General features: G+C 36.4%; 1 long non-coding RNA gene and 1 other non-coding gene across 5 annotated transcripts; both read right to left on the bottom strand.

Moving 5' to 3' along the window:
- Positions 1–33,193: 33,193 nt before the first annotated feature.
- Positions 33,194–33,300, bottom strand: LOC144315071 (U6 spliceosomal RNA). The gene has a single exon (XR_013380872.1). It is a non-coding gene; the product is annotated as a U6 spliceosomal RNA (small nuclear RNA).
- Positions 33,301–36,824: 3,524 nt separating this feature from the next.
- LOC144313864 (uncharacterized) lies at positions 36,825–95,717 on the bottom strand. Of its 4 annotated transcripts, none has more exons than XR_013379489.1 (6): positions 95,618–95,717; positions 94,957–95,054; positions 60,495–60,527; positions 58,549–58,568; positions 46,921–46,961; positions 36,825–39,641 (listed from the first exon to the last, which is right to left on the bottom strand). It is a non-coding gene; the product is annotated as an uncharacterized LOC144313864 (long non-coding RNA). The 4 variants fall into 4 exon arrangements; XR_013379490.1 differs by lacking the exon at positions 36,825–39,641 and adding an exon at positions 39,740–40,138; XR_013379491.1 differs by lacking the exons at positions 36,825–39,641; positions 46,921–46,961 and adding exons at positions 52,077–52,537; positions 54,948–55,032.
- Positions 95,718–144,179: the final 48,462 nt, after the last annotated feature.

Below are 144,179 nucleotides of genomic sequence, written 5' to 3' on the forward strand. Positions count from 1 at the left end.
CTGAGAAAACCGTGACATAAATCCTCAGGCTATAAGGGTCCTGGGAAATGTATATGGTTCTTCTTATGTAAAAGCCACATTTGTTCTTGCATAGTAGTTGACCTCTCTGAGAATAATTACTAAAATATTGAATTACCTCATACACACTAGTGATCTGACTGGAAATAACACGCTTTTTTTTAGCAGATTAGATTTATCCCCAGGATGCAATGCTGGATTTCAAGTTGTACTACAAAGCTTTGATCATCAAGACAGTGTGGTACTGGCACAAAAACAGACACATAGATCAATGGAAGAGAATAGAAATCCAGAAATGGGCCCTCAGCTCTATGGTCAACTAATATTCGACAAAGCAAGAAAGACTATCCACTGGGAAAAGGACAGTCTCTTCAATAAATGTGCTGGGAAAATTGGACAGCCATGTGCAGAAGCATGAAACTAGACCATTCTCTTACACCACACACAGAGGTAAACTCAAAATGGATGAAATATCTAAATGTGAGACAAGAATCCATCAAAATCCTAGAGGAGAACACAGGCAACACCCTTTTTGAACTTGGCCACAGCAACTTCTTGCAAGATACATCTATGAGGGCAACGGAAACAAAAGCAAAAATGAACTATTGGGACTTCATCAAGATAAAAAGCTTCTGCACAGCAAAAGAAACAGTCAACAAAACTAGAAGACAACCTCCAGAATGGGAGAAGATATTTGCAAATGACATATCAGAAAAAGGGCTAGCATCCAAGATCTATATAGAACTTATTAAACTCAACAGCAAAGAAACAAACAAATCCCATCATGAAATAGGCAGAAGACATGAACAGAAATTTCACCAAAGAAGACACACACATGGCCAACAAGCACATGAAAAAATGTTCCGCATCACTTGCCATCAGGAAAATACAAAATAAAACCACAATGAGATACCACCTCATACCAGTGAGAATGGGGAAAACTAACAAGACAGGAAACAACAAATGCTGGAGACAATGTGGAGAAAGGGGAACCCTCTTGCACTGTTAGTGGGAATGTGAACTGGTGCAGCCACTCTGGAAAACTGTGTGGAGTTTCCTCAAAGAGTTAAAAGTAGAGCTACCCTATGACCCAGCAATTGCACTGCTGGGGATTTACCCCAAAGATAGAGATGCAGTGAAAAATCGAGACACCTGCACCCCAATGTATATAGCAGCAATGTCCACAATAGCCAAACTATGGAAGGAGCCTTGGTGTCCATCAAAACATGAATGGAAAGAGAAGCTGTGGTCTATGTATACAATGGAATATTACTCAGCCATCAGAAACAATAAATACCCACCATTTATTTGCTTCAACGTGGATAGAACTGGAGGGTATTATGCTGAGGAAGTAAGTCAATCAGAGAAGGACAATCATTATATGCTTTCATTCATATGAGGAATATAAGAAATAGTGAAAGGGATTAAAGGGGAAAGGAGAGAAAATGAGTGGGAAATATCAGAGAGGGAGATAGAACATGAGAGACTCCTAACTCTGGGAAACGAACAAGGAATAGTGGAAGAGGAGGTGGGCGGGGGGTGGGGTGACTGGGTGACAGGCACGGAGGGGGCCACTTTGATGGGATGAGCACTGGTTGTTATACTATATGTTGGCAAATTGAACTCCAATTAAAAAAAAAAAAGATACATAAACCAGGTATAGTGGGACACCTGGATGTCTCAGTGGTTTTGCATCTGCCTTTGGCTCAGGTCATGATCCAGGATCCTAATATGGAGTTCCACATGAGGCTCCCTGCAGGGAACCTGCTTTTCCCTCTGCCTATGTCTCTGCTGTTCATGAATAAATAAATAAAATCTTTTAAAAAATAAATAAATCAGGTAAACTATTAAGTATCCATTAAAATTATTCTTATTGAAGATTATAAAAATTTGAGGTATGTTTATACCATTTTAAGTAAAAACAACAGAATGTGATCTGCATAAGACCTATGAACATACTTTTCTTTAAAATTCTTGGGCTCTGAATTCAGGCTACTTAGATGTGAATCCTGGGTTGTAAATTTACTTTCTATGGGCTCTTGGACAGATTACCTATCCTCCTTGTACTCTACTGTCTTCAACTGTAATAGGGAAGCTATATTTAATAATATAATATATTGTTATAGGTGTTAAATAAGATGATTCCTGTAAAGCGCTTTGTGTAATAACTCGAACAAAGCCAACATATAATAAACATTTACTATTTTTTCAATAGTGAAGGATGTTTATAGTAGAAGATTTGCTCTCTCATACCTCGCTGAGGTAGGATGGGAGGACATAAAAAGGAGTGACAAAGTCTGAATTCTAAATAGAGAAGGTATGAAGTGCATGAATGTTACCATTCTCATAGTTGACTCATTGTTTTTACTCAGAAACCTTGTTTGATAGGTTCATATTACTTGAAGGAAACACGATTGAATAATTGAATGTGACAGTAAATCTAAGCAAAAGAAATAACTCATATCATTAAGATAAGAATATAACCTTCATATATTCTGTTTACTTGTATAATGCTAGCATCCAACAAAAAATTATGTAGAAAGAACTATTAGTTTTATACCAAACATAAAAGTTTGAAGGTAATAAACTCAGAATTGTCTACCCTGATTATTGCTCAGTGTCCACTATAAACAAGAGTGACATCTCTCATTTCGAAGTAGTACATGGTTTTAAAGGTTAGTTAAGCATGACAAAGAGGAAATGTCTTAGTTTGGGAAGCTTCCAAGAGATGCCAATAAATTTCCACATCTGCTCTATTATCTCAATTGCAACCAAGAAACATTCTCCCAATTAGTTAATTAACTTTAAGAACAAACTAAATTAGTTTAAAATGCAATTTAAACTCAAGCCTATAAATGGTAATTAAAACTGCATGCTATTGGTATAAATTTTTCAAAATATTTAAAGAGAGTGAATTTCAAAAGGATGAACATTTTATGGGAGACTAATAGAGGCAAATTTATTCAAATGGTAGATTTTTAAAATAATATTTTAATTAGCCCTTTACTCACAATGATTCAGGATTCTAGATAAGAAAATAGTATCTATTAATTGTAGATGATTAATATTAGATTTGTCTCTATGTCATGATAATAAAGCAGGGTTTTCCCAATAATTAATTGATTCATTGATTCACAAAACTAAAATATAAATTCAGTAAGAATTAAAGACTCTTAAAAATTGCTAACAACGCTAGTTATAAACTCCTATGAGGCTACAAATAATGTGTTACTCTAATATCATTATTAATACAAATATTTAGTGTTCACAAATAACACTCTTAATGTTAAAATTTCTCTGGCTTGATCTTATGTATATACAGAGAAGAGGAACTTATTTAAATGTGTTTATTATAAATCAAATTAATGGCTTTATTTTCACCAGTCATCTGTCACTAATAAGAAAATGCCTCATTAATAAAAAAAAAAAAAACCTGTAAAAGTATTTTTTTTCCTTCTTAAAGGAAGGAATGTAATTCCAAAAAAAAAAAAAATGGGACATTTTTTTAATGTCTGGAGTAGAATACTGATAATTTTAGGCAAGGCATGAAGTAAGTTGGATCTTTTCAACAATATGGTACCCCAGGTGGATCAAACTTTTTGACTGATCTCATTATCCTTTAGAGCTACAAGGGACATCTAAAGGATCTGGGTTCTGGTAGAATTTGATATTTCAAAAAATATTTATTTTATCAAAATGTTCTTCCTTATTTGTTGCTGATTCACTTCCTTTTGCCACATTAATCTGTTTTTTTTTTTTTTTTTTTCTCTTGTTCTGTCATCGACCTCATCCGAGAACAGATGGAGATCCACTTACTCAAACTTAGGCATGAAGGAATGTCTTTCTTTTTTTTTTTTTTCTTTTTTTTTCTTTTTTTTTTTATGATAGTCACAGAGAGAGAGAGAGAGAGGCAGAGACACAGGCAGAGGGAGAAGCAGGCTCCATGCACCGGGAGCCCGACGTGGGATTCGATCCCGGGTGTCAAGGATCGCGCCCTGGGCCAAAGGCAGGCGCTAAACCACTGCGCCACCCAGGGATCCCATGAAGGAATTTCTTAAGTAATCACTCAGATTGTCTTCCTTTGGATAAAAGTTCTCTCTTTTTGTGGATAAGTCATAAGATTTCTAAGATTCTGGATGTTATAAAATTCAGTTGAAATCTCTGAAGCTTCTGGTTAATTCCTTCTTTCAAACTTTGTTCACAGGCTTTGTCATTCATAGGCTTTGTCATTTAAGGAATATAGATTAATTTCATAAGTTTTATTTAAACTGTAAGTATCAATTTCTTTCTAGATAATTAATATTGTTTTATATATCACATAAGTTACAGGTTCCCTCTAAACAACATTAAAGAACTAATGGGAATAGAGTTTTTATTTTATTTTATTTATTTATTCACCATTCCGGTCATGATGTCAGGGTTCTGAGATTGGCCAGCGTGAGGCTGATGAATGTGGAGCTTTCTTAAGATTCTCTCTCTTTCTCTATCCTCCTGCCCTCCCCACCTGCTCCCATACGACATGCACACTCTGTTTCTCTCTTTCAAAAAGAAAAAAAAAAAGTAAAAACAAAAACAAATCTCTAGCAAAATGGAAAAGACTTGGAAATGATATGATAAGGTAAGAAAATAAAGTTTTCCCTGGCATCTACAGGGTTCTTAGTACTTAAATTTAAAAGTGTTAAATTCTACAAATTGAAAAGAAAAGGTCTGGGAAAGCATGTAATGACCATATTATAGAAAAAATAAGAAACATACATATATATTTATTATTTTACATATATATAAACTTTTACACACTCTCTCTCTCACACACACACATATATAAACGTTTATGTATTTTAAAAAGATAGTCCTCATATGGTAAAGAAATATTCCATTATAATTCCTAGTCTCGAGTCACAGCAGATGGCATACAGTATCAGTTAGCAAAATCCTCAGTATCAGTTATTAAGTCTTCATAGCCTTTTTATGAACATTTTTGACAGATTTTTTTTTTTAAACAACAGTTTTAGGTTCACAGCAAAATTGAATGGAAGACACAGAGGTTCCCATATACCCCTACTCCCACACATGCAAAGCCTCCCCATTATCAACATCCCCCACCAGAGGGCTACATCTGTTACAGTTGATGAACCTGAACTGACAACATCATTATCATCTAACTACATAGTTTATATTAAGGTTCATTCTCCCTGTTGTACATTCTATGTATTTGGCAAATTATTAATGACATGCATCTACCCGTATATCGTCATACAGAGTAGTTTCACTAAGAGCTCCTGTATGCTCTATCTATCCATCCCTTGCTGCTCCCAATCATAGTTTTTTAATAATTCCTGATGAATTGAGCTTAATTGGGTGTGAGAGTACAAAGCCTCCCTCCCCCCTCCCACTGGGCACTGACTGTGGGGCGGGCACCCATCACCATTCTTGCCCTGTGCTATGGCAAACAGAGGAGGCTCTGCTCCCTCAGTATACGGTGGGCCTTCCTTTATGGGGCCTCTGCTTGTCAAGATGTCAGATCAAACATGAAAGAGCCCTTTATAGAAAGTTATGAGGGCACCTGTGTGGGTCAGTGGTTGAGTGCCTGCCTTTGGCCTAGGATGTGATCCTGGGGTCCTGGGATTGAGTCCTGCACCAGGCTCCCTGCAGGGAGCCTGCTTCTCCCTCTGCCTGTGTCTCTGCCTCTCTCTGTGTGTCTCCTGAATAAATAAATAAAATCTTAAAAAAAAAAGTTATGGAGAGTCGCCCTTTAGTAAGTGCCCCTAAAGATTTGAAACGACTTAATCCCTCCCCAACTCTGTCATAACCACCAAATCTCTGTTAGTTATCTTCTGCTATACGAATGTTTTTTGAATGATTTTGCAACTGTTTCCAACTAATAGTATATAAAGTTCTTTCCTATTTGCCACATCACACATACTTCTGGGTAGTTTAGCACTTACCTTTTTTTTAAATTTTAATTTTAATTTAATTTTATTTTTTTAAGAATTGGAAGTGGAAAAAAAAAAAAGAAAGAATTGGAAGTGGAGTTTTAGTTAACCATTCCTCCTGATACACCCTGATATACTGTATACTGACTGGATCTCTTGAGAAGATATTCCTTTTCAGGAAAAAAAAAAAATCCAAACAAGTCCACCATGTACTTAGACAAACACTCAGGCCATGTTAAAAAAAAATGTAAACTGATAATACAAGCATTACATGTTATGTGAAAAAATGGTTCAAAATATTGAATAGAGCTATGACATGGCCTTTCATGAATCTAGAAGTTGCTCATCTTGAGTTGAGTTATGGGGTGAAGAGGTAGGAAAACACAAACCCCTAAAAGGGCTGCATATGGCCAAGGTGAAAAAACTGAAAGAACTGTCTCACTCAAACTCAAAGGAGCTGCATATAAGAGGATGTGATTTCCTGTTTGTTCCTTGTTTGGAACATCTCTACATTTATTTGTGCAACTAGTGGGTGTTTCTCGAAATCCAGAAGTTATATGTCCTCCAGAAAATTATCCCTTGGTACCTTATCCCAAACTCACTCTTAATGATTAGCATATTATTTATTTTACAATTTATCAATAATCCTTGGTTTTTGTTTGGTTTGGTTAAATGTATTCTTTTTTTTTTGATTAAATGTATTCTTATATGAGAACCTATTACATATATTCACTTACAGATTAAAAAAAAATTTACATGTAACACTTGAGTGCAATTGGCTTTGCCTGCCCAGAATAGGTTTTTCTTCTTCTGATAACAGCATCCATATCATTCTTTGGGAAATCATCCAATCACAATTTCTCTCTTTCTTTTTTTTGAGTAATCCTTTATAGAGGTATAATATGCGTACAAGTGCACAAATAATAAGTAATTTGGTAATTTTTCATAAATTGAACACAAATATGTGACCATAACTTCAATCAAGAAATAGAACACTGCCAGCACTTCAGAGGTCCTGTTGGTCAGAGGCATTGCCTTCTCCTCAAGTATAAATGCTATACTAACCTATGGAATAGTTTTGCCTATTTTTTTGAACCTTATATGAATATAATCATTCACTTACTATGTACATTTTTCTGCATATGGCTTTTCTTAGTCCACATTAACCTTGTGACATTCACACACAACATTGCTCATAGCAGTAGTTTATTCTCCTTGCTGTATTGTATTCCAATTTATGAACATACCTCATGGTAAGCAGAATGATGACCTTCCAAATATGCTCATGTCCTAATCCCCAGAAGCTATGAATAGGTTACATTATGTGGTGAAGCGGGATTAAGATTGCAGATAGAATTAAATTTGCTAGTCAACTGATTTTATAATGAGGATATTGCCATGGATTATCCAGGTGGGCCCAATGTAACTCCAAGGGGTTCTAAATACAGAAGAAGGAGCCAGAAAAATCAGTGTCAGAGAAATGGGATATGAGAAAGCCTGGCTGACCATTGTTGGTTTTGAAGATGGGAGAATGCCATAAACCAAGAGTAAGGGTGGCCCCTTCAAGGTGGAAAAGCCAAAACAACGGGTTGTCCTTTAAAGTTTTCAGAGGGGAATGTGGCCCTACCAACATAATCATTTTAGTCCAGTGAGATTCATTTCAGACTTTTGATTTCTGGAACCATAAGGTAATAAATTGGAGTTGTCTTAAGCCACTAACTTAGTGATAATTTGTTACAGCAGCAATTGGAAACTAATAAAACAATAATTTATTCTTTTGGTGATTTACACTTTTACTTAGATTTTGACTTAATCAACATATTTGAAATTCTCCTGGTGAAAATTTATGTTATGTTTCTCTTAAGTATATAAAGGCATTATGAGAGAAAAATGTACAATACTACAATGTTTATCTTCAGCTTTAGGAGACGGTATCAAATAGTTTTCCGAACCTGTCTGACAAATTTATATTTTTACCAGCAGTGTATGAGAGTTCCAATTGTTCCAAACCTTTTCTCAGCCTTTGTTATTGTCAGGATTAATTTTCCTTATTCTGTGGGTCTACAGTGTTAACTCATTGTGATTTTAACCTTTATTTCTTGGACACCTTATATAATATAGACTTCTTTCTATATTATGTAATTCATTTGATCTGAATATCCTTATTTTTGTGAAGTCACTGTTCGTGTATATTGCTCATTTTTATAAATTGCTTGTCTACTTCCTTTTTGATTTGTGAGGTTTTGCATATTTTGGATACAAAGGATTAAAAAACATGTGTAAAAACCTATTTCTACTTCATGGCTTTGTATTTTCTCTGTTAATGGTGTCGTTTCATTAACAGAGGTTCTGTTTTAAAATTAGTACATTTTCTTCAGTTTTTATTCCTTAATTTTTTTATACAGTGTAGCATTAGTTTCAGGTGTACAATATAGTAATTCAACACTCCTGTACATCACTTGATATTCACTACAAGAAGTGCACTATTCAATCCATCACCTATTTAGCCAATTCCTCCCCCAACCTCACCTCTGGTGACCATTCAGTTTATTCTCTATAGTCAAGAACCTGTTTCTTGGTTTGCCTCTCTTTTCTTCCCCTTTACTTGTTTGTTTTGTTTCTTAAATTCTACATATAAGTGAAATCTTATGGTATTTTTCTTTGAATATTTATTTCATATAGAATACTACTCTTGCTCCATCCATGTCATTACAAATGGCAAGATTTCATTCTTTTTTATGGTTGAGTAATATTCCACATATATATTCCATCTATAAATCCATTCCAATAAACACACACACGCACACACTCCACATCTTCCTTATTCATTAATCAGTCAATGGACATGGGTTGTTTACATAATTTGGCTATTGTAGATAATGCTGCTATAAAGACTGGGGTACATGTATCCCATGGAATTATTTGTATTCTTATTCTTTGGGCAAATACCTAGTAGTGTAATTACTGGACAATAGGGTACTTCTATTTTTGGGGGGGTACTTCTATTTTTAACTTTTTGAGGAACCTCCACACTGTTTTCTACAGTGGCAACACCAGTTTGCGTTCCCAACAGTGCAAGAGGGTTCTCCTTTAGTCACAACCCACCAATACCTATTGTTTCTTGTGTTGTTGATTTTAGCCACTCTAACAGATGTGAAGTGATATCTCACTGTAGTGCTGATTTTTATTTCCTTGATGATCAGTAGACCATTTTTTCATGTGTTTGTCTTCTTTGGGGGAAAACAAAAAGTCCGTTCATGTCTTCTGCCCATTTTTTAACTGAATTATTCAGTTTTGAGGTGTTGAGTTGTTTAACTTCTTTATACACTTGGGATACTTAACCCTTTATCTGATATCTCATTTGCAAATATCTTCTACCATTCTGTAGGTTATCATTTAGTTTTGTTGATTGTTTTCTTCACTACTAGAATTGATAAACAAATTCACTAAAGTCACAGGATACATAATCAATATACAGAAATCTGTTGCATTTCGTTCTTACTTATTTTTTTTTAAGATTTCATTTATCTATTCATAAAAGTCACACAGAAAGAGAGGCAGATACAGAGGCAGAGGGAGAAGCAGCCTCCATGCAGGGAGCCTGATGCGGGTTGAGCCGAAGGCAGACACTCAACCACTGAGCTACACAGGAGTCCCAAGAAATCTGTTGCATTTCCATATGCTGATAATGAAGCAGCAGAAAGAGAAATTAAGAAAACAATCCAATTTACAACTGCACCAAGAACAATAAGATAGCTAGGAATAAATCTAACCAAAGAAGTGAAAAACCTACACTCTGCAAACTATAAAACATTGATGAAAAATTTGAAGATGACACAAAGAATTGGAATGACATTTCATGCTTATGGATTGGAAGAACAAATATTGTTAAAGTGTCTACACTACTCAATGTAATCTACACATTTAATGCAATCCCTATCAAAATACCAACACCGCTTTTCATAGAGCTAGAACAAACAATGCCAAAATTTGTATGGAACCACAAAAGACCCTGAATAGCCAAAGAAACCCTGAAAAAGAAAAGCAAAGTTGGAGGCATCACAACTCCAGACTTCAAGTTATTTTACAAAGCTATTTTGATCAAGACAGTATGGTCTTGGCACGGAAATAGACACATGATCAATAGAACGGGATAGAAAACCCAGAAATGAACCCACAACTATATGGTCAATTATTCTTTGACAAAGCAGGGAAAAATATGCAATGGGAAAAAGCCTCTTCCAACAAACTGTGCTGGGAAAACTGGGCAGTTACACGCAAGAGAATGAAACTGGACCACATCCTTGTATCACATGCAAAAATAAATTCAAAGCATATTAAAGACCTAAATGTGAGACCTGATACCATAAAAATCCTGGAGGAGAACAGAGACAGTATCCTCTCTGACATGGACAGGAGCAACTTCTTTTTAGAGATGTCTCTTGAGGCAAGGAAAACAAAAGCAAAAAACAAACAAACAAACAAACAAACAAAACACACACACACAAAAAAAACCCTATTGGGACTTCATCAAAATACTGTGTAATGTTTCTTACTTCTGGCCAATAATTTCCTTTAAGTGCTTTACTGCTTTATCTTTCACATTTAGATACATGATATATCTGGAATTGAAAATTTTGTGGGCAGTGAGATGAAGCAATTTTCATATAAAGATCTAATTAATCAGTATCATTTATTAATACAATCCTCACCATACGACAGGGCCATTTTTTTTTTTTTTTTCAGTGCCATGTTTTAAATGTAGCCATTACCATCTGCAACAAGGCCATATCTTCCATTGGCTAGCTCCTGGTCAATTACTGAGTATCAGAGGAATACTGAGTTGAACACGGGACTCCTCTAATAGCCAACTTGGCTTGAAGATTCCCCTAAATCTTTGCCTATTTCTTTTTCCAGAGACTGCCTGTAGTCTAGGTCACTTCCATTCAAACTCTTGTCCCTTTCTCTTTCACAAAGGGTCAGGATTACATTCTGGTTTAACAACTTCCCAAATTTCTCCAGAACCCTCCCAATTTCTCATGCAGAGGCATTTTATCTAATAAAATACTTTGCATGTTTAATTTAATTTGAAATTCCATTTTGAAATGTGCTTCTCAGAGGATCTGGGCTAACATAAGTGGTGTCAAGGGGTCTTAGAAAATAGGCAGTAAGATGGGTATTTGGGATTGCCTCAAAGTTGGGATGTGGCATGGATATAGGTAGAGGCTTGAATGTTAAAGATTTCACCAGTAGTGACCTGGGAAAGTACTCCAGTGGAGCAGGGATTCTGTTGCAGGCTCAATGATACAGACATTTGAAATATATGAAACAAAGCCTGCAGATACAGCAGAGTTGGCTGGTAACTGCCAAGTTCTGTTGATTCCCTGAAGAAGGATAATGAGAGGCTAGGGGCTGTTAACAAGCAGCTGTTAATGGCTAAGTGTGAGAGCCAGAGAACCCCAGTGGTGGATATGAAAGGCCCTTATCACCTGTACTGGAAGGGCAGACACAGACAAACAGCAGTCTGAAGACTTAATTTTGAGAACAGAGCTCCAGAGATGCTTGAATTCTCAGTTAAGGCAAGTCTGTTATGTGAAGGTCAGGGTCATATAGAGGAAATATGGGATCCTCAAAATTTGATGGATGTCCCTGAAGCGTGTTGACTCTACCCATCCCTTTGGACTTTCTGGGTATACAGAAGTGGTCCACCCTTCTCTAGTAATGGTTAATACTTATACTACACTGGAAGACATTGCAGATGCCTCTTTCCCACAAAGCAACCAATGCACCCTCAGAAGCTGTCCCATCCCTCATCCTAGAAGCTAGGCTGATAACCGGCTTCAAATTCTAGTATAAATGTACCACCCTTCATGCTGAGCCTGTAAAGAGAACATATAAAGAAAGAAATAAAAGAATTAAGGGTACCTGGGTGGCTCAGTCAGTTAAGCATCTGCCTTCAGGTCAGGTCATGATCTCATGGTCCTGGGATGGAGCCCCACCTCAGTGTCCCTGCTCAGCGGGGGTTCTGCTTCTCCCTCTCCCTCTGCCCCCTTCCACTTGTACACTCTCTCTCTTAAATAAATAAATGAATAGTCTTAAAAAAAAAAGTAATGTAAGAATTAGAACAGCATATACCAGCAGGACCTAGGGGAATATTCCTGGGATTGTATTTTAGGGTGCTTCATGAAGGGGGCTGTAATTCAAGATTAGATAAGGAAGAATTCATTGACTTAGGGGTGTTTTCCTCAGGACACATGATTTGCCACTCCACAAGATCACTAGGGAATGAAGTACTCTGCTGCTAGGGAGGCTCTTAGAAGCCTGGAAGAAATAATGACCTACTCTCAGCAAAGTAAAAATGCCTGATATACTGTAGAAGATGGTAAAGGAAGGAACAAAGAGTCTAAGGGAAGCAGATGTAATGGTTAATTTTATGTGTCAACTTGACTGTCAACTTGACAGAGTGCCCAGATACTTGGCTAAACATTATTTCTCAGTATGTTTGTGAGGGTGTTTCTGGATGAGATTAATATTTAAATTGATAGACTGAACACAGCAGATGGCCCTCCCTAATGTGGGTGGCCTCATCCAAACCTCTGAAGGCCCCAATAGAATAAAAGGCTGAGTAAGAAATAATTCTCTCTCTGTCTGACTTTTTGAGCTAGGACATCCATCTTCCTCTCTGCCTTTAGGCTTGGACTCAGACTGGAACTATACCATCAGCTCTACTGGGTCTGGACTTCTCAACTTCCATAACTGTGTGAGCCAATACCTTTTAATAAATATCTTTTTATCTATACATCCAATTGGTTCTGTTTCTCTGAAGAACCCTGACTGATGAGATTTTGGTACTGAAAGTACTCCTTTCTAAAGGAACACAATTTTAAGGATAAATTTTTTGAATTGTTTCTGAGGTTTCTAGAATTGGCTCTCTAATCTGACTAGATATAGACATGCTGATGAGGGGAGGGGGCACCTAGGTAGTAGGGTCTATTAGGCAACCGACTCTTGGTTTTGGCTCAGGTCTTAATCACAGGGTCCTGAGATCAAGCCCTGTGTTGCGCTCTGCACTGAGTGTGGAGTCTGCTTTCTCTCTCCTCTGCCCCTTTCGCAACCCCCCACCCCTGCCATAAATAAATCTTTAAAAAATGCGAACGAGTCTATTTCCAGTGGTGAAGATAGCACTGAAGGTCCATGGTGTGATCTGGCCATGGAAAGATGCAAAATATCTGCCCTGGATACTCCCAATCAACCACTTACAAGAAGCAAGGAACTGCATGATTGTGTATGTGATACAGACAATTTTGGAAATCTAATGGATATAATGAGGTTGACTGGTTACTTCTGATGTTTCTGGAATGAGAAAAAGGATGAATTTAGGAATTCGAATTCCCAGCTCAAGCTCCCCATAAATTACTCAAAACTTCTCAGGTGCCTGAAGCAGATCCTTGTCTCCTATAGCCTCAGGGATGAGGCTGCTGAGAAGAGAATGCATAATCTCATCCTGTGATTGGCCACTGAGTTCCACAAATCACCAGTCAACTGTCAGCCTCACAGGGTGACTGATCATTGACTGGGAAAGAATGGGATTCTGTAAATTGGAATAAGAATGTGTGGAAAAATGCTGGTGAAGCTGGGGACCTGAGTCCCTAAATTCTAATGAGTTTTCTCTGACAGTGGAATAGGCCTCTCCACTCTTTACCTGTGTCTGAGGAGATTAACTCTGCCTAAGGAAACTAATGGTTTTCCCTAAAGCAGTTGCTACACAAGAATATGGTGATTGCCCTCACTCTAAACCTGTAAGTGACTCAAGTTCTAAGAGGCTCCTAAGGGTGACGTGCACAAAATGTGACTCATGAGGAGGTATGCTACACTTCAAAATAACTACTTGTGTTTTTCTAATTTACACAGGAATCTGGGAAATCTGTGTGGCAATGGATATTGAGAGTATGGGATAACAGTGGAAGGAACACAATTTTGGATCAGGCTGCATTTATTTACATGGGCTCACTGAGCAGAGATTCTGTATTTAATGTTACCACTCTGGAACTTAGAAAAGGCTGTAAAAGTTTGTTTGGCTGAAAAGTGGACCAAAAAGTGGCCCACAGTTAGTGAAATAGAAATTCAGGACTTGCCTTTGTTTAACATAGAGGAAGAGACTCAGAGGCTTGGGGATTTTGATATATTAGAGTGGATTTGTCATTTAAGACGTACTCAACTACCATGGGAGGGTCCAGAAGACGTACCATTTACCACTTATATGAAAAATAAATTTCTTTTTTTTTTAAGATTTTATTTATTTATTCATGAGAGTCACGGAGAGAGAAAGGCAGAGACACAGGCAGGGGGAGAAGCAGGCTCCATGCAGGGAGCCCAACATGGGACTTGATTCCGGGTCTCCAGTTTCAGTGCACTTCACCCTTAGGATCCTCTTAGAACTTGAGTCACTTACAGGTTTAGAAGCAAAAAAGGAGAGTGAGGGCAATCACCATAGTCTTGTGCAGCAACTGCTTTAGGGAAGGTCTTTTCTATTTCCAAGTTTCAGGCCTTGGGCTGAAGGCGATGCTAAACCACTGAGCCACCCAGGTTGCCCCGTAAAATAAATTTCTGAAGAGAAATCTGGCATCTTTGAAGGAGCATTACGATCACTCTTCTATAGATGCCAGATCTTGCAGTGGACACTTCACAGTCAGTGGTTTGGGAAACCTAACTGTAGTCAGAGTAATAAGATCCTAGGATGGCAGGAGCCAGGAGGTGACACTCAACTGGCAAAGCAAGGTAGACATGATTACCATAATGGACAGCAGAGTCAAACAGTAATCAGAACTTGCACAGACCTATCGCATTGGCTGGTGGATCTGGATGTTCCTAGAAATGAAATGGATAGGAAGCCTACTGAATTCTCACTTGATTTACATACACAGTAAAGTTCTAGGTTGAATGAATAAAAGTTTAACTTGAATTAAAATAGATGTACCTCTAGTCAACTCCCCCTTTATTTTTAAAAAGGATTTATTTATTTTTAGAGAGAGAGTGTGCACACTCAAAACCTGCACAAGAACAGGAGGAGGGGTAGAGGGGGAGGGGGAGGGAGACAGAGAGAATCTCTCAAGTAGACTCCACGCTGAGGGCTTAATCCCACAAACCCATGAGTTCACGACCTGTGCTAAAACCAAGAGTCAGATGCTTAACAGCTACCCAGGTTCCCCAACTCTCCTTTTAAAAGAAAAACAAACAAACAAAAAACAAGTTAATTATCCAATTTTCTTCTCTGTAGGAATTTTATTTGCACTGACTTTTTTTTGGTGGGGTGGACAACACCCTACTACAGAGAGGCTATAGTGCTACAGCTGTCCACTTCTGGAAAGTGCTAGCATATTGTTCAGAATTATCTACACATCAGACTGATTTTTTTTTCTTCCCCAAATCAACTGCTATAGGAAATTGAGTCACTTTATTCAATGCTACCTACTCGTGCCTTTAGAATCTGCTTAAACACAAACCTGTATAAGAGTTTCATTTGATAATGGAGTGATGCTGTGCATATCAGAATTATGGTTCACACAACTCAATTCATGATGGTCAACTTATATCACATGATGCACATAGCTCTTGGGTAAATATTCAATTTTCACTAAGGCCAGAAGCTGGTTTTCAAACAGTTTTCTGAAAAAGACAGAATAACTTCTTCCCCCACTGAAATCATAAGGTTTTGAGGTCTATTAAAAACTGGCAATCTTGGAAAATATTTTGTATATGGATTAGAGAAATGCATCCTCGCCCAAAGTATATAATCTATAAAAAAATTCAGAGTCTCACTAGGCATTGCACTTCTTTTTTTAGTGATAAGATATACCAGGTGTATTAATTTGTTCATTACTTTGGAGAGGTCTTAACATGCTCTAGACCACCGGACCTCTAGAAATCTCACTAAGGTGATACGATCCTGAATTTCTGGATTTTATTTTATCCCTTGGAATGAATGTTTGTTTGTTTTACCAAAGTATCAGGATAGTTTCTAGCTTTTGATCAACAGATATCATCATGATATCAACAATCGTCATGAAAGCATCAATGTAGTAGACCACACTGATTTCATGTAGAATGGTTAGATGATCAGTTCTTCTGCAGATTAAATTGTGGTGGAGTGCTAGAGTGTTGGCAAGTTAAATCTGTTAGGGTATCTTGCTGTATTTTTTAGGTGAAAACAAACTTCTCCTAAAATAAGTATATAGGAAAAAAAAATCGACAGATTCCTGCATGTCGGGTACCCATGTTTTTCTGCTCCCCAAGAGAAACTGCATCTGCAATAGAGCTGCATCGTTGCAATCGTGGCTGAATCATTGTATGTGACCCTGGTTTTACTATTTTGGTAGACAGAGGCAGTTGTAGGTGTTTAAACTTGGCCTTTCCTAACATAACAATTTTCATTTCGTATGTAAGAGAATCAACATGGAGATTTTACCAGTTTCTGAGTATGCTTATTCCAATTGTATTTCAGAAGCGGGTGGATAATCATGGGATTTGTTCTGGCATCTACCAGGTCTGCTGTGAGATAGCCAAAGTCAAAACTCTATTAACTACGTGAATCCAAAAGCCTCCACTGTTCCTGGTAGATCACAATGCTGTGTGGTTCATGAAGATGTAGCATTATTTCAGAGTGAGTGTCCAATAATGCCCCCAAAGCCTTTCTACTTTCCTTCCTCTAACACTTGTTCACATGGGTAAATAGCTGTACATTCCTTTGGAGCAAGTCCATAAGACTTACAGCATAAAGTTTAGGCACTGTTTTAAGGTTCTTCAAGGGGACCTCAGTCTTCATCAAGGCTTCCTTTCATTCAAGGGATTCTGGGACTAAAGTATGGGAATTAGGGAGAGAGCCATGACTCTAAATAGTGATGATTCAGATCAGATCTCAGTTCACCAAAGCAAGAGATTTTTGCTTATACAAATCATGTAAGACATTAGTACAGTAGTCCTCCTCCCCCACCCCCAGCCCCCCATATTGGCAATTTTGCCTTCCATATGTTTTCAGTGACTTCTGGTCAACCATGGTCTGGAAGCAGATCATCCTTCCTCTGATATATTGGCAGAAGGTAAATAGTAGCCTAAAGCTACATTCACCTACTTCATCTCATCACATAGGCATTTTATTATCTCACTTCATCATAAGAAGGTAAGTATGGTACAATAAAGTATCTTGATGGAGAGAGAGAAACCTTGAGAGACAGAGAGAAAGGATAGCACACTATATTGCTAAAATTGTCCTATTTTGTTACTAGTTACTGTTTTAATCTCTTACTGTCCCTAATTTATAAACTTTATCATACATCTGTATGTTTAGGAAAAATACATAGTATATACAGGGTTCAGTACTATCTGCAATTTCAGGTGTCCCCTGGGGGTTGTGAAACATACCCCCTGCAAATAAGGGAAACTACTGTAGTAACCATTTTCATTGACAAAGATCGCCAAGGATGGAATTATTCTGATAATTCTTACGGTATTCATTCTCATCATAATAATTCCCATTTTGTCTTTGTGGACTGAATGCTGTCATTGGGGTTCTGTTTCTCTGGGATCCCATCAATGTCACTGAATTCAGGGAATCCATTTTGATGGGAGCATCTCCCGCTATAATTTCTAGCCTATGGACAACAGCCACTGGAGATATTTTTAAAAACTAGCACTCTCTTCACCACTGTATTTTTTAATACAGAAATAACCTATGGACCTTTCTGGGGTAAACAGGTAGGCAAAGGGGTAGGTTGCTCATGATAAATCTATCTCCTTGTTCCTATCTAAACTTTCAGATACTTTCATCTACTGTTTATAAATGAAAATCTACCATAATAGTTTTAGTTAATGCAGATCACTTTTGGGCTCAAGTTTCATTCATTCATTCATTCATTCATTCATTCATTCATTCATTCTTAATGGGTATTAAGCCAAAAGCTAGAGCCACTATCAAATGTTCAACCTAACAAACTGAACCTAAGCTAGTTACTTAGTGTATTCATAGCAATATAGTTGTCTTATCTCCCAACATTATATTCCTTCTACCCTGAGAATTCATTCTCATACATATTCCTAAGAGTTCTGTGAATCTTAAGTGGAAAAATCTTGCAATTCTTTGAGTGTGTCTATAATATCTTTCCAGGTCATACTTTGAATCCATAGCTCTAAGGTCTGCTGGGATTTAAGTCTGGATAGAAGTCTAGCAGCACTGAGAGTCAATTGGTGAGAGAGTGAGAGCTTGAGGAATAGTTTTTTTTTTTGTTGTTGTTGTTGGTTGGTTTTTAACTATAACCTTTCATAGAAAGTGAAAATGGGTTATCACTACTGATAATGGAACATGGGCAGATCTGGGGAGTTTTGCAGAATCTCCCCATATGTTCTGATTACATTTTTCAATCAATGCTGTAACTGTTTGAAGAGACAGGGCTGTGAATACTGTGAATTCCGTATGTGCTGAAATTCAGCAAATGGCAAGATCTAACCTGGGATTGTTTTTTAGGAATCTTCTCCTTGTAGTTACAGGGATAATGGATTCTTTCAGAATGACCATAGAGACTTTCTGGTTCCTTACCCAGGGCTAGAGTTTGGAGTTTAAAGCCCTGAGCTCATTATTTTTCTTTCTCTGAGTTTATTATATATTTAGAAGAAATATAGCAACCTTGGTCTTCATAATCTTTATTCCCATTATAATGTTTTACCATAGCAGCTACGTGATTACCCAAAGCTTTGCATAGCCACTAGACCCTTCTGGGTGACTTCAGGAGACAACTAAAGGTGCTCTGACACGGTATGCCATTTGCTAACAGCATTCCATTTGGCACTAGAAATGAACTAATTTCCATTAAGGCAAAACACGTCAGAGAATCAGTTCTACATTCCCATCTTTAAGGCTATGTTCCCCTGGAAGCACCTCCATCACCAAAACCTTTCTAAGTCTGGGTTTCATTGGAAAAACAACTATTACCTGAATGTTTTAGATTGAGTTCCATGCACTCAGAGTCTTAGACAAGGATTCTCTTGAAAGGGATTGAGGGTATTCTCAGAAACTGCTAAGAAAGAGAGAGAAGTGGGATAGGAGCTGGGGGTAGAGGACAAACTAAAGTGACTTTTAGCTAAAATCTAACCTTACTCTAATAATACCCTGAATAATTCTTGAGCATGAGTGACACCATGGAATAGCCTTTTCTTAGGGAAAGGGGCCCAAGTAGATAAAGGTCACCCAGGAATTTTTGGGTGGAGTGGCATCCACAGGTGATGGCAGCGCTTCAGAGAAGAGCGAAGCCAGGTATCATTAGCTGCCAATGTCGCAGAACATGACCACGGGGATGGGTACATTGACCAGTAAAGGGGATCTGGGCAGATCACCAACAGTGTCTACTAACATGTTCTCTGGGTTATGTCAACTCTTTTATAATATCAAGGTTTTGTAATTAGGTACAAAAATTAAGAATTATGTATCTTCATGGTGTGCTGATATAATTTCATTATAAAATATTCCCGTTTACCTCTAGTAATGCTTCTTGTGTTTAAGTCTATTATGTCTGTTGTTATAATTGTGACACTAGCCATCTTTGATTATTGTTTGCATGGTATATCTTTTTCTTCCTTGTTCCTACATTTGAGGTGTGTTTTTAATAAGCAACATTAAGGAAACACATTCTAATAATCTGTTAATTGCATCATTTGTCCCATTTACATAAAATGTTATTACTGTGTTTTTATGGTAATTTCTACTTATTTGCTTTTTATTCATCTCATTTGTCCCACTTTGCTTTCTGACTTCTTTGTTCATTAATTTATTGTTATGATTCTATTTCCCCTCTATTAACTTATTGACTTTAAATTATTTTACTATTCTTTTACATCGTACCCTAGAGATTACAATATGCATCTTTAATTTAATACAATTTAATACAAATTGGTACTTTTTATCATTTTTCAGTCAATGTGAGAACCTCATAACTGTAACTACTTGTCCCCAAATTTTCTAATTGTCATTTTTGTAAAACTTCAAAAGCTTTGCTTATATAGATTTTACCTGAAAAATCCTCATGTAGTCATTGTCTTAATTTTGTTTTTAGTGTTTTTTCTTGTTTGTTTATTCTTGTTCTCTGTTGTTTTGGTGTACAGATCTAGGTTTTAACACAGGCATAGATTCATGGAAATGTCACCCACTCAGGATGTGGAACTGTTCCATGTATGAAATAAGCATTTAAGTAATTTTCTTTTCTATACTTTTCCTTCTTTTGTGGTCTCTTTGCTTCAGCTCATATAATTTTTGTTGATCTATCTTCACTACACTAATTCTCTTCTGATTCTCGCCTGCTCTAAGGTAAAGTATTTAATTTTTTTTTAAAGATTTTATTTACTTATTCATGATAGTCACAGAGAGAGAGAGAGAGAGGCAGAGACACAGGCAGAGGGAGAAGCAGGCTCCATGCAGGGAGCCCGACATGGGACTCGATCCCGGGTCTCCAGGATCGCGCCCTGGGCCAAAGGCAGGCACCAAACCGCTGCGCCACCCAGGGATCCCTCATTTAATTTTTACTTTCAATATACTGCATTTTTATTTAATGTTTGTTGTTTTTAATTAATTACTTGGCATTCTCATTCTCTGGAGAAATTATCCATCTTATCAGTTTTTGTATTTGGATTGTCCATAGCTTTGTTTTCCTTAATTGGTCTTTTGTTGTTGTTGTTGTTGTTGTTTTGTTTTGTTTTGTTTTGTTTGTTTTGTTTTGTTTTTTAGGTGAGGCATGCCTTTTAGTACAAGAACTTTTGTTTATTTATTAATTTTAAGTAAGCTCTATGCTCAATGTGGGGATTGAACTCAAGATCCCTAGATCAAGAGTCACATGCTCTGCTGACTGAGCCAGCCAGGTGATCTATTACTTGAGTTTACAAACAAGAAGGATGGGTGGGGGTGCCTAGCTGGCTCAGTCAGTTAAGTGTCTGCCTTAGGCTCAGGTCATGATCCCAGGGTCCTGGCATTGAACCCCTTGTTTAGCGGGGAGCCTGCTTCTCTCTCTCCCTCTGCTGCTCCCCCTTTTTGTGCTTTCTCTCAGATAAATAAATAAAATTAAAAAAAAAAAAGAAGAAGAATGGGTGAACGGAAGGAAGATGAGAGAAAGAAGGGGGAGAAAGTATTTTGTTGCTGTTGTTCATGGTTCTAGGTACACTAGATAATTTTCAATTGTGCCACAGATAAAATATTTGATGAATTGTAGTTGTAATAATTTCACTTTCCTCTAAAGAGAGTTTATTTTACCCTGTGGTAGTGTTTAGATTCAGGATATACCACCGTAATATCATCAGAGATTAACTAGATTTGGGGCCAGATTATAGTTTGAGGGGGCTCTGGTTCATCACCACATAGCTCTCCAAGCACCCCAAATGAGAACCTCAAGAGATTATTAGGTACATCCAGGTCTTCAGAACAGGTTCTGATCTCAATTATTTGTCTCTTTTACAGCATGAAACTATAAAAACCTCTAATCTGTTTTCTAGTATCTTTCCTTTCTCCTTAGCCTCTCGATCTATGCATTTTAGGAATTTGGCAACTTCTCTGTGCAAGAATCTACCACATATAAGAATTCACTTTTTTGGGGATTCCTGGGTGGCGCAGCGGTTTGGCGCCTGCCTTTGGCCCAGGTCGCGATCCTGGAGACCCGGGATCGAATCCCACGTCGGGCTCCGGGTGCATGGAGCCTGCTTCTCCCTCTGCCTGTGTCTCTGCCTCTCTCTCTCTCTGTGACTATCATAAATAAATAAAAATTTAAAAAAAAAAGAATTCACTTTTTTATTCTCCTCTTCTTGTCAGGATTTTAGTGTCTTAAGTCCTAGCAATCATGAACTCCAAAATCATCTTTCTACCTTTCTGAGATGGTAAAAAAAAATACTGCTGGCTCTTTATTTCTTCACAATATTCATGTAATCTTGAACTTTCGGCTTCTACCCACTACCTGCAACTCCACCAATAATCAGCAGATGCCCTCAGAAACAGTATGGCTCTAAGAATGTAGGCTTATATCTGTCAGTTCTCTTCCTAATACTCTGGTCAAAATTCACATTTCTGAGACTTGTTCTGTCTCGCTTGACTTTTATGCCTATCATCGGCCAAATGAAGTCAGTACCCCTTATGGAAAGTTCCAAAAAGAGCACAGAAGGACCTGAACTATAAAGGCTGTGGCCTCTCCAGTCCTATTGCCTCAGTAGCTCTCAATGATGCTTTAACATTTTTTGTGTGTTTTTTGGCTTTTTAAACTGTATCTTATAACTTACATTTCCTATCTTACTAAGAATGTAAGTCCTCCATAGTATATTACACTCTGTCAAAAGGGTAAGTCCAGCTTGCACTGCTGTTGAGTTGATCAGTATTGAGCCCTGACTTTCTTGGCTAATCATGGGCAAAGAAATCAAGCAAAACACATCAAGTCCAAGAAATATAAATGTGATCAGGATATTAGAATGTATAAAGAAAGTTTAAACTGTACAGCCATCCGAAAAGTTGGCTTACAAACTGTGGAAGGAGCCTCAGTGTCCATCGAAAGATGAATGGATAAAGAAGATGTGGTATATGTACTCAATGGAATATTACTTAGCCATTAGAAATGACAAATACCCATTATTTGCTTCGATGTGGAGGGACCTGGAGGGTATTGTGCTGAGTGAAATAAGTCAATCGGAGAACAAACATTATATGGTCTCATTCATTTGGGCAATATAAAAATCAGTGGAAGGGAATAAAGGGAAAGGAGAGAAAATGAGTGAAAATATCAGAGAGGGTGACAAAACATGAGAGACACCTAACTCTGGGAAACGAACAAGGGGTAGTGGAAGGGGAAGTGGGCGGGGGGTTGGGGTGACTGGGTGATGGGCACTGAGGGGGGCACTTGGCGGGATGAGCACTGGGTGTTATACTATATGTTGGCAAATTGAACTCCAATAAAAAAAAAAAAGAAAAGTTGGCTCACTAATGGGGCACCTGGGTGGTGCAATCTGTTAAATGTCCGATTCTTGGTTTCAGCTCAGGTTGTAAACTCAGGGTCATGAGATGAAGCCCCCTGTTGGGTTCTGTGCTAAGTGAGGAGTCTGCTTGAGATTCTCTCTCCACCCTCTGACTCTGCCTCTCATGCGCTTTATTTATTTATTTATTTATTTATTTATTTTTGTTTTAAGATTTTTATTTACTTGACCCAGAGAAAGAGAGCACACAAGTAGGCAACGTGGCAGGCAGAGGGAGAGGGAGAAGCAGGCTCTCTGCTGAGCAGAGAGTCTGGTGTGGGGCTTGATCCCAGGACCCTGGGATCATGAGCTGAGGGGAAGGCAGACACTTAATCAGTTGAGCCACCCAGACACCCTTTTGTCTCTTTAAAATAAGTAAATAAATCTTAAATAAAAAAAAGACAGCTCACTAATTACTGCTACTTAAAACAGCCAACCCATTCCTATGAATTCTACGGTATTGTGGTTATGGTTTACCTCCTTAATCAATAATGAAAGTTTTACTTAAATTATTAGTATATGTGCTTATAGTCAGTTTCTACTGCTGACATCCAAGGAACCTAACCAATTCATTCAAAGTGTACACTTAACATGTATGTATCATATAAAGATTATGAGACTACAAAGACAAAAAAATATGTTTTAATTCTTTGTAACACATCTCTGAATCTTATACATCAACTGTATATGTGCAGAATTAAAGTAAATTTTATATTTCAGATACCCAAATTAACAAAATATCATCCAAAGTGAAACAAAACTGCAATCCAAATAATCCTATAATGTAAACCACGAAAATAAATCAAAAGCATTGACATAATGTGTTTACTTAAGATGATTATGGTTCACTCTAAAACAGTGCCTTTCTGATACTCGCAGTCAAATCTAATCATAGTATAAAGAATACAGGAACTCGTCAGTATGTGTTCAAAATTATATTTTTACCAAAGAGCATGAATAAAACAGGGAATATAGAATGATCACTTTTACTTTAAGAATTAGTAGCAACTTAGAAATTAAAATTTGTTCCTAATGCTGTGTATATTTCATGCACACAGAACTAGAACAGCCTGCTGAAATAAAAGGAGAGATTTCTATAAACATAATAGGCTGTATTAAGCCAACCATTATGTTGGATACGATTTCCATTTAATGTCAGAAATTGGCTTTTGAAGATGGCACTCTAAAAATCAAAGCTTTCAATTTTTGCAGCTTCCAAATTGATTAAAGAAGAAAAAGAAGTAAGTGCTAAAGAAACATTTTGAGAATATCGTCATTCAAATATCATTTTTTGAGGGGTGGGGGCAGGTAGTGCTTTGTTTTTATTACATAAGGAAAGGAAAAGGAATGATTGGGACCAGCAATGAAAAGATAACTATGTCAGGGAGGAAAAGTATTCACACCGGAGCTCTCGAAGCCCTTCGCTATTAGAATATAAATGCTACATCTTGAAATAAACTAGAAAATGAAGGAATCTTTCTTTCTCTTTAAAGTGCCAGATCAGAAGAGGCGAGCTTTTTTCTGAGAATCGAGAGAGCTGCCTTCTGAGGTTTCTGTGATCAAAAATGGGGAAACCACTGATGTGGAAAGGCTGATATTTGAATCTCACAAAACTGGTTTTCAGCACCAGTAGTGTTAATGGAAAGAATATCAGAAGCTCCAGGACCATCTAACCCATTCGCACAATAAATTTTTGCATGGGCAACTGGGGAAATCTAATTCTAAACTTACACAGGAACTCTATTCGATAATATTTCTAGTACATGAATATGCTCCACTCGCATAATTTTTTGGTTTTGCTAAGTCAGTACGGGAGGACTGTTAGTTGTAGTAAGTTGGGGGTGGGAATAGAAACACTTGTGCCCCCGGAATCCTGCAGCTTATTCAAGGGTAGTGTTTCTTCTGCGGGGCATTAGTATTCTCTCTTAAAGAGAATATCTCGTGGTTTTATTCCAATTGAGTCACTGAAGGAAAGAAACAAGAAGTACGGATCTTAGGTGAAAAATTAGTAAAGCCCTTTCCTCCTAACTCTGGTTGATGCTTGATGCATCTTTGGTACCTCATAAAGGAATTCATCTGAACTTGTGGTTGCCCCAATTACATGCAGGGTTTTATGGAGAAGCTGCTTTAGTCTCTGCATCATACTTTCCATTTAAGAGAGTCTTAGTGGGGGGCACCTGGGTTGCTCAGTTAGGCATCTGACTCTCATTTTTGGCTCAGGTCATGATCTCAGGATCCTGGGACCAGGCCCCTCATCAGGCTCCATGCTGAGAACAGAGTCTGCTTCTCCCTCTCCATCTGCTTCTCCCCCTGCTCTCTCTCTCTCTCTAATAAATAAAATCTTTAAAAATAAAAAAAATAAGTCTTAGTGATTAGTGCTTAGCATAAATTTGATGCTCAAAAATATTCATTAAATTAAGAAACCATTAGTCCTAGTCTGTCTCAATACCAATAAACTAGCATAAATTAAGATCAGTTGCACAATTCTATAGATCAAATAGGAACACCATTTACTGGGTATGTGACATTTATATAGAATAATTTATTTAACTTCTCTTAATTTCAGCTTTTTTTGTCCTGCACATTATAACATCATATTTATAAAGGGCCTTCCACAAAGCCTGATATATCACATAGGCTATTATTATTTTTATTGCAATTAGAGACATTTGCAAATGACAAATGAGCCTTCATGTCCTAAATTTGTGAAACTGTTTTTCCTCCTCATTCAGTATCTCAATAAATGATCATTTGTGGGAAGCAAAATTTCACAGTCCTACATAATCATGGGTCAATTATAAATAGCATTTTGTTTCATTTGCTATTTTTTTCCAGGATATACATACAACTTCACTACTCTATAGAGTAATTGTATAGAGTTTTCTGTAATTTCTATTGTCATCTATCATAAAATTCTGAGGGCAGGGACCTGATTTTCAACCTGCTTTCTTATTCACTGGAGCTTCTCTTCACTCCCCTTAAATCAAGTACTCAAGTGCTCTGGAAATGCACTGAATGTTACAGTGGTGGTTGTTTTACTACTTCCAGGAATTGACAGGACAGGATATTTCCAGGAGGGGCTATTCAGGATCACATTTATTAATTTTTATGTATACTACTTGGCTGCAGCCACTAAATACAACAAGCAGGAAGCTGAAGCTCACTGAACACTGAGAAAAGGCAAGGCGTTCATTTTAGAGTGTGAGCATTAGGACAAAGCTGTACTCAGTTCTGGATGATAACCTATTTGTTTAATGGAAAATACTACTGCTGGAAGCTGGTCCTTTTCAATGAGAAAAGCACTGCACACTTTCAGCCCATAAATGGAACAATGGTTGGATTAATCCATAAATCAGAATAAGGAGGTAGTTGCTCTAAAACTACATTTTACTGATGCTTTTATAGGACTTACTGGTCACAAAGTGAGGGAAGGAACACTCATGTATGGAAAAGAAGTGAGGATGGGATAAAACGACAGCACCGCCTTCAAATAATAGCTTACACTGGCCTTCTTCAACTTTTATCAGTATGAATACTTATTTAAATGAAGTTACATTTATATAAACTGCATGTTAAAAGTGGGAGCACCATGAAGTCTTTCCTCTCTCACTTCCCACTTTTAACTATCTGATAAACTTCATGATCTCTAGTGCTCATCTCTGTCTACACTGGCAATGAACCATGTCCAGGCTCTAATCTGGCCTTCATTTCTGGTTTTGCTTTATTCTGACTAATTCTTTTAACTGCTCAGTCATCTTTCTAAGCTAAAAATCCTTTTTTTTTTTCCCCCTTTCAACCATACCTGTTAAAATCCTTCAATTATTCCCTATTTCTTTTGGGAAGACACTCAAACTTCTTATGATAGCCTCTCACAATTTCCCAACATGGCTATGTAGTGATTTTTCTCCCTTTTAAAGAACATATGAAAAATAATGAAAGGGAATAAAGGGGGAAGGAGAAAAAATGAGTGGAAAATATCAGAAAGGGAGACAGAACATGAGAGACTCCTAACTCTGGGAAACGAACAAGGGGTGGTAGAAAGGGAGATGGGTGGGGGATGAGGGTGACTGGGTGACAGGCACTGAGGGGGCAGTTGAGGGGATGAGCACTGGGGTGTTATTCCATATGTTGGCAAATTGAACTTCAATAAAAAATTTTAAAAAATAAAAGTTTTGTTTTATGTCAAAAAAAAAAAAAAAAGAAAGAACAAATGAAATCAACACATTGTAAGTCTTTGAAAGCCAGATATGCCATAGTCTGAATATCTGTCCTGAAGAGAAGGAATTTTCAGTGTCTGAAGGCTTGAGCGCCCTCTATTAAAAGTTTTTCGGCTAATAATATGTCTGTGTCTCAAAGTTTCTTTGCCAATGTCTCTCCTCATCTGGAAATTATGCTTGCTTTCTCGAAAATGAGATAAGTGTATTATATATGTGTGTATATTTCATTCATTTTTCATATTTCACTCACAGCTAGGCTGTGGTGTTCTCTTGTTGAACATAAACCATCTTGCAGAACGACTCAGACAAGGCTGCCACAGGAACATGATGAAATGAGACCAGAACCAAGACCACTTCATATTTCTGTCTACTCACAGACATAAACAAGGTCACTGTGCACACCACAAAAAAACATCCTCCATCTCCTGGCAAATGTGAGTGCCTGTTGCTTTATTATTATTATTATTGTTATTATTATTATTAATTATGGCCTGATCATTGCTTTAGTCTGTCTTTTTTCTAGGTAAGATTCACATATCCAGTCATAAAATTATCTCATTTCCTCATATTACCCAATGCAGAGAAAATCCCTACTTCCTTGAGTCTTCCCCAAAATTACCTAACCAAAGCCCATATTCTTTAAATTCTCACATCTTCTTACTGAGATGCTCCATAGTTTCTCATGTTGCACGGTACCCTTAGTTGTTTCAACAAGAATGAAACCTAAATTATTTACAACTATAGATGTGTTCCTAGTGGCCTTTGACTAGAGGTCTTTGACGTGTTTGTGTGCATACACGCACATATTTTTTTTAAACTTTAAGACGCATTTTATTAACACCAGACCAAAAAAATGTAATAAAAAAAAGTTATATGCCAACTTACACTTATGATCATGAATACAAAGCATTGAAACAATGCATTGGCAAATATAATCAGACTAGGCTTTAAAATCTAAGAGATTATAAGCTAAATTAGTTTTATCCCCTGTATGCTGGTTTGGATTAAGATTAGAAAAAGCTATTAATGAAAAGTATGAATATATACTTGGTATAATAATCATTATTGAATCATTTAGAAAAGCTATTAATGTTATCCTTCCATAAAATGATTACAGAGATAGAAACTATGATCAAGTAAATATATCCCATGGAAACTTTAAAAAAAACTTTTTATTTAGTTTTTTTAACTTTTTTTTTTAACCAACAGTCATGAATAGGAATATTCATACCAGTATTATTTAAATGGCAAGAAACTCCTAGCAGCCAAAATGTCCCCCAAACAAAAGAATGGACAAAGAAATTATATATCTAAACATCAGAATTACAAAAGTATAAATGAATGAGCCACAGTCAATATATACAAAGACATATACACACTATACATACTAGTGGTTGCACCTGTTAAACCTAGACTCCTTAAGCTCTATAAAGCAACAGGTCCCTAACCCTGATGACAGTGATATAAAAGTCTTTGAAATGCAGAAATTTAGAAATGTGAGCAGAATAGAGACATCTCCTCCCAATTATTCCAGAACACCCCCCTCAAGTTCCCCTCCCAGCGCCCAACAACACAAAGAGAGACCTGGATACTTGGATACAAGGGAAAGGAACACACAACAAAATTAAACAGAGCACCACAGTTTGACCCAATTCTTAATCCAAAATTTACTAAAATAAGTTACACAACAAAAAAGTAAAAGGGCTCTGATTGAGTTTTCTACGTTACCAATCCAATGGTTCTGAATTAATTTAATAATCTGCTGAAATGCACCAATGACAAAACTTCATGTCCTTAATTGATACTGCAGCTCAAATTACAATGAGATGTGGACATCCCGCTCATTTAAACAAGGTATACATTATAATCATAGGAAAACTAGTGGACATAAGCTAGTGACCAAAAAAAGCGCATCTCATCATAACTATTGGGACTACAACTTAATGTGTTCAAACAGGGCCTTCAAGGATTGAAAGACATTATATAAGACCAGTTAGTGAAGGAGTGATTTTCCCCTCTGCATCTCTATGTAATACCCTGATTTTTATCTTGTTCTTTTTTTTCTTAAAGATTTTATTTATTTAAAAAAAAAGATTTTATTTATTTACTTTTTTTGACAGGGAGAGAGATTGAGAGAGAGAGAGAGAGAGAGAGAGAGAATGAACAGAACCTGGGAGAGTGATAGAGGGAGGAAAAGCAGGGTCCCTGGAGAGCAGGGAGCCCAATGTGGGGTTGATCCCAGGACCCTGAGGTCATGACCTTCACTGACTGAGCCACCCAGGGGCCCCTGATTTTACCTGTTCTTAAACATGGAAAGTACGGATCAGATGCCTCAGTGTGGATTACCACCATTTGATGTGGTTTCATGCATTAAGTTTCTCCTAGCCAATATTATTCAAATTACTGACTCCATCCAATTGGCAGCTATTTTGGTAACTACTATAGATCCGGCTGATATGCTCTGTTCAGTGCCTGTTTCACCAGTTACTCAGCTGCATTTTGCCTTCACCTCCAAAGGGGCGCAGTACTCCTTTCCCCAGTTACACATGAGGTCCACAACCTTTGCAGGCAAGCTCTTACCTGCACCTACCTTTTCTCCTGAAGCACAGATAGGACATTATATCGATGACATCCTCCTCCGAGGAGATTCATTTGACACACTGATTTGAGACACAAATACTCACAAAGGAGCTCCTGACAAGGGAACGGGGCGTTACTCTGAACACAGTACAAGGTTTCGCCACTTTGATTAGCTTCCCAAGGATTTAGCTGGTGGTGAACACAGGACTGTTTTATCCCTTCCACTATCTAGAAACTGCTATTAACCTCTCAACACCCAAAATGTTAAAACACGTTCCCATTTTTTAGGTTTTTTTTTGGGGGGGATCCGTAGGCAAATTGTATTCAGTGTTTGTAAATTTTACATAAGCTCATTTACCCTATTACTTGCAAACTGGCCCACCTTGAATGGAAGCCCATCTAAAAATCTGTCCAAAATTGCAATACAGTTGTGCCCTGAGAGGTACCTTCATTGTCAAAACTTTAGCAAACTCCTTTCACACCTCTTAGAGTCTTTGGACCACTCATAATGCCCATTAGTTGTCTGTGGGCTTCTGCTGCAAGAAACTACCCTGTGCTATGTGCCAAGAGAGTGGCAATTGTGGTCACAGTATACTGGGCTCTCTGGGAAATAGAGGCTCTCGTCTTTTTTTTTTTTTTTTAAGAGGTTCTCATCTTATGAGAGCTTACCGCTCTCTGTATCCAGCTGCCCTTTACATGTTAGATCACAGAAGCACAAGATAGTCATAGAAGCATCCTTGCTATAACATAAAGCCAAATCTGGGCCTTCTGGCATACTGCTGCTATCTTTGTGAGGTGGTGGCCTTGTCTTCAGCATCCTGACAATCATCATGTTGCTAGAGGAGGTCACTCCTCTCTCAGATCCCTTGGCTAGCTGGGCCGCTCCTTGGGATCAACTAAGTGAACTGCCCTGGCAGTTCATCATACCACTGCCTGTGACAGAACCCATAGAAAAACTACTGCTTTTCATCACTTAACCAGGATGTCACCACACAGGCCCATACCCTAGCACCACAAAAATCCCAAGCTCATATGCTCTTCTTTTTCTCTCAAGCTATCTTTGCTACAGCAGGAAAGCTTGTTCTGCTCCTTGTCCTACCCCACTCCTTGTCTCATATGTAAGTAACAAATATTTCATTTTCTCTTGCTGCAGATATGGGTTTTTCAATCCTGACAGCTGAACCAAATTTTGAATAGGAGTCCATCTTGTGTCTTCAGAGTCTACATCCAACTTGAGGGACTTTCTGTGTAAGGTGCAAGATCTGTGTGTATACTCTGTTTGTTTTTTGCATATGAATGTTCCAGTATCATGTCTTGAAAAAAGTCTTTTTCCATTGAATTGCTTTTGCCCCTTTGTCAGAGATCAGGTGACTATGTCTGTGTGAGCATAGTTCTAGGTTCTCTTTTCTTTTCCAATGGTCTGTGTTTCTCTTATTTTGCTGCACTGTGTTATCTTCATTAATGGAACTGCAGAATAAGTGTCAAATCTACAGAATAGGGGTGCCTGGGTGGCTCAGTGAGTTTGTTGGCAGACGCCTTTGGCTCCGGTCATGATCGTGGGGTCCTGGGATGGAGCCCACATAGGCTCCCTGCTTGGTGGGGAGTCTGCTTCTCCCTCTGCCTCTGCATGCTTATGCATGCATTTTTTTTCTCTCTCTCTCTGATAAATAAACAAATAAATCTTTAAAATAAATATCTATAGAATAGCTTCTTGTGATTTTGAATGGTATTTTACTGGCATTTTAGTAACACAGTCTTTCAATTCACGAACAGATAATATGCTTCCATTTATTGTTTTCATTAGAGTTTTGTAGTTTCCACATATAGATCCTGTATATAAGTATTTGTACCTAAGTATTTGATTTTATTTGTTCTCATGTAAATGACATTTATCACAAATCATTCCGTTTATTTAAACAAAAACAAAACCACAACTCACCCATTCTTCCTACCACCATCCTCTGCCTCTGGCAACCAATAATCTATTTCTGTCTGACTCTATGAGGCTTAGTTTATCTTACTTTTAAATTAGATTCCATATATAAGAAAGATCATGCAGTAATTGTTTTCTCAGTCTGACTTATTTCACTAAACATGATGCTCTCAAGGGCCATCCATGTCGTTGCAAATGGCAATATTTCATTCCTTCTTTTGGCATTGTTTATATATAAATCATGATCTCTTTATCCATTCATCCATCAATGGACACTTGAGCTATTTCTAAATCTTGGCTATTATATGTTGAGATGAACATGGAGGCACATATATCTTTTAGGTTAGTGTTTGTTTTCTTTAAATAAGGACCCAAAAGTGAAATTGCTGGATCATATGGTAGTTCTATTTTTTTTTTAAGTTTTGAGGAAACTCCATATTGCTTTTAATAGTAGTTGTATCAATTTGCATTCCCATCAACAGTGCATGTTTTCTTTTCTCTACATTCCCACCGACACTTGTTGTTTATTGACTTTTTTTTTGACTTTTTGATGATAATTCTTCAAACAGGTGTGAGGTGATGCCTCATTGTGGTATTGCAATTTCCTGATGATTAGTGATGTTTGAGCATCTTTTTATGTATCTGTTGGCCACCTCTATGTCTTCTTTGAAGAAATGTCTATTCAAGGGCACCTGGGTGGCTCAGTGGCTGTCTGCCTTTGGCTCAAGTCATGATCTGAGGGTCCTTAGATCAAGTCCCACCTCAGGCTCCCTTCAGGGCACCTGCTTCTCCCTCTGCTTATGTCTCTGCCTCTCTTTCTGCATCTCTTATGAATAAATAAATAAAATCTTTTTCTTTTTTTAAAAAATGTCTACTCAGGTCCTCTGCCCATTTCCTAACTGGTTATATGTTGATTTTGGTATAAAGCTGTGTGAATTCTTTATGTAATTTGGATATCAATCCTTTATCAGATATATGATTTGTAAATATCTCCTCCTATTCTGTAGGTTGCCTTTTCATTTTGTTGATGGTTTCCTTTGCTTTACAAAATCTTTTTAGTTTGATGTAGCCTCACAGTTCATTTTTGCTTTTGTTGCTTTTGGTACCAGATTAAAAAAAAAAAAAAGGAATCATTATCAAGATCTATGTCAAGGAACTTGCCACCTATGTTTTTTTTTCCCCTAGGAGTTTAATAATTCCAAATCTTACATTCAAGTCTTAAATCCATATTGAGTTAAATTTTGTGTATGGCATTAGAAAAGAGTCGAATTTCATTTACTTATTGTCCATTTTTTTAATATTATTCATTGAAGAGACTGTATTCATTGTATATCCTTTGTCATAAAGTAATTGACCACATATGTGTGGGCTTGTTCTTGTATTCTCTTCTGTTCAATTGATCTATGAGTCTGTTTTTATTCAAATGCCACACTGTTTTAATTACTATTAGTCTGTAATAAAGTTTGAAATCTGGTAGAGTGTTGCCTCTAACTTTGTTCCTCCTTTTCATGAATTTGCATGTCATCCTTGTGCAGGAGCCATGCTAGTCTTCTCTATATCATTCCAATTTTAGTATATGTGCTGCCAAAGTGAGCACTATTCCTCTTTTTAAATATTGCTTTGGTTATTTGGGATCTTATGTGATTCTATACCAATTCTATTTCTGTGAAACACACTATTGGAATTTTGATAGGGTTTGCACTGAATCTGTAGATTGCTTTGGTTGTTTGGAGCTTTTAATAATATCAATTCTTCTAATTCATGAACATGAAATGTCTTTCCATGTATTTGTGTCTTCCTGTTTCTTTCATTAACACCATGTACTTTTTAATATACAGCCCTTTCAACTCCTTGATTAAATTTGTTCGTATTCCTTTTGATGAAATTGTAAATGGGATTGTTTTCTTAATTCTGATTTCTGATAGTTCAAGATTAGTGTACAGAAACAACAGATTTTAGTATATTTATTTTGTATTCTTGAACCTTACTGAATTTTTTTGTTAGTTCTAGCAGTTTTTCGATAGAGACTCTAAGATTTGCTAAATAATAGCATGTCATCAGCAAATAGTGACAGTTTTATTTCTTCCTTTCCAGTTTGGATGCCTTTTATTACTTTGTCTTGCCTAATTTCTCTGGCAAGGACTTCTAATACTATGTTGAATTAAAGTAGTGCCAGTGGGCATTTTGTCTTGTTCCTGACCTTATAAGAAAAGCTTTAAGCTTCTCACTATGGAATATGATGTTAGCTGTGGGCTTGTCATATGTGGCCCTTATTATGTTAAAGTGCATATATACCTCATTTATCTTTATCTTCAAAGATAAATATATAAGAATATTAAATACATCATTAATTATAAACATGAAATAATTTAAATGTGTAAGTATAGGGAAATGAATGCACATACCATTTCAGGTATACGAAGTTATGAAATATTAAATGTCTTCCAAAATCTTGATTTCAAAGAATAATTAAATGTATAAATTTGTCTTCAAAATAGAGATTGCAGGGTAAAAATCTATACAGAAAATAAGATCAACCTTTAGGAAATAGGACAGAGGAAATGCCAATTGTGTTTTCGTAAATAGTGTGATTATATGAGATTTTATGAGAAATAGGTGCCCAGTTTGTGTTGGCTATTATTATTTTTATTTATATTTAACTTTTCTTTTTATTACTTTTTAAAATTTCTAAATGCTATAAATTAAGGGGCACCTGGATGGCTCAGTTGGTTAAATGTCCTACTCTTGATTTCAGCTCAGGTTGTGAGATCAAGCACTGTGTTGGAGTCTGTGCTCAGCAAGGTGTCTGACTTTCTCTCTCCCTCTCCCTCTACTCCTCTCGCCCCTGTCTCAAGTAAATAAATAAATCTTAAATAAATAAATAAATATTAAAAATAAGCATGCTTTACTTCTTTTTTTAGTGTGCTTTACATTTATAATGAGAAGATACTTAACAATATAGAGGTAGTATTCAATAACATTCCTCCAAATTTACTTCTTTAGAAAATAATCCCTTCTCTCCAAAAAAAAGAGTGATTGTTGAATTCTTAAGATTTTAAATATTCATGATTAGAAATGAAAAATTATGAAATATATGTATATATACCACATGAAGGAGAACCTTAGCCATAGAGGAAAAAACATAGCAAGAATTAAGATTTTTTTCATTTAATATAAAATCTAACTAGTGTATTAAACATTGGCAAAGAAGAATCCTTAATGATAAAATAAACCAATCTTTACTGTATAAACACTGGAATGTGATTCATACAATTACCTTCATAAAAACTAGCTTCATAGTAAAGATATACTACAGAATCTGCAAATTGGAGCATCTGCCCTTCTAACTTTTGATGTAGGGCTTTTATTTGAAATTATTACTTATCTTTTCTGTCCATGGTGTTTTAATATATTTTGACAACATCAAGATTCACTCCCTACAATTTCAGGTGCTTAAGAGGGAAATGCCTCTATCTTTGAGATGCTAATAAGAGCCCTACAACAAGCATTTTAAGTATATCACATAGTCTGTAGCTTAAGACAGAATATTCCAAATACAACTTCCTAATATGATGAAAAAATAAGCACCATTTTAATATGTGGCAACAAATAAATACACATAAGCTTCATTTTATTTATGAAATATTATTCGTATGTTGGAAATGAAATGGCACTTTGAGTGTAAGAGAAACTCACTCTAAAATCCTAAGGACTTGATAGAAACTTTCTTCAACTATCATGATGTGAGAAAAATAGTTTGCAATTGAAAAATAGCTTTCATCTATTTAGAGTCCTGTAAGACACTCATTATTTGTGTTTCTTTTTTGATAATGTGATTATGAAGTTTGGCCTTCCACTTAGAGATGAGAAAATCGAATCAAGAGTTTATATTTCTTCATATTTCTATTAGAATATTGCCTCAAGAGGGAGAGATGCAAGTGATTTCAAAATTATGGAATTTGACCTTTTTTATTGCAATGCTTGAATGTTGAAGCAGCATCTATGTACACAATATTAAAAGTGCTACTTTTGGAACAAAAAAGTCAGTATGTTTCATGTCCATATTCATTAGTCAGGATTGGTTGAGTTATCCTGCAATAATAAAGAATTCAAAGTTTTCAAGGCCTTAAGACAATGACGTTAAGGACTTATACAGGCAAGAGTTATTGGGGGCTGAGGCCATGTGCTGGGACCAGTGACTTCCATGTTTAGGCTCAATGTTACTCCTCCATGCTACCACAGGCATTCACAAATACTCGTAACAGTAAAAGAGGAGAGGTGGAGATTTCTGTCCCAGCAATGAAGAACTTCTACCTGCAAGTGACACTCATCATTTCCACTAACAGTCCCATATTTATGCCTAATTTCCTCGTCAGGTTATGGAAGGGAATGTGGAAGTATAAACCTATGGTACACTAGAAAGAAGTAGTAAATGCAAGTTGAACAGTTGAAATGTCTGCCATGCTATTTAACTGTAATTTGCCAAAACCAGAAGTATTCATCATTAGTCAATAAAAATAGGTTTCTTTGGTTCATTGTTTGCATTCTATTGAGAAGAAGGGTGATTTTATGTGTTAACACCTCTAACTGAGATGGAGACAAAGAGAAATAATATACAAGCATGTGGATATGACTCTCCTAGCTTTAAATATTACCTAGACTTTCTTCCTCATGAAAAACACATACATAGAAAGACTTTGAAAAGATGATTATTCCCTTCGGTTACCTAGGACAAGTGAAAAAATATTGATTTTGGAGAAAAACAATCTTGAGTTTTAATTCTAGCTTTCTGGAGTGGCAGGAAGCTTTCCTATAGAATATATTGAAAAAAGCTCCATTTTATTGATAGAGGAACTGAACCACCAAATAACAGTTATAAACTTATTTGAGACATACGATGGCTGAAATTAGAGCCCACATCAGACTGTTTATTCATTTAATTGAAGCTCATCATTTTTTTTAAAGTTTAATTCAAATTAAGATATTCATCCTATGGTATGAAATAATCCATGTAAAAACATTAATAACATTTACTATAATAAAACACACCATGAAAGCAGGAAATTAGGATGATTCAATTTTTTTAGAAGATAAAATATTTTATGTAATGAAAGTGGTACCAAAAATGTATTAGGATAATGCATACTCTCATGAAACGCCAAGTTGTAATTTTATACTGGCAGCAACTTCTACCATAAAAGTATTAAGACAACTCTTATCACAGCAGACAAATTACATGTTGAAATTGTGAGGTAGACTGGGCACAACCTAATATGAGTTTTTATCACCTAATGAATTATGAAAGTCCTTACCTCACAGAAAAAACATCCACCTCTATGATTTCAAACAAAACAATTTTCCACTGCCAAATTTCCTTTACAAGTGATTATTTTGTTTTGTAAAGTGGTAAAACAGGGTGAAAAGCCACTCTCCTACCCAAAGGGTTACATATGAAAAAAAAAGCATATTTCACATCGTGTTCATGGTCTTAGATGTGTAATTTTTCTGAGTCAACCCTAAACTGTATTTATAGATTTCATCTATTTAACCTGTCTTCTATTCCCCATCATGGTGATGAGGTTGTTTTACCCAAGTTTTTAATTTGGGGTCATGGCATACTTTCCAGACTCACAAATTTGTTTTTTGTCACATTCCCTGAGACTTAAATTATTTTTGTTGAATGAACTACCACTTGATGGGAAAGACTGCCTCAGTCTTACTGTCAAATAGTTTGCAGTACAGATGAAATGCTTAACATTTTCTTCCATGCTAGAATTATCAAAAAAAAAAAAAGTTAACAAAAAATATCATACAAATACTCTGTAAGAACCACTCACCTTTGGAAACAGAGGGATGGGGGAAGGGAAGCTCATGAGCTCATGTTTATTGAGCTGTTAATTTTTATTCAGTTCCAAATACAAGTTGGTGTTTGGTAAGCATTTCCTAGTGTAATTCTTACAAACAAATAGTACACAGCTACATTCATACATAGAATTAAAATTCAGGATTGTTTTCCTTCAAAGTCCATGTTCATTCCAGTGCATTCAGCCATGGAAAGGAATAGTACACCAGTGATACCACAATTAATACAACCATGTTGCCACCATTTTGACTACACATACAACCACAGGAACACCAGCATTAAAACTATTGATCTCTTACTATATTTCAGGGCAATAAACCTTAACATGCATTATGTTAATTCTCAGGGGTGTATGCAGTATCACCTTCACATCTTCCATTGACAGATGAGAAAACTGGGAGTTAGAGAGTTTGAGCTACTTGCCCAAAGTGACACGGTAAGTAACTAAGTGAAGGGTGGATCAGGAATCAAAACCCAAGTCTGTTTGACATCGAAGTTAAAATTTGAAACTACTGCTCAGCAAAACTCAGAATCAAAACTGACAAGGAATCTCTGTTTCCTCATCTATACATTTACATGTGACTGACAAAATCTTTGGCCAACTAAATGGAGGCGGCTATTATGGAGGATTCTATGAATCGCAAGAAGGGGTAACCCTAAATTTCCACTATCTGTATCATAAGCAGAAATTCCTGATCATCGCAAATGATTATTATTTAAAGGAAAAAGGACTATCAGACTCGTTTTCAGGCTGTTTCAGGATCTTTTATGGCTCATTAGCTTTTCTCATCCCTTCCATTTCTGTTTGACTTCTCTGTGACCGTTTGTTCACAATTAATCAAGTTGTCCAGTGGCAAGGTCAGGGAGCGTGCCTGAGTTGACACAAGCTCTACTGTTAAAATCAGCCCAGTGCTCCTGTCCTCCTGACAAGTGGGTTAGGAGAATCTCTCCTATACAAAAAGGCTGGCGTTTTGCATTTCGGTGTTGTGCACAGGGCTCTCTCCACTGGAGCATGACACCTCAGCAGAGACACAAAACTCATTATCATCCTTAACCAGAGCATGGGTGGCTCAACTGCAGTCTTCTGCACTTTTCCTAGCTGGTTGCTTGCTATGATAACAACAACCATTTAATGCACACTGTGGCAAATGTTGGCTATGCCCCCCGCCATGTCCCTCTGGCCCTACCAAATCTCTATACCTGGCTGATGTCAAAAGCATTATCTGCATCTCCTGCCTGAGGAATTTTCTCCCATTACTATGGGTCCTTCTGTCCAGAGATCCTGCACGTCTGCGAGAGGTGCCATGGAACTCACACCCTAGGAGTGTAAAGCAAAGCCCAATGTTGGGAATTGCTTTATAAAATCCCAGCTCACACACCTCTGAGCTGGTGTAATCTAAGGGGTGTGTTTTAAACTATTTCCTAAAGTTGCCTGCTAGGATTAAATTCCCATTGCTTGCTGTGGAAGCTGGCTTAACAACACACCCTTTATTGGCTGTCTTCCTGTTCCTGTATTTCTTCTCCACTCCCACACTGGTAATCCTCATGCCTTTCAAATAAAGAAATCATTTTTTTTTTTTTTTACCTCCATACTGTTTTCCAGAGTGACTGTATCAGTTTCCATTCTCACCAACACCTGTTGTTTCCTGTGCTCTGAATTTTAGCCATTCTGACAGGTGCAAAGGGATATCTCATTGTATTTTTGAATTTTATTTCTATGATGATGAGTGATTTTGAGCATCTTTTCATGTATCTATTAGCCATTTGTATGTCTTTGGAAAAGTATTCATGTCTTCTGCTCATTTCTCAACTGGATTATTTTATTTTCGGGTGTTGAATTTGATAAGTTCTTTACATATTTTTGATACTAACCCTTTACCAGATATGTCATTTGCCAATATCTTCTCTCATTCTGAAGGTTGCCTTTTAGCTTTGTTGATTGTTTCCTTAGCTGTGCAGAAGCTTTTTGTCTTGAAGTCCCAATAGTATTTTTCTTTTGTTTCCTTTGACTCATGAGCCATATATAGCAAGAAGTTACTGCAGCCAAAGTCATACTTGAATCTCTGTTTCAAGGTCTGGATTTGGAGAATCCCACAATAAACAAACAAACAAACAAAAAATAAAAAAAAAAAGAAAGACAAAAAGAAAGAAAGTATCTATAATGTGCCAGCACTGTAATAATCATTGAGCATGCAACAATGACAAAGACACTCACCTACTTAGGAATAATTAGGAGGTTAGGAGGTTACTATTAGGAGAAAAGGGCCAGATCTGGAAACATAGAGGAAGTCTCATTTAATGAATGAGTGGGTTTTGTGAATTCAATGGAAAAGGGATTTCAGGGGGTGGGGGTGGGCAGCATGAATAGATGCATAGCTGTTTATCAGAGCAGGCTGATTTATTATTTTTTATTGTTCATTTTTTAAAAAGATTTATTATTTTAGAGAGATTGAGAGAGCACATGCACATGCATGGGTTAGGGGAGGGGCAGAGGGATAGAATTTTCAAGCCGACTTCCCACTGAGCACAGAGCGTAATGCTGGGCTTCATTCCAGGATCCTGAGATCATGACCTGAGTGGAAACCAAGAATCAGAGACTGAACCAACTGAACCATCCAGGCACCCTGGAGCAGGCTGCTTTAAATGCTCTCCTCCTCTTCTGCCAGCATTCAACCCCAATTCATACTGCAGAGGAGTTAATTTTCTTTCTTTCTTTTAAAAAAATATTTATTTATTCATGAGAGACACAGAGAGACTCAGAGACATAAGCAGATCATTAAGGGACTCAATCCCAGGACCCTGGGAACACGACCTGAGCCGAAGGCGGACGTTCAACCCCTGAGCCACCCAGGCATCCCAGTAGTTAATTTTCTTAAGGAACAATTGGTCAAGGGAGGAGAAATTGTAACAAAAGAGGTTTGAAGGATAGTAATGAGACCTCACCACTTATTAAAGTATTTCCTTACGGTCACTAGAGATTTAACTCAAGATCCTCCTTGATACCCAAATTCACACATTTTACTATAGCAAACATTCCCAGCTACTAAATGGAAACCATAATACTCACTTTTCTGAGCCGCTACAAAAACTAAATTGGACAATTACAGCTTTGAGGTGAGAATGATGAGAGATTGGTTTCCTTACCAGAGACTACTTATCTGTGATTAAGATCAGTGCCTCATAAAAACCACAATTTACTATAGGTCGTGGACTTTTGAGATACCTCCTAAAAACTGCAAATAGAAAACTGTACATCCTACCGTTTAAGGTCTGCTTGCTCTTACCATGGGCAATACTGAGCATGTTCATTCATCTCTCACTCTTAGTTTTTTCAAAATACAGTATTGTAGAAGAGATGCCAGTGAAGTCTTGGCTAACATTACAGATTTGGGGATCTTTACTAAACTTTGGCAATCCTCCAGTGGTCCTCCAGTGCCAAATAAACTAGGTTTAAATGGCTTAGCCTGGCATTCAAAGCCATCCATCAAACTCCCCCAATCTAATGATGTACCTTCGCAGTCATCATTTTCTATAAGGCATCTAAGATTCCAACCAATACAAGAAAACTACTGTTCTCTATGGACATGCTGTGTTTTTCCCTCAAGCTTTTGCTCTCATCATTGCCTTCATTTAGAATGACTCTGCTTTCTCTAATGCTTTTCTTTCCTCAAAGCTTGGCTCAGTTGTCCTCATCTCTGCAATACCCTTTACACTAGTCCCTCAAGTCAGGGAATGCTCTCTCCATCTTTCTTTCTTTTTTTTTTTTTTAATGTCCCTTTTCCACATTTTATTCTAGTACAGATATTTAGGTTCATGTTGAGTCTCTCCTACATTTACATTCTAATGTAAATTCCTGAGGGAAGATAAGATCTTACATGTTGCTGTATTTCCCAGAGCATCATGGCACAGCACTATGCACAAAGCTAGTGCTTTTTACATACTAGTGAGGAAAAATCCAATACTAACTTCACCTGCTCTCCTGGAATCTCTACAAAGTTCTGGAGACCACCTAGTTCAATCTGTATGAGGTCTTTTCAGAAGTAAAATTAAGTCTTCTAGTTTCCAAGGGAAGGAAACAAATCTCAGGTTCTTCGCCAGATAATAATAGTACGTACATTTTATGCTTTATTACCTTCAATAAAATAATCTTATAAAGAAGCAGCACAGAGATTAGCACAGGATAATTGCTCAACACATATAAGTAGGTCTAATTATAATTATCTTCATTTTTGTTTTTCAATTGAGTGTTGAGCAATATTTGGTATTTACATTAAATTATGTTTTAAAGTGCCATCTGGAATTCCTTTATAATAAGTGCATTCTAGAAAGTGATTACCAAGGTCTTCTTGGCAGAACATCAGAAATAAAGGATGAGTTTAGGGTTTTCAGAGTGTTTAAAGATTCACATTAAAAATATATATATATACAAATATATATATAATAGAACAAAAAAACAACTTTAGACAGACAATAGAGACAGACAATAGAGAAAACTAGAAAACTGAGGGAATTTGTTCCCTGTAGACCTGCTTTGAAGAAATGTTAAAAGAAATTCCTCAGGGAGGAGGACAATTGTTCAGGTCAGAAAATCAGATCTACATAAAGAAAGAAAGAACACTGGAGAATGAATAAGCAAAGGTAAGCTAACGACCAATTTTATTATTCTTAATCTACCTAACATGATAATGTGTTTAAAATAATTGTAAGGAAGTATTTACCTTGTATCCTTGCACACATACACACAAATATATGCATCTATATATGGTTGTATGTAGTTCTGTGTGTAATGAAGTAATGATACAAGGGATGTGAGAGAGGAATTAGAAATATTTTGTAATTGCAAATACTTGCACTGCCTGAGAAGTGGCAGAGTTTTATCTGAAAGTGGACTAGGGTTATCTGTAAGAATTATATTGCAAATTCCAGGACAATGGTAAGAAAAGTAAGAGGGGAAAAGTATAATAGATATGCTAGAAGGGGAAGAAAATGCAATCATATAAAATACTCACTTAAAACCAGAAAGAATAGAAAAATGTGTGAAAGATAAAAAAGAACAAAGGAAAAGGGCAAAAAGTAAAAAAAAAAAAAAAAAAAAAGTAGCAAGTTTGGTAGATATATCTGCAAAGGGAATAAGATGTATTTGCTATTCTAGTTGGAGACCGTAGCTCCCTTCTATCAGAAATGGAAACATCCAGCAGGCAGTCCAGCAGGCAGAAAATTAGTAAGGACATAATTGAACTCAATGGCTCCATCAATATGCAAAATATGGTTCATGTTTATAAACTACTTTATCCAAAAATGCAGAATATGCATTCTTCTCAAGCTCATATGAAACTAAGATAGATCACATTCTGGACCATGAAACACACCTTAACACATTTATAGTAAAAAAAAAAACTATACAATGTCTGCTCTTGACCACAGTGAAATTAAACTAGAAATCAATAATAAAAAGAAAGCTGGAAAAAATCTCCAAATACCTGATTATTAAATAACATATTTCTTTAAATAAAAAAAGATTATTTATTTATTTATTTCACAGAGAGATTGAGAAAGAGCAAGCACAAGGAGGGGAGAGAGAGCAGCAGACTCCCTGCTGAGGAGGGGGCCCTACATAGGGCTCCATCCCAGCACCCTGGTATCATGACCTGAGCCAAAAAGGCAGAAGTTCAACCATCTGAGCCACGCAGGTGACTCTAAACAACATATTACTAAATAAAACATGGTCAAGGATTACATAGCAAGAGAAACTTCTTTTTAAGGATTTTATTTATTCATGAGACACAGAGAGAGGAAGGGACACAGGCAGAAGGAGAAGCAGGCTCCCTGCAGGGAGCCTGATGCAGAACTTGATCCCAGGACCCGGGGATCATGCCCTGAGCCAAAGGGAGATGGTCAACCACTGAGCCACCCAGGCATCCCAACAAGAGAAACTCCAAAAATATTTTGAACTAAAGGAAAATAAAATTTATCAAAATGTGTGAGATGCAGCAAAAAAGTAGTCCTTAGAGGGGATCGTATAGCACTGAATGCAAATTTTAGAGAAGAAGAAAGATATAAAATCAATAATAAACTTCCACTTTAAGAAACTACAAAAGTAAGAACAATTTAAATCTAAATTAAGCAGATGAAAAAAAATAAAATTAGAGCAGAAGTCAATGAAATTGAAAACAGAAAAGCAAAAAAGAAACCTGATAAAACTAAAATCTCAGTCTTTGAAAAGATTAATAAAATTAATAAGCTCTGGCCAGAATAAATAGCAAAAAATAGAAGACACAAATTACTGATATGAGAAGTGACAAAAGGAGACAACACTATAGATCTCAGGGACATTAAAATGATAATAAAGAAATGGTATGAATAACTATTAGCCCACAAATTTGATAGTCTAGGAGAAATGGACCAATTCTTTGAAAGACACAATTTGCCAAAATTTATACCAGAAGAAAGACCATCTAAATAGGCCCATAATGATTAAAGAAATTGAATAAAAAATTAATAACCTTTCAAAAACAGAAAGTACCAGGCCCAGATAGGTTCAGCTGATAATTCTACCAAACATTTATGGAAGAATTATTCCAATTTTCTACAATATCTTTCAGAAAAAGCAGAGGAAATACAATTGAACTCATTCTGTGAGGCAAGAAGTACCCTAATAATAAAGCCAGGCAGAGATATAACAGAAACACTACCAACCAAATCTTCCATCTATGTAATCCTCAAAATTTAGCAATTTGAACCCGATAACACATAAAAAAAATCTTATACCATAACCAAGTGATATTTATACCAGGTTTAATTGTGATATTTATACCAGGCTGGTTAAATATTGTAACATTGATTAATGTAACCCATTATATCAACAGTTTTAAAAAGAAAAGTCATAGGATCATGTCAATAGATGTAGAAAAAGCATCTGACAAAACCTAACACCAATCCATGGTAAAAAAAAAAAAAAAAAAAAAAATCTCTCAGCAAAAGAGAACCAGAGGAAAACATGTGATAAAGAATATCTATAAAACAAACAAAAACAACAAAAAAGAAACCTACTGTTAACACCATATCCTAATTTGAGAAACTCAAAGCTTTCTCAGCAAGATTAAAAACAAGGCAAGAAAGCTCCTGTAACCACTGCTTTTCATCATTGTACTGGAAATTCTTAGGTAATGCAATGAGACAAAAAAAGAAAATAAATGGTATACTGATTGATTGGAAAGGAAGAAAATAAAACCATCTTTGTTCACAGAGCCATTAACTTCTGTAAAGAAAACGTGAAAGAAGTGGCAAAGAGAAACTGCCAGAACTAATACACAGTTATAGCAAGTTTTAAGAATACAGATTGATATACGAAAGTCAATCTCTATACTATATATTAGCAATGAACAAGTGGAATTTGAAGTTAAAAATTCATAACCATTTATAATAGCATCTCCCCCCAAAATTAAATATTTAGCTATAAATCTAACAAACTATGTATAAGATCCATATGAGAAGCACTACAAAACTAGGATGCAAAACATTAAAAATGAACTAAATAATGGAGAAATGTTCCATATTCAGGGATAAAAAGACTCAATGTCATTAAGAAATTAGTTCTTCCTAGCTTGATCTATAGATTTAGTACAACCCCAATCTGAATCCCAGCAAGTTATTTTGTAGATATTGTTAATTTGATACTAGAGAGTTTAAATGGAGAGGGAAAATGCTCAGGATGGCCATCATAATAATGAACAAGAACAAAGTCAGAAAATTGACACTAACTGACTTTAAGATTACTATCAAGATACAAGAGTAAGACAGCATGGTATTGGTAAAGAACAGACAAATTGATCAGTAGAATAGAGAACACAGAAATAACCCATAACATAAATATAGTCAGTTGGCTTCTGATGAAGTAGTAAGAAAACACAATGGAGAAGACTGTTTTCAATAAATTAATGCTGGAACAAGTGCTCATCTGCATGCTAAAAAAAAAAAAAAAAAAAAAAAAAATTCTAGATACTGACCTTACATTGTTCACAAAAATTTAACTCAGAATAGATCAGAGACACAAAGATAGAATGTAAAACTATAGAACTCATAGGTAATCTGACATAAAAACGTCTAGGTGATGTTAGGTATGGCAGTGACTTTTAAGATAAAACACCAAAGACATGGTCCATGTAAGAAATAATTGATAAGCTGCACTTTATTAAAATTAAAAACTGCTCTAGGGGCTCCTAGGTGGCTCAGTCAGTTGAACATCTCTTGATTTTGGATCAAGTCATGATCTCAGTGAAATTCAGCCCTGCCGCACGTTCCACGCTCAGCAGGCAGTCTGCTTCTCTACCTCTCTCTCTCCCTCTGCCCCTACCTGTACCCCTTCCCCCACTCATGTGCACTCTATCTCTAAAATAAATAAATCTTTAAAAAATAAAATAACAAACTGCTCTGTGAAAGACAATGACAAGAGAATGAAAAGGCAAGGTTCAGAATGGGAGAAATTATTTGCAAAAGGCACTTCTGATAAAGGCTATTCTCCAAAATATACAAAGAATTCTTTTTTAAAAAATGGTTTTATTTATTTGAGAGACAGAGATAGCACAAGCAGAGAGGAGAGGGAGAATCAGGCTTCCCACTGAGCCGGGAGTCCAAGAGGAGGCTGCATCCCAGGACCCTGGGATCATGACCTGAGCCAAAGGCAGCCACTTAACCAACTGAGCCACCCAGGCACCCCACAAAGAAATCTTTAAACTCAACAATAAGAGAACACAAAGAACTCAGTTAAAAATGGACAAAATAGGGATCCCTGGGTAGCTCAGCGGTTTAGCGCCTGCCTTTGGCCCAGGGCGTCATCCTGGAGACCCAGGATCGAGTCCCACGTCAGGCTCCCTGCATGGAGCCTGCTTCTCCCTCTGCCTGTGTCTCTGCCTCTCTCTCTCTCTCTGTGCCTCTCATGAATAAATAAATAAAATCTTTTTTAAAAAATGGACAAAATAGGGGCACTTCGGGGGCTCAGTTGGTTAAGCATCTGACTCTTGGTCTCAGCTCAGATCCTGATCTCAGGGTTGTAAGCTGGACAAACTACTTGCATAGATACTTTATCATGGAAGATATACAAATGGAAAATAAGCATATAAAAAGATGTCCAACAGCACACGTTATTCTACAACAACATGTATCATTCAAAATGACAGTGAGGTACCACATATTTAATAGATACCTATTAGAACAGTCAAAATCCAAAACATTGACAAAACCACATACTGTTGAGGGAGTGTAGCAACACGAAATGTCATTCAATGATGATTGAAGGCAAAACGGTACAGCCACTTGGAAAGACAATTTAGTGGCTTCTTACAAAACTCTACTTACTTTTACTATGTGATCCAGAAGTCTTGTTCTTTGGTATTTACCTAAATGAATGGAAAACATAAAACTTAAACATAGATATTTATGGCAGCTTTATTCATCATTGCCAAACTGTGAAGCAATTACGATGTACAGCAGTAGGTGAAGGAAGAACTAAACTGTGGCCCATTCAGACACTGGATTAAAATTCAGCACAAAAAAAGAAATGAGCTCTTAAGCCATGAAAATACGTGGAAGAAACTTAAATGCATACTGCAAACTAAAAGAAGACAATCTGAAAAAACTACATACTATATGCTTCCAATCATTGAATATTCTGGAAAAGGCAAAACTACAGACATTAAAAAGTTTAGTGGTTGGCAGTGGTTAAGAAGGAAAAAAGGTTGAGAGTAAGCAGAGCACAGAGGATTTTTAGGGCAGTGAAACTATCCCATAATATTAGTGGAAATATATCATTATACATTTGTCAAAACCCAGAGAATGTACAAAACCAAGAGGGAACCCTCAACAAATTATGGGTTTTGGGTAAGTAGAATGTGTCAATGTAGGTTCATCGGTTGTAACAAAATGTATCACTGTGGTGGGGGTTATTAATAGTGGGCAGAAGTTCGGAACTCTGTATTATGGGAACTCTGCACTTTTAATAAATTTCACTATAACTTTAGAACTGCTTTAAAAAATTAAGTTTAAGAATTAAAATAAACCTTTTCTAGCATCCCAACTCCTTGCCATTAGTGGTGAAAATATTCCTTTAATTTAAATCTTTGTATCTTCAAAATCTCTCTGTAAAATAAAATGTTACTTGATATAAAAGCCACTCATCATAAAATTAACAATCTTCAACGAATAAACAGAGATTGATTTTTACTGTATTATATGACTTAATTCACTCCTATTGGGATTTAAGGGATTAGGAATAATAACCCATAATGAAATTAGCTCCAGTTTCTCAAAAGGAAGAACAGACAATAATTATAGGATTGTAACACAAGGCCATATAAATTTAAATTAGTGTTACCTAAAATTTTAGAAAGTATTTAATAAGTTCATGAAAATCCATAAATTCTTCACAGTTAGAATTCTACGTGTATGTCTCTTAGAGAATGGGTGCTTTTAGTCTGATTACACACTTTTAAGTGACATGTCATGGCTTTCATGTCATATATTTTAGTTTAAGTTATTGAATAAAGGTGCTAGTTATTTTAAAAACTAGTTATTATCTTAGTTGTTCCAACAACTCCATTTAGACTACTTTTACATCAAAGGAAAAAAATTATTTAAAATCATCAACAGATGATTTCCAAGAATAAGTAGTTCTTTTTCTAGAGCTTAAACAGAATTGGGATACTGGGAAAAGTCAACCAAAATATTTCAAAAAAAATTCTTTGTTTTAAATTGTCACTCTAAAGATGAATATTAAGGGTATATTTTAGTCTGTAGTGAATTCACATCTCCTTTAAAGTATGTGCCTTCAAATGACCCTGATTATAGGTGCTTAATATGTACATCAGTTATAATTTTATATGTGTACATTAAAATAGTATGATTTTTCAAATGTGTTCAAATATCAGTAGCCAGATAAGTTTATGCTGTTTTAACTAATGTATGTTTTTTTATTATTCAAATGGTGCTGAAAATAACTCATAGATGTCCCTTTAAGAATGAAAAGTATGCCAGCAAAGAAATCTAACTTTTTGAGTAATATCTAAAAAGGTTACTGCATGAACAATCACTTGATATTTGCATTGTCTAATACTGAAAATAAAGCATCCATTCCATGTCTCATCCAGGGAAAATTGAAGCTATGCTATTGACCAAAAGGGCAGAATTTTTTCAAGATAACTTAACACATCAGAATATCTCTTTCCTGATAACATGTTAGTGGCAGAAAAGGTGAAACTATTTACTTAATTAGTGAAAGAATGAGAGGTGTTAGGTGTAAGTCCAAAAAAGTGTTGAAAGCCTGAGAACACATATCACGTTGGGAGGAAAATCAAAGTATGGGAAATGTGTGTAAAGGACTTGAAAGAAAGTAGAAAATACTAGAACTTTATGAAAACAGTAAAGAAAGCAAAATGATACTAATAAAGTCTAAGATACTGCGAATACCGACCCTGATTTCCTCTCCAATTACTGAACTGTATCATTTCTGTAGCTCTGGATGACATACTCGCTAGAGTGTTAAGGGATTAACTAATGAAGTTACTGGAACATTGGCAATTACTTTTGAAGTCTTCTAAAATAGGAAAGGTGATATGTTGGAAGACTATAAAAAAAAAATAGAGGCAATTTTATTTCTGGTATTCAGAAAGAACAAGGGCAATAATCCGTAAACTCATGGGCCAGTTTTTCCAACCTCAATCTTATTTGAAAAAAACAAAGAAAAACCTTCTGCCATATTATTCTGCAATTTAAAACAACGACAACAGCAATGACAACGGAATTTCTGATGGTCAGTAATCTGGGTCTGTTCAGATAACTAAGGATTGGGGAATTTTTTAGTTTTCAAATCAATAGATAAGAATTTAATGGTGTCAGTGCCTGGGTGGCTCAGTCAGTTAGGCATCTGCCTTTGGCTGGGAACATGATCCCAGGGTCCCGGGATGGACAGGCTCCAAGCATTTCAGGCTCCATGCTTGGGGGTGAGCCTGATTCTCCCTCTCTCCCTGCGCTCCCCCCTGCTCTTTCTTTCTCAAATAAATAAAATCTTTAAAAAAAGGCTTTAATAGTGTCAAGAATAGGAGAAAGGGAGAGTGGATAATGGGGAGAGAAGCTTTTATTATTATAATGCAAGGAAGCATTACTGTCTTGAGTTTACATTTGTTTACATATGTGCATTGCTTTATGATTCTAGCATTGGCAAGGCATTCAGGACAAAGAAAAATGATAAATGACATGACATCATCTCACGTGAGCAGGGTAAGACCAGAGGGACTGCAAAGATTGGTGTGAGGTTTGTTTAAATGTGATGTCCTCTCAAATGATCCAGGAGTGAGTAGAAGCCAAATATTAATAACAGCTGTTGATGATATGTGAAAAGGAGGTGTTATAAACACCAATCAGGACTAAGACAAAATAATAATTCTTTTAAGGCCCGTGGAGAATTGATAAATAGGCAGGACATAACAAATGAGGTCCAACTTGGAAAATATATCAGGAGAAAAATATTCTGAAGCAGAATAAGACAAGAAGAAGATGAAGTCAGAACTGTAGGAACAGAAATGTTCCTCTAAAGAACATTTTGTGTCCTTTATGTTATTTTTTATTTTCATGTTATCTTTTTTTTATTTTTTAAAGTTTTCATTTAAATTCCAGTTAGTTAACACACAGTGTCCGTATTAGTTTCAGGTGTACGGTTTAGTAATTCAACACTTCCATGTAACGCCCGGTGCTCATCACGACAAGTGGAGTTTTAAAAAGCTGCATGCCTCCAAAGAGGGTTTCTGTTTACCCCGGTGGGAAATCCCCACTTTGTGACAGCCTATCTTATTCAAAACTTGATAACATTTTTACAGGTTTATCTAGAAAAAAGTTTTCGAGGCCTACGAGGCCAGTTTATTATATTAACGAAAAAGATATGTGCAAACGAGTGAATTGGTTGCTGTAGGGCTTGTCACCTTTTTCTCTTACCTGAAAGATGCCCCATGCTGTTAAGATCAGTTCATAATTAAAGAATGACTGAGATAAATCACCTGAGTATATATTAGTTGCTGATAATGGATGATTACAACGCAATCCCTAACCCCAAGAAGCTAAAAAAAGTCAATGAGTATAGTGAAAATGGGGATGGGGTAGAGAGTAGATATCAGAGATATTTATCCACCTATAGTATGTCTTTGTCAATCAGTGGCTGACTCTTCGATTTAGATCCATGGATATGAAGGGTCCCTACTGTATAGATGCATAGGTTAATTTATGCATTCTGTGAGCATGAAGTTAACCAAATATGAAATCAAAATATAAGCTACAGAGAATAGTTGGATATAATAATAAGATGGGTTAGATCAGTCAGGATAAATCAAACAAAATCATACTCTATCCTCAATTGCTCAATTCTAAGAAACTGATGTTTCTACCAATGGTTTCTAAATATGATCAAGGTACCTCATAAAGAATCATTATATTTGATTTTTTAAAATATGTTTTGAACAAAGAAGAGGTATTCAAACCTCCTTCTCCTCAGTAAGTAGTTGGGTGGGTGTAAAGACGTACACTGTAGGAGTCTCAGATTTGAAGTTTAGAAGTCCTCTGACAAAAAGGGAATGACTCATTCATTTTGCCAGGGTCATCACTCTACTTCTGCAATTAAACCTGGAAATTTCCCAAAAACAAATTCGCTGACTCTGAAAATGTGGCATAATCCAAACTATGGAAGCCAATAGGGGTCCCACCGTCCATTTGTCAGCAAATTGCCTTTCCTTCACAGGTACTTTGAAACATTTATTTAGTTAGTGATTTTTCTTTCTTTATTAAATTTATTCCTGAGCATTTGGAAATTAGGGTCAGATGATCCCATGGGGGCAATCAGGCATATCCTAGTGGTCGGGTGGCAACATTTTACTTCATGCTCTCAATTGAGCATAGGATGGATTTCATATGTGCAAATGTCCCTTGATTTCTGTATTATTAAAAGAAGACATGGTACAATATGCTGTATACAAAGTCAGGATGGCTAAGTAGGGCAGGCCCGGTGGCGCAGCGGTTTAGCGCCCGCCTTTGGCCCAGGGCGTGATCCTGGAGTCCTGGGATAGAGTCCCACGTTGGGCTGCCTGCATGGAGCCTGCTTCTCCCTCTGCCTGTGTCTCTGCCTCTCTCTCTCTCTCTCTCTGTGCCTCTCATGAATAAATAAATAAAATCTTAAAAAAAAAAAAAAGGATGGCTAAGTATTGGATTTATTTCCCAGCACTAGAAGTGGTATGCTTAGTTTTCATGATTATTACCAATTTGATCATTTCAACATACATGTGTTTTGAGACCACTTCCTTATTGTACTGACATGTATTTGTGGAGGATATCATCATGAATGCAGCTCTGTGTTATGTGCTGAGGCGAGGATGGAGTAGAACCAATCTAACACGAGTAGAAACGCTCTATCTCTTAAGCTCATCATCTAGTGTTTAAGAAAGGCATTACAAATAACAAAACAGCAGAAACACTAATTATTAACAATATTTATAACAATTATTTTTCTCTAAGTTTTTTTATTCAGGTTTGCTGTGGGGAGCCTCATGCAGGACTCGATCCCAGGACCCTGGGGATCATGCCCTGAACCAAAGGTAGATGCTCAACCACAGAGCCACCCAGACGTCCCTATTTATAACAATTATTAATAATAATAACAATATTATTATTTCTCTGAAGTCGCATAACAGATGTTAACAAAGCATTACAGGTACACAGAGGAAGCAGGAATACAGTCCAGATGCAGAAGCTGGAAGTTGGAAGATCTCAGTTAAACCTTGGTTTCAGCCGGGATCCCTGGGTGGCGCAGCGGTTTAGCGCCTGCCTTTGGCCCAGGGCGCGATCCTGGAGACTCAGGATCGAATCCCACGTCGGGCTCCCGGTGCATGGAGCCTGCTTCTCCCTCTGCCTGTGTCTCTGCCTCTCTCTCTCTCTGTGACTATCATAAGTAAATAAAAAAAAAAAAAAAAAAAAAAAAAGAATTAAAAAAAAACCTTGGTTTCAGCAGTCAGAGTCTAATCAGGAGACAGAAGTCAAAGAAATACTAGCTGTAAAGAGGTATTAACTAAGGCATAAAAGAAAAATCTAAAGGACACAGGAATAGCAGATATAGGGAGCAGTCATTATCCCTAGGGTTCAGATAGATTACCTATGGCAGGGAGGACCAAATCCACCAGAACCTCTTTCCTTGCCTTCCTTGCTATCCCTGAACTTAGAGACTTTGATCAAGAGGGTGAAGTTATGGCCCACTGTATAGCAGAGAAGTCTCCAGAGTGCCACACCCACACAGATCATGGTCAAGCTACCTCTGGAATGCCAGAGCAAACCCTCCATGGGGAGATGTTTTGCACTGATGTCTCGCTCACCCATGCCACCTCACTGAGCTTCTCACAGACTGTACAGCCAAGCATCAGAAATGGATGGACCCTTCACTGATCCATGTCCAGTCTGAGAACAAAACCACACCATGTCACAAGGCCTCCCATAAGAACAATAGGTAACATTAGTTCAGCACCTACTACATGCCATGGATGCTGCTCAACACTATGTCTTCACGCATTTAATAGTTACAAATGCCCTTTACAATAAGTATTATTATTATTATCCCCACTTTACATATGAGAAACAGTGGTTTAGAGTTCTTATGAAATCTGGCCAAGAAATCTGCCCAAGATCTCACTGCTATTAGTTGTATAGCTAGAAATCAAGCCCAGGTTTGGCTTCAGATATGATGCTCTTTATGTGCCCCCAAATCGTACCTCACCTGCAAACCTTGCATACTCTTCACAAACCTGTTTGCCTGTATCCTTGAATCCTTGGACAGTTTCCTGGAGGCTCCCTCCCTACCACCTAGTTAAAGCCAGACAATAACTGACATCTCCATGCTGAGAGATCTGAACTTCTGCAGAGGACAAACCCACCCCAGGAAGCCTGTCTCCTGCAAAATTTGAAGGTTATTTCCTTCCACAGCCCCAGTCTGACTCCAGGGGTTCAATGTGATTGACTATTTTAGAACTTTAAGAGCAGTTAAGTGCATCATGCCATCATCTTTGCTCTCCTGGCCCACGACTCAAGGAAGAAACCCAGAATCATCTGTCTTATCTCAAATTATAAACCCTACCGTGTTTTGTGTTTCGTATTTTCTCCCTCAAACTCCCACCATTCTCCTCCCTCTCCAGCTTTTCTCCTTTGTTTTTTTTTTTTTTCTTTTCTCCTTTGTTATATGGGTCCTCACTAAGTTATGTTTTTTCATCTTTTTTCTCTTCATTAAACATTCCTTTTATATTAGTGTTGCCAAAAATTTGGTTCCCTGCACAAGGCAGAATTAATATATACTTCTGAGGCTCTGGCTTAAGAATCCTCATCTTCTGCCTTCATTTCCAGATTATCTTTCCTCCACCTTATGGAAATCCCCCTGCTCCTTTGCAGTACACATCTTTAGATATACTGTCTCCCATCCCTTTTACTGCTGCACTTTGAAAACTTTTACCATTATCTCTAATTTATTAAAGACTTTGGCTCCAGACTTCTGGAGCTCCCCTAAAGCTTCTCATGGCCAACACTTAGGGTCTGCTGTAATGACCTTCTCTTTTATTGTCTTGACCACACTCGCCCATGGTCACATCTGAATTCACTTGAGCCCAGCTATTACTCAGTAGCAAAGTTTCCCACGACAATGATTATTTCTATTGCAGGAAGCTCATTATCAAACACTAAAAAAAAAATAAATAGTTTTGGCACAATAGAATAGGAAGTGTTTCCTTCTTCAAATAAAATATTACAAGAACATGAAGCTTTTCCTTCCACTCAGTAGCGTACTGGGAAGAGAATAAAGGAGTAGCATAATTACACCCACATATCTTCCCTTAAACAGAAAATTAAAAGTAACAACTTCTTACACTCCCTGGGTTAAGTTTGAGCCTGCTTGGAAATAGATACCTTCTCCAGTAAGAAGTCTGAAAGAATGAGAGATAAATTAAGATTCAGGGTTCATGGGTACAGGGCACAATGGCCGTGTAATTTTATTTTTTAACCTGGAACAATTGTGAGAGAGAGTGGACACTGTAGCCAGAGCATAACTTTTCACAGTGTCCACTCTCTCTCACAATTGTTCCAGATTAAAATAAAATTACATGGCCATTGTGCCCTGTACAATGTAGCCATACTGGAACCGTATTGGAACCATACTGAAAACATTGGGACATATAGGCTCTGTGTCTTTTTTTTTAAGGTAATAGTTTACATATATTTATTATATAATGTTTTATATATTAATACTTAATTATATTAATAGCTTTATTAATATATATTAAGATATATACATACATATTACTTAAATATATATTGACTTTGAAATGTCCCAAGGTGTCTACTCCCACCGACATCATAAGGACTGTGAATTTTGATGACTTCGTTCTCTCACAGTGCAGTCCACTAAAAAAAATCTTCCTTTACTATCATGGTATTCTTTAAAATTCTTCACCAGTTCCTCATTTCCCAGCACTTTATATGGCTTGCAAAGCCCTTCTCTAAGTCTTTAGCTATATTATTCTTATTATCATTGTTGTTACTCAGAGTCTGACATGCTGTAGTCAGGGCACACTGCACAATCTCTGTTCCTTTGTTCTCTCCTTTCCCTTTTATTTTACATGTTTTTCCATCTACTTGGGACTTTTCATCTCCTTCGCTTGGCCAATTCATTGCCCATCAGATCTCATCTTAAACATCACCTCTGCCAGAAACTGTTCCTCTCTCCCCCTGTGAACTGTCAGCTGTCTTCTGAGCGGTCTCCCAGTATTATATGCTACAGCATTTTGATACTACATACTTAGTTTTTTGTCTTCCTCATTACAAAGAAAAGCCCGAGATCAGAGAAATTTCTTTCTCCACCACCGTATATAAGGATGAGGCTACTGAAAGATTAAGTATATGAAGCATACTTTTAGTTGAACGCTGTGTGTCAGGCATTTATTCCTCTAACTTTCTCTATAATGAAGTACTTATCTTCCCTATTTTAGAAGTGAGGAAACAAAGGCAGAGAATTTTTTTTTTTTTAATTACCCAAGTTCACATAGCTAGTATGCCCAGGGGCCAGACCCAAACTCCAGCATATCAACATTTGAAGGTTTCTTTGTATATATGTATTGCCTTAATTTGTGTTGAAGAAGTTTAATTAGATCTCTAAGGTATAATGTTTGGTATAAGGCATAAGTAAAGTCAGTTCAATATAAAGTTGAACCTTCAAAAACTTAATTAAAAAAGACTACTTGCCTGGTTAAATAGTGAGCTCCCCATCATCAGAAGAGTTTAAACAAAAGCTGGTTAGCTTTTGTGAGAGATATTTAGAGAGCACTCTAGAATTTGTTAGAAAGATAGCAAGCTGACCTGGTAGGACTCTAAGACTCCATGAAAATAACTGGCACTTAAAGGGCAATTGAATGTCTGCTCAGCTCAAAGATGCGGCAGAGTGAGAGATGACCCACAATTTTACCACTTATCCTCACAATCTTCAGTCTCCGTAAATCCTACCCAATCGGCTGGCATCATGGACCTTCTTTCCAGTTAGTTTTGCCGACATCCAAACTTAATTGGACCCTAAATGTTTTCCCTGTAGAGCTCTTATCTTGTGAACCAACTGCTTAATCTATTTTGGCAGATCCAGGATTCATAGCTCTTCAGGGAGCTGTAAAATACCTTTTTTAAAGAAGTCAGCCTACTCCAGTGGGACAGCCTAGTGACAGACCTCATTTTCTATTCTGAAATTTTCTTCCTGCATGGTTATTACATTATTATGCAATGCTTTCTAATGTCTTGGAGTTCTAATGCCGTCTTACAATGTTTGAACACTCAGGATATTTTTGTAATTGTCTAATCCAACCAACAAAGAGAGTATTAATGGCTCCTTAAAAACCATACAATATAATACAACAGTAATATTTTTTCAAATGAGATGAAACATGTTGAGCCTTCAGCTATGTGGACTAACAGTAGAATTCCAGAGTGAGAAAAAGACTTTCCTTAAAGCCCACTTCCTGTCAGATTCATTGGCTGGAAAGAAATTCTTGGCAGGCCAAACACTCTACGCTCCAGTGTGCCAGGATTGATTTTACCAGAAATAACTTATTGTTCATCTGATAATATTTCTGCTTAGATTTAGTACTTTTTGTAAAGGAAAAGAGTTATTTTTGTTATTCTTTGAGTCATGACTTTTGGATCTGAAACATATTCTTCTCTCCAGGTACTTAAATCTGTAGGGAGACTTTCATTCAGACTTGAGAAAGCTTTCTCTTTCAGAAAGAAACCACAAAAAGTTGAAAAAGTTAAAACCTATGGGTAGGCAACATGGAAAGAAACAAGAATTTGACAGGAAGCAAACCAAATGTGATAGACTTTTTTTTTTTAAATTAGAAATTATACATCTCTCTCTTTTTTTTTTTGTTTTATTTATAAAGCACTTGTGGTATGATTAAATGGTATAGATAAACATATGAACTATATCTGAAACACTAAGCATATAGAGCAAAATTATGGCAAATCTACATTAGATAGTTCTCCTTAACCCTAGGTTGGATCATTATTTAGTTCTTATTTACTAGCACTTTGGAAATACTTGTGGACTGAACAAATGATAGTTGTACATGCTGGGCATCAATCTCTGCTTTCAACAGCATTGCAGATTTTGAAGAAAGTCATGCTTAGGCATAGCATACATGTATTCCAAGAGATAGAACATATGTAATGTTTGCAAAATTTAGCAGTCACATACAGTGTTCAAAATAATCCCTTTGTTCTTGCTAGCATTGCTTACTAGACTAAATTAAGGAGATAGCTGAATAATGAAAACTAAATGTGGGGGGGAAGTAGAATAAAACTTGAAATTTAAGCATATTCTTACTAAAATTATTATTTGAAGAAATTAAAAAAAATAGTTAATCTGGACTCAGAAGGCTTGTTCCTTCTAGCATCCAAAAAAAAAAAAAGTGCTATTTGGATTCCAGGAAAAATGTTCATACATTCATTTCTCTCATTCTCCCAAACCTGGTGTCTATTAAAGAATCATTCTGTTGGGGAGAACTAAAGAAACACTATTTAGGGACAGGTCATAAAATCCTGTCCTAAAGGGAAAATAAGATTATTGGAAAGTGTTGGAAATTTCACTGAGGATAAAACATTTCAAAATCTAGAGGCCACTGAGAGGGAATAATAAAATAATAAGTAGGATTTGTAATATCCCATAGCTCATATCTACTTCTTTCCTGTAAATGTTGTAAGACTATCTCTCTGGATGCTTATCCAAGCCAAGTTTTACACATGAGCATGAAAAATAATTCCTTTACTGCAGGGCCATTTTTCATAAATAGATCCATTTGTTGGCACAATCAGCCAATATCAGGTTAGAGATTTTTAGCCTCCCAACTTCTGTATCTCTTATGCAATCTGTTTCTGTGTAATGAGAATAAATAGTATTCTAATAACATTAAAAGGAAAGATCTTCTTTAATAGATATGGAAAAAAGAAACCTAGCCATTTAACACATTTAATTTTGAGTTTTAATGCAATTAATACTGTAAATACCTCCAGATCTTAAAATAGTTCAGCATTAAAATAGTTCAGTAGGTATTCAATCATTACACAGGGCCTGCTTTTATTTTCTGTGAACTTTTCTGTTTTCTCAAAGGAATGAAGTCACAGAATTTAAGGAAAAAGCTATTTGTCTAATTAAAAATTAGCAATTCTTGCTTCCAATATTACTCATTACTTCTGTGTATTTGTTGGGCTCAATATGGATGCTGATAATTATAGGAGCAGCCAACTTCCTTCCAGGTACTCCTGGACAGAACTACTACTTTTATTTTACAGCTCACAAAATGTGCACAATTCTTAAACAAATTATCAAATTATCACATCTATGACTCTAAAGTCTACATACTTACTGTGATGTATTTTTACCTTGTTCCTGTAGATATTTGCTAAAATGAAATACGTAATATATTAAATGAAATACATAATATATTAGCAGTTATATATGTATGACAAAATATATAGCAAAAGTACAAGAATGAAAAGAATGAAAGAGAGAGAGGGCAGGAGCAAGAGTTCACTTGTTTACAATGGTCCTTTTTAGATGAATTTATTACCTGAGATGTTCAGAACACTTGGAAATACTGTGCCCTGTCTCCTGCAAAGTGGTTCTCAACTAAGATGCTTTGGGTACTTAATAGGTTTTTACAATAGATTAAATATTCCTGATTTGCCTAAGGTCTATATATGGGCCAAGGTTACTTTCTACTTGTGTCTTCCCCAGAGACTAGGACAGTTCTGAATACATAAACACTTTCCTCCTTTCCTACAGTTGTATTTGTAAAACATGTAAGGCATGGTTCTGTTTTATGTTTTTATGAAACTTAACTTTTAGGGGTTTAAATTTCTCCCAGTTTGGCAACAAATAGCATGGGTTGGGGGGGGTGGGTAAATGTTGCAAGAGACGGGCCCTAACTATGGCCCCTTCTCAAATCATCTGTAGAAGAATTCATGCTAGATCAGTTTTTTTTTTCCATTACTATCAGAAATAGATGATACCAGGAAAGAATTCTGAGGCATCGATTCCGCTTTCTAGCATATTTTAATGACCTCCAGAGCTGACAGCTCTTCTAGATCTTACTGCTCAGCCCTACACTGCACTTAGTTGGATGTTCTGAAGAGCCATAGACACAAAGTTTAAGGGAATAAAGCAGTGTGCCTGACTTGCTATCCAAGGGTTTCAAGAAAGCACTAAGGAGTCTAAGGGCAGACAGTGATAGGGTGGGTGAAAGAGTATAAGCACTGCTATCTTAAAAGGCAATTTGGGAAACATTACAATCTAGTGTAGATGAATTTAATGTAAATATTATGAAAAAAACTCTACTTAGGCCCTGGATCCTCTACCCATGGTACTAAGGAAACAAAAACAAGCAACAACAACAACAAAAACCACTCACTGTTTTGCAGGTTGCTTGCTTCACCTAACTAGTCATAGCACTCAAAGACTCATTATTACTGAGTTATTCCACTAGATTTTGAAACCAAAAAAAAAGGCAGTGGCAGCAAGTATTAAAAGTTTAGTTGACCCCTTGAACAACGAAAAGTTAGGGGTGCAGATCCCCCTTGCAGTTGAAAATCCACATATAACTCCTGATTCCCCCAAAACTTAACTACAACAGCCTACTGTACCAATGACACATTCTTTGTATATGTATGACATAGAGTATTCTCACAATAAAATAAGCTAGAAAAGGTTATTATGAAAATCATAAGAGAAAATACATTTATAGTACTGTATTTATTTTAAAAAAAATCTCCATTGTGGACCCTCAAAGTTCAAATCTATGTTGTTTAAGGGGAAAACTAGTTGTTTATATCCCAACCTGTTTTAATGACTATGATTAGTAAATTGAGGTTCAATTGAGACTGAATGTCAAATAATAAATAGGAAGATATCTTTAAGGTAAAATTGATAGGAATGCTGGCTGAATGTTTCAGATGATAAAAGAAGATATAAAAAATTTGAATGCATTTACCTAGGGTGGGCATTTGGGTGAGTGAAAGGTGATTTCACATAGGAGAGAAAATGATGTTCTGACTTCAAAAATATAGTCAGAGCTTCCAGCCTTCCTGAGGCTAGTAGTCACTTTTTACCTGGCTCTCCTGTTATGTAAGTTAACCATAGTTGAGACAGTTTATCACCTACTTTAAAAAGAAACTTTCCAAAATGTTGAATATCTGAATCTCTGAATATTTCCATTTCAGTGACTGGACATCACTTCTTTTAGCAATGACCGTTCACCGTATGCTGAACTACCCTTTACCTAGGACCAAGTTTACGTACGAAATGTCAGCAAGTCCTATTGCTTACTTACCTAACTTCTCACTGTTCTCGCCGTGCCGAAGATCTACACAGCAAAATAATACTATTGATTAAAAATAAACTCAAACCAATAAAAAACAGTAAGATTCTGTCTTTACTAAGATAACCGAGAAGTTCCTCTAGTGTCTTCATTATATATACTGTTAGCAGTTTAATTTGGGAGCTCAAATCTGTTAGGCTTAACCTACGATTATGGCATCATATATTCAACCTTGAAATTTTGTTCAAGGGCTGCTCGGAATTGTCCGAATACCTCTTCTGAATATTAATCATGACATTCCAACCAGTCCCTGCAACACTGACCTCCAGTTTCTATTTCTTTACTGTGGTTTTAGTTTTCCAGTTTATCATACATTTTGTAAACCTCCAAATCTTTACACTTTTGTGAAAGAAAGTGTATAAATACATCTATACAAATTGCCCTCACTTTTTGTCTTTGAGTCCAGAAACCCAAAGCTAGAAATGCGGCAAACATCTCTATCTTCATTTTCATTTGAATCCTCAAGTGAAAACTTCATGCCCAAACAATAACCATCTGCCAAAACATCTGGAGCTTCTAGTTTTACTGGAAGACTTCATATCTGACAGCTTCCCTACCCTAACCTACTATTGTTTGTGATTCTACCTCAATATTGGTATTGTTCTGAAGACTAGAACATTTAAAATCCTAAAATAAACATGGAAGGTGTTTCCAGTTACGATTAGGCTGACATTAAGTAAATCCTTGTATAATCTGTCAAGCTGTGTCATTTGTTCATAAAGGATATCTGTTCGGGAGAAATTGCGCTGTTATTATGGAAGATGAACATGGTGCTGCTTTGTCATACCATACAGACCACACCTGGAAATGTCCACATGGAAACACTGGCTAGATGCTCTTGCATATGAATATTTGGAATATATTATGTAAGTAAATACACATAACACAAGTGTAACATTAGTCAAGCTATTTAGCATAAATTTCTGAAGTTCCTTAATTTTCAATAGGAAGACTTAAAAAACGAACTATTTCAGAATGACTCCGAAGGATTATTTCAGGTGATTGTTTCTAAAATGTCTAAATGATCCTCCATTCAATCATCCCATTCAGCAGTTGCACTCCTGTGCCAGTTATGCAAAATAAAATAGTGGCCATTCTTATGGTAATAAAAATGTATTTGCCTAAATAAATTTAAGAAATCTGTATGAAGAAGCTTCTTATTTAAGATCTCACCACAAATAAACAGCCAGTTTGAAATGAAGATAGAGATTATCAGGGATAAACATCAGGCACTACTTTAGGGAAATTAGTTAGAGACGTGCCAGACAGATTAGTTGCTACTGCCCATCTTTCTTACGTAAACTCAGGAGCCAGAGCCCCTTGTATTGCGTACTCCCAGAGGCATTATTTACACTGCAGTCTAAGTGATGGCATTCCCAGAGGTTGTGCTTTTCACAGGCCCCATAACTATACATGGCAATTCTGAACTGAATCACTACTGCTAAGTGAGATCCCAGGACTTTTCTCAAATATGCTTATTTAAGTGGCAATGAGAATTTTAAGACAAAACCTGGTATTTTTTATAAAAAGAAACTTAATAAATACAAAATTGATTTATTATATACTTTTAGTCAGTTGCACCATCGGAGTCTACTAAAATAATAAACTTCTCCGATTGACTTATTTTACTCAGCATAATACCCTCCAGTTCCATCCATGTTGAAGCAAATGGTGGGTATTTGTCATTTCTAATGGCTAATATTCCATTGTATACATAAACCACATCTTCTTTATATATGGTCTCATTCATTTGGGGAACATAAATAATAGTGAAAGGGAATAGAAGGGAAGGGAGAAGAAATGGGGAAATACCAGAAAGGGAGACAGAACATGAAGACTCCTAACTCTGGGAAACGAACTAAGGGTGATGGAAGGGGAGGAGGGTGGGGGGTGAGGGTGAATGGGTGACGGGCACTTGACGGGATGAGTACTGGGTGTTATTCTGTATGTTGGCAAATTGAACACCAATAAAAAATATTATTTAAAAAAATCATAAACTATTATGGATCCTTGGGATCTGGGAATCTGTACAGATGGGCCAGTTGACCAAGTGTCTTCTCTTGGGGGAGGGGTGTGTGAAATCAACAAAAATGAAAAAAAAAAAAAAACACCTTTTGACAGCTGTCTAGCATATCTGCCTTTGACAATCCTGCCAGAGGTCATACTAGAACAACAAATTAAAGCTAGCAGTATTCTGTTCTGGTAATTGTTAGAACACAGTCACTTGACAGGATTAATACAGTAGTTCTCAAATTTTTGCTTTTCAAACAAACTACCAGATAACACTGATGCTGCCAGCCTGGAGACCCCACTTTGAGGCTGACAGTTCTAATAAAACAGAGAGATCATCTAACCAGTAAGAATCCATGTGGCTAAAACATGTTCATAGGTAAGATAAAAAGATAGAATTCAAGTTTTGTGCATGGTATATTCCCCAACTTGTAATAAACTGAATATTATTGATGGGATAAAGACTGTTTGAAATGCATAAAGTTGTTTACTGTGGTTGTCTTTGGGTATTGAGACCGTGGAAAATTACTTTGTATTTTCCACTTCATTTTCCAAAGCTAATGAATTTTAATTTATACAATAAAATGGACAGAGCAGCTTTATTTTAAAAGGTGAGGAAATCAAATGAGTATTTTTTTGCATTCTGGGGAGAATGAAAACAGAGAAGCTCCAGAAGGACATTAAGCATTAAAAAGGGTTAGAACACTTCTAGAAATAGGGATCACTGTAGAGCAGAGAGAAAAGGCAGGCACAGAATCCTGAAGCAAACTGTAAACAGAGAGAAACATGAAGATCTATGTATGTGAATTTAAAGTGAAGGCACGAGGTTACTGCACCTCGCTAACAGGTCTGCCCTTTACATTTCTTAGAATTATAAACCACATAGTTTTTGATGGGATTTATCATCACAGGGTGGTTGGAAATTATCGTGTATTTTATGTTACCACCCTACATTTCCGATGTCCTGTTGCAGATAATCTTCCTAAACTACAGTTCTGGCCATGCCACATCCCAACTAAAAGACCTTCAGTGATTGGGGCACCTGGGTGGCTTGGTTGGTTAAGTGTCTTCAGCGGGGGTCATGAGCCTGGGCTCCTGGGCTTGAGCCCCATATAGCTACCTGCCCAGTGGGGAGCCTGGTTCTCCCTTTCCCTCTGCCCCTCCCCGATTATACTCTTCCTCTCTGTCAAATAAATAAAATCTTTAGAAAAAACAAGACCTTCAAAGATTGCTATTGTCTACAAAATTTGTTTTAAAAATCCACACTTTCTAGTCAACTGCAAGCTAATTATGTCCTATCTTTAGAGTTTTACCCCTATGCACCTGCCAATTTGACTCACTCATTACTGCCCATATCATTAGTCTGCCATCATAGTCTTCCCCTCCTCTTCTTCATCTACAAATACTATCCATCTTCAATATGTATTTAAAAATGTATCCATTTATCACAACCCAAACAGAAATATTTGAAAGATTTCTTCCTTCAAATTGCACATGAAACCTGTCATGTAAACTGTTTATCAAGTTGTGTCCCCCTTGAGGGATCTTTTTTTTTAAGATTTTATTTATTTATTCATGAGAGACAGACAGAGGGAGAGAGAGAGAGAGAGAGGCAGAGACACAGGCAGAGGGAGAAGCAGGCTCCATGCAGGGAGCCCAACGTGGGATTCGATCCCGGGACTCTAGGATCATGCCCTCCACCAAAGGCAGGCGCTAAATCACTGAGACACCCAGGGAATCTCCCCTTTGAGGGATCTTAAGATTGATTATATTTTAGATATTTTTAAATGGATTTTGCACCATCCAGAGCTGTTTATCTCTTGTGACCAAAGTGATTACTGTCATTTCACTCATTTGGTTGTCCTTACTCATTCCCTCCTTGAGATGTCCCAGGCAAGAGGAAGTGATATTTTCCTCTCTACTTTAGGAAGCCCTATACAGAATGGCTTAAGATGGGAGGTTCTTTTATTCATTCCTTTATTTCCTAAAGGCTATCCTATTTTAATATGCTTATAAAGCTGTAGATAGTATGTATACTATTACAATAAGTTTTTTTTTAATTTTTTTTAAATTTATTTATGATAGTCACACGGGGAAGAGAGAGAGAGAGAGAGGCAGAGACACAGGCAGAGGGAGAAGCAGGCTCCATGCACCGGGAGCCCGACGTGGGATTCGATCCCAGGTCTCCAGGATCACGCCCTGGGCCAAAGGCAGGCGCCAAACTGCTGCGCCACCCAGGGATCCCCAATAAGTTTTTTTTTTTTAAATCACATTTAGTATACAACACAGGAATCTGCTGAAATCATGAGACCAAACTATAATGGATTTGGGGAGTCTGGGGATAAAAGCACAGGTGTAATAGTAAGGTATTGTCTGTCTTCTTCTTCAGAATAATTGAAATCAACAAAAATATTAGGAGCACCTTCATTATAGCTCCCTTAGGCTATGAGTTGGCATCTTCATGGTCCTTCCTCTGAGTCTATAATCCCCTGAAAATCTAACTCATGTCAGGGTCTTTAGAGAACTGTAAATGGCACCCCTTGCTCAAATACCCCCCAATCTGATTAATATTGAAAATCAAAGCATTTATGCAACCTTCTTCATGAATCAACTAGGAGACCCTAAGGAAGAAAATTCACAGTACTGTACTCTGTGAGAAATTGAGTCCATTCAGAGCTTTCTGAATTAGGAATGCATATTCACTACTTTGTTTGGTTTCCACACAATGTTAAGGTAGAGAAAGTGCATCAAGGATTCCTGTGATGTCAAAAAATATTATCATGGGTAATGGTAAAAAAGACCATGCTCATTCATTCATTTCTCCTATATAGTCATATGGGCTAAAAACAAGAACACATTTCTACTTTTGCCCTGACCCTGCAACTGCCTAGTTGACTTAAGCACTATGGACTCTATGTTCCTAAAAGTATGTTGCCTAGATCAGTAGTTCTCAAATCTGCCTGCTGACTAGAAATATTAAGAAACTTGTTGAAAATCTTTATTCACTAGTTCAAAAATCTGTATTGTAAGACATTTCTCAAGAGACTTCTGAAAATTAGATTCAGGAAAATCACTTGTCCATATGATTTCTGGAGTCCCTTCAAAAATCTAAAAATCTATTTTTTTTGTTTCTATTCCCTCCTTATCCCATCAATAATACAAAAAATATATTGTATGTGATACAGAACTGAAGCTTTTCCCATAAGGTCAGGAACAAGACAAGGATCTTCTCTCACCACTCTTATTAAACATAGTATGTGAAATCCTCACAACAGCATTTAGATGGCAAAAAGAAATAAAAATCATCCAAATTGTTTTATTTTTTTTTTATTTTTTAATGATTTTATTTATTTATTTACTCAGGAGAGACAGAGAGAGAGAGAGAGAGGCAGAGACATAGACAGAGAGAGAAGCAGGCTCCTCGCGGTGAGCCCAATGCGGGACTTGATCCTTTGACTAGGATCATTCTCTGGACCAAAGGTAGACACTCCACTGCTGAGGCACCCAGGCATCACAAATCATCCAAATTGTTAAGGAAGAAGTAAAACTTGCAGTATTTGCAGATGACATGACACTGTATCTCAAAAACCCTAAATACTCCACCAAAGAAACCTATTAGAACTGGTAAGAATTCAGTAAGGTTGCAGGATACCAAATCAACGTACAGAAATTCACTACATTTTTATACATTAATAATTAAGCAGCAGAAAGAGAAATTAAGAAAACAATCCCATTTACAATTGTACCAAAAGTAATAAAATAACTAGGAATAAACTTAACCAAGGAGGTAAAAGACCTATATTTGAAAACCATGAAACACTGATGGAAGAAACCAAAGATGAGGGACACCTGGGTGGCTCAGCGGTTTAGTGCCTGCATTCAGCCCAGTGTGTGATCCTGGAGTCCCAGGATCGAGTCTCACCTAGGGCTCTCATGGAGCCTGCTTCTCCCTCTGTGTGTGTCTCTGCCTCTCTCTCTGGGTCTCTCATGAATAGATAAAATCTTATTAAAAAAAAAAGAAAAAAGAAAAAAGAAAAAAAAATTGAAGATGACACACATAAATGTAAAGACACCTCCACGGTCAGGGTTTGGAAGAACAAATATTGTTAAAATGTTCATACTACTCAAAGCAATCTACAGATTTAAAGCAATTCCTAACGAAACACCAACAGCATTTTTCACAGACCTGGAGCAAACAATCCAAAAATTTGTATGGAACCACAAAAGATTGCAAATAGCCAAAGCAATCTTGAAAAAGAAAAACAAGACTGAAAGTATCACATTTCCAGATTTCAAGTTTTATTACAAACCAGTCATAATCAAAATAGTGTTGTACTGGCATAAAAAGAGACACATAGATCAATGGAATAGAATAGAGAGCTCAGAAATAAACCTATGCTTTTACAGTCAATTAATTTTTTTAAAGATTTTATTTATTTACTAGAGAGAGAGAGAGAGAGAGAGAGAGAGGCAGAAGGAGAAGTAGGCTGCATGCAGGGAGCCTGATGCAGACTCGATCCCGGGTCTCCAGGATCATGCCCTGGGCTGAAGATGGCACTAAACTGCTAAGCCACTAGGGCCGCCCATAGTCAATTAATTTTTGACAAAAGAGGCAAGATTATGCAATGGACAAAACGTCTCTTCAATAAATGGTCCTGGGAAAACTGGGCAGCTACATGCAAAAAAAAAAAAAAAGAAAGAAAAGAAAGAAACTGGACCACTTTCTTACACCATACACAAACATAAACTCAAAATGAATTAAGGACCAAAATGTGAGACCTGAAACCATAAAAATCCTAGAAGAGAGCACAAGCATTCATCTCTCAGACATTTGGTCACAGCAACATTTTTCTAGATATGTCTCCTGAGGCAAGGGAAATAAAAGCAAAAATAAAGTACTAGGACTACCTCAAAATAAGAATCTTTTGCACAGCGAAGGAAATAATTAACAAAACTAAAAGACAAACTACTGAATGGGAAAAGATCATCAGGGACGTGAAAATCAAAACCACAAGGAGATATGACCTCACACCTGTCAGAACGGCTAAAATCAAAAACACAAGAAACAAGTGTTGGTGAGGATGTGGAGAAAAAAGAACCCTCGTGCACTGTTGGTGGGAATGCAAACTGGTGCAGCCATGGTGGAAAATAGTATGGAGGGTCCTCAAAAAATTAAAAACAGAACTACCATATGATCCTAGTAACCCTAATACTAGGTATTTACCCAAAGAATATGAACCACTAGTTTGAAAAGACATAGGCACTACTATGTTCTATTGAAGCATTATTTCCATTAGCCAAATGATGGAAGCAAAGCAAGTAGGGAAGGACCCACTAATAGATGAATGGATAAAGAAGAGGTGGTATATGTTTAGAGTGGAATATTATTCAGCCATAAAAATAATGAAAACTTGCCATTTGCAGGATTGTGGATGAATCTAGAGTATAATGCTAAGCAAAATACATTAGTCAGAGAAAGACAAATACCATGTGATTTTAATTATATGTGAAATTCAAGAAACAAAAGAGAGAGAGAGAGAGAAAGAGAAACCAGAAACCAGATGCTTAACTATAGATGGTTACCAGAGGGGAGGTGAGTGGGGAATGGGTGAAATAGGTGAAGAGGATTAAGAGTGTATTTAGCTTGATGAGCACTGAGTAATGTATAACTTGTTGAATCACTATATTGTTATACCTGAAACAAACAAGACACTATCAACTCTACTGGAATTAAAATTTCTTAAGTATATATTATATACACACAAATATTTATAGCAGCTTTATTTGCAACTGACAAAACTGGGAAGTAACCAAGATGTATTTCGGGAGATAAATGGATAAATAAACTGTGGTCCATTCAGGAAACGGGATATTATTCAGTACTAAAAACAAGTGAGCTATCAAGCCAGAAAGAGACATGGAGAAAACCTAAGTGCATAATACTATGTGACGGAAGCCAACCTGAAAGGCTACAGAATGGATGATTCCAACTTCATGCCATGCTAGCGAAGTTAAAACTAAACAGCGAAGAGATCAGTAGTTCCTGGGGCTTATGGGTCAGGTGACGACTAGGCGAAGCATCCAGAAGTTTTAGGGCAATGGAATTGCTGTGTATGACACCAGATCTTTGTGTACATGTCGTTATATGTTTGTCAAAACCCCAGGAATGCAAACAACAGAGAGAGTGAACCCTAATGTAAATTATGGACTCAGGGGGATGATGATGAGTCAGGGTAGGTTCATCAGTTGTAACAAATGTACCACTCTGATGGGGGATGCTCATAATGGTGGTGGCTATGCTTGTCTTGGGGCAGAGGGTACAGGAGAGATCTCTTTACCTTCTGCTCAATTTTGTTCTTTTTTAATTTTTATTTATTTATTTTTATTATTCCTTCTGCTCAATTTTGTGATAAGCTTGAAGACACTCTAAAAAATGGATTCTACAATACAATAGGAGTCGATAAATAGCCATTAATTTTTCACAGGTTCGTTTGTTTGTTTTAGGGAAAGATAAAAATGACACTGTAGGGAAATTTTAGTTTTTTTTTTTTTTTTTTAGTATTTACATCATCAGTGTCAAAGTTAAATCCCTGAAGTTGGAGATAATAAATGTTGAGTTAAGGCAGTTGATAATGGTTATTCTCTGTAATGTAACGAAATTATTTCTTACTATTATGAAATAATCAGCTCATGCTTTAAGAAAACTCTTAGGGGTGCCTGGGTGGTTCGGCTGGTTGAGCACCTGACTCTTGATTTTGGCTCAGGTCATTATTTCTGGGTCATGGGATCAAGCCTTTCCTCCTGGTCCTGCTCAAAGCCTTTCCTCTCTCTTCCTTCCCCCTACTCGCACTCTATTGCATAAGCTCTCTTTCTCAAATAAATAAATAAACCTTAAACAAAAAACTTTCAGTAGCTTAGGCAATATGAGAGGAGAGAGAGGAAGAATAGAGTCTATTTTTCTTGACTCAGTTTCTGTGTCACTGTAAAATTCAGTTGAAGGATGCTCATTGAGTACTCTGACACTCTCAAATAAAGCACATACATTATTCTTAATCAATATGTAGAGAGAAAACACATCACCCAAACTATGATATTTAAATTGTTCTTTTCTTAAAATGATGCTTTTTCAGTCACCTTGGAAATATGTGCAAATGCAAATCTAAATCCCATATGCAGTCATGATTTGGTTGAAACAAATACTATTCCCTCAAGCTATGTTGGTTGGGGGGAAAAATGGCTCCTCTAATGGGAAGATCGCAATGGCTCTGCTCCTAAGGGAAAAAGAAAAAAAAAAGTCATACAGATAGGATGCTCTTATTTATAACATGTAACAAGATACGTTGCAAGACACGAGCATCTTTCTGATGACTTATCCTGCTGATCAGAGTACAAAAGAGTTTATTTTCATAATTACAACAGATGGAAAACAATAAAATTATACTTTAGGCTAATGCACTCTCACCCTGATTATCCTTTTTTTGTATGTGTGTCTCCCCTGAAGCTATTTTATAACAATATAAAAATTGCAGAAATATGGTACCGCAAAAGCCTGACCAGATTTCCTAATTATCTGTCATGACTCAAGACTGCAGTGAGAAATTAGCTCTCCTGGGAAAGAAAAAAAAATTGATGGAACTTAAAATAATAGAAAGAAATCTTATGATGTCTTTTCTCAACAAGTTGAGAAAGAAATTCATCCATTTTTAGAAGGATTACCCTAACTTTCCCTTTTCTTTTTATATATATATTTTTATCTCAGCTACAGAGAGGTGTGCTAATCATATTCTTCAAGACATGACATGTTCTCATAGAAAGTTTCACTCTTGTTTCATTAAATTTTATTTCCCTCCAATTTCATTCCATTCCTATCTTCTTAGCACAGTGTTAATTAATGTGTATAAGGAATTAAGATGTATTTGTGAGATCTTTGTATCTATATCTGTACCTATATCTATACCTATGTCAACACAACTATGTCCTTTATCTCCGTATTTCCCAGCCTTCCTTGTACTTAGATATGCCCATGTGACTCATTTCTGACCAATGCAATGTGGGGAGAGGTAATATGCACCTGTTCCCAAATATCCTCCACTGTTCCCCAATATCCTCCATGTGCTATTTTTTCTCTTTTTTCATCCTTTAGATGGATAGCAGCCGCCATGATGACTATAAAAGCTACTCATCATGGATGAGAAAACCTTCATCACATTGGGTCCTTGAATGACCGAGGATCTTAGAATTCATCCTCCAACATACGCCAATGATAAGACTCCTACATGAGTTAGAAAAAAGACTTCTACTTTATTATGTCACTGCAATTTTAAAGTTTACTTGTATCCCACTTACTTCATTATTTATTTCACTATAAAAGATGGCCTTATGAGGCTCACATGGTCTTTATGTTACCAACTCTTTTCATCAGTTTTTGTCTTTTGTAATTCAAATAAAATGCCTGGAAAGCCAGGCTAGGGGGAAGATGGCAACAAGCCAACTGCTTTCTTCCTCTTAACCTGGTTCATTGTGACAGGGTTGGACTTACTGAGCTGCTTAGACTCCTACTGATCACTCAGCCATCAATTCTACAGAGTACTGGACCCGCTTTAGAAGCTCAAAGCCAACTACCTTAACCAAAATAAAAGGTGGAAAACATGGTAATATCATGTATCCCGAGTACTTTGACATCACGATAAAAGCATAAGACAAGTACCTATTTCAGTAGATTAAGCATCATTTTGCTGTTTGCAAAAACAAAAACCCCAAACAACAAACAAACAAACAACCCACCTCTAATAATAATAATGCCTCTGTCAGACTATATCACAAAAGTTTCTGTTGGAGAACATCTACTCTTCCCTAAGTCCACATACTATGCTTGACGACTACCAGATACAGAGATGGTTTAGGGATGCACAAGAATAGTGGACATGGTAGTATTAGAATTCTCCACGAGATGAAGTCAATAGTGTATTTGTTTTTATTTTATTTTTTATTTATTTATTTATTTATTTATTTATTTATTTTTCCCACTAAGGATCTCATTTTCCTTTAATTACCTCTTTGAATGCCTTGTCTCCAAACACAGTCACAGTTTGAAGTGTCGGGGGTTAGGACTTCAACATACAAATGGGGGGGCACATATCAGGGCATAACAGGAAGTTAGAGATGCCAAAATTAAACACGCTGTACAGAAATAAAAATCACTCCACGATGGATATCAATCTATGACTGCTAACTCTGGGAAACGAACTAGGGGTGTTGGAAGGGGAGGAGGGCGGGGGGTGGGAGTGAATGGGTGACGGGCACTGGGGGTTATTCTGTATGTTAGTAAATTGAACACCAATAAAAAATAAAAAAATAAAAAAAAAGAGAAAAAGAATCCTCCACCCATAGCTGTTGGGGTTCCCAGAGAATACATGTAGCCAGATATTGACTCATAAACAAAACATTTTCAAATTAAGTGCTATGAGTTCGAGGATTGGTAGAACTTCCAAAAGAGGAAAAATAGTGTACATATCTGCCAATAGCCGACAAAAGATGACATAATAAGGGTGTGTATGTGGGCAATCAAAAGGAAGTAAAAAAAAAAGAATGTTTTAAAAGTATTAAAATAGCACAAAATAATTTAAGATAAATGCAATCAAAGAATTGATAACACAAATAAGCAAAAGGTCCAAACACATGTTAAAAGGCATAAATTGTCCTCTAAGGTTTAAAGACATCAAATTTAGCCATCTGATAATTATGAAGCACCAATGTACGTATGAGGATGGAGAGACGACAGAAATGCTGAAGGTAAAGCTGAAAAAAGATATGTCAAGCAAAGAAAGCTGGTATCTCTGTACACGTATCAATACAAAATGAGTTTTGAGACAAATCTTGAATAAGTGTATAAAATTAATAATTATGATAAAAGCGTCACTTCATCAAGGGGACAGTTCTAAACACACCTGTCTAAAAGTGCATCAAAATGTATACAAAACTAATTACAAGGAAAAGGTGACCAATTCATTATTATACTAGGAAATTTCACTACCCATCTCAGTAATTTTAGGCCAAACACAGACAGACAGACACGCAGACAAACATAGGCTCACACAGAAAAACGTATTTGTTTTTAATAGGCTGTTTTTAGATGAATTTTAGGTTTCTACAAAAATTGAGCAGAAATTACAGTTTCAATATATCCTTTTATCTCCATACCTCCTGCTCTCCCTGTTATTAACATCTTGCATTCCTGTGGTAGATTTATTACAACTGGAGAACCAATATTGATACATTATTAACTAAAGACCATCTACAATTGAGTTCACTGTGTAGGAGAGTTCTATCAGTTTTGCCAAAAGCATAATGTCACGTATCGTCTATTACAGTATCTAACAGAATATTTTTATTGCCCTAAAAATCCCCTGTGCTCCACTAATTCCTCCCTTTCCCCGACTCTTGGCAAACACTAATCTTTTTTACTGTCTCTATACTTTTGCCTTTTCTGAAATGTCATATAGATGGAATCATACACGATACAGTCATTTCAAACTGGCTTCTTTCACTTAGCAACATGCATTTAAAGTTCCTCCATGTCTGTGTGTGTGTATGTGGCTTAATAGCTCATTCCTAGTTATCACCGAATGATATTCCATTATATGCATGTACTACAATTTGTTTATCCATTTACCTATTGAAAGATATCTAGATTGTCTCCAAGTTCCGGCAGTTGTGAATAAAGCTGTTGCAAATATTGCTGTGCAGTTTATTCTATGGACACACATTTTCAATGTATTTGGGTAAATAACCAGGAGCATAATTGCTGGATGCTATGGCAAGACTAACTTTGTAAGGAACTGCCATTCAGTTTCCCAAAGTGGCTCTACCATCTGGTTTTCCCACCAGAAGTGAATGAGAGTCCTTGCTGGTCGCATTCTCTCAGGCATTTGATGTTGTCAGTGTTTTAGATATTTGCCATCTTAATAGGTATATTGTGGTATCTCCTTGCTATTTTAATTTGCAATCCTTAATAACATATGATGTTGAGCACCTTTTCATATGCTTATTTGATATTTGTCTATCTTTATGAGTTCGGATCTTTTGCCCATTTTTAATTAAGTTGTTTTCTTTCTATTGAGGTGTAAAAATTCTTTGTATATTTTGAAAACTAGTCATTTTTCATATGTGCAATGTTCAACTATTTTCTTCTAGTCTGCGGCTTGTGCATTTATTCTATTAAGTTACCTTTCACAGAGTATTTTTAATCTTAATGAAGTCCAACTTATTATTTTTTTTAATGAAGTATGGTTTTAGTGTCATATCTAAAAAAGTCATTGCCAAATCCAAGATCATCTAAATGTTCTCCCGTGTTACCTTTTGGAATTTATTTTTAACCTTTAAAAAAGTTATAATCTTCATACTATTAAGGAGAAACAGGGCCATAAGTTCATGATTTACATACCTGATTTCATACAATTTTGATTGGTCCATCCCATTTCTGACATACACAGTATTTCCCTACTATTAGAAATCATGATGTGTTTGTTGACAAGGGATGCATGTTTTTTTACTTGCCAGCCTAAATTTGTATATATATATATTTTTTTTTCTGAATCCTTAAGAAACCACTTGAGAGTGGAACAATGCATCTTTACTTTTGGGGAGTGAGAGGAAAATGTGACTGCTAGACCAGAGCCATGGCTTTGGTCTCTTTATTCCTACAAAGCTACGCACATTATATATTTATTGAAGGATTTCTTTTATAAGAAGAAAACATAGTCTACCTAAATCAATGATTGACATTAGCAATGAATAAATTTCTGACATCTTCCCCAGGGGATAGCTCACAGATCATCAGCCAAAGCTGGAGAAAGGCGGGGTGCATCTCCTCTCCAATATGACTCAAGAGAGAAGGGAGATCATGTTAAAGAGAGTGTCAGCCTTCACTAGTGACAAAGAGATCTTTAAATAGAAAGAGGTAGATCTTAGCAATTGGAAAATTTCTATTCCTGGAAGTTTATGTTTATCTTTGATTAAGGCAAAATAAACTAAAATTCTGAAAAACAACTTACTTATTTCAAAGATTTTGTCATTGTTAAGACATAGCAATTATTCTTTGGAAATCAGCTTCTTAAAGCATTTATAAGAGGTCAAAGAAAAATACTTCAACTTTCTTTTTAATCATGCTTCAAATTAATGACTATTTGAAAAATAAAAAGAAATCGATAAACTTAATATTAAAAACTGAAATCAATAAACAATTAATTTGACTTTCCACAAATTCAAACCAGAATAAAAAGAATCTATGAATGTACAACATCAAGGGTGAGCTGTAAACTATGGACTTTGGATTATCATGATGTGTCAGTGTAGGTTCATCAGTTGTGACAAATATACCACTCCTGTGGGGATACTGATAATGGGAGAGACTGCGCATGTATGGGGACAAGGGACTGATGGGAAATTTCTACATGTGTATAGAATATATATACATACAGCGTTCATATATGTGAAAGTACCATTGCCAAGTACTATTACTATATATTGAGCTTTTATTCCCCACCAAATGAGATGGTTCGTTATACCTTGTAGCTTATTCACGTGATTTTTGCTTTACTATAAAAACTGACTAACACTTTTCCATCTTACCAGTAACTACTCTTCTAAGATAAAGGGCCTTATTGGTCCCTTAAATAATCACAAAGAATTCAACATTCTATGCAGTTACTTAGTTCCATTATAAAACAAAGCTATTCTCCTAATGGAGTCAGTGCTATTAGAACTCATTTCCCCCAGGCCTATTTCTCCTCTTATTTTTTTAGCAGACTCTTAGTCTCTCCCTTTCTAATTTGTATTATAAACTCAGAAGAAGGGATGGTGTCTTACCCTATGTCAACTAGGTGTTCAATAAACATTATTAATTATTATTAAAATTATAATGATGTCAGCTTTGGCCTAATCAATTTTAATTCAGTTTAATCTAGTTCAATTAAGTTTAATTTGGGAGGTACACACAAACACACACATATTTTTAACCTAGATTTCCAATTTACCTCTCTGCATTAGGCCCATTTTTTTTCAGCCTCATAAATTTCTTCTGTAGGCAAGAAGTTTTCTTTGTGCTATTGCTAAGGTGCATTTTATCTGACAAATGCTTTTATAATATTTTGTTTCCCTTGCCCATTCAGACGTATTACCCTCAGCTTTTCACGTTAAGCTAATTTTTCTCCCAATGAGTTGAAAGAAGCTGACCTGAACAAACTCACCTCTGGGTAGTCATGGTGAATGTTAGGAAAAGTGAGAAGAAGAGCAAGGTGCCAACTAATTGTTTCTATGCTTTTAAGAAAGCTCTCTGGAGCAGTGTGGAAGATGAATTGAGCTGAGCAAGAGCAAAGACAGGAAGATGTATTAAGAAACTACTGAAATTATACACGTTAGTGATGACAAGGGATTGCACAAAGCTCAGACAGTACACTTGTAGAGGTCTGGGTGTAGACATTGAGAAAGGAAGACAAAAGAGCAATTACTAAAGGGTAGGAAATGGATCTATGGGTGAGAGAGGGGTGTCGAGGATGACCAAATGGGGTACTGCTACAGGAGGTGGCACAGGAGGAGTAGCAGGTCCGCTGTGGGCATGATGGTGTGAGTGGAAGGTGTGACTGATTTAAGAAATGAAATCTGGAGGTGTTGTGAGTCACCTTTCCCCAGGAAAGGCTGGTAGCCCCAAAATAGGGAAGGTAAGTAAAAAAAATGAAGAGGGCAGAGGTTGGGGATATAGAAAACAGCAATATTTATGGAGACAAGTAAAGAATCACGAATCAAAGAAGTGTACTCAAGCAGGAGTAAACAGAATAGGACAATGAAGAACACAGGTTATATAAGCTACCTGTTATTTTATTATCAGAGAATGGCATGAAAGTTTTGTTCCTCTGAGATACCCTCTTCCTCAAGAGAGAGATTAAATTATAAGGCACTATAGACAGAACTGGTAGGAGCTGAGGGGCAGTATTTAGCTCATAAGCACGAGTGCATCTCTGGAGTCACTAAAGTTACTCTCTTTTCTGATAAATTAGCCTATGCTGGTTAAAGTATTCAGAATATCGCCTCTGACTCAAACCGTAGCCTTCTCTACTTCCTTCCATCTGCCCTACCCATGGAGCTTTTACTTTAAAAATAAAGTGGTCTCCTGCCTCTTGTTCCTAAGTACCATCAGCTCTAAAATAATTTGTGAAGGTGTCATGATGTAGCAAAATAAGGAGTTACACATACCTGGAGTCTGGAGTCCCACATATACTGCTTATTAGCATTGTGAACATGCATGAAGTTATTTAAACCTTCTGAATTTTGAATATCTAAATAAAAATAACCAAAGAAATGCAAGAATGTTAAAAGTAGGAAATGACTTAGCATGGATGAAACTATTTAACATATAGCCAACATGATATAGGTAGGTAATGAATAAATGTTCATTTTCCTTTATTTCTGCCAAGTCAGGTGTATCTCTCCTTTCAAAGATGTTTTGCACCCTGGTATCCCTCAATCTTAGAATAAGGGCCTGAGTACCACTAGTCCTTGCTACGGTAATTAAGAGCAGTGCTGAGTTCTTTACAGAAAGAACTCTTTAAAAAAGAAGCAACTCTTCAAAGGGGAACACAGGGACAATTAATACCTACAGTAAAAAACTGCACTGCGAATTATTTTTTACCCATTCCTACAAACTCCTCTTGCCTGTATTTTTTTTTTAAGATTTATTTATTTATTAGAGAGAGAGAGAAGGGTAGAGAGAGAATCTCAAGCAGACACCTCTCTAAGCACAGAGCCCAACACTGGGCTCCATTCCAGGACCTTGAGATCATGATCTGAGCCAAAATCAAGAGTTGGCTACTTAACCAACTGAGCCACCCAGGTGCCCCTTGGCTGTATTTTCTTAAGCAATCTAAGTAACATTGCTGGGTAACACTGTGTCTTTCATTGTTCACTCCTCCTTCCATTTCAGCCCTTATCTTCTTAGTCTTTAGGCGAATATACAGTGATAGCTCAACTGATGAAGTGTTGAAATAAACATCTGCTCATACACATCCTGTTGAAATGCAGACTAAAGCCTCAAGCATTTTTAGCTGACAAGTTCTCTGTACATATGCAGCATTTTACACTTACTGAGAAGAATCTATGTGCTAAAAGCACTCAAAAACGTGATCTCTAGCACCATAAATATGAAAATTTTCCTTTGGGTTCTCTAATTTCCATGGTGTTAGAACCATGTATAACTATGATGCCATGGCCTAAGTTATGAGGCTTTCGATCTTCATGTGAGTGGTCAAAATGAAGTCATTTTGATTTATTTTGAATCAAACAAATAATAGAAATCTTTGATTTCCAGAACCAATAATCTTCAATTGGAGATGCATGGATGAGAGAATTCATAAAAGAAAGTTTTAAAATAATGATCCCACTAGGCTCAGCTGCAACAGAGATGATGAGAGGTGGCATGTAGCAGTAAACAACATGCTAGATTGGTTATCTAGAGTCCTCGTCTTTTATGCCTGACTGATATAAAAAGTTGAATTAATTTTCTTGATTCCACTATCAATATCTCTACATTGTGGGTACTGGATATAAGAACTCTAAAAGAAAGTAACCTTGAGGCAGATGAAACCTAAGAGGTCGCCAACAAATTCTAGTTGCCCTCCTATAGTTATAACCTCCATGCTATGATTTTAAAGCTATTCACATACAAACATATTCAATCAAAAGGTATGTATTTTGATTTTATTCACATACAATTGTTTTTTGGTTGACTCTACCACAGTGCACCTAAATTGTAACTTCATAGGAAATTTAACAGTCAACTCCTTCCACTTCCTTACTTAATGTCTTTCATAGCAACAGTTTTGGATGCAATGTTTTGGCTATAGGGAATATTCAGATTATCTAAAGCCAGCTTATGATATAGGGCAGATTTTTTGGTTCTTTTTTTGTCCATATAACATTGTTTGGAACAATGCTGTAGATGGTCTAAGTCAATAGTTTCCTTGAGAACGAAACCCCCAAAACATCAGCACAACTAATCAAATACTGTAAAATATAAACCAAATGTATAAAATATGCTCATACATCCATTTCCACTTATGTTATGAGAATACAGAACGTATCAGCTTTCCTTAAGCAAGGCAAGCTACACAGAAGAGTTTCAAAATAGTCTTCAAACAGTGGTTGGTGCAGGGCTTTTTGCATAGCACAAACAACTAGTGCACTAAATTGTTTCAGATGAACTGAAATCACAGAACCAAGTCTTAGCTCCACAGGCACTAGTAGGTTTGGGTTGATTAGCCTATTACATCCTTAAAGTTCAATGAGAGATTGTGGGTAACTGCATCAAGGCTGGTTCTTAGAGAAAACCTGCAAGGGAGTCAACAAAGAAAAAAGAGAGAAAACTTAATAACAACTGAAAAGTAAAATCAAAGGTGATGCCTTGACCTGAGCTTTGAGAGGCTGAGAAACTCAGCAATGATGTTTTTCACTTCAGCCATAACACACGCTGTTCTTCCCTGGTCCTGAAAATAGCATGTGACTTATGAAGCATCCTATTAGCTGTTTCAGGAAAGCACATTTTCTTCTGAAAAGATATCGGTTTAAGAATAAAAGAAACAAGTACAAACACAAAGCCAAACACACTGGGGTCTACGCTGGGCACTCATTCAAAATGTCATGTCATCTGAACACGTCTCCAGTTTTTAATGGTGCTTCACTTGGGTCTAATCACATTCAAACCCTGCTGGGTTGCATGCTATTATATGCTTTAAAAATGTATAGCCAAGACACAACTAAAATAAAAAGCTCATACAAGCCAGCAGCTGAAGCACAGAAAGAAGACACCTTTGGGATTCTATTTCGTCTGGTGCAACCAAATCACAAGGTCATCTGTGACTTGTTGCCCACCTGTGTCTCTGTTTCCTTGTTGTTAAAATAAGAGTGATCATTAGAAATGATTGATGACCTAAAGCTGTCATATTTACTTTCTTTAAATTACATTTAGGAGCCTGTTTTAGGAAACCAGACAAACGGCCCTTCTCTTCTTCTCCCCTTTACCATTACAAATGAAAGATCTTGGGAAGACATATTCCCAAACATCTATTTCCACCAAAATATGAACTGTGCTATTTCTGTATTTTCCAGGGATGGCATTGTTCTGAAAAGTTTCAAATGAAAGAATTATATAAAACCTCCTTTCTAAATATTTCAAATGATGAATTTCTTGTTCTGAACATTTTAGCTTTGTAGAAGGTCATATTAAATTGTATGTGCACATCAAACAGTATTATGTATCTTTAGGTGAGTACGTAGGGGTAACTCGTCCTTTGATTATTTTCCCCTGAAGTTTGAACATTTGCTCGTGAAGTTTCTGCTCTGTTTTTATTTTTTATTGTTGACATTCAAATGGAATTGAACCAAGAGTTTTCTGGTCAGAAGGAGAAAAATGATAAAACCATTATAAACCAAAGGATCTTGTGATAGTGTGACAATTTCCCAATGTGGCTGCTTCCTCATCCCAAATGTCCGAGGGATGTAATCAGAAACAAAGTGCATTTTATGATAAATGCCTTGGGGCAAATGTAGCTCACAAAAGATATTACAGTTTTCCTCTATTTTGCTTTCTCAGAAAAAGAAAACACACACACTTTATTTTGAATTGTCTTAATATTAGCTGGTTCTCCAAGGAGAAAGGGAAACACACACATCCACACACTCATCAAGTTTGGCTGTTGTAGCTAAGAGGTGACCATGTTTTGTTTTATTTTCCTAATCCCAGAACAACTAAACATTAACATGTTTTGCCCTGAGTAACCGGATGTGACGTGAAATATGAAAGGTGCATTTGAGGTGCAGACAGCTATTCCCAAAGTAAATTAAAATGGCATAGGTTTAAAAAACACTCCTGTAGGGGGCTGCATCCCACCTGCAGAACTCAGTCTGTGCCAGTGACAACATACTCAGACACCAAGAACAAAACTGTGACCCAGTGACTGAGCTGGAGTCTGGTGCCCAGATGTGTTGGGCAGAACATGTGGGTAGGCTAATGAGACACTGCTGATCTGTGGGCCGTGGATGGGCATGGGGGGTGCTTCTGTGAGCTGCTAAAAGACCACGCTGGTGGAGGTGGGGGCAAGATTTCAACAGATCAAAGGGGCCTCTGTGGCCACAGTTGTGCTGATGCAGGGGTGGACGCTGCCTGAGATAAGCAGTGGTGGGGTTACAATGCAGTAAGCGCACTTTGTTGTCTGGCCTCAATCCAAAGAGGGAAGCTCACCAAATGGCAACAAACATCCTCCAATCAGACCAAGAATCACTGAGAAACACCCTTGCAACATTGTAAGAGGCGAAACTTTAAAATACAGAATGACCTGACATATGCAATGGGAGAACCATCTACCCATCTATTCCCAACTAAATCTTCCTTTTCCCAAATTAAGTCCAGGGTCAGGTGAGAACCCGATGAGACTGGTCTGTTATTTATAAACCTATATTAATAAAAACTATTAATGACTAGATGTTGGGGTATGGTGACAACTGCTTGAGGACCAAACTAAAAGACAGCATATAGGGCTTAAACTGCATTTTGAAAACTAATTTTTAGTACTACATATTTTTTAAATAAATAATGTTTTTTTTTTTTCCAATACTAGGGAACACTATGAACTATGAAGCAAGGATAGTAGGGCCAACTGCTAAATCTCTAACATTTACTCAGGCCATCCTTCTAGCCCAGAGGCCTCTTGTCCCAGGGGTATCAAGCTGCTCGTCTCTTGCCATCTACCCTAGATGTGCCTTTCTTAGCCCAGAATGAGTACAAATTCAACTAGTGTCTCTGTGACGTGAGCAGCATGAGATCTGAAAGCTGAAGTATGCTCTTTAGATAAGCAGTTCTCACCTGGAGCAGGTATCAGAATCACCAGGGGGGCTTTTTAAAATTCAGACTGCTGGGCCTTTCCACACAGGATCTATGTCTGTAGTCTGCAGCAGGGCCAGGGGATGTGCATTTCAAATAATTTCTAGGTGATGCTGAGCCACACTGCCCTATGATTATTACTCATAACATAATTGTCTCCCCCACTACTCAATCCATTACATAAAAATAAAATTCCAGAGCTGAGACGATTGTAGATAGCATCTAACTCAACTACCTCCTTTTAGAGGAGGCCCAGGAAGCTTAATAAGTATCACAAATGCTATAACCCAGGTGGCCTGGTTCCAACTCAGAGATCCTTTCATGCTGTCATCCTACCTCGTGGCTGGTTCCTTTTAATATTTTCAATGAGTTTTATCCCTGCAAAGTTCAAATTAATTTATAGTGGCTGCATAAAACATTATGAGAAGCTTTTAAAAAGGAATATGACTCCTCTGTGTTAAGCACCAAATTAAAGATCAAACTCTCAAGTTTATAATGATCATCTTTAGATGATTAATTTTTAAAGGTAAGTTCTTCATTTTTATATTAATTATACTATTCTTGAGTATTTTGTAGAGACCAAAACATTTGAATTTGTTGGGTCTGTTCGAATAAGGTTTTATATATATATATATATATATATATATATATAAAACCTTACTCGAATATATATATATATATATATATGGTGTATATATATATCGGCAGCCTGCTTGTTCAATTTTGCTGTAAAAGACAGCTAATACCTTTTTGAATAAAACTCAAAGACAGTCCATTTCTTTCTCCTACTGTTGAATTTTCAATATACTTTTGTGATATCTCTCAGTCATTCTGAATAAATTAGTGTGTGTGTGTGTGTGTGTGTGTGTGCATGAGTGAATGTGTTTGTGTTGAAAAAAGACTGGAGGAAGAGGTTATGGGAGAGTAAGAGGGATACAACAATCCTGCTGTCTCTTTCATTTTCCTTTTGCAGTTGACTACTCTTGACAGCATCATTTCAAAACCATTTCAATTTTTTGTGCAAGACAGGGCTACTTCTTTGGTTGTATTTGCAAACAAAATTTGAGCTAGACTTGTGTGACAGTGGAGGCTGGATCACAAACTCCAATCATATGGAAAAAAGCCTAATGACCATCACCTGCCTGAAAATCCACTTATAGACAGGGACAGTTTCCCATGTGTCCTATTCCAGAGAATTACTAAAATGGATTTCATGTAATTGTTCTTTGGAAGACACAGCTTTTCAAAGAAAAAGTCTAAATTCAAGAATTTTTGTTTCATTTTTTGCTACTCTCACTGCCAAATACACCAAAGATGGATCTGTCTCCACTTTAAGAGGGGCATGAAATAGGATACAAATATCTTCACTCTAGGTGAATACCTGGTATGGAAGTGATAATGGCAGGAAGCAGGGATTCTTCAGAAAGCAGTGGCAGGTGCTTCCTCCTGTATCTTCAGCACTTCTTTAGAGTTGCCAATTATTTTCAGTCCATCTAAACTACTGGCATCCTTAGTTACCTGGCAGCTGCAAATAATATTCCTTTGAGGTTATCCACAGTTACAGAGATCCTGATGCTAATTCCTGAAGCTAACTCTTTTGAAACATTTTAAAATGGAGTGGCATGAGGACTTCATATGGTTAGTTACATTATGGATTTTTAAATTCCAGCTTCTAGGAGACAGAGGGCTATGAAGAGTCTACTTATTTACAGCGGGACCTCAGGTACTCCTAGTGTGTAATTCACTCTGAATCACCCTGACCACTAAAGGCAAAAATCTATAGAAAGTTAGACTTCACATCTCTGAAACGCTCTGTAGGAATGCAGCATTGCAATAATGGAAAGAACCTTGAAATACCATCTGGTTATAGACATCTTTGCTTATGAAAATAAATGCTCAGATAATCTAGCATAAATATTGCCCATCTTCTTTTTCAAAGTCTACAAAATAATTGGTTCAGAGTTAATTCTCTTTTAATAACCAACAAAATGAATATATTAGATGCATAATGGCCCTTGGCCCAGAAAGCTTATAATTTAGTGGGAGAAGCAGCCATGTAAGTATTAGTCTAAAGTATAGGTAATAATTAGATAAGTGTTCCAGTATAAATATAATCAAAATGCTGTGGAAATACAGAGAGATGAGTAATTAAATTTACCCTGGGATATTGGAGGAAGGTAGCATTTGAGCTGAACCTTCAAGAATGAAACCAGCTTTGGTAGGTCAAAAGAGCTTTGGGACAACCACCAAGAATTAGGGATCTACATGGATTTGTCTTGGAAAAAAGTGACTATAACTAAAGTGAGGAGTATAGCAGGGTGAAGAAGTGATGCTAAACATATTGGCAAGTCCAGTTTGAACAACACTTTGAATGTATGTTAAATCATCTGAAATGTATTCTTCAGACAATTGCAATCCATTAAAGTTTTTGAGCAGATGTACAAGTCTGTTACTATGCTGCTGGGAAATGAGATGGGTGCTAACCACCCGTCTGCCATCATCTCCTCCTACTGATGTTCCTATCACTACGCCTTTGAACTTGCTGTTCCTTCTCCCTGGAAACCTTTTTTTCTAGATATTCATCTGAGGTATTCCTTACTCTAATCCTTCAAACATTGCTCTTTTGGAAGGATGAAAGGTACTAACCTAAGGAAGAAGAGAAAATCTCTGCAAGAATGCACTGCTGGAAGGCCTGATAAAGCTTCCTTCTCCACCAGCTGACAGTCAGAAAGCCCAACCACTGGCATGATTCCTGATGTGGGTGGTGACAAGGTGGTAGTCGGGGGATCTACGGGGTGTCCCTTAGGCACAGGTGAGGACACTCACCACAATGGTCAGAAATGAGAGCACGGAGTAGAGAGAACTCTTTCATTATCTTTTTTCCTGGTAACCGACTATACTGAACAGAAATCTAGGCCCCTCTGTGCTTCCCTTGAGATGAGAAGGCAATAAAATTCATCACATGTATAAAAAGGTAAATGGGTCAATAATTTGACCTCTTGCTACACAAGAGGAATTCAACTCTCCCAAAGAGATGTACTATATGAAGCAGAAGACACAGACTAAGTCAGAGATGATAAGTTCTACACAAACTTGGGGAATATATCAATTCAACTACTTTATCACGTTAACGAGAAAAACATTTGAGATTTGGAAGGAAAGACAAACATGCCTGCCAAACTAGAAGTTGGTGAGATACCACCACAGACAAAAAGATAAGAGGAAATGATTGCTGATATAGATGATAAACTTTAAAAACTCACCAAGAATGCCCAGGAAAAGGATAAAGAGAAAATGTGAGAGACATAAGAAATAAAACACAGAGATCCAACCTATATATAAAAGAATTTCCACAATTATGAAAGTATTTTTAAAAGAATGGAAGGACTAGTTGATATATCTAAAGAAATACATAGGCATAAATATTAGAGAAACTAATTATGTATGGATCAGAACAGACCATGACATAGCTCCCACCACCCTACGCCATCCTGGCACCTCAACTGCTGGTCTTGCCTTTTGACCTCCTCTTTCCTTTAAGACTTTCCTCTTTCCCTTTGTCTTATGGTCTCTCTCTCTCTCTCTCTCTTTCTTTTTTTATCCCTTCCCCTCCAAGAACTGTGCTTTATCTCAATGGGATGTTTAAATGTGCACAGCATCACTGATCAAATAACAGCAGGTGTGTTATGTTTATCCTAGATTTATTACTTACATGTTAAGTCAAGAATTAAGAGCTCTAGTTGTACTCATTTTGTTAAAAAAATAAAGATGATGTTATCTTTCATTCGTCATTTTGAAAAGCGATCTTGACTTAAAACTAGAAACAGTTCTTTGTCTAGTGAAAATGACTTGGAGGTTAATAAAACCATTTCTTTCAGCTTGCAGAACAATGAGTTGAGAGCTTTGATAGCTTTGTTTAAACTATTTCTGGATTTGGTCACTTTTATTTTTATTTCTCCTGAGTCTCATTTTTGGCCACCTGTCCAACTTAAGTAACTTGTAGACTTTGAAAAATTATATTGTGATCCTTGGATTGGAAACCTCAGGAAAAACAAGAACAACTGGTAATTCTCGAATTAACAAAGAAGATATTATTTCAGGGCCATGCTGGGCTTTGAGTGCAGATGTCTATTTGACCTCTGACAGTCAGCTCTGGGCCATTGCCCAGCTTTGAGAAGAAGATCTGTAGAACCCAGCTGCTGTCTATCCCTATGATGATGCCAACATGGTTTGGGGCCACTTAAACCATCATATCATTTGCATTCCTTGTTTCTCAAATGACTTGTATCAGGGGACTACAGATAGTTTATATCTATGGATCCTTTTATGCATGATACTGATTCTCGGATAAAACAATGTCACTATGGGGATCCCTGGGTGGCGCAGCGGTTTGGCGCCTGCCTTTGGCCCAGGGAGCGATCCTGGAGACCTGGGATCGAATCCCACATCGGGCTCCCGGTGCATGGAGCCTGCTTCTGTCTCTGCCTCTCTCTCTCTCTCTCTCTCTCTCTCTCTGTGACTATCATAAATAAATAAAAAATTAAAAAAAAATGTCACTATGGATAAACAGAAAACAACCAAGTGCACTGAAATGGATGCAAAGAATCACCATTGCTTTAGCAGTCTCCCTGAAAACTGCTCAGGCCAGCCCAGCACAGCCCAGCACAGCCCAGCACAGCTGTCTTATAAGAGGTAACATTTTGCTTTACCTTCAGAATGGCAGTCTTCTGTAACATGCAAAGGGATTCCCATGGGCACTCAAATAGTCCCTTGTTTGTTAAGAGAGATTCTTACTAAGTAAAGCAATTTACTTAGCAATTTAACATATTTATGGAATTTAAGTAGACTATTCTTTGATTTTGCTATTTTTCCTATTTTCTCTTTTATCCTGCATGGAAGAGTAGAGAGGTTTAATATAGTGGATTTTTCTTAAAACCCTCTACCTATGTGTCAAAGAGGAAGTCAAATGGGAATGTTTACTGGCATACTGCTAACCCTGTATATACAGGGTCATGGAATACAAGAAGGGCACGGGACCACAGGAATCATACTAATCCAGTTTCTTTCTATTATTAGTTTCTGGATTTACTAAAGAGAGAGAGAGTGAGAGAGAGAGAGAGACGTATGTTTGCTTTGTCTTTAGATTTCAATTTAGAATTATCGTTGATAAGTAATGCACATTGTATTTCCATAAATAATCCCTTCAGGTCTCTGCAACAGTGAAGGATCAATATTATTCTTAAAACTCCAGCAAGGTAAACTCACTGTGATTGCTTCTTAAACTAATAAAACATAATTTAAAGAACTGTTTCAGCTAAACAAAAACAAGAAAAGAAGAAGATAAAGATGAAGACAAGGATGAAGAAAAATAAAATAAAATAAAATAAAATAAAGTAAAATAAAATAAAATAATAAAACATCTTCCAGTTTTCACCCAAAGTCCTGTGTCTTTTGACTTCTGATTTCTCAGAAACTACAGGTGAAACTGAATAGCTGTTTTGAATGAATCCTTTTAAGTTTTACATTTTCTGATTTCCTAAACTTTGTTATATAGAACAAAAACGTACCTTGAAACATTAAATGACGTTTTGTTGAAAAAAATGTTACATGATCCAATAAATTTTGGAAATACTTTATGTTCTAACTCCTTTTGGAGAGAGGGTATATTAAAAGCTCTAAGGAGTCCTACAGAAATATGTTTTTGTTTGTAACTCAAGGTTGCCCACATTTATTTTACCACAGATCCTTATAAAAAGGTCTGGCTTACATTAATAGGTAAAAATATGATCGAAAGGAGAAATTCAATAGGTTTCTTTAAAATAGCTGTTTATTATTTCAATGTGTATTCAAATTGGCTCTTGCATCACAATAAAACCACCACACATGACCAACTCCCTTCAACTTGGAATACAACTTATCTCCTTATTTATGTCTAATGCAGTGGTAGAGTGATGATTTCACAATGGTAAACTTTTCTGTGCTGCAGTGCTGATAAAGTTTAAAGACAGGCATTTTTTCCTAATAGCATCTCTAGTGGTATTTTTATTTTCCCTGTGCTTCCCTGATTCCCAGAATATGACCTTTGTCTATTTCTGTCTTTTGATGATTATGGGCATGAAGAGACTTAGATATGGAGGGGAAAAGATAATTGCCTTGGGCCACAGGAATAAGTAGTGACTAAAGTATATAGAGAAGATTATACATCTTGAAATCTACTTTCCCCTGGCACCATCATTACTGCTGCCACTACCACCCCATGGGGTAAGGGAGCTCACTTATTTCTGAAAGTAGTTAATAACCAAAACAAGGCTCAAAGGGAAAAAAATCATTAAAAAAATAACAACAACAACAACAAAAAGCCCTACCCCTTTCACCTTATTCTATTCTTGGCTAAAGAGATTTGCCACTACCAATTTGCATTCATTATATTTGATTTATATACCTACGCCTAATCGTCCAATTGTAGTCTACCTAAAAACTGTGCCTACAGCAAAACAGTTAGATTTTGTGCCCCTAGCATAACTGTAGCCAGGACTTACTTGGGTTCTGATAATGTCAATATACTTAAAATTGCATTGACTGTATTATAGGCAAGTCCAAATGCCACATAGGCGAAATACCAGAAGAGAGAAATAACTTGAGAATGGTTGATAGTTTGCTTATTTTCTTATTCTCTTGTGTTAAAAATTGTTTTTGATGGTGGGGATGTGTAGGCACAAGAAGACTATAGTTTTCAGAGATTAGCACTTAGGGAGACTTGATATCAGGGGATGCTTTTTGCTTCCCTGTAAAAGAAAATTAAATATTTCCAACCTTCTTTGCTTAATCAATATTGATCTGGAGCATAGTTTTTTGTTTTTGTTTTTGTTTTTGTTTTAATTAGCGTAAGCGAGCTGGCAAATACACCTATGAAGTGCCGCCCAGCCTGAAGTTGGAGACCTTTCATGCTAAACGTTATGAAGTGGAGGGACTGGGATAAGCCAGGCTGGCCGAGACAGGTGGTAGGCAGCAGGGCAATAGGAGTCGTTTCCTCTGCAAAAGGAACATACATTTCAAGAGGTCAGCATCTAATGTCTACTTGCCTCGTGGCTTCTCAATCTGTCCTCCTACCTCTGATCTACACTGAAACTGTCTTCCTCCTTAGATAATTCATAATTTCATCTTTCCTACATTCTCTTTCCAATCCCATGCAGGAGTGGTGCTGTTGGCTTACGAATAAGAACTACAAGCACTAGTGACACAAAGGTCATACCTCACGGGCAAATATTTTTTGTCGTTTTGTTGTGTCTTGCCTCTGTGAGGCTATGTCTTCAGAAGCTTTTTCTTAGATTTTATGATTTTCCTGGATGACTACTAACTGACTTTTTAGCCCGAGACCTAGTGAGACTTGAACATCTTTGGCTGATGGATACAAATCCTTGTTTCAGCAATGGTAGTAGAAAGCTCACAAGTCCACCTCCAACATTAAGAATCCTGTCCATCCTCCAAGTCTAAGAAAGTCAAGAAGATATCAGATACTCAAATTCACTGGCAGAGTGTCTGGCAATAAGGAATTGTGAACAAAAATAAAAGATACATAGACCAATTTTAGAGCGGTTCGAAATCTTTCCAAATTTAAGAAAATAGACGAGGTACTCAAACACATGCAAGGACACTTTAAAATAATTAATTCACTCAGATTCTCTATGATGAACTAAAAGGGCCATCCTAGACTATTCCTAATAAAGCAAATTCCACTTATTTTGATGGGTTATTTTTAAATACCTCTTCCCTTTTCAATAATCTTACACAGATGCAAATAGTGTGACATTAATAAGCTACCCCTTATGTAGAAATTCTGCTTGTTTAATTTATAGATATCTTAAATTGTGATCCAGGTCTTAAATCACTTACTCTCTGTGTGAGTTCCAGGATTTCTACCAGATATACAATTCAATCACATGTCTATTTTAATAGCATTTACAGAAAGAAGAATAAGAAAAGGTTTGAAGAGTAAAATCCTAAACCACACAATTTCTTCAGGATGAACAAATCAACAAGTAGTTTACAAGTCAGGGAAATGAGAGCGATCTTAAGAATGGCCGAATAAAGTACTGGATTTGTTTCCAAGGTCTTTTAGCTGACCCTGTTAAAAGCAGCAAGTGGGAATTGAAAAACAAATTATTAGAAAGAAAGAAGTAGGAGCTCAATCCCCCACAGGACTGGGTCAGTAAGTATGCAGGATCAACAAATTGAAGTAGATGCTCATGACTTTTGTATTTAGTCAATTGTGAATCCCTAGTGCTTGAAACTGGGAGTGAGGAGGAAAACAAACACCAGCGAAATGCCACAGTCCACCTAAAATGCTGCGTCTGTCCTTGGAGTTTCCAGTGAACCCTTCTGGGCAAAGAGGGCCTTCCTTTCAAAAGAGCATTACTATATAATGGAGTCTATTCAGTTCTCCACAGCAGGGTAAAGAACACAATATTAGTGCCATATCATTTTCCCCCATTGTCTATGAAATATTTGAAGTGGAAATGGCTTCTTTCAACACCAGGGACCATGTGGGAAATGACCTGTATGCAGGATAAGTTGACAGGCACAGTGGGGAATTTCATTACACCTTAGAACTTGACTGGCATGAGCAGCTCACTCTAGGCTCTCCCTAACCTCTTGGCAAGTGCTTGGAATTGAATCTGTAAATGTTAATCAATATTTCAGGCCTATTAAATAAAGAAAGGCATTGTGAAAATCAAAGTACTAATGGCCAGTCTGGTTCTGTGAGGGTCTGTTCAGCTGTCAAAAGCACGAGATCTAGCAAGAGAGAATATATTTTAATAAAATTCTTTCAAATTTATATAAAACACAGTATCTTTGTTCTACCACAGTACATATAATATCAGTGCCTCTGAATACTCAAACATGTTAAACAGAAATAAACTTTTTCTTTCTAAAAACACTAGGAACTAATGTCTCTTAAGCATACCAAGGGAAAACATAAAATAACCCTTTGAGATAATCTTTCAATCATTTAAAATTTTAGCAAAGAAGCCATGTCACACCATCCATTACCAATCTCCTCCAGAACAGCAAAGTCCAGGAACATGAAGAGTTAGATTTAAAACACAAAAGTATAAAAAGCATTAAAATAAAATATATCCCTGGTGCTGAGGATGTTTTCCTAAGGAAGATAAAAAAAAAAAAATGGAATCCATGATGGAAAAAAAAAACTGAATTATAAAAATAAGAAATTTCTTTACAAAGAAAGAATCCATAATAAAGTTAAAATCATACATTATTGTGAGAAAAAGTATTTTAAAAGGAGACATCAACTGAAGGAATTAAACCCAAAGATGTAAATAATTCTAATTAATCAAATGAAATACTACTATGGCTAAAGAAAAAAATGAGCAAAGAAATAAGCAATTAATATAGAGAAATGAGTTAAAATATGAGAAAATATTAATAAAAATTATCATAACAATGAATACAATTTATATTTATTTAATAGGCAAACATTCAAGTTACTAGTAATATCCATTGTTGGTAAAGACAAGAAAATGGACAGTTGAGTAACTATTGGTATAAAAGTAACTGGTGAAGCACTGGAGGACTATTAGGAATTAAAACGTCCATAGCATTCCTATTAATAATTTCATTCCTAGGGATCTATTTTACAGACAAACACACACATATGAGCAAAATTCATGCATGAAAGATTTATTGGATGAAAACTACGTGTTAGGATCCTTATAAAAGGTACAGATACAGAAGAAAATACAGAAGACAGACAGCAGAAAATACAACAAACACAAATCTCTGCCCTGCCTGGGTGGAACAGGCAATAAACAAAACTAATTAGTAAGACACATATATTGCATATAATATATCATGGAGTAAGTAATTAAGGAGAATAATGATATAGGGATTGAGGTTCGTGTGTTACAACTTTAGATACGATGATCAAGAAAGGCCTCACTGTCATACTACTTGAAAAAAAACATTAAAAAAAAGAACAAAAATTAAAAAAATAAAATAAAAACAACCCATGTAGAGATATGGAATGACTGGGTATTCCAGATATAGAATGTGATACAGATAGAGAAGCTAAGCCTGGAATCTGCTCACAATGTTCAGTGAGCATCAAAAATGCAGCTGAGTGAGGAGAAGCAAAGGAGATGAGTCAGAAAGACAATGAAAAGTCCAGACAATGCAAGGGTTGTCTGTCATTGTCTGGATTTGGCTTTATTCTGAGTGACACAGGGAGTCCAGGCATGGTAAGGATCCTACAGGGTCAACCTGACTACTGTGTTAAGGAAGCCTGAGAGGCAAGAGTAGACCCAGGGAGATTGTCAGGAATTGAGTGGAGCGTCTGCGTATCTGCTCCAATACTGCAATAGAGAAAGAAAAAAATAAACCAAAAATTCATGAATGTTGTCTTACAGATTTAGCTAAATTATGATACTGTAGAATGTTACATAGCCACTAAAAAATGAGATAGATTTAGTCTAATTCACATGCTAAATCCTCAAGACACATTATTGAGTGAAAAAAAATGTATTCACATTGATTTCATCTAAAAAAGAAAGGAAAAAATATATGTGTTTATCTCTACATTAGTAATGAAGAACTTTCCAGTTACATACACAACCAAAAAGGGGAAGGGCAAAAGGAGTGGATGTTTACATTTCACTTTATGCACATTATTCTTGGATCTTGTATAATAATCTGTTCATTATTATAATGTGATTTTACATATCATAACTTTTGGCTAAATAGACATTTTTCTCAAGAAGACATACAGATGGCCAACAGGTACATGCTCTAAGTATCACTAACCATTAGGAAAATAATCATCTTTTCACCTCTGTTAGAATGGCTACTATCAAACAGACAAGAGGCAACAAGTGTCGGGGAGGATGTGAATAGGGGACTCTTGTTGGAGGGACATTGGAACATTGTTGGAGAGAATGTAAATTGGTGCAGCCACTGTGGAAAACAGTATGGAGGTTCTGCAAAACAGTTAAAAACAGAACTACCCTATGACCCAGCAACTCCACTTATGATTATTTATCTGAAGAAAATGAAAACACTACCACAAAAAGATCTATGCACCCTCCTGTTCACCCCAGCACTACTTACAATAGCTAAGATAGAGAAACAACGTAAGTGTCCATGGATGGATGAATGGATAAAGAAACTGAGATTAGGTACGGATATAGACACAGACACACACATACAATGGAATATTATTGTCATTAAAAGAATACAATCCTGCCATTTGTGTAAGATGGATGAGACTTGAGGGCATTGTGCTAGGTGAAATAAGGTAGGCAAAGACAAATACCTTATGATCTCACTTATATGAGGAATCTTAAGACAACAGCATATATAAATTGGTGGGTTGCCAGAGGTGGGGAGTGGGGGATGGTCAAAAGTGGTGAAAAGAGTCAAAAGTTCAAACTTATTGTAAAATAAGTCATCGAGATATAATGTACAACACAGTGACCGTATACTTCACACTGTATTGCATATTTGACAGCTTTTAAGAGACTCATCTTAAAAGTTCTCATCTTAAGAAAAGAGAACCTTAAAAAAAAAAAAAAGAGAACCTTGAAACTATGTACAGCAATGGATGTTAACCAGATTTATTGTGGTGTTCATTTTGTAATATATATATAAATGTCATATCATTATGTTGTACACTTGAAACTAACAGTTATATACGTCAATTATATCTCAATAATATAAGTGAATGAATAAATAAATAAGCTTTCAAAATGGGAATAAAGGAAATCGTGAAGGCAATACATCTTTCTGAGTGGGACCACTAAAATTTTATTTGCATCATATCTTTGAAATTAAAATGTCTTTATCTGTTCCATGACACAGGAAATATTCTTTAAAAATATGACATTTTTATTATTATTTAGCTATTACAAAAGAATTCTAAAGAAGAGAAGCAATCTCTAAAAGCAACAAGGCTCAAAATATAAAGAGTTTCGTATACCTTTGTATGCATTCTGAATTGCTAATGGAGAACCAGAACAGAAAAAGAATATTTCACACAGCACAATTCTTTAAACAGATGGGTAACTACAATCTAGGTCAACTTTCTAGGTGGCTTTTTTTAAAGTGAAGTAATTTTAGTACCTCAATTGGGCTATGAGAAAAAAAAATGTGAAGGAATGCACCTGTTGTGAATCAAGTCAACTTTTCCTGAGTGGGATCTTCCAAAGCACAGAGACATTCAGTTGGACACAGAAAAATCCAAAGTGACAAATTCAATTCAGCATTTGACACTACCTTTTAGATATTTCAAATAGAAGTTTGAAAATGCATAATATTTGAGAGCTGCTTAGGAGAAAAAAAATATAGGTAGGATTTCCATCACATACTTTGGAAAAATAATTCAAAAGATAAAAATAAAGTATTAAAATTACTAGAATAAGATATAAGTTAATATTCATATAATTTGGATGTGGGGGAAGTGCTCCTTTTCCTGGCATCAAAGTAAGAGACTTAAAAAAAAAAAAAGGACATGATAGTTTTGATTAAATGATATTTTAGGGGATGCCTGGGTGGCTCAGCAGTTGAGAATTTGCCTTTGGCCCAGGGCATGATCCTGGAGTCCAAGGATCGATTCTCACGTCGGGCTCCCTGCAGAGAGCCTGCTTCTTTCTGTGCCTATGTCTCTACCTCTCTTTCTGTGTCTCTCATGTATAAATAAATAAAATCTTAAAAAATGATATTTTAAGATGTGTAAAATATAAACAATAAAAGACTAAGAAACTAATATGAATAAAATGAACAAGTAGCTTTAATATACAATGTGTTCTCACAAAACAAGAAAAAAATGGGTAATCCAACAGAAAAAAAAACACACTTAGGATATTAGCAGGCAATTTACACAAACATGAAATTGTAAATAGATAATCAGTATATTTAAAAGATTGAACTGAACCAGTAATAAAATGCAAGTTCAAACTAGCTACGCTTTTACATCAGCAAAATTAATGTGTGGGTGCATGTGTGTGTGTTAGAGAGACAGAGACACAGAGACAGAATAGTATCTCACAGATCCACTCTCCTTAACAGGATAATCCTCTGAACAGGATAATCCCACCAACTTCCCAGCATGCTCACCCCTCCCAATGAATGAATGAATGAATGAGTAATTTTTCTTTGTTCCTAACTTTCTCACCTGCTACTACCCTATCCTATTTTCTCCACCCTTTGCTGAACTTCTTGAGAAGCATTTTCCTCTTACTGGACGTTTTTCTTCCTTGAATTCTGAGGCACCACATACTCCTGGTTTTCCTGTCACAGCTCTGGTATTGTTTTCTCTCTCCTTTGTTGGCTCACTGCCTTTACCCGGCTGCCCAGTGCAGGAATTCCTCTACACTCAGTCGTTGAGTCCTTTATCTCTTCTCCCTGAAGTGCTCGCTTTCAGCCAACTCAGCTTCATGACAACCAAAAATTACAGATGACTCCTACCTTGTACATGTTCAGTTTCTGAATATCCAGAACTGTGAACTGGTAGGACAAAACTGCATGCTTAATATTTTCACTTGGATATCCCAAAGATGTTTTGACTTCATTTGACAAAAAAAAAAAAAAAATAGGTTAAGTGATCTTTCATCTTCCAATATTATCTATTTCAGTGCATGACAACCACTCAGTTATTGAGAGCCAGAAATTTAGAAGTCATCATTGGTTTCTCTCTTGACTACCTGCATCCAATCCATCACAAAATCCTACAGTTAAAAAATGGATCATAAAGTCTCTCAAATGTCTTTTCTACCTTCATCACTATTACCATAGCCCAACTACTAACAACCCTTACCTCGAGTGTCACAATAGCCTGCTTTCCAGTGCATTCCTTCATGTGCTATGCTAGTATTGAACGATGGTATCAAAATATGTATCCCAGCAGGTCACCTCTAGCTCCCAACTCCCACTTCAGCATCACTACTGTTTTTAGAATAAATAACAAATTTCCTGACATGTCCTCTAAAGCTTTAGGTAGTCTGGGTCCTAATAAGCCATGTGCCATGCCACGTTTTCTTGAGGTCAGCTATTTCCTACTTAAGACTTTCAGACTGGCAGCATCAGTATCACCTGGGAACTGGTTAGAAATGAAATTCTCAGGCCCTACCTCAGCCTACTAGGTCAGAAACTCTGAGGAGTGAGGGAGGAGGCCCAACAGCATGGGTTTAACAAGCCCTCCAGGAAGTTCTGATGCATGACAGTTTAACAACCACCGCTTCAGATCCGTGTTCCATGAACAGTGGCCTTTTCTCTTCCTGGCATTGACCGTTTTTCCTCTTACCCCAGGGCTTTTGCACATGCTATTTTCTCTGTCTGACAGTTTCTTGTCCCCTCCTCTGTCCTTTCTAACAGTTCTCTCCTATTTTTCTTTCTGATCACAACACATTTATGCTTGCTTACCTGGCAAACTTCCCTTTCGTACTTTTCTCAATATCTTTTGTCTCTTTTTCATAACACTCGCCACAATTTTAACTTTAAGTATACACTTTTGGGTGATTGTGTGACTATTTTCTGTCTCCCTCCAATAGAATGTAATCCAGTGATGGCCTAACAGTTTCTGTTATTGCTTACCATTGCTCTTGAAACATTTGATACATAGTTTGGTGCAAACTAAAATACCAATAAATATTTTAAATGAATGAATACTGGTTTATAGATTGGCATGTCTATGGACCTAAACATTTTTAGTATTCTATCCAGACGACTGAACATATTCTTTATATATTTTTGCATTTATTTTCAAAATTTAAATACTATCTTAAGTGAGCATAAATACGACTTATAAAACAGAATCAAATAGGGATCCCTGGGTGGTGCAGCGGTTTAGTGCCTGCCCTTGGCCCGGGGCGCGATCCTGGAGACCCGGGATCGAATCCCACGTCGGGCTCCCGGTGCATGGAGCCTGCTTCTCCCTCTGCCTGTGTCTCTGCCTCTCTCTCTCTCTTTCTCTCTCTCTGTGATTATCATAAAAAAAAATTAAAAAAAAAACAGAATCAAATATACTGAAGGGGGGAAAGAAACAACACATTTTAAGTACAGGTTAAATGTTCATAATCCACTGTGATGGTTCATTTCATATGTCAACTTCACTGGACACAGACATGGGATGCTCAGATATCTGCTTAAACATTTTTTCATGGGATTTTCTGAGAGAGTGTTTCTGGAGAGATTAACATTTGAATTGGTGAGCTGAGTAAAGCAGATGGCTTTCCCCAGGGAGAGTGGGCATCATCCAATCTACTGAGGACTTGGATAAAAAGAACAAGAAGTTCAGGAAGGTTGAATTCACTCTGTCTGACTTCTGAAGCTAGAATATGCTTCTGCCTTTTGCCTGGTTTTCAGGCGTACTATTGCTCCACTGGCTTTCCTGGGCCTCTAGCTTCTCAACCTCCACAATCATGAGACAAACCCTATAATAAATTTCATATATATACTGTTTCTTTGGGGAATCCTGGCTAATGTGATCACTCCATGCTACTGAATTTGACTTACATGAAATGATTATTAACTACATATTTTTCAGCTGAAGCTATTGCCTTTATTGTCTTCCCAATGAAATTAAAATTTAAATGATTTAATACTTTGTAAAACTTCACTGATGTATTTACATATACACAAAGGAATACAGCTAAGAATATATTAGGATTATAATTACGTATATAAGATTATGTATATATAACTATATACGTATGTATATATACATATATACACACACAAAATTAAGAGCACAGATTCTTCTAACAGCATCCACATAAAGGAACAGATTATTACAGCATCCCAAAAGACCCCTTCATGATACTCACAGTCAGTGCCCACTGAGGATAAACACTATCCTTGATTATTTTATTTTATTTTTTTTTCACTATCCTTGATTATTAAGTTAATATTGGCTTTACCTGTTTTTATACACTTTGTATAAATGGAAACAAACACTATATCCCCTTTAATGTCAAACTTGAACAGTATGTTTGTTAGGTTCATTCATACTGTTGCATGTAATTCTAGGTCCTTCTTTCTCGGTGTCAAATAATAGTCCATAGAGAATAAACAATATTTTTTTATTCATACTACTATGGGGCTCTTTAGTAACTTTAGGTTAGGACCTATTAGGATCAGTGCTTTCTTGAATATTCTACATGCTTTTTTATTTATTTTTTATTTTTTAAAGATTTTATTTATTTATTTATTTATGAGAGACACAGAGAGAATGAGAGGCAGAGACACAGGCAGAGGGAGAAGCAGGCTCCATGCAAGGAGCCTGACATGGGACTCGATCCCAGGTTTCCAGGATCACGCCCTGGGCCGAAGGGGCTGCCCTCTACATGTGTTTTGATGAAGATTTGCACTGATTTCTATTGCTTGTATAGCTAGGACTGCAATTACAGAGTCATAGAATATGCATATGCTTAGTTTTGGTGGATACCATCAAACATATTGGCAAAACAAATGTACCAATTTACATTGCATACTCGTGAGCAATTTGAGTCCTAGCTGTTCCACATGTTTGCTAACATTTCTATTTTCCAATTTTTAAATTTGGCCACTGCTGTGAGTGGTAGCATAGTTTCAATTAGTGTTTCTCTGATGAATCATAAAGTCAAGTGTCTTTTCAACATGTAATAGGATTTTAAATACTGAATTCAGCATTCCAGGATCCAGTCTTACAAGTGAAAACAATGAATTTAATAGAATACAAATTCCCTAATTTTAAAATCACCAATTTCTTAAATGTACATGCAGAGAAAATATAATCTGAATATGTATATTGGTATATGCATGTATGCAGACACGTGCACACAAGCACACTCACTGCATTTTGAAAAAGATCTTAAAATAGTCTATTTTTTAAACCAAGACCTTTTATGGTTCACCATTTCATTATTTCCAATAGTGTCAGTTCAGTAAAATGATTTCTAACATTGAAATTCTCAAGAACTTTGGCAATGACACCATCAGAAAAGACAGCATCTATTCACTTGAAAAATTCCCAATGAAAAGGGAATCACTGCTGTCTTCTCTGCTATAATTCTAGGGAGTCTGAGGCAAATATCCCTTCTCATTTAGCCCTGTTTTAGACACCTCATCTTTTATGGCCTCTAGGCAAACTCCAAGATTTCTTTTTTATTAGGCTACTGAAATTAAACTAATATTGTGGGTTGGAATCATTCTCAAAACTGTAACGGGCACTAGTAAACTAGGGCAAAACTGTTCAGGTGACACTGGACTATTAGGTGGGGGCTGACATGCATTTAGACTGATTTCTTAGTTGTCATTAAAATCTTCACTTGGGGAATTATTGTATAGATGGGCTAATTTTTCTAACCATTCTCTGAGAAAATCAAAGCTTTCACTATTCTACTCATTAATATGAAGGCTGCAAATACATATGGGAAAATGTTTTCCAACTGCATTGTCTGAAGGAATTCAGGATTCACTATCACCATTCCAGTTGAGGCCCTTACTCTTACTTGGAAAAACGCAATGGCTTTCTCCTAGTTCTTCTCATTTCTGGTCACTCATGGGCCACATTCACCCCATGCATCTCTGCTAGATTAATCTGCAATCCCCAGTTAGCCTCCCCCAGGGACTTCCAAGCTATTGCAAGACACTTCCAATGTGCTCCAGTGTATTTCAACAATTGCTGCTCAGTGTCCTCAGTTTAGTCTGTGAATGTATCAACAGACTTTTCACCAGCACTCTCAATTTCTTATTTCTTTTTTTTTGTTTTAAGATTTATTTGTTTAAATAGGAGGAGGGTCAGAGGGAGAGGGAGAGAGATAGAAAGCACAAGAAGACTTCCTGCTAAGTGTGGAGCCCAACGCAGGGCTTGATCTCACACCATGAGATCATGACTTGAGCCAGAACCAAGAGTCAGATGCCTAACTGAGCCACCTAGGCGCCCTTTGATTTCTTTTTTTCTACTGAAAGATACTATGAACCCCTGTCTGGAGGTCAAATTGAAGGTTCCTTTTTTGTTTTGTTTTGTTTTGTTTTTGTAGAAGGTTCCTTTAAGGCAACATCCAATACCATGTTTTCCAATAACCTTGCTGGATTTTTCCAAATGATTAAAATCTCATGCTTTATATTTAAATGAGTTTTTTTGGTATATATATATACCTCATGAAATTTGTCATATTTTACTTAGCTTGATAGTTATTTTCTAAACTGTTCAAGTTTCCTTAAAACTCATTATCCCAACCACCTTTATAATGGTGCAACACATTTTACTATTATACAAAATCCTCACCAAGAGACTAAGACATTTCAAGACATATCCTAGGCTTCTTATTCATTCCTACTATAAATGCTTCAGTTCATATTTTTGTTATTTATTTAAATATTTATTTTAATATCTTTGGTATACACAAAGGAATAAATGGAAGTCATAAAAGCTTAGTACTAAAATGAGCACCCACGAACAGCTTAAGAATTAGAATTTTATCAGTATCTTTCTTTTTCTTATGTGCTTCTCCCATCCATAACCCACTTTCTTCCCAGAGGTATACATTATCCCAACTTCTGTAAATATCATCCCTTTGTTCTTATTATCATTTTAGTAACCATGGATCTGTCTTTAAATAATATAATATTTAGTCTTGATATTCTTGGAGTTCATACAAATGGAATCAAGTTTTATTCGCCCTTTTGCAACTTGCATCTTATACTCCATTTCATGGATCACTTCTGGGTCATTGTTTCATTGTTTTACTCTTGTTTGGACCTGGAGGTCAATTCTACTTTTCTGAAGTTACTATTGATGCTAGTATGGCATTCATTCTTCTATGTATCTTTTGACCTGCATGCATAAGAGTATCTCTAGGATATTTATATACCCACACATAAGTAGTGAATTACTGAATCACATGGTAGTGTTCACACTTAAAGGATAATGTCACATTGTTTCACAAGTGCCTGTACCAATTTTAAACTTGATCTGCTGTGTATGAATGCACATGGACCCATATCCTCTCTAAAATATAAAGTTATTAAATGTCTTAATTTTGCAAATTTTCATGGGTATAAAATGGTATGCATTTGTGGTTTATATTTTCTTTTACTAGACCACTTTGAGTATTGCCTCTACTTTATCATTTCTCTTCCCGGCATCCCATTATATGTTTATTATTGCCCTTATACCTGGGCAAGCAGGGTTTATAATCTAGGTTCCATGCATCAGGGAGCTCTGTGCTTTGGAATATTTTCCTTAAATTTAAGGATTTTCTAAATCCTCTGTGGCCATGCCAACCGAGCCCTAAGCTTGGCTTGCAGGGACTTCAATCTTTGTTTCACTCCTTTGAGGCACTCTCTGGCTCTTTACACCACATGTGGGTCAATCATATCCTCCAAGAAGCTCCAGAACTTCTGCTTATGGGGTTGTTCTGAGACTCTATACTTGGATGTCAATTTCAAAGGGATAGCTCAGTGAATTGACTGTTCCTGCTGGCTGGTGCAGTACTTCTTTTATGGAATCATGCCATATTGGGCTGCCAGATTGTACTGAAATATTCTCAGTGACTCTTATTCACGTTGGACATGGTACAAGTTCAAGATTCTGAATTACCAATGGTCCAATGCCTATGTAAATGGATGTGGACTTCAGCCCACACTTGGCCATGTTCTAATTGGGGTACTATTTTCGATCTATGGCACCTGAGGGCAAAGGGAGTGTCAGCAGGTATCTGTTACTCTGTAGATTCCTTATCACTGCAGTCAGAGAAGTCACTTGCCTCCTCCATGGACTCTGTGGCATGGGCCAGGCAGTCCTCTGGACATGGCTGTTCCTATCTTCTCTGAGAGCTTTGAGAGAAGGCTTGCTTGCTTGCTTTGTTTGTTTATTTCTTTATTTAAGATTTTATTTATTTATTCATGAGAGACACAGAGACACAGGCAGAGACACAGGCAGAGGGAGAAGCAGGCTCCCTGCAGGGAGCCTGATGTGGGACTCAATCTCGGGACTCCAGGATCACACCCTGAGCTGAAGGCAGAAGCTCAACCACTAAGCCATCCAGGCAACCTGAAGATCACTGCTTTACACCACCAAGGGACATTTCTAGTTGTTCTCTCTTTTCTAAGATACTTGTAGTGACATCATGCTTTCCTTGGTCTTTGTTGAAGTCATCCTGGATGAGGAATGCATGTTTCTATGTGAATGAGGCAGATCCTCTTGCTTAGTGCACCAACCCCTTGTCTATCTCCCCTCCTTAGGCAGGGTGTAGAAGGCAGGGGAAGAGATTGCATTTAGGAATTTCTTTTTTTTTTTTAAGATTTTGTTTATTTATTCATGAGAGAGAGAAAGGCAGAGACACAGGCAGAGGGAGAAGCAGGCTCCATGCCAGGAGCCCAACACGGGACTCAATTCCAGGTCTCCAGGATTAGGCCCTGGGCTGAAGGAGGCACTAAACCGCTGAACCACCTGGGCTGCCCAGGGAATTTCTTGATTATGGTCCAAAGGGCTCAAGAAAAGACATGGCTAGATCTGTTGATCTAGGTTTATATGAAATTGTGAACAATGAATTTAACATAATCATAAAAAATTGTTAATATTTTCCTTCACATCTGGGTAAGACTTGCATTAGTGATTGTCATCAGTGAGCACACTAACAAACTCTGAGTCACTGAAAAAGTATTTATGAAAGGGACGATGAATACTATCAAGAATAATGGTGCAACCAGCATTCAATAAATGGTACTAGAGAGCTTCAGAGGCAAGGAGATCTGCATTGTTTCAAAACAATTGATTTCCAAAGAACCAAAACAAAACTTGGTATTCCTTCTTCTCAAAGTAGGAAATATAAAGTTAGCCAGGAACCACACATTTGAAAAAAACAAGTATTAAGGGATGGTGCCCAGATCTCAACAGGAAGAGATGGTTCTGGATGCTGCAAAACAACTTCACGTACACTGATAGGATAAAAAACAAGTACCTATTATTCTAAATATTTCATTTATTCACTATGGGCTCATCAATTCTTTATTAAAATTTTAATCAAATTGATTATATAACAAGGGCTTCTCGCTCACACAATTGCACACACACATTTGCTGGGGCTCTACATATCCTAGGGAAATCCCTTTTTATATATTTTTGTTATATTTTTTTATCTCTTATCTTCTGTTCTTCACTTTTTAATTTTTTCTCACATGCTTCATTATGGTTACTTCAATTTAGTTTTCAGATGTAGAATTCTCTTTTCAAAGTGTTTAACCTGATGTTAAAGTTTTCTTTTGATATCCTGTTTGGATACTGATAGGATATCCTAAGTTATTTCACTTTTTGGTTCAAGCATATCTATCTGTTGCTTTTTTGTTTGTTTGTTTTTTATAGAGAGAGAGGTAGAGACCCAGGCAGAGGTAGAAGCAGGCTCCCTGAAGGGAGCCCAATGGGACACTTGATCTTGGGACCCTAGGATCAGGCCATGAGCCAAAGGTGGACCCTCAACCACTGAGCCACTCAGGTACTCCTTCTCTATTTCTGGTTTGTCCCCCCGCCACCCACCCCCCATGGTGCAGATTTCAGGGTCCTAATACAAAGCCCATGAAGTTTTATCACAATCCACATTTTGGCTACCTCTATATTCAAACTTTTGCTCTTATAACACTGGGAATATGTCAAAAAATTTCTCAGGTGCTCAGATACTCACTGATCTTTTCCAGATTGGCAAACATCCCCAGAGAAAGAAACATCCCCAAATGTCAAACTTGCTTCTCTGGATCTCAACCGTCTTCTCCTAGATCTTGGCTTAGAGAACAGTTTCTAGGTTTATGTAGTGGGAGAATTGTTCCAAATTCTGGGCCCATCATTATAAAAAATAGAAACCTTTATTTCATTTCTAGAAAAAGCTTGGGGAGTAGGTTTTATTCTCTCTAGCACAATCCATCAAGCACTGAAGCTCAGATTTTTAAGTTACTTGCCCGAGGACACACAGCAGTAAGTGGCAGAGCCATGACTCAAACCATGTTTTTAGATATTTGTGTGCTTTTCTGTAAACCTTATTCCCATAATACTTTACGTGCTCATTCCTTTAGTTAACTATGTATATATGCAACCTTACCACTAGACTTTGTCAGTTTTCTAAATTGTTGTCACCATATTACATATCTTTATTCCATGTCTGATTTACTTTTTTGCTCCCTTTTGCAGTTTTTATGATGTGCCCATCGTGAGGCTGGCAGTATGCAAGAAAAAACATTTCATAAAGTGCTAGATCCACAATAATGCCGATAAATGTTTGTTGAATGAGTATGTTAATAAATGCAAAGGATAAAATATAATGATGGAATCATTAATTTAGAACTTTTTCTGATTCTGTGGTTGGTTTTTTCAGATATATTGATTATCCATTGTGAGGTCAGGGAGGAAAGTTAAAGCAGGAGGGAGAACTGGCCAAGAGGGGCAACAATTAAATCACTGGACCTTAATCTCTCACCAATGACAAAATTAGTGGAATAAGTATTCCCACAGGTCTTAATGGACACAAAAATAAACTGGTAGACAAAATTATAAATTCTGAAATTGTGTCAAATGATGTCAAAATAATTGGTTGATTCCATCAGCTCAGTGAACCATTCTATCAATGCAACTTAAACCTCCTAATAGAGAGTTTTACTTATTTTGCTTTACTTGCAGCAACTGCTTTGGTCCTCTGCGTTCAAAGCTGAAAAGTTTAGTGTAATATTCATAATATTGGATACAACTTAAAATTGTTATATAAAAATAATGCATTTTTAAAAATTCAACTAATTTTTACCCTTTGTAAGATAAAGCTTGTGGGGAAAATATGTGTGATTCAAATTTTTGTCATAAGACTCCTCTATTTTTCTGGTGAACCTAAACTCCCTTCTCCTAACTATTTCAGAGTAATGCATCCTGCTTTAAAAATCAGGCTTTGTCTCATTGCAGATTTTCATTATATCCTTTTGGTTTGGTGTTGTTTTCTGCTCTACTCTTTCCTCTTACTTTTGTTTTCCTTCTTTTCTTTTTTAAACACACATTTTTCCTTCCAAGATTTACTCACCAACACATCACCACGTAATTCTTTATAAGTGTTCTTTGTTGCTTCATTGAATATTTGCACTTGTGGTTTTCTTAATAAAACAAAACACAGAAATCCAGAAAGCTCTAAGAAGAAAGAATGAAAAATATCATTATGAGAGTATTTTGTATATAAAGGTGATGAATTTCTCAATTAAGGGATACTCTATTTTTAGAGAAGGCTAAAAATGAGAATAATTCATTTGCAAAATGTACCTTGGTTTTATTCTAAATTTGAGCAAAGCTTTGAATGAGCTGGATTTATCTGACTCTTTATCCATCTTTTTTTTCCATATCACTTGCAGCAATGATATTCAAAGCGGAGGGTGTTCATCCTACTGTGTGTACAAGGTGAGTCATTGGTGTGCAGAAGACAAACACGAGAATGTCTTTTCATATTTTTATCTTTCATCTCATCCTTTAAATTTTTATATCTTCTCTATATTGAATACCAGAGAGTACTGCATCTTTGTTCAATAGATTAAAAAACCTAAATATCATGAAAACCATTTCACTTGGGTAACCTTCAGAATGAAGGGGTAGTTGTAGAATATTAATATATTTGGTGAAATTGTTTAAACACCGTAAGAGGTTTTGTGTCTATGTAGGAAGAATATTTTTTTGACTTCAAAAAGCTGTCAGTGGAACTCTGATAATGACACTTACTGTCAAACTTATCATGCCTCAATTATGTTAACACCTTCTTTTGAAGTTTTCTTTTTAACATGAAAAACACAATTTATTATAAAAGGTCTCTGCATAAGCTGAAAGTATTCAAAGGCCTAGAATAGGCTGATCTTAAAAGAACTGTAGGCAGAAAAAACTTTATATTCATACTGTGAGCAACTTAGTTTCACTTTGCTGTGAGAATAAATCATAAGAAAAAAGTGCAACTTGAAGGATGTGAAGCCATTGTGAAAAAAATTTACAACATCTGAATCGATCTTTTTGAGGCTCCCTGAAAATCCCTTCCAACTCTCCAGTCAGAAGATCCTTCTGGCTCCTCAGACGTTTTACTAGTCCAATCGTAGTCGGTATGGTTGTACCTTCTTTGTTTTATGCATTATTCTTGGTCTTTGCTTTTCGAGCTTTCTATGGCTGCACACCGTTTGTTCTTTTCTTTTTCTCCCAGATATCTACCAGATGTGGGTGAAGACAGACTCTTTCATCATTGCTGTGTTTTCAGATTTCTTCCTCCTCCAAATCTTAATGCCCAAGAGGTTGAGACTATTGGTTACACTTAGATCTAAGTATTTTTGATGACTTGTACTTATCTATATCTATTAATGCCCATGAGCCATGCATGTTCACCCATCAGCACTGCTCACTTCATGGAACTACTTGCTATAGGGTGAATCTGTTTGTCTGTATGTGTGTTGTTACCCTTTTCTCAAAGTAATCATGTTGCCCAAGAAGATTGTATGCACTAACTTCCCAGCCTTTCCCTTTTCTTCACCTCCAATTATGGTATACCTGCTCTTTACTCTTCCTTGGACCGCATTGATCATGAATACTTCTTCTCTATGAATCCTGTTTTTAATCTTGCTGGCAAATCTGCATCATCTCCTTTCTTATGTGACTTAAGAGGAATGTAGATATGTTAAATATGAGAAGCTATTCCTCAAGCAAAGACTACTATACCCTTAATATACTCTGAGTTTAGAGAACAAATATTTATAAAACTGTATTGTCCTGTATATCTGTTGTTGTGCTATAGATTATACAAATGTATTTTTGGCCTCCTGGTCCAATGCTTTGTGATACTCTCATTTATGTCGGGCATAAGTGAATTTATGCTAAAAAATGTATCATATTTCATAAATCTCTCCCCTGCTGGCATGTCATATCTACCCCGTGGTAAAACGAGGAGTTGCGCATTTTTCAAAATAATTAAATTCTCTGACATTCCAATAAGCAAGCATTTATGAACTATTTTCCTGATTGAATATCCATTTTTCCTGTTGGTTAACCCCATTAACTTCTTGTAATTAGGGACTTCTGTTTCTAGATGTCTACTTCAGGTGTTATTCTTACAGAACAGAAATGACAAATTCTTACCACAATCTTTCCTCTTGTATCCTTATAGATATAATTAATCATGATACTCTTTCATACTAGCAAAGACAGGTCTACAATACAATCTTGCTGGAACCACTACTCGTTTATCAGAACGGCATGCAAATTAAAATTTATTTGACATCTTTGTCATAGACACTGTATTTCCCCCAAAATGCATCTCCTAAAAGTAAAAGTAGTATTTTCATTTGTAGGTAAGTGTGATTTACTTATTGCCATATTAAGAATTTTATTCATTATATCTTTTAAAAGACATGTTTTATATTCTACGTTTGTAAATAAATTGAAAAGAAAAAAACAATAGTACATGTGCTTTCTGTATTTCTCATAGCCTTTGCTACACTTTATATCAGACTAGTCTGAAGAGATGGGAGTTTTAATTTTTTTAAATTTCCAACAATTAGACTGGGAGTGGGCTACCAGGTCCAATTTTTCTTTATATTCATTTGCACAGAAACAGAAAAAAGAAGAAGTATTGGTATCTCTTCTCAGTGTTGTCTTTTCCTATTTGTGTTCCTTCTTCCACATATATATTAAAAAAAAACAACTTCAAAACAATTTGACAATCAGAAATGAGTTTATGGTGACAAATGCTAATAATGAGTCAATTCTTTTTTCCAGAGTAGGCGTATTTGCTTTAGGTTATATAGCTAAGACACTTAAAATACAGGAACATCTGATGGAAAAGGGCTACTGCTGTGTCATCTGGGACATGCTTTTATTTCAGCTTCCAGGAAAAATTATAAGTTAGAGGAGAATAGAGAAATCCTTTAACTTCTGGTTTTCCCTTTTAGTGAGAGCAATCATGGAGAAAATTATGATCATTATCTAGGACACTCATTTAGATAACACAACTGCAAGAAGCAGCTCGTTGGCACGTATTTTGCCTGAGAAAGAAAGGTTCCAGTGGTACCTACCATGTGACACTTTATGCTCTTCTCAAAGAAAAACATAGACAATCAAAACAGATTTTCACAAGAAATTAAAGCAGTAAGGTCAAACTGTCCAAAGGACTTGAGAGTATTTCTGAGACTTGACATGTACTTGTACTTTTTCCTCTATGTTCTCCAAAAGAGAAGAGTAGGAAAGATTTAATTATGAATAAATCACCCAATGACCATGATTATGGATATGAGCAACCCAAAAGCACAATTTATTTCCATCTTGTCGGTTTTTAGGCTCTTAGTTTTCCTCCAACTTATTAATACCCGGTGGCATTGGTAACTCAGAAGACATGCACAAATGCTATCTATCTTTGTGAGATCAATCTTGGAAACTCGCATCCTGAAAATACTCTTCTAGCTGGAAGTCAGTGGTGGTCTACATCAGTTACATATTGCTATGTAACAAGTAACCCTAGAGCACACTGGCTTAAAACACACAGATTTACTTTTTCTTACAATTCTGTGGGTTAGGAAATTGGGTAGGATTCATATTGGTACTAGTTATTCCCCACCAGGTATTAGCTGAGATCACTTACTCAGATACATTCAGATAGAAGCCAAGCAGGGCTGAAAATTCCAACAGTTTGTACTTCTGCATTCCACATGTTCACTAGGTATGTGTTCTATATATATTTTTTTACCTTCTATGCTTCTGCAGTGGTGTAATCCTTATCTACCTTCCAAAAGCAATTTCCTCACTGTATTTCAAGCCGCACTAACAATTTCCTCACTTTTCCTGGAACTTCCACTCACCCCCTTGTTATAAAGGCATTAGCACCTATTTTAGGACTTTGTTATGGCAGCAATCTATTTCTTGTACCGATTATTGTTTTATTTTTAGTTACGTCAATCTGAGTAACAACCTAGAATCCTGGTGGCTTTAAAGAGTACAACAATGATTTATTATTTATTACATATCTTTGGTAAGGAACTCAGGGAGGGCTCAGGTGGTTCTTGAGAAGTACTTGACAGTAGGGGTACTTCACCAGCTGCATTTAGATGGTGGTTGCATGAAACCAGAGGGTCCATTAAGGCATTATCTGGTGCCTCAGTGTTTTTCCATGTGTGCTCTCCATCTCTCTACCTCTTATCTAATCATTTAATAGCCTAGTTCAAGCTTCTTTCCATCATGGCAGCCTACTTCACCAAACAGTATAAGAACACAAGCTGCCAACCACTTAAAAGCTAGCCACATTATGGCTAGCTTAAAAGCTGGTCATGATTCTAGGCCATGTTCAAAGGAAGGAAGTGGACTTCATATCTTGATAAGAAGAGGGGCAGAAATGTGCATACAGGGGTGGGAGACATTGACCTGGGGATAGTCAGAATCTGTCTACCACATGATCTAATCTGTATTGTAAAAGGCTCTAATTTCAGCACTTTTCAGCTGAGTGACTAAATCCTTGTCAATATACCCTATTAAAAAATTTGAATACTTTTTAGAACCAAAGGAGTGCCCAATATAGCACATTTTCTAGCATCTAAATATTACTATATGTCTGAGTAGTCTATGTGCAGAATTATACTTGCATTAAATATATATTTAATTCCATCAAAGTGTATTACTTGGGAGAATATAATCCTCTTTTCAAATCCCATTTCTTACAAAAGACTGGCTCCTGTGCTTCTGAGTCAGTTCAATTCAAAACCACGCTTTTCTAGTGTCAGTGATAGCTTTCAACTCTATGTCAGAAATCCTTTTATTCACCTACTGGTCACCAACTCAAATTCTTAAAAGAGTTGCCACTCCTCCTTCAGAATTACAAAGTAACATAAATACTAGACTCTATGGAAGCTTAAGGGTAAAATATCAGATGAGGAATTTGGCAATTAAATTCCAATCTTAAAAAAAAAATAAAAATAAAAAAATAATAAAAATAAATAAATAAATAAATTCCAATCTTACCGAAACTACAAATAAGCCTGTTACTCGGGGCCACAAATTCCTTGCCAGCCAGGTTCCACTCTTAAGTCCTAACCTCACACATTGCCAGGGAACACAACTTTCTCTTTGCAGACACCTTGCTTTTGTTTTTTCTCAGATTTCCCACCTATAATGACTCTGCAAACAAGTCCTGCTACTTATTTTTTTAATAGATCAATTTCCCCTTCTTTTCTCATCTCTCATGTTTCTCAAGGGTCTCCTACATTTTTCAAAGGAAAAAGCCCATAAGTGAGTTTTCTAAAATAAGAATCACTTATCTCAGAGATAAATTATTACTCTCCCATAGTGGCTGCTTTTAACGTTTGTTTTAAATGGCAAAATTGCCCTTCCCTGTAAAGATATGCTTGTATGAGGCAGATATAGATTAAAAGTATATACTTTTAGAAGGACTGGAAGTGATTCTCAACTTGAGATGAGGTAGAAGGGAGCATATTAAAAGCACCTTGGATATTCTCAAACTATATATAGCATTATCCTTACCTTGGAGGTTTGGAATAGGAGCAGGATACAGGTCCGAACTGACCACAGATTAAGGAATGCCGTGCAAATGAACCTGTTACCCTTGGATTATTGTTGAGTATTGTCTCTTCTGACTTGGGTATGTTTGGATAGAAATGTTTGAGTTCAGGATGAGCTAAAGAGGAGTTTGTGTATAATTCAAAAGTCAGAAGTATGATTTAATTATTACTTATTCAAATATTTATCAATAATTATATTACTTATTAATATTAATTATTTAAATATTCATTAATCATAAGCCTCACAGCACTCCTCTTACAAATAAATTGTGTTAGTGTAATTCAGGATGTACGAATGGGCCAGTGTATTTATCTTTGAAGGATGAACTAAGATTTGAACCTAGGTCTCTCTGATTTCAAAGTGCACATTCTTTCCACAACAGCTAGATGGTCTGCTTAAAACATGCGTTCCTGTCCACTGCTCCCAGTAATGAACTAGGGAAGAGGGTGGAGTAGCTCTCTTTTTAGTTTCTAAGACCAGAGAGCCCCCTCTTCAAGGAGCTAGAAGTCTGCTCCTGGAGAGCAGTTTGCGGGGGAGGCTGATGAAGATGGAATTAAGAAGAGAACACATGAGGTCACGTCTACTGTGGCAAGTTTCACCTGCTTCCATGGCAATGGGGAAGGTGCCAGAGAATAGAGGGATCAAAAACACTCCTGATTTGAAATCCTGTCTTAAGTCTCAGATGAGAAATAAAACATGAGCTTTGCAATAGGATGCATTCCAGTGAGCAGCTATCATCTAAACAATCAATGTTCCCTTCTCTTCCATCCTTCTTTAAAAGTTTCATTGAGATATAATGTTGTTGGGGTATTCACCATGTTGTACAACCACGTTGTATAACCATCACCACAACTAATTTTAACATTTTCTTTTGATCTCCCTTAAAAAAACCTATACCTCTTGGGTGCCAATTCCATTTCCTCCCCCAACCCCTCCTCTCATTTAGAAGCAACCAATAACCTATTCTCTTTATATATTTGCACATTCTAGATATTTTATACAAATGGCATCATACAGTATATCATGGCTTCTTTCACTTAGCACAGTGTTTCTGAAGTTTAATCACATTGTAGCATAAGTATTTCATGCCTTTTTATCCCTAAATAATATTCCACTGTATGAAAATCCAATATTCATACACCAGTTGATGGAAATCTGGGTTTCTAGGTTCTGCCTACTGTGAATAATGCTCCTGTGAACATTAATTTATGGGATTTTTTAAAAAAAAAGATTTTATTTATTTTACTTTACAGAGAGAGCAGGGAGAGGCGCAAAGGGGGAGAGAGTCTTAAGCAGGTTTCTTCCTGAGTGTGGAGCTCCACGTGGGGTTCAATCTCACATCCCCGAGGTCATGACCTGAGCCAAAATCAAAAATTAGATGCTTAACCAAGTAAGTCACCCAGGTGCCCCTCATTTACAATATTTTATATCAACATATGTTTTCTCTTCTTTCCAGTGACTACCTAGGAGGGAAGCTGCTAGGTCCACATTATTGAACAATGTTGCTACAAACATTCATTTTGTAAGCATTTATATAGATATGTTTTCTTTTCTGGGGAGGTATGTACCCAACAGTGTGATTGCTGAGTCAAATGTTAGCTCTACATTGGACTTTCTGAAGAATGACCAAACTGTTTTCCATAGCAGCTGCACCAACTTATATTCCCACCAGCCATGTATGAGAGTTCCAATATCTCCACATCTTTTCCAGTACTTGTAATTGTCCATCTTTTTGCTTATATCTATCCTAGTGTGTGTTAACTGGTGCATTTTATATAAAAATTTTAAAAAGTTTTTTTTCTGTCAAAATTGAATGAGATCATTGCCAGTGTGGTTAGATTAACTTGTGTAACAACTGCCAAAATAACGCGTTTAAAAAAAAAATGAAGGCTTCTTTCTTATGCACATCTGAGTATGATGTGGGTAGCAGAATGTGAGGGTGAGCAGGAATTTGCCTGCAGTCACTCAAGAGAGCTTCTTCCTATGACTGGTTGTGCCATCCTTTCTGCAAAGAAAGGCATACAGCCAGCATGGAAGGCTGTTTGGGAAGCATTAACAATAGCCTAAAAAAAAACAAAAAAAACCAATAGCCTATAAATGGCATGTATCATCTACCCACATTTCATTTCTCAGAATTTGGTCATCTGTCTCGCGTCGCTGCAGGGGAGGTTGGGATATATCAATTTGTTGCATGTCACCACACTCATGTTATATATAAGGACTGAACAATTGTCCTTAAACATGTTTTTACTAATTAGGAATTCTGGTTTCTAATACTGAGTGATAGTTATTCATTGTTTGATCTTGGGAAGGTTGTGAAACATTTCCGGTGTTAATTCTTCATCCCTATGTTAGCTCCAGTATTCAAATGATTCACATCCCCAATTTTTTTACTGCCTTTTAGTGTAAAAGATATTTGAACAACCACATCTTTGTAATGGAATTTAATGGTCTCTGGAATTATTAAAGAATCTATTACATGTTTTAAAAAACAAAATCTTCTGTGATACGTTTGTTTATAAAGTTCCCAAAATCTGGTGTTTAAATTATTATTATAATGGAAAGTAAGATTATGTGCTCACATTTAAAGTTTATTAGGTTATTTTGTACTGAACTGCTGTTTGCAATACAGATTGTAGCCTGATTGTGTCCATAAATATATTTACCAAGCTTTTAAACTGGCCTTATTGGCTCCATAAATACTGAAATCTTCCTTGGCATTATAATATCCTGTGGTATAAATCTTGTATATTCAAATTTTATATGCATATATATTGTATGGATCATAATATCATTACCAGAATCCTAGGCAGTAACTGTTGGACATAAATTTTGTTCTTTATATAAAGATTCAGATTTCAATTCTTTAAATTTAAGAAGCTTTTTATCTGCAGATAGAAAAATTAAATTCTGGTTTTTTATATTCAGATGCTGAACACAGTCTCAGAAGTGTATTGCATCTTTGTTCTTTAAAGATATTTTTTCATATTTATATTTCTGCTAAAGTGGCCAGCTGTGCATATCATTTTATCATTTGTGTAGATTTGTGTAACTGCCACCACAATCAGGATACATACTTATTCCACTGCTGCAAAGATACCTCTTGTATCATTTATAGCTACACTTAGCCCCCAAAACACACTCCTGCCCTACCTCCTGCCATTTCTTTGCCTGAAAGTCATTAATCCATTTTCCATTTGTATAATTTTGTCATTTTGAGAATGTTATATAAGTGGAATCATCTAGTATGTGACCTTTTGGAAATGGCACTATTTTTACTCAGAACCAGATCCATTTAAGTTGTTGAGTGTATCAAGAGTTAATTCCTTTTTATTGCTGAACAGTATTCCATGGTATGGGTGTACCACAGAGTGTGTATCATTCTCCTTTAAGAGACATTTTAATTGTTTCCAGTTTTTGCTATTATAAGTAAAGCTGCTAAGAGTAATCTTGTACAGGTTTTTATGTGAACAAAAGTTTTTCATTTCCCTGGGATACTCCAGAAGTGAAATTGCTGGGTCATAGAGTCAGACTATGTTTAGCTTCTTCAGAGACTGTCAAACTGTTTTCTAGAGTGGCTGTACCATTTTACATTCTGGTCATCAGAACATGGTGGATCCCATTTCTTTGCATATTTTCCAGCATTTTATATTTTCATTACTTTTAAAATTTTATGCTTTTTGTGTAGTAATAGCTTCTAGTGGTCTTAATTTTTCCTGATCCTATGGGGAAAGAATTCAGTTTAATTTTTTACTATTAAGTTTAGCAATATTTTTCTGGACATATCTTCCTAGGCAAGGGAAACAAAAGCAAAAATAAAGAATTGGAAATACATCAAACTAAAAAGTTTTTGGACAGAAGGAAATTACCAGCAAAACCAAAAGGCCAACTGCTTAATGGAAGAATATATTTGCAAATGATGTATCTGACAAGAAGTTAATATCCAAAATATATAAAGAACCCACACAACTCAACATCAAGAAGCAAAATAATCCAATTAGAAGGTAGGCAGAGGACCTGAATAGACAATTTTATTTTCCAAAAAAGACACACAGATGGCCAAAAAACACATGAAAAGGTGCTGTACATAACTGATGATCAGGGAAATGCAAATCAAGACCACAATGAGATATCACTTCACACCACTCAGAATGGCTAGTATCAAAAAGACAAAAAATGTGGAGAAAAGGAAACCTTTGTGCACTGCTGGCGGGAATATAAATTGGTGGAAACTGTGGAAAACAGTTTGTTATCCTCAAAAAACTGAAAGTAGAAATATTACACAATCCAGTAATCCCACTATGGCATTATTTACCCAAGGAAAACAAAAACACTAATTTGGAGAAATACATGCACCCGTATGTTTATTGCAGCATTATTTATAATAGCCAATATATGAAAGCAACCCAAATTTCCATTAATAGATGAATTAATAGGGATCCCTGGGTGGCGCAGCGGTTTAGCGCCTGCCTTTGGCCCAGGGCGCGATCCTGAAGACCCGGGATCGAATCCCACGTCGGGCTCCCTGTGCATGGAGCCTGCTTCTCCCTCTGCCTCTCTCTCTCTCTCTCTATCATAAATAAATAAAAATTAAAAAAATAGATGAATTAATAAAGACATGGTGTACACACGCACACACACACACACACACACTAGATTATCACTGTCATAGAAAAGAATAAATGACAACATAAATGAACCTAGAGGGTATTATATACTAAGTGAAATAAGTCCTTCAGAGAAAGACAAATACAGTATTATTTCACTTGTATATGGAATCTAAAGGAAAAACAAACAAACAAAAAAATGAACACACAAACAGTAGTAACAACAACAAAAACAGAAATAGCCTTATAGAGAAAAAACTATTGAATAAAGGGGAAAGAAGAAAAAATGAGTGGGAAATATCAGAAAGGGAGACAGAACATGAGAGACTCCTAACTCTGGGAAACGAAGTAGGGGTGGTGGAAGGGGAGGAGGGCGGGGGGTGGGGGTGACTGGGTGACGGGCACTGAGGGGGGCACTTGACGGGATGAGCACTGGGTATTATTCTATATGTTGGCAAATTGAACACCAATAAAAAATACATTTATAAAAAAATGGAAATGAGAAAACAACAACAACAACAACAACTATTGGTTGCCATAGAGGAAAGGGGGAGAGAGACAGGTGAAATAGGTGAAGGGAATTAAACGATACAAACTCCTGCTTTAAAGTAAGTAAGTCATAAGGATGAAAAGTACAGAGAGCACAGGGAATAAAGCCAATAATTGTAATATTGTAATAACTTTGTGTGGTGACAGATGGTAACTACACTTATTTGTGGTGAGCATTTTGTAATGTTTATAAATGTTAAATCACTGTGTGATACATATAAAACTAATGTCAACTATAAAGTTATTGTATTTCGTAAGTATTCTTTATCAAATTAAGGACGTTTCCCTCTATTCTTCTCAGTCTTTTTATCCTGAATGTGTGTTGAATTTCATGAAAATATTTTTTTCCTGCACCAACTGATGTGATCATGAGATTTTTCTTTTTAAGCTTATTAATATGGTGGGTTATATTGATTGATTTTTGAAGATATTATCTTCCAAAGCCTTGTGTCCCTGAAATACATCCACTTGATCATCATGTATAATGCTCTTTATATATTTCCAAATTCTACTTGCTAATATTTTTTAGTATTTCCTTCCTTTCTTGTATTTGTCTGGTTTTGGTATGAGGGTAATTTAATTTCATAAATGCTTTTGCGAAGTATTTCCTCCTCTTCTGGTTCTTTGAAGAGATTATGTAGAATTGGTTTCCTGTGTTCTTTATATGTTTCATAGAATTCTCCACTGAAATCACCAAGGTCTGGAGATATTTTCTTTGGGGAAATTTTTAACTATGAAGTCAATTTCCTTAATAAGTTATTAGGTAGGGCATTCAAATTAATCATTTTATATTGGATGAGTTGTGGTACTTTGTATTTTGGGGGGAATGGGTTCATGTCATCTAAGCTCTAAAATTTAAGTATATAGAATTGTATGTATTATTCCCTTATCTTTTTTCTATCTACGGGGTCTGAAATATATCTCCTCTTTCATTCCAAGTATTAGTTTTTTTTTTCTCTTGTTCATTTTGTTAGAGACTTGTCAATTTTATTGATATTTAAAAAAACAGATTCTTGCTTCATTGTTTTTCTATATTTTTTGTTTTATGTATCTTTTATTTATGATAGAGTCTTTATTATTTTCATTTTTCTGCTTGTTTTCCATTAATCTTCTTACCTCCACACCCTCAGTTCTTTGGTTTGGGAGCTTAGATTATTGATTTGATACTTTTCCTATTTTCTAGTGCAAATATGAATTGGTATAAATTTCCATATAAGCACTGTTTTGGATTATCCCATAATGATTTTGTTTTAAATTTTTTTAAGATTTTATTTTTATTTATTCATGAGAGAGATAGAGAGAGAGAGAGAGAACGAGAGAGAGAGAAGCAGGCTCCATGCAGGGAGCCCCACATGGGACTCGATCCTGGGTCTCCAGGATCACACCCTGGGCTGAAGGCAGGTGCTAAACCACTGAGCCACCCGGGCTGCCCTTGTTTTTAATTTTTATTTTCATCCAGGCCACTGTACTTTTTTATTTCCATTGAGACTTTTCTTTGACCAATTATTTAGAAGTGAGATGTTAAGTTTGGAAATGATCCTGTTACCTTTTAGTTATTAATTCCTAGTTTGATTTCTTCATGGTCAGAAAGAATATTCTGTATGCTTTCAATTTTTTTAATTGGTTAATATTTGCTTAACAATCCTTATGGTCTGCCTTGGTATATGTTCAATAGAAACTTGAATTTGTTTTCTGCTATTGTTAGATGGAATATTCTATAACTGTTGACTAGATTCTGGTTGTAACCGATGATGTTGTTAATTTCTTTGATAACCACTGTCTTCTAATTATTCTATGAATTATCGAGAGGGTGGCCCTGAAGTATCTAACTATAATTGTGGATTTTTTTATTTCTTTTTTCACTTCTATCAGTTTTTGCTTTAAAGTACATTGCAACTCTGTTACTGGGTGCATCCACATGGAGGATTGCTGTATCTTCTTGGAGACAGACTCTTTAATCATTACATAATATTCTTCTCTGTCTCTGTCAGAGACATTTTTGCTATTTTCTCTGATCTCAGGTCTACTTGATCTGATATTAACATAGCTACAGTTGCTTCCCTTTGATTAATGTTTGATGGTTTACTTTTTCTTTACCTTTAACCTACATACAACATTGTATTAAAATGTTGTCAACATATAGTTGGTTGATTTATTTACCATTCTGTCCATGTATTTTCATTAGCCCTCCTAGACCACCTATATTAAATATAATTGTTGGTATATTAAGGTTTAAATCTGTTTTCTGTTCACTCTGATTTTTGTTTTTCTCTTTTCTTTTTCCTGAATTCTGGTTGGTTAAACATTTTAAATAATTTTGTGTTGATATATCTGCAGTACTTTCTACTATATCCCCTTGTGCAGTCTTATAATGGTTGTTTTAGATATTATATCATATATTCACAACTTAATAAGTCTTCTGGTGTTGACATTTTACCCACTAAAGTGAAGCATGGAAAACTTACATCCTTTTATCTCCCTTTATCTTTCCCTATATATAATGTAGTTTTTAAAATATTAACTCTAATACTTTGGGAACTACATTTCAAAGTGTTATGATTTTGGGTTCATACATCAATTATAATTTAGAAAACTCAAAAGGAGTAGGAAAATCTACTCTACATGCCACATTTTTGCTATTTCTGTATTTTATCTTTCTTTTTGATGTTCTAAGATTTCTTATCATTTAGTTTTGTTTAGAGAATATCCTTTACCATTCTTTTGGGGTAGATTTCTTGGCAAAAAAAAATTTCATTCATCTGAGAATGTCTTGATTTCCCTTTCACTCCTGAGGATGTTTTCAGTAAGTACAGAATTCTCAGTTGATGGTTCTTCATATTTAGCTCTTGGAAAATGTTGTGGTGCTTCCTTCTGGCCATGATAGCTTGTGATGAAAAGTCTACTGCCGTTGGGATGGTTTTTCCTTGACAGATAAAGCATAATTTCTCTGTCTTCTTTTAAGAGTTTTTTTTCCTTTCTCTGCAGTTTTCAGAAACTTCACTATAAAATGCTTTGACATGGAATTCTTTGGGTTTGTTCTGCAGGTGGCTTACTCATCTTGTTGAGTTTGGGAAGTTTGAAGTCATTTAAATATTTTTCAGCCTCATTCATTTTATCTTCTCCTTCTGGGGTTCCAACAATACAAATCTCTTGCTAGTCCCATAGGTTCTTAAGTTGTTCTTTTGTTTTGTTGTTGTTTTGGCCTAATTGATCTCTGTTGTTTAGACTGGTAATTTCTATTGTTCTCTTTCAAAGGTCACAGAATCTTTCCTCTTTCCATGGTGCTGTTTTAACCCATTCATTGAGTTCTTTTAAAAAATTATTATAATTTTTCTAAAATTTCACTTGGTTGCTCTTTATATTCAACATTTTGCTTTTTAATTTCTGGCATTTTGCCTCTTTGCTGAGACTTTCTATTTTTTCCATTTGCCCAGTTGTGTTTATAAATGCTCCCTGAAGTATTTTCATTATGGTTGCTTTAAAAATTGCCAGATTTTTTTTTTCATTTAAGACAGGGAAAATTTTATTCAAATCCAACAGAGAAATGGAGAGCTTGGATCTATAACAAGAGATCCAAGATCATGCATTGTTTTTTAAAGCATGAGTCAATAATTGTATATGAGAGTATACACTGCTACATACAAATTAACTATCAGAGCACAACTTTTCAATGTTCAAAACAGAATAAGCGTCCCTATAAAAGCAGTATCTTTGTGTTATTATTAACTTTAGTATTCCTCTCCTTCACCCTCTCCTACAACAGAATCCACACCAACCTCCTCATAATCCTTTTCAAGGGCATAATCCTTTTCATGTCCTCATGGGCCTCAGAAAACTCTCCTTCCTCCACGCCCTCACCCGCATAAACAAATACCTGTGAACAAACACATGCTTGGCATTCGTCAAGTCAAACTTGTGGTCCAGGGAAGCCCAGGCCTCAGCAATGGTTGTGGTGTAGTCCTGCATACACCCAGCTTGCTGTACTTTGGCCAGCTCTCTGCCAGGTATACCAGAGTGGGAAGCTAGAAGTTAATGCCCACTTTGAAGCCAGTGGGGGACTAGTCCACAGAATGGATGGTATGCTTGGTCTTGATTGTGGCAATGGCATCACTGATGTCTTTGGAAACCACATCGCCATGCTACAAGAGGCAGCAAACCATACAATTACCATGGTGAGGGGCATATTTCAGCATTTGGTTGGCTGGCTCAAAGCATGCATTGGTGATCTCTGCTACCGAAAGAGGTTCACGGCAGGGGCATATGTGGCCAGAGGGAAATGGCTGCAGGGATAGGGCACCAGATTGATCTGGAACTCCATCAGATCAACATTCAGGGCTCCATCAAATCTGAGGGAAGGAATGATAGAGGACACAATCTGACCTATTAATCTATTTCGGTTAGAGTAAATTGGGCATTCAGTATTTAGGTTTCTAGGACAGATGTCACAGACAGCCTTACTATCTACCATGAAGGCACAATCAGAGTTCTCCAGGGTTGTCTATGTAGTGGAGGATGGAGTTGTAGAACTCAATTACAGCTCTGGAAACCTGGCAAGCTGAGTAAATGGTTAACTCCAGCTTGGACTCTTTGCTATAATCAACAGAAAGATGTTTCTTCAGAAAGGAGGTGAACCCAGAACCAGTTCCCCCTCTAAAGCTCTGGAAAACTAAGAAGCCCTGAGGACCTGTGCACTGGTTGGCCAGTTTCTGAATTCAGTCCAAGACAAGATCAATGATCTTGTCAATTGTGTAGTGCCCTCGGGCACAGTTATCAGCAGCATCTTCCTTGCCTGTGAAGAGGTGCTCATAATGGAAAAGCTGGTGGAGGTGCTAGTGTGAACTTCATCAAGGACTATGGGTTCTAGGTCTACAAACACTGCCCTGGGCACATGCTTGCCACCACCTATCTCACTGAGAAGGTGAAGAAGTCATCTCCTCCCCTCAATGGTCTTGTGACTTGGCATCTGACAATTGGGCTGGATGCCATGGTCTAGGCAACAGAGCTCCTAAAAGGCATTGCCAATCTGGACACCAGCATGGCCAACATGGATGGAAATGCATTCACACATAGTTGCTGCTTTGTGCTGCCGAACAGATGGGGAGGAAGAAGACAGGTTGTTGCTTCTTATAGAGTGACTCTTAGGTGGTCAATGTAAGAGAACCTTTAAACCATGTTGGATAATTCTAGTATCTATGTCCTCTTGGTGTCGGAATCTGTTCGTGGATTTTTCCCACTCAGTTTTAAATCTCCCTTCTTTGCCTTGCTCCTCCTGAGGGGTTAGGGGCAAAAATCCTGACTCAAGTAGTGCTCCTGTAACACTACCCCAGGCAGGAGGGAAAGGCTATCACACTGCCCTTAAGAGGCAGGTGGAGGTCTTATCTCCTGTGTGCTTTCCACTGACAATACCACAGAGGCTGGGGCTACTTTGTTATAGCCTGGAAGTCTAGGCTCCATATGACCTTGGCTAGAAGGAGTGGGAGGAGGACTATGTTTTTCTTTGATGTTTGTCTAGAGTAGGACAGTCATTGTTTAAAAGTTGTTTTGTTAGGCTTCCTCTTTCCTGTCTGTTGGCTAGAAAAAAAAATGCTTTTTCCCAGGCCTTTTTTTTCCCCCTGTACCTGCTGACATTTCCCAGTTGCCAGCTTCTCTAGCACCCTACCCTGTATGGATGTATAAGACAAAAAACAAAGCCAAACAAAACCCCCAAATCCCATCACTGTGTTGTTCCTTGGGTTCTAAGGTCCCTAACCAGTCTACCTTCTTTCTCTACCTTTCAAAGTATTTCATTTGTTTAATATGTTTAGTCATTCTTATCAGAAAGAAGAAGGAAAAAAAGTATATCTATTGCATCTTCCTAGAACCAGAACATTCAAGTATTCTATTTATAATTACAAAGAGTTCATTCTTGTTCTGATTGTTTCCTTTTTTTTCAGAACATTTTATTTCATATCTTGTCTCTATAATGACAGTAATTATAGTTGACTTTTTTTAAGTTGTCCTTTCTTCCTACAATTTTCTATTCTCGTTTCTTTAAATTCCTCTCCCTCTTCTGTTTTTCAATACTAAAAAATTCAGGAATCTTTTTATTATTTTGGTAATTTATTTTCATATTATATCACAAGCATTTTCCATGTCACTACACATATTTCATAATTATAATTTAATACCAATTCCTCTACTTTTTCATTTCTCATTGCCATGACTATTTTAGAACCTACATCATTCTTCATTTCATGTTTTAGACTTAATATTTTTAGAGTAGTTTTAGGTTCATAATAAAGTAGAGACTGAGGTACAGAGATTTTCTATTTCCCTTCCCCTACACTGCATAGCCTCTCCTATTATCAGCATTACTCATCAATGTGATGCTTTTGTTACTAAGGAAGAACTTTCATTGACGCATCATGATCACCCAAGGTCCACAGTTATCTTAGAGTTCACTGTTGATGTTGCACATTCTGTGAGTTTGTACAAATGTATGATGATAAGTTTTCACCATTATGCAGAGTAGTTCACTGCCGTAAAAATTCCCTATCCTCTATTTATTTACCCCACAGCATCCATAACCTCTGCCAACCACTGATCTTTTTGTCTCCACTATGTTGTCTTTTCCAAAACATCATATAGTGGGAATAATACAGCATGTAACTTTTTTTCAGATTGATTTCTTTCACTTAGTAATATGTATTTAAGTTTCTTCCACGTCTTTTTCTGGGTTACCACAATTTATTTACCCATTCACCTACTGAGAGACATCTTGGTTGCTTCCAAGTTTTGGCAATTATGAGTAAAACCATTATAAATATCCGTGAACAGATTTAGGTGTGGATGTAAGTTTTCAACTTGTTTGGGTAAATACCAAGGAGCAAGATTGCTGGATTATATGATGACTATGTTTAGTTTTTTAAGAATCCACCAAACTTCTTCTCAAGTGGCTGTACCATTTTGCATTCCTATTAGTAATGGATGATAATTCTTGCTGTTCCACATCCTTACCAGCATTTGCTGTCGCCAGTGTTCTTGATTTCAGGCATTGTAGTAAGTGTGATTCTCTTAATTTCTGTTTCTGATATGACATGATTAGAGCATCTTTTTCCATGCTTATTTTTAGATCTGTTCATATATCTTCTTTGGTGAGGTGTTTGCTAAGGTCTTTGGTCATTTTAATTGGGTTGTTTTCTTACTGTTGAATCTTGAGAGTTCTTTGTGTATTTTGGAAAACACCTTTTATCAGTTGCCTTTTGCTAATATTTTCTCCATTGTGTGACTTGTCTTCTAATTTTCTTGATACTGTCTTTCACGGAGAAGATTTTAATGAAGTCATGCTTGTTGATTATATATTTCACAGTTCATGACTGGTTTATCTAAAAAGGCATCACTATGCCCAAGGGCTTCCAGGTTTCCCCCTATGTTATCTTCTAGTAATTTTATAAGGGGACCCACTTTTTAAAAGTAAGACATTAAAAACTTGGACTCTCTGTGTAAGTGGTCAGGGCTTATCAATCATTGGGCTTATTTTAGTGTAAGTGAAAAGTTATAGCTTTTAAAATTGAGGATAAAACACAATTGTTGATATAAGATATCCTTTTTTCTGGGGTGGTTTAGATTCTCTAGTCCTCAGATGTTGTGCCTTCGTTAAGATGAGCTATAATCCCAGCTACTTAACAGTCTAAAAATGAGTACAGTAAGAGAGCTGGGTACCCAAATGTCTATGTAGAGTTTTCATCTAATCTTTCTCTTCAACACATGTCTTTTTTCCCCATGCCTTCTCCATGTCTTTTCTCATGTCTCCTGGATACACTGTCTCTCACATCACCAAAGTCTCAAAATCTGCTGTATATCCAGTCTTCCATCAACAGAAGGGGTAGTTGACTGGCCTAGACATTACATATCCATATTTTCAGCCAATTCTTATGGTTTCAACTTAGTCCCTGGCCTACTACTCCTAGGGTAAATTGAATTTCCAATCCTTGAGCATTTGGGGAATGCTATGGCAAAAACTAGATTTACTTTCTATTAGTATTAACCTCTGTGGTCACCCAAGTTCTTCCATTAACCAAGCAAGTGATTGCTCTTTCATCTCCTTTATACCTTGCAAATTGTAGAATTACTTATCTGCTATTATTTCTTCTCTTTTCTCTTTCTGAATTTATACCTTTATTATTATCTTACCGACATTTTAATGGAATTTAAAGAAGAAGAGATAAGTATGCATGGTCACTATGCCATATTAAAAAGTCTAACACTACCACTATTTATCTATAATATTTGTACTCTATGTTAAAGATTCCTATTGGGCCATTAAATAGTTGATACTATATGCTAAGTGAGATTGATTAGCTATGATTTTCCTGACTTACCTGAATACTTCAGTATCTTTTCTTAATGTTCTGTGTTTGAAACTATTATATTTTAATCATATATTAAGCTATGTATGTCAAGACTCATGAATAATATAATCACTAATACATAATTGCATTTTTACCTTCAGAGGATGAAGTAAACTTCAAACAGACAATGGTAGGCTAAGACTGTAAGTTCATTTAAGAATAAATTTATTAAAGTGAGGAAAGACAAAATCATGACTTACTAACCAATTTTGAATTTCTCTTGGTAACCATAAAATATAGTGAAGAGTCACTAAAATTTTTTCTAGGGCTTCATTTTTTATAACTAGTTTGAACTACTGAATTCATATATTTGTACATTATATGAGTAAAAGCACTCATTTTAAATGATAGTTCATTGATTTGCACATAACCCTACCTTTTCTTAGTTCTCACTAGTCTGTGTATTCAAAGGAGCCTATTATTATTTAAATGCCCAGATCTTGCTGTTTTATTTCCCCTACTTACCTACTCAAAACTTAAGCCCTCTTTAAGGTAACTTCTCCCATCCCTTCAAATATTGCTGGGCTACTTCAGGAGCTGAATCACCTGTCCACAGTATCAATGTGCATCATTTCTCCTTACCCCCTTAGCACTACTTCCTTCCATAGATCATCTCTTCTGATCTAAGCTCACTTTGGAACCAGAGCTCACTTTTATCATTCATTTTAAGGTTTGACCAACCACCATTATTTCTTTTTTTTTTTTTTAATTTATTTTTTATTGGACCACCATTATTTCTATGTGCCTTCAAAACTTAGCTTTAGGCATCTTCTGTCCTTGGGTTAGTTGCTATATCCCAGGGTTACTGTTGTAGCTTCTCACTCAATGCTGATTGTTACCACTGCTGCAGCTGGTCAGGGTCTGCTCTGCACCACCTCTGACTTCTGACATTCTGACAATTCATGGGTGCACAATTCTGCTGACCGTTGTGCCTGATGGAGTAGCCAGTTCTCAGTCTGGGGTGAGGTAAAAGGGAAATGGATTCCTCCTCTATGTGTTGAGAGCATTTTAGGATTCCCAGGGAAATGCTATATGTGCTTTCTAACATGTTGGAGTGCTTACTAAACACCTCTCTGATTTCACTTATGGGCATTTTCTCTCTGAGGTTACAACACACATTTTAGGTGGCAGTGTTAGAACAGAATCCAGACCTAGAACATAGACTTTTTGATCCTAATTTTCACATGCCAGTGGTTTTCATCTGGAGATAATGTTGCACCCCTACTCTTCCCAGGGAATATCTATCAATGTCTGGAAACACTTTTGGTTGTCACTCTTGCATCTAGTAGGTAGAGGCCGGAGATGCTCCTAAATGCTCTACAAAGTATAGATCAGTTCGGCTCTCCACAAGGAATTTTCCATCTCTGCGACAATATGGATGGACCTAGAAAGAATTATGCTAAATGAGATGAGACGGAGAACGAGTAATACCACATAATCTTGCTTGTGTGTGGCACCCCAAAAATATAACAAATGAATAAACAAAAACAGAATCAGATCTATAAATACAGAGAACAAACAGATGGTTGCCAGAGGGGAGAGGAATTGGGGGATGCGCAAACTGGGTGAAGGGGAGTGGGAAGTCCAGGTTTCCAGTAATGGAATGAATAAACCAAGGGAATAAAAAGGTGCAGCACAGGGAATATAGTCAATGGTATTATAATAGCGTTGTATGGTAACAAAGGGCAGCTACACTTGTGGTGAGAGGACACCATAACATATAAATTTGTCAAGTCACTATGTTGCCCACCTGAAATCAATGTAACTTCATCTGTCATCTATACTCAAATTTAAAAAAAAAATGTCAATTGCACCAGGATTGAGAAAGCCTGTCATAAGGAATATAATGGAACAGGCAGGCACCCCACAGTATGACAAAGAAATCCTGAAAACTCTAATCGCTCTGTGGATCATTCAGATTTTCTTTTTCTGCAGAAATAAGAGCTTTAGAAATGGTTTGAAATTAACTCACTGTATACCTAATTTTTAAGTACTGCAAGGTTGTAACAAGTTTCCCATATAATAATAGCTGCAGATTTTGTGGAATCCTATGAGGGAACACACAAATCTAAGTCCTAACTTTTTAGCCGGTTTACCTCATATTAATTTTTGCCATGACAAAAACATTTCCTTTGGTTTTAAAAATAAATTCAAACAAAGGGAGGTAACTGTGGGTTAAAATGATATGATATAGACTAATATGTCTCCTTCTAGCTGTCTATGGTAAGCAGTAAATTTTCTAAATGAATGAAAACGTCCAAGAGCAGTGGAAACAAAGGCTAGCAAGAGACCTCATGGTACCATCTGAAAGGATTTCTGTTAAATGGGAATGAACTGAAATTAAAAGCCACAACATCTGAGTTAGAAGGCATTGACTGAATGGGAATGAATTGAATAAGCCTTTGGCTTTCTTTTATTGTTTGGCATAATTAGGGAGCACAGTGGCTGCACTAAACAGAAATCCAAGAATCCCCATGCCATTTTCGCCCACAGCCCTAATGTGAAAAATAAACTGTGAGACAGCCAGAAATATGTCTTTTTTCTACACCCATCTTCACTTCAACCTTTTGTATTTCCTTTCCATCCATAACTCTGAGTATGTAGTATTAGAAGAGGAAGGGAGGGTGATAGCATTTTGTATCCTGAAATGCATATATACAGCCATACAAAATACCTAAGGATAGAGGCAGACTTTCAGAGCGAGTCCCAGAAGGACAGCACACTTCCAGTTCTGCCCCATATTGCATCTGGCCAAAAAAAAAAAAAAAAAAAAAAAACCTGAAAATGCTTCTTTGGCAAAGAATTTGCCCATCTCAACCTTCGCAGACTTAAATTCTGCTGAAAACAGTCATATGAGTGAGTTCCTATTTGATAATATAAACTGCATTTAGGGTAGTGAAGAGTACTTTTCTACCTATCTTAGATGTTAGAAAGGGAATCATGAGACATCTGAGTAGTGAAGGCTGAGGACATTGTTGACATACTTGGGGATAGGGTTTGTATTTGTTTCCTATTGCTACTTAACACAAACTTACAGATTTAAAGCAACACACATTTATTATCTTAATGTCAAGGTCAGAAATCTCATGTATGTTTTACTTGGCTAGAGTCAAGGTGTTGGCAGGGTTGCACTCCTTGCAGAGTCTCTAGGGGATAATACATTTCCATCTCTTTTTCAGCCTCTAGAGGCTGCCCACATTCCTGAGTTCATGGCCCCCTTTCTCCATCTTCAGAGCCAGGAGTGGGTGGTCAAGTCCTCTTCATGCTATATCATTTCAGTCCTCTGTTTTTGCCTTTACATCTCCTTTTCTGACTCTGATTCCCCACTTCCTTCTTTATCTTAGAAGGATGCATGTGAATACATTGAGTCCGTCTGGTAATCCAGAACAATCTACCTCAAGATCCTTAGCCAATTCATATCTGCAAAGTCCTTTCTGCAAGGTAACATATGCATAGGTCTGGGGAACCAGGACTTGAACATCTCTGGGAACCATCGAATGTCTACTACATAGCACTTCACCAAAGAGTAAGTACACAAACAGGAAACCTGTAACTTGAGGCATGTAAATTAGTCTACCTGAAAGAGAATCCGATAAGGAGAGTTAAACGTGAATTTCTATTTCTCCTCGCTATAGGAAGAGTTAGTGTTGCTTCCCTCAGTGCTCACACTGCTCTTTCACACTATCTACCAGGGCAAGGCTAGATAGCACTTACAGATGTATAAGATAATCTGTGGACACAGAACAGTCACAAACAGCCGGCTCACACTACAAGCAAAAAGACTCAAAAGTGGGACACCTGGGTGATTCAGTGGTTAAGTGTCTGCCTTCAGCTCTTGGCATGATCCCGGGATCCAGTCCCACATCGGGCTCCCTGCAGGGAGCCTCCTTCTCCCTCTGCCTGTGTCTCTGTCTCTGTGTGTCTCTCATGAATAAATAAAATATTAGGAAAAAAAAAAACTCAAGAGGAACACAATACCTGTACTCTCCCTAGACTTTCCTTGTATTATTTCCCTTGACTTATCTCTTTAACCAAGATGCTTCCCCAACTTGTCCCTTTAGATTTACCATGTCCTTTTTTTTAAAATAGTTGTTGCCTACATTGTACCAAGTATTACTTTAAATACTTTATAGGTATTATCTGACTTAGATCTCTCAACAATATATAATGTAGGTATTTTTTATCAGACACAAATTAGGGACACTGTCCTTCCTACTCTGCTGTCCTTTGTGGATTAGCCCAGCAGAGACTTCATTCCCCTGGCCTGTCCAACAAGGAAGAGCAGGATCAGATACCAGGCACAGTGCTGATACTAAATGTATTAAATACATTGAATGAAACACCTTTTTTTTTTTTTTTTCCTGATAAGACTGAGATGGTGAGGCAGAGTTGGGTATTTCTATTTCAGTTAAAATTCTTATCAGTCTCAAATCCTATCAGTAGATGTTATTTAATTGGAAGTGGAAAAAGCTTGTGACTACCCTTAAAAATCATCATGAAACTTACATCTCCATCTGTCATGTAATTGTCAATTGTCACTATGTATACAAACACATACCTATGTGAGTTTGGAAGTCCTACCAGAACATGGATGGCAGAAAAGACCCTTGTTTTAGAAAAATAAATCCCAATACTCTTCCCTATTGCCTTTCTGCCTATTTGTTCTTCTACTTTTATTGACTTCCTGGTCTTTGGTTTTTGCTTGTTTATCTATATATGCAGTGTAATCTGAAGAAATGAGGAACAAAACCCACCAGCTTTAAGAAAAAAATGGGTTCAAGTCTTGGCTTTGCCAATTACTGGGTATATATCTTTGATTCCATGCAAGCAACTTCTTTTTTACATCAGTTTCCCCATTTGTAAATGGAAAGTAATGGCCTGTCTTGAGGGGTTAGTTTTGAGGTTTCATTTATGTTAGAGAGTAGATGGCTAATAAATGCTAAATTATTTTGCTGATATAATTTTTGATAGTGTTATTGTAGTGATATTCAACTCAGCATGTTTGAGGATTTAATAAGTAAATATGTTGAGAGTTTTTAGAACATTGCCAAGCCAAACAAAATTCATTTCATATAAATACTTTTCAGCGATTATTATTTTATTAAATCAGCTTATCTTTGCTTCATGGTTTCTGCTTGTCTTTTAAAACTAGTTTTCCCAGTTCTCATCTAAGCAAGTATCCAGACTTCATATTCAATCTCATTGCTTTGTAATACTGGCTTGCTCCTCCTGATATTATTTAACACCCTTGACCTGATCAATTCCATCTGAGCTCATAACATAAAAACACCCTTCCACCTAAGTAGCCTCCTGGAATTGGCTTGACCTCTGCTGACTCTCCTTTGTTCCACCATAATGAATATCCCAGTATGACAATACTCTAGGCCCTATGAATATTATAGAATCTTAAAGCCAAGACATTATTTGATGTTGTTGCTCTGTGCACTAAAATATTTCTCCATATCTCATCCTCAATTATGACGGTCTAGAGCTGGGAATGACAAATATTTTTTGTAAAGGGGCCAGATACTAAGTATTTCAGACTATGTAGGCCAGTCTGTGTGGCAACTACTCAACCCTGAAAATACAACACAGAAGCATCCATTAAAATATACAAGTAAGGGCAGCCCTGGTGGCTCAGCGGTTTAGCGCCGCCTACAGCCCGGGGCATGATCCTGGAGACCCGGGATCGAGTCCCACGTCGGGCTCCCTGCATGGAGCCTGCTTCTCCCTCTGCCTGTGTCGCTGCCTCTCTCTCTCTCTCCTCTCTGTGTATTCTCATGAATAAATAAATAAAATCTTTAAAAAATGGGAAAAAATAAAATATACAAGTAAGTAAGTGTGGCTGTGTATTAAAAGTATTTACAAAAGTAAACAACAGGCTGGATTTGACCCACAGACCATACTTTGCTTATTTGTGTCTTAGAGCATGGATTTTCATCAAGAGTGGTATTACTCCCAACAGGGTATAGTTTGGATCTTGGGGGGTGAACAGCAGAAAATTCTACACTTTATATAAAGCACAGATATATATATATATATATATATATATATATATATATATATATATATAATACAAAAGCAGAGTCTGGGTTGAAAATGTCTCCAAAAATTTATGTAGACTCAGAACTTGAATGTGACTTTTATTAGGGTGGGCCCTAATCCAATTGCTGGTGCCTTTGTAAGAAGAGGGCAATTTGGCTGGAGAGAAGCACAATGGGGAGATGGTGTAAAGACACACAGGGAGACCATCCTATGATTGAAGCGATGCTTCTACAAGCCAAAGAATGTCAAGATCACTGGCAAGAGAAAGAGAAAGAGAAGAAAAGAAAAGAAAAGAAAAGAAAAGAAAAGAAAAGAAAGAAAAGAAAAGAAAAGAAAGAAAAAAAGAAAAGAAAAGAAAAGAAAAGAAAAGAAAAGAAAAGAAAAGAAAAGAAAAGAAGGAAAAAAAGAAAAAAAGGGGGCAAGCTAGAAAGAAGCAAGAAAGATCCTTCTCCATAACCTTCAGAAAAAGCACATCCTGGCAGCATCTTGCTATCAGATTTCTAGCCACTGGAATTTTAAAACAACAGATTTCTGTTGCTTTAAGCTATTTGTGTTTATTTTGTTATGGCAGCCCTAACAGAGTATCTGTGGTATTAGAACTTCATAGGAATAAGAAGGTGATTATGGAAAAATACTTTAAAAGGCTCCAAGGGGTTGATAAATTTAAAAAAAAAAATGTTGAAAACAATTGCTGTAGATGTACTGTTTTGCTGGCCACGTTGACGGGATTTCAGACAAGAACTAAAATTTCTTTTTAAAATACTTTCTGCTTATTTAATCTGGCCCCATGCCTACCTCTTCAAAATCCACTGACTGATTTTCATCCTCAATCCATCTCTATAGCTCCGACTAAGGAATGATGACTTTGTATTTCATCAGATGGATTTAACCTTTACTTTTGCTCACATTTACCCTAAGAGATAAAAGCATAGAAATGATAAGAATTGAAGTGCTGACCACAAATTAGGGAGCTTCTCAATGTCTAATATGCTAAAGAATTTGGTGGTTCCAATTCTAACTTCCAACATGAGGTGGAATGAGATATAACATACTTCCATAACAATTTCCAAATTCCAGGACACTACTGAACTTATATTCATACTATCAGACTATGAACTAAATTTGGAGAGATCAACATTTCTAAGCCTGATTTAGAGAGAATGAAACTGAACTTTGGAGATGCTAAGAAACCTCTTCAACGTTATAAACATGTGAGTTGTCAGGTGTGGATTTGACACGGGTAATTGTTTTTTGGTTTGTGTGTGTGTGTGTGTGTGTGTGTTAAAATTTTATTTATTCATGACAGAGAGAGAGAGGGAGAGACAGAGGGAGATAGAGGCAGAGGGAGAAGCAGGCTCCACACGGGAAGCCTGATGCAGGACTCGATCCCAGGACCTCAGAATCATGATCTGGGCCAAAGGCAGACGCTCAACTACCAAGCCACCCAGGTGCCCTTGACACAGTAATTGTATCTTAATACTGTGTCACTCTGTATCTGAGACCCACAGGAAACAAGAGTCTAGGGGAACCACACCTAAATCTGCTATTGCAGAGATTGATTCTTTTACTTAGATGCTCATGCCAGAACGAATGATATTTGGAGGATGAAAAACAGAGTTTTCATACTCAGAAATTATCTTTTTTAAAAAAGGTTTTATTTACTCATGAGCTCAGAAATAATCTTGACAGGTTAGCCAGAAAATACCTGATGGTCAGCCACGTATGCAGGTGGGGAACACCTCTCTCCAAATATCTCAGGTTGAGCTATCTTGGGCTTAACTCTGGAGAATTCCCATCTCTCCTATCAGCCTCCTCTGTCCCAAAAGAGACAGCATGTTTTATTGAATAAATGCTAAGAATCTTCAATATGCTAGGCATTCTTCTAGGGCTCTTTAAAAGGCCAAAGAACTTAAAAATCCTGTGTTCTCCTGGAGTTTATACTGTAGTCAGTGTGCAACAGACAGACAATAAGTAAAATAAATAAAAATACAGAGTATACCACATGGTGCTATCAAGGTAAGTGGTTAAGACAACAGAAGAAAATGCATGTCTCTAACACAGAATAAGTGTGTGGCCTTAGTTGAGTCACCTGTGGATATTTCAGTTTTTGCATTTGTAAAATTAAGATTACCAGAACTTGCCAACTAGGATGGCTGGAAGCCCTAAGGTCCCAGCCTGAAACACAAGCCTCATTAATTCTTATTATATGAAAAGAAACAAAACCAGAGGTAGCACTAGGGATGGACATGGTGGTTGTGGGGATGGGCATGGTGGTGGGAACGACTCAGGAGGCAAAGGCTGTGAAAACTTGGGTTTGGGATCCTGCCTCTGTCACTTATTCCATTACTCTGGAAACATCTAACCTCTCTTGAGTCTCTGTTTTTGTGTGTTTTTTTGTTTGTTTGTTTGTTTGTTTGTTTCAGTAGGATGTAAAACAGAAATATGACTACTAACCATGTGGGTCTGAGGTAGAATGGGATGCCTGTTTGAAATTTAAACTCAGGGTTAGTTAGGTTAAAAGTGGCATGGACATAAAATATGTAACTCATGACTCTTTGTTTTCCTCTTCATCCCTCAGCCATGGTGACAGAGAGGCCTTTCCCAGAGTCCTAGAGGGAAATGTTGAGAAGACTGCTGGCATTGCCATGTGGTCCAAATATATCTGAAGAAATGTCGAAGGGCCTCATATCAGCAGTGGTCTTTTACTTTTGCCATTTAATAGGGCTCTCTTCTCCAAATACAACATTTTGAGAGTATCATTAAGTATCTCTGTGGGTAATTTCGATCTTGCAATATGTCTCAGTCAGCTCAGGATGCTATAACAAGAATACCATAGACTGGATTAAACAAGAAATATTTCAGTTATCACACCTCTGGAGGCAATGAAGTCCAAGACGAGGGAGTTAGCAGATCCATTCTCTGGTAAAAACACTCTTCCCAGTTTGCAGATGGCCATTTTCTCCTTTTATCCTCACATGATGGAGAGAGAGGGAACAAGCTCTCTAGTGTCTTCTTATAAGAGCACTAATCCCATTAGGAGGACTCCATGTTCATTACCTCCCTAAGATCCCCACCTCCATATATTGTCACAATGGAGATGATGGTATCAATAAGATTTTTTGGGGGGACACAAACATTCTGTCCATAGCACGTAGCCCCATGAACTCTGGCTCCACATTCATAGCCATACCACTAAGCATTATATGAGCTCTGATTCTTATCCAAATAATCTTAAAATGAGATGATATGGCTACATAATATGACTACCAAAGATTAATCTTGGGAAGACCTCTACCATACTACCTGCTACTTTAGGTAGTGCCAAGTGGGTTTACCTAATATCCTTAGTAAAATTCCACTATTTTTTCCCCTAAACAAGTAAACAGACTATTTTTAAAAGTGTCTATTTGCTGAGCCAGTAATTTTCTTGACAAAGGTACTGGTATCCTCTGATATAACCATTTTTTGTTAGGTCTAGAATCAGAAAATCATTAATTATGCTTTTTTCTATCTAAGTAGGATGAGATCATATGTTTAAAGAAGTAACAATGACAAAAACATATAATTCATCAGTCCCAGAGCAGTTCTAAATGAAAAAAAAACAAAACAAAAAAACAATACCTATTCTTTGTTTCAGAATTGTTTAAACATCTTCATCAAATTTGCCCTGAAGCAAGATTATAGAAAGTGGAAAAGAACAATCCAGAAAATATATAGAAAGTTCTGAATTATTTAACACTTAATAAATTTTCAAGTACCTATCTAAGTAAATCTTTGTAATTTTCTTAACCATTCCATAATAGAACCTTCTGGACTTAACCATATCTCTATGAGGCATGCTATGGCTCTGCTGAGATCAATTTTACATTCAGAAAAAAAATATATACATATACATAACTGGTCAAGGCATTGACTGAGAACTTAAAAAGTATGAGAAATCTCTTTTGGCAGAAAACTACCTATTTTTTTTAAGAGTTTTTAAGTCTTATTATTTTATATGGCCTACAATGTTAGATTTAGGTGTATGATCATAGTGATTCAACAATTCAATACATTACTCAGTGTTCATCATGATAAAATGTAGTTAACACTTGTTACCATAAACAATATTATTAACTATACCCCCTCTGCTTGTACTTTTCATCATTGTTACTTATTTTGTAAACGGAAATTAATAGTTCTATATCCTTTTCTCAAATGTAATATACATGCACAATGGAGTATTAGTCTTTAAAAAAAAAGACTTTGCCATTTGCAATAGTATAGATGGAACTAGAAGGTACTATGTGATCTGAAATAAATCTGAAAGACAAATGCCGTATGACTTCACTTATTGTGGAATTTAAAACAAATGAATGAACAACAAAAAATAAAGAAAGAAAGAAAAGAAGACAACAACAGACTCATAGAGACAGATGATAAACTTGTGGTAGCCAGAAGGGAGAGGATTGGAGGGGTGTGAACATTAAGGGAAAAGATAAAGAGGTAGCAACTTCCTGTTATAAAATAAGCTACCTATTAATATAGTTAAGGCTCAAGCATTTATTAATTTTTTTTTAAATTTCTCACTTTCATATTATGTTTTTTTTTCTTCAAATTTTAGCAACTTCTATGACTTTATTTTATGGCTATTCAATTCTGAAGGATGCCTGTTTCCTTCAACTGAGGAATCTTTTCCTCAGCCACCATTTTGGTTATAAGCTGATGGTGCCCAATGGTTTGTGATGTAGGTAACCATAGCCTGGCCATTAGGACAACCTATCAGTAATAAATCCTTCAGGCTGTTAGCCATAGAAAATCCTATAATGAATAAAGGAAGCAAGTGGGTATTTTTCTTGATATAAAAAGAACTGTGGGGTTAGTCTGCTCCTGGTATTGACTGAGCATCTCAACGATGTCACCAGGACTGGCAGTCTTTCTATCCTTGAAGGTTGGCTTTTAGTCTTCATGTAGGTCACAAGATGGCTGCTATGCTCCAGATACCACGTTTGTCTTCAAGCTCAGAATACTGGATAAAGAATAGCACCAATACATTCTTCCTGGATCATCAAAAAATTAAAAATCCTTCCAGAAGCCTCGATTTCATTGGCCAGAACATAAATCAATACAATAACACAGATTAAAATCACAGTAAATCTACATGGAAGGCGAAATATGATGTAGTAGATAGTATTTCAGAATACTTTTCACTGTTTACTTTTATGTTAACATTTACTGTAAGAGTTTTCTATACATCCATGTTCACATGAATACAGTCACTACAACAGTATGCTCCTGGGTAAATGGAAAGGATGGAATGTTTTCCTGTTTTTTGTTTGTTTCTTTGTTTGTTGTGCAAAATGTCTGAGTAACAGTTGCAGTGGGGATTTTTATAAAAGGTTGATATTTAATAATAACAGAATAAGTACACCAAATTTTGTGAACAAATAGTACTTGTCAGGAAAAATGCAAGAATTTTGAAATGACTGAAAGGTGAATCACTGATGTCATGCTTGCAGAGTTCAGGGAGCTGATCCTCTGGACCTGATCTTCAGTTTTAGCAGCTCTAGATTTTCTTTTTTTTTTTTTTTTTTTTTATTTTTATTTTTTTATTTTTTATTTTTTTAGCTCTAGCTTTTCAATCTCTTCTCCATTCTGCTTTCAATGAGGCTAGCTACTGAAGGAGAGAATTTGTGGGAGGCACATGGCACTCCATATTTTCCCCAGCTCTTGAGGTAAACATTCATCCTTGCCAAGTGGAGAAACACGGGACCTAGTGTTTATGTCAGAAATGCATTATATAATAACAATCAGTTCTTGGCTTTCTACAACACCCGTTTAGTCCATCAGTGCTTATGGCACAAATTTAAATAGAGATTATGCAAGTACCTACCATACAGGGATGCCAACATAAATTCCATGATTTTTCTCAAATCAGAGCAGTACTAGAAAAGACATGGCTGTCAATTTAATTGCATTAAAACTGGTCTCTTTGGCATATTTTATTGAAAATAAAAAGGAAACAAAATTGTATTTTCTTTGTTTTTTGGCAGAACTGCATATTATAGAAACAATTTACCACTTCTGAAAAAAAACCCAAGCCAATTTCAGAATATTTCAAAGATACTAAATACTAGAACTTAAATCTAAGTTCCATAAAATGGTCAGTGAAGAATATAGAGAACATAAAATTATAGCCTGTCTTGGATAGGAAATGAGCCCTTCTGCTAATTAAATTCTGTGTCCATGGCAAAAGCAATCTGCTCTTTGAAAAGGTATGAAGGACAACTAATCAACATCTATTTGTCCTTTTTATTCTTCTGACCATTGGTAATTTTTCTCTTCCAGTATGACTGTCTCTGAAAATATGTTTTTCAGATATAACAGTTTACACAGTTGTACCTTAGCATCATAATACAGCACATAGACTTGCCAATATGCATCAAAATGGCATTTTAGTTCCATTTCTTAGGGTCTCTATCTGCAATCACACATAAGTACATTCTTCTTCTGTCTTCAGTAAAGCATTTAGCTATACAGGTGCAGACTCACCAAGGAATTTCATGATAGAATGATAAGGACATCAAAAGGTAAGACTCTACTTTTTTTCATAATACCTTCAAAGATTTTCTTCATCTACAAAATACCATCTCATAAAGAAAGCAAGCTCAATGGCTCAAGGAATAGGTTATGCTCTTGTACTGCTCTCAAAATACGAGGAACTCACAGACAAATGTAGTAGCAATAACTTATTTTTAAAGCATGGATAACATGTGATTTTCTTACTTTTTTTTCCAAAAGAAAAAAAATCAGCTGAGATTTCAGGGCATGGAATTGAAAGCTTTTTCTCCTGTTGGAAATATAATGTAGAAATCGAGCCAGACCTGTGACCACTAGAATATAACCCAACTCTTAGGTAAACACTTTTTTTTTTTTAAACAAGGCCAAATGATAAAAAATGGAAGCATCTATTTTATATATATATGTTAACATATTGATATATTAATGTTAAACATATAAATACACACACATATATAAATATTTGCAAATGTTACCGAATGCAGCTGTTACGGTATTTCATAAAAGTGCCTGACTTATTTTCTTTCTGAAGAGTGAAGTGTCCCTTATGGTTGGATAACTCTAATATATGTGTTGACTCGTTCAACAGGAGAGTTAAATAAAAGAAAATTCTACCCACACCATGCCTCTGACTTCAAATTCCATTTTCTAACCCTTGAAATTTCAGTGAAAAATGTTCTTTCTCTCTTGTGCTGTCAGGGAATCCTCGCTGCAGTTACATTTCTAACGTCTGGTGCTGCTTCAGTGACAGGGTCTTGCTGATGGAATCATTCTAACTGGACTGGAAGGCATGACCCCTGAGCCTTGGTGCTCATTTGCTTGGTGACCCCTCAACGAAGGGTGATGAATTGTTTGTTACTTTTCAAGTTTCTCAGAGACAGAGAGACTACCATAAGCTCTCAGGAGATGGTTTTAAGTGAAGTTATTTTAAAATCACCATAACTAGTTTATAGAAAATGAGTTTTACATAATTGTATCCGTTCATAGTATACCAGCCTGGGTTGTTCTCTAACGGGGGAGTTTATGTATGTGCATGCACACACACACAAATAGCTTTGCTTTAGTATTGTCTGGTAATGTTATTTCAAATAGGAGCAAACATAATGGAGATAATGGTTTTGTGACAAATAATTCTTTCCAATTGGTAACAGAGGTAATTTATTTTAGTAAGAGTGGACTGTGTCCACTGTATTATACATCCCCATTGGAATGAAAACCTTAAACAAGAATATAACTTGCAAGATATTAGAAGTTGTTCTATCTTATTTACCATTGTACCAGCAGCACCTAGAACAACAACAGATGACAAATAGTAGGTACTCAGTAATTTTATGATGAATTAATGATAACAGAATTCTTTTCATGAACCATAAAATCCTTCATTAAACTATTTGTACATATTTTTTGGCATTACTTTATTATTCATTATATTACAGCACTTAAAATTAAGTTCCTGTGGTCAATTATGGCCATGAAAAATATTTCTCTCTCTCAGTCTTTTGTGTCTCAGATTACTAAAATTCTCATTAAAATATATGCTAATTTCTAGCAACAAGAAGTTGTTAAAATAAGTGAAGAATAACATATATTACCTTTAGCACATTCTACAGACAAATACTGTGTTTTACTATAGAACTGTATTTGACAGTCCAGCTTTAAGATTATTCCTATGTGGGCTTATAGGAAAATGACACAGTAGGAAGACTCTAGACTCACCTTGTCCCATAGATATATCTCCAACACCCACATCATTGTGAATAACCTAGAAAACAACCTGAAAACTGGCACAACAGACTATCCAGGGCAAAATGTAGAGAAAAGACTTCATCAAGGAGGGCAGGGAGGGTAGAGATGCAGTTCAAAGCCAAACTGACTCTCCAACCTGCCCTTGGCTAGAATCCATCCAAAGCATCACTAAAAGCTGGCATCGTGCAAGCTGCCCCAACAGGGACCAGTATTACTCCAAAGTGAGTCTTGCCCCAGGGAGTGGAGAAGATGACCACACATGGACACATGAATTCAATTTTGGCCCAGCAGTGGGCTGGGGGCAGACATCTGATTTGACTGGAGCCCTACCCAAAAACAAAAGCTTCTCAGGGGATAATACAGGAAAAGTGCCCTGTAGTTAGTTGTTCTTACATTACAGGCAAAGGCCTGGTCAGACTCAACAATAGCCCAAGGCAGCCTCAGATTGGCCCCCTAACAATACCGGAAGCAAACCTTGTCCCCCAACAACAGACAAAGAGACATTGCAAATGACTAGACTGAAGGAAAAAGTGGCTCAGCTACAAGAGTAGGGCACATGCTGCGCACACAGAGGATACTCCTGAAGCACCAGATTCTGGTGAACAAGGGACACTATACTGTAAGGACACTACAAGAGCTCTTCTTCACAGGGTCACTACTTGCAAGAACGGGAAAGGTTGCTGACTTTCCTAACATATGGAAATAGACATAGAGAGTTAGAAAAAATGAGGAGACAGAAGATTATGTCCTGAAAGAAAGAACAGGACAAAACTACAGCAAGAGACCAAAGCAAAATGGAGAAAAGAAATATGCCTGATACAGAATTTAAAGTAATGAACATAAAGATAGTAACTAGCACTGAGAAAATATTGGAGGATCTAAGAGAGACCCTCAACAAAGAGAGAATATAAAAAGAACCATTCATAGATGAAGACATATTAACTGAAATTAAAAATACATCCGAGGAATAAATAGTAGATAAGTAGAAGAACAGATCAGTGACCTAGAGAACATACTAATGGAAAGCAACCAAGTTGAACTCTAGAAAGAAAAATGATTAATAAATATATGAAACTAGATTAAGGGAACTCAGTGACACCATCTAATGTAACATTTGTATTATAGGGATCCCAGAAGGAAAAGCAAAAAGAGGGCAGAAAACTCATTTGAAGAAATAATAGCTGAAAATGTCCTGAAAATGGGGATGGAAATAAAAATCCAGACCAGGAGGCATAGAGAGCTCCCAACAAAATCAACCCAAGGGGGGCCATACCAAGACCCACATTAATTAAAATGGCAAAATCTCCTGATAAAGAATTCTAAAAGCAGCAAGAAAAAATAATTACTAACAATGGAAACTCCATAATACTATCAGATTTTTCAGCAGAAATGTTATAGGCCAGAAGAAAATGGCATAATATAGTCAAAGTGCTGAAAAAATAAAATCTGTAATCAAGAATACTCTATTGGCTACCATTCAGAAGAGGTAAAGAGTTTTCTGGACAAACAGAAGTTAAAGGAGCTCATGATCATTAATCTTTCCTTACAAAAAAATGTTACAGGGGAATCTTTGAGGGGAAATGAAGACCATAAGAAAATAAGGAAGCACAAAATAGGAAAAATAAGTATATCTTTATTTATTTTTTTAAAGTTTTTATTTATTTATTCATGAGAGACACAGAGAAAGAGAGAGGCAGAGACACAGGCAGAAGGAGAAGCAGGCTCCATGCAGGGATGTGGGACTAGATCCCGGGACTCTAAGATCACACTGTGAGCCCATGGCAGGTGCTAAACCGCTGAGCCACCCAGGGATCCCCCAAGTATATCTTTAAAAATCAGTCAAAGGAGTCACAAAATAAAAGGATGTAAAGTATGACACTCTACGCCCAAAATACAATAGGGAAAAGAGTAAACAATTAATGCTTTTAGAATGGGTTCAAACTTCAGTGACCATCAACTTAGTGTAGACTGCTAGATGAATGTTATATATTAACCTAATGATAACCACAAATCAAAAACCAGTTATATATATCATATATATCATATATATACATAACATTTTTGTATATATGATATAAAAAATAAAAAGGGATCCAAATATATTACTAAAGAAAGCCAGCAAAGTGCGAAAGCAGAGAACAAAAAAGGCATAGAAAAGAACTACAAAAACAATTATAAAACTAATAAAATGGCAATAAGTACAAACCTATCAATAGTTACTTTGAATGTAAAAGGGCTCAATGCTCCAATCAAAAGATGTAGGGCAATGGAATGGCTAAAAAAAAAAAAAAAAAAGCAAGATCCAGGGACACCTGAGTGGCTCAGTGGTTGAGCTTCTGCCTTTGCTTCAGGTCGTGATCCTGGGGTTCTGGGGTTGAGTCCTGCATCAGGCTCCCTGCATGGAGCCTGCTTCTCCCTCTGCCTGTGTCTCTGCTTCTCTCTATATATCTGTCATGAGTAAATAAATAAAATATTAAGAAAAGGGCAAGACTCTTCTATATATTGCCTCCAAAAGACAAACTTCAGACCTAAAGACACTGTAGATTAAAAGGGAAGGGATGGAAAAGCATTTATCATGCAAAAGGAAGTGAAAAGAAAGCTGGGGTAACAATACTTGTATTGGATACAACAGAATTGTAACAAGAGACAAAGAAAGATACTACATAATCATAAGGAGAACAATCCAACAAGAATATATAACAATTGTAAATATTTATTTACACAACATGGAACACTCAAATATAAAAAGATGCTAATAAAAAAGAATAAAGGAAGGAATCAACAGTAGTACAACAATAGGGGTCTTAATACCTCACTTAAATTTTTTTTTAATCAAAATGATGCATTTATTCAGGGCAAATCTTAATTTTCTTCATCTTCTTCAGAACAAAGAACAGCAAGAATGCCTAGAAGACTTGAAGTAATGCTGACTTACTGTCACCTTTACTGAAACTTGATTCCTTGAGCCAGAGGAAGGTCCTTACTATAGTTGATAGTACAAGTGGATACAGACATATTCACAACATTCCATAATAAAACAGCAGAATATACTTTCTCTTCAAGGGCACATGGAATGTTCTCCAGAATAGATTACATGTTAGGCCCACAAATACAAAAAGGCTGAAAATCATACTGTGTATGTTTTCCAACCATAACACTATGAAACTAGAAATCAAACACAAGAAATAAATCTGAAAAGAATATAAATACACAGAGATTAAATAACACTCTACGAAACAATAAATGGGTCAACCAAGAAATCAGAGAGGACATCAGAAACACATCTAGACAAATGAAAATACAAAGTCCAAAATCTTTGAGATGCAGCTAAAGTAGTTCTAAGAGGAAAGTTTGTAGCAATACAGGACTCCCTCAAGAAACAAGAAAAATCTCAAATAAACAACCTAACTTTATACCCGAAGGAACTAGAAGAAGAAGAAAAAATAAAACCCCACAAAACAGCACAGAAGGAAGGAGATAATAAAAATTAGAGCATTCATAAATGAATTAGAATCTAAACAACAGTATGAAAGATCAATGAAAGCAGGAGCCTATTCTTTGAAAAGATCGATGAAATTGATACATTGAGTCTTTAGCCAGAATCATCATTAAAAAGGGGGGAGGGCACTAAAAAAAAAGATCATAAATGAAACAAGAGAATAAAAACCAACACCACAGAAACATAAAGGATTATAAGAGAATATTATGAAAAATTATAGACCAACAAATTGGACAACCTAGAAGAAATGGATAGATTGTTAGAAACACATAACTTCCCAAAACTGAATTAGGAAGAAATAGGAAATTTGAGCAGACCAATTATAAGGTTAGTACCTATTCTTCTCAAACTATTCCAAAAAAAATTGAAGATGGAGGAAAGCTTCCAAATTCATTCTACAAGACTGGCATTACCCCGATACCAAAATCAGATAAAAACACTACAAAAAAAAAAAAAAACAGAATTAAAGGCCAAAATCTCTGATGAACATATATATATACAAATCTTCAACAGAATACTAGCAAACTGAATTCAACAATGAATTAAAAAAAAATCACCATAATCAAGTGGATTTATTCCTGGTTTGCAAGCGTTGTTCAATATTCAGAAATCAATCAACATGATACATCACATCAGTGAGAGCAAAGATAATAACAGTATGATCATGAGGGCACCTGGGTGCACACTTGGTTAAGCGTCCAACTCTTAGCTTCAGTTCAGGTTGTGATCTCATGGTCATGCTCTCGAGCACTGAATTGGGCTCCACACTCAGCATGGAGTCTGCTTGAGATTCTCTTTCCCTCTGCCCCTCTTGCTCATCCTCTCTCTCACTCTTTCTCTCTCTAAAAATAAATAAATAAAAATTTCAAAAAAATCCATATGATCATTTCAGTAAATGCACAAAAAGCATCTGACAAAATACAACATTCATTCATGACAAAAAAACCTCAACAAAATATGTTTAGAGGAAACACACCTCAACATAAGAAATGCCACATATGAAATACCCACAGAAAACATCATTTTCAATGGTGAGAAACTTAGAGCTTTTCACCTGAGATTAAAAAAATAAGAAGGATGTCCACTCTCATCACTTTTATTTAACATAGTACATGATGTCTTAGCCACAGAAATGAGACAAGTATAGGAAATTAAAGGCAAACGAATTTGTAAGGAAGAAATAAAATTCTCAGTATTTGCAGATCGCATGATACTACATATAGAAAATCCTGAAGAAACAATCAAAAAACTACTGGAATTGATAAATGAATTTCAGTAAGGTCATGGGATACAAAATCAATATACAGAAATTTATTGCATTTCTATACACTAATGAGCAGCAGAAATTACAAAAGAAATCTTATTTACAGACAGCCCGGGTGGTTCAGCAGTTTAGAGCTGCCTTTGGCCCAGGACATGAACCTGGAAACCTGGGACTGAGCCCCACGTCAGGCTTCCTGCATGGAGCCTGCTTCTCCCTCTGCCTGTGTCTCTGTCTTTGTCTCTGTCTCTCTCTCTCTGTGTCTCACATGAATAAATAAATAAAATTAAAAAAAATCTTATTTACAATAGCACCAAAAATAATAAAATAGCTAGGAATAGATATTAACCAAACAAGTGAAAGATCTGTTCTCTGAAAACTATAAAAAATTAATGAAATAAACTGAAGGTGACACAAGCAAATAGAAATATATTCCATGTTTATGGAATTTTGTTTAAATGTCCGTACTACCCAAAATAATCTACAGATTTAATGCAACCCCTATTAAAATACCAACAGCATTTTTCATAGAACAAGAGCAAATAATCCTAAAGTCTATATGGAACCACAAATGACCCCTGAGTAGCCACAGCAACTTGAAGAAGAAGAATGAAATTGGAAGTATCACAATTGCAGATTTCAAGATATAATTCAAAGCTGTAGCAATCAAAAGAATATGGTACTGGTACAAAAAAAAATAGATACACAGATCAATGGATGGAAGGGAGAGTTCAGAAGTAAACTTGTGATTATATGGTGAATAAATCTATAACAAAGGAGGCAAAAATATTCAATGGGGAAAAGACAGTCTCTTGAACAAGTGGTATTAGCAAAACTGCAAACATGCAAAGGAATAAAAAGAATCAAACTGAATCACTTTCCTACATTATATACAAAAATAAACTCAAAATGGATTAAAAAACCTAAATATGAGATCTTGTAGTATAAATATCCTAAAAGAGTGCACAGGCAGTAATTTCTTTAACATTAGCCACAGAAACATTACTCTAGATATGTCTCCTGAGGCAAGAAAACAAAAGCAAAATTAAAATTATTGGGATTACATCAAAATTAAAAGCTCCTACACAGCAAAGGATAGAATCAACAAAACAAAAAGATAATCTACTGGATTGGAGAAGATACTTGCAGGTGATACATCCAATAAGGGGTTAGTATCCAAAGTATAGAAGGAATTCATACAATTCATTATTACAAAAAAAAAAACCTTGCTAAATATCCAATTAAAAATGGGCAGATGACATGAAGAGACATTTCTCCAAAGAAGATATATAGGTGGCCAACAGACACATGAAAAATGCTAAATATCACTAAGCATGAGGGACATGCAAATCAAAATCACAATGAGATATCACCTCACACCTGTCAGAATGGTTCAAATGTAAAACATAAGAAACAATTATTGCTTAGGACTGGAGAAAGAGGAACCCCATGTACTCTTGGTGGGAATGCACTGGTAGTGCCACTGTGGAAAACAGTC

Source organism: Canis aureus, chromosome 5, assembly GCF_053574225.1.
Source record: "Canis aureus isolate CA01 chromosome 5, VMU_Caureus_v.1.0, whole genome shotgun sequence".
NCBI classification, from domain to species: Eukaryota; Metazoa; Chordata; class Mammalia; order Carnivora; family Canidae; genus Canis; species Canis aureus.